We start from the raw sequence: 143,710 nt of genomic DNA, 5'->3' as shown, positions 1-143,710 counted from the left end.
GCAGATGGAGGCTCCCCCTCCCCTTCCCTCTCTTGTTCTCTGTGTTCCTTTGGAATGGGGGAGAGGGAGGGACTTCTTGTCTTTCTCGCTCAAGCAAGATTGTTGTTCATGCAGCTAAAGTTGGGGGGGCTCAGGAGCCAATCTGATTAAAAGCAGTACTTGGCTAAACTCTGGAAAAATCCTGCAAGCAAAGGAGAAAGCCTGATCCTCCTGTGCACAATACACACAGCCCAGCGTGGTGTTTTTAATGCCCAATCTGCAGTAGTCTTTGGAGTTTTGTCTCTTGTCTCCCAGTTTGCTGGATGGCATAATGATGCCAGCCTGAGATCTGGCAGTGGGAGCCTGTTTGGGAACCAGTAAGGAGGCTATGTTCTAAGCTGGCGCCTGGCACCTAATAGTCATCTCTTTCCCTTACAGCACCAGCAGAACCGAGACCGAGCATGGTGGCAGGTCTTCCTCTTCCTTCAAAACCTGGCCCTGAACAGACAAGAAAACAGGGAAGGGGTGGGTCCCTGGTGAGGCTGGCCTGCCCTTGTCGGATGGATCACCAGGAATGCAGTCTGCAACAGACATTCTGGGAGGACAGATACTGTCTTGTCAAGTTTTGTTATTCTTAATTTTCCATATGTACATACTGCATACCCCAGTGGGATCTTCTTTCCCCATTCAGAACCTTCACTGGGGATGGGGGCCTTTGTCAAACACTGTTGAAGGAGAGAGAGGCAGCTGTGTCTGGTGGTAGAGTTCCTAAGACTCTGAAGATGACCAGTTGGTGATGTTCTCCAGGAAGTGGACTAAGGCTTGCTACCGGAGCTGGTTAAGTCAGGTTAGACTTGCAGTACCATCAAACATGTCAGCCTTCCCTCGTGCCCGATGGAATGAATCATGGCTTTAACCCACCAGGACCTTGCCTGGGAGCTTCCTGGCTAAGAACGACTGTGCCTTGGCTAGCTAGCTTTACATCTGGGTTTCCACTTGGCACAACCAGTGCCCACTGCATGGGCTCAGGGATTCTTACTCAGATGCTGTCAACCTCCAGAAGACCTCAGGGAGGGTTGGACTTCTCCAAGAACCCCTCAAAGGTGCCACAAAATGAATCAAACTTGAGAGGCTTCAAGTCTGACTTGGTCCTACATGGAAGCCCCTTGATTGGTCCCAAGGGTGCAAATTACTGCCACTTTTGCTGCCTCGGTTTCAACCATGTGGGAGCCAAGTAGCCAGTCACCATGCTGTTGTACCCAGCGGCCTGTGCCTTTGTCAGCTCTGTTTTCAAAAGACCCTGCCAATGACTGGACTGGATTGGACTGCACCCAGCTCAGCAGCAGCACTTCGAGATGGGGTGGGCTTGCTGGGGATGTGGGAACCAGGCAGCCACCCCACTGATAAGTCTGTCCCAGGGGAATCGTAGACCTCTTGGTTTCCTTGGAAACATGTACCTCCTTCCCCTTACCCCCATTCCTCTTCTGTACCTAGTGGGATACAGGAAGAAGCTAGGACAGTGGCTTTGTCAGCTGAAATGTGACTTTAGAAGTAACAGACAGTGTTTAGAATATGGAACCTGCAGAGCTGACACATCTCAAATCTTCCTTTAGCTTTCGGCTAGGCCAGAAGGGAGAATTCTAGAACCCAGCAGGATCTCAGCTTCCTCTGAACTTCTTCCCTCTCTCCCTGCTGCAGAGCTCAGGGAGGGAACGTAAAGCAGCTGATCTTAGAAATTAAGTCCTAATTTTTATGCATGTAAGGAAAGACATTGGTGCTATAATGAAGATGAGCCAAGGCTCAAAGAAAAGATGGCTTCCCTGAACAAAGAAGATCCAAGAGCCCAAACAGGGTTATTCAAGGAACATGGAGGAGAAACGCAGAGTAGACTCAAATTGAACAAGCCCAATGACTCCCCATTTCTGCAAAGAGGGGGCAGGTTTCAGTACCATAGAAGGGCACCTGATCTCCTGGGTGTACAGTTGGGCAGGTTTCTCACTGCACAAGGCTCCCTACAGAGGGGGCTCATAGAGGCTGAGGTTCAGCCCGTGCTCTGCTCTCTAGGCTGCACGTTCTGATATGAGCTACATCTGCCTAGGGTTAGGGATGTCTTTCCTAATTTGCACAAAGGTACTGTGTGTGCTCTCAGTGATCCTGAGGAGCGCCTTAAAGCATGTGTATAAGCCTTTGTGTTTTTCTGCTCAGATGACCTGGAGATATTACCTCTTCTTGGCCACAATCATTTTCTCAGGGTGTATACCATGGTTCGTCTGCTAAGAAAATGGGTTCCTGTTTGCAAGGAGAGGGGACCCAAGTAATGAATATGAAGACTGGTTCTGAGGCACACTAGTTATTGTGAAGCCCAGCCTTCCTACATCCCACCACACCCCCCTCCACACACACACTGCAGTTTACATGTGTGTAGGACATATGTGCTGTTCCCCTTTCCTGAATCAAGGCTATGACAGGCAGGCTTCTAGTATGTGCTTGGTATATGTGCTTGGTACATGCGTGCCCCTCCCCATACAGAACCTTGTACATCAGTCACCTTTAACATGACTTAGTAGACTTTCTATCTGTGCTAAGGCATGGCTGTCAGCTTCAGCAACCTTGCCAGATGCAGGCTGGGTACCTTGTGGCCTGAGAATGGAGCCCAGAGTTTGACCTGAACATTGAGCCTGGGACCAGGCAGAAGCTGGTCAGAATGCACTGTCTCCACTTTGGGCCAAACCAGGACCAAACTCAGTAACTTGGGCAAGCCGGGGTAAAACTTAAACCCTCTTTTATCTTCCTCCAACCCGAATCCAGGCTGGAGTTGGAGCTCAATGATAAAGGGCTTGTCTGTCGGTCAAGAGACCTCTGGATGGATCCCAGGACTGTAAAATAGAAATAAATAAAAATACCTCCCCCTCCCGCAACCTCTAGGAGGCAGCTGGCAGCCCAGCTCAAGGAGGCAAGAGGTTCCCCCTGGCTGGTTGCTTTAATTGGCCGGTGATCTCTGCCTGGTGAATTGGCTTTATAGCCTCCCAGTCCAGCCCCAGGACAACCCCTCCCCTTTGCCTCTCCCCAACTCCAGGAGCCTGGCTGTCTCTAGTGAAGAGTGGAGATGCAGATTCAGAGGGAGGGAAGGTCTGACCTGTGTGGTGACCTGTAACCAGCTGAAGGCAGCAGGCTTTTGTGGTGTGCTGAGGATGGGGGTGGGAGAGGGTCTGGAAAACTCAGTGTAGAAATGCCCTAGAGGAACAGAAGCCCCATATTCAGGGGCAAAACTGCTCTCCTAATTCACAATCCCCAGGAGGCATCTCTAAACAACGCCAGTGAACAGATCTGGAGGGGAACATACCCCAGTCCAGTCACTGACTCCCCCAGGGAGGCTGGGGTGGTACGAAGGAGGGTGGGGGGTGGGCATTCTGCCTGGCCCTGTCTCTCTGTTTCAAAGTTTGGCTGTGCTGTTCAGTTGTCCCCAGTGGCCTTGTCTTGCTCAATCAGAGGTGGAAAAAGATCACCTCCCAGTGACCTCCTTCAGGCCCCAGGGGATGGGCTGTGTCCAGAGCTATGTGGCAGAGCTTGTTTCCAGGGCCCAGAGAGGCCCAGCTGGCCTGCCTTGCTGCCCTAGCCATGAAACCCTAGCCCAGCCCTAAGCATGGCAGGGAGTGGGTGTTGGGGACAGTCTAGCCAAGGCCCCTGTCTGTCCTAAGCTTTCCAGGAACTAAGCAGTGAAGTCACTGTGACTGTCCTGGTCAGTGAGGAGAATATTCCGAGGAGAGCTTTCCTTTCTGGGGACTTGGTAGGGAGTGGGGCACTGGGGCATGGAGTGACATAAGACATCAGCCTTCATGGCTCTGCAGGGTTTGGGGGAATCATTACTGTGGCCACTATTTCCCCAGAGGAGCAAACTGTGGCTCTATGAAGATAAGGACTTTTGGAGGCAAGCTATCCTGGCCTGGTACCCTGGTTGGACCCAGAGGGGTCCAGGGTGGAGCCACAGGCATTTAAAGTTTCCTGGGATCCCTGTGGGCTGCAGGCCTAGGACACAGAGCCTCAAGGAGACAGCAGAACAAAGCCGGGCTTTTCCATATATGCCAGCTTTGGTCAAGGTGCTATGAGGTATGTGGCCCCAGGCTTGCACTGCCCCTCTCTCTACAGTTGTCTGATGTCCACCCCATCTCTGGGTCCACAGGAACTGACAAGGGGAGACCCAGTGAGATGTAGCGTTTCCTTCATCCCCAGTTTGGTTGGCCTGGGGTCTGGGCATTCTGCCTTAAGGAAAGGGATGAGGACCATTATTTTTTAACTTGTATATAATATTTGACTTTTTTTGGGTTCTTTATATGTAAACATGTGTAAATATCCTCTCACCCATCAAGTGGTACAATTTTTAATAAAACCATTTAAAGCAAATCTGTTCTTTATTTTTCTAAAGTGTGTTAAAAATACAAGAGGAAGCGTCAAACACTCTTAACATGTTTCTCCCCTGCTGTCCTGAGTTACCAACAGAGGTGTTGGACTCTTGTCAAGGTCTTTTACTTCTTGGAGTTGGCCACAGATGCCCAGTGCCTCAGGACAGAGGGGCTTTGGAGAGGTAAGCCTGGGTTTAGGTTCAGGTTCTGGTCTTCACCTGCTGGATGACCTTGACAGTAATAGAACCTTAGCCTTCCCTTACTCCCTGGCTCTGCCTGCCTCAAAGCATTGAAGGGAATGTGCCACAGTCCCTGCCACCTCTGGCACCCAACAATGGCAGCCTCTGTGGTGGAGATGAGCCTCCTGCCTTTCTACACACAACAACCCATCCCCCTGGGTTCCTTTTACCAGGGTAACGTGGTACCATAGGCCTATGTGCCTAGCTGCTTGGGAGACTGAGGCAGGAAGATCACAAATGAATTCAAGGCTAGCCTGGGCTATAGAGAGAGTTCAAGACCCTGTTGGAAAAAGGAAAGGACTGTAGAATGTTATTTGATGATAGAGCATGTTCCAAACAGGCCTGAGGTCCCAGGTTCAATCCCCAGTTCACAAAGATAGGGGTGGAGGGAAAGGGGATGGCTCAGTGAGTACTGTACCAAGTATAAAGATCTAAGTGTGAATTTGTTTGTTTGTTTGTTTGTTTGTTTGTTTGTTTGAGACAGGGTTTTTCTGTGTAGCTCTGGCTGTCCTGGACTTACTCTGTAGACCAGGCTGGCCTCAAACTCACAGAGATCTGCCTCCCAAGTGGTGGGATTAAAGGCATGTGCCACACTGCATAAACCCTATGTAGGCTTTTTAAATAGCTGAGTCAGGCTGGATATGAGTGAGTGTCTTACTCTATCTGTTTCCATTTGAAAATCACATTGCTAATGCCCGGCTATTTGAGGAAGCCAAAACTTGTCTATTTTTAATGCCAAATAACTGCCTCTTCTGTAAAACATGGCACTTCTAACTGCTCTATATTTGAACAATGAGGTTTATTTTTACTGGAGTGCAGTGGAAGCAGGACTCGGTGCCATCCAGATGCTATTCTACATGTCATCTGCTTGGTTGTAGTTGTGTCCATTAAGCGTCCTATGAGGTACACAGAGGATCAGTAGGTGCTTAGCGACAGTACTGTTTTCATTTCTAAACACTTAAACACTGTGTTTTGTTTATTTTTTTGTTCATTTGAGGCAAAAATTTTCAGTATAGCCCTGGCTGGTCTCAAACTCATGGTAATCCTCTGCCTCAGCCTCCCAAATTCTGGGATTCTATGCCTTATTTATTTATTTAATTTGAGACAGGCTGTCACTATGGAGCCCTGGCTGGCCTCGAATTCACCCTGTAAATCAGGTTGCTTTTGAACTCTCAGAGATCTGCCTGCATCTGCCTCCCAGGTGATAGGAATATTGTGAGTGCCATGGTGCCTGGTCCTTTACTTTCTATCCGGCAAGTTAACTTGACCCTACTTTTTTATTGATTCTTTATGAGTTTTATATCACACACCCCTATCCCAGCCATCTTCCTGCTCTTTCATATCCTCCCTCTGCCCTTGCAAACTCCCAACTAAAAGAAAAAACAAACAATAAAAAACATCTCATAATAGAAACTGTAGTGTGTCACAGTATATATACCCCTTTGTCCATACATCTTTGCTTGCAAATGTTTATTTAAATGAGTCATTGGTCTGGTTTGAGACCTCTGGCTTCTCTACACTATCAATACTGGGACTCCTCTCGGACATCCTGTTGCCCTGTGTCGTGGAGATCCTGTAGCGTTGGATCTGAAGGACCAGCCCCTTCACATGCTCAAGGAGTTCATAGATGGCTTCGATGTTGGGGTGGGCCAACTCAAAGCCCTGGATGGTGTCTGAGTTGGTTCGCTGGCCAGCTCTCCTGCGCCCACACCACCAGGGTAAGCTCTCCGGCACAACCCAGGCTAGCTCACCCAATACTACAGCCAGCAGGGGTAAGGCCAACTCTCCTGCTCTCATACCCTAGGGGCCAGCTCTCTTGCTGTGAGGGGCAGGGGTTGGGGAGGCCATCTCTCCCTTGCCCAAGCTACCACTCAGTGGTCTGGCCATGATCCTGCTTTTGGTACCAACCTGAGGACTCGCTCTTGTCCCATTCCATCCCCCTTTTGAATATGACCTGCCGGTCTAGAGGGAGCACAGTGCAAACAAAGAGAGTTCTAGGGCAGGCAGAGCTACACAGGGAAACCCTGTGTCAGGGGGATTATTTAAAAACTATTCTTTCAGAGGATCAAAATTTAGTTCCTAGCTCCATGTCAGGTGGCTCCCAACTGCCTGCACCTCCAGTTCCAGGGGATCTAGTTCTCTCTTCTAGCTCCACATACAAGGCATGCACTTACACAGACAGACAGACAGACAGACACCACACACACACACACACACACACACACACACACACACACACGTAAAATAATGGGATGTGGTGGTGCATGCTTTCAATCCCAGCACCAGGGAGGCAGAGACAGGCAGATCAATGTGAGTTCAAAGTCAGCCTGATCTACATAGTGAGACCCTGTCTCTAAACAAATAAACACATCTTAAAAAAAAATAATAAATAAAAGCAACTGCAGTCTCAGCACCTCTACCACAAAACTTCTTCTACCAGAGCGTTCCTCAAACTGCAGGTTACTCTGGTGTTAGCATTCTGCATGTGTGTTCTGCATAACCAATCACCCTCACATGTAGTGGCTTAAAATGATAGGCACTTATGAGCGCATGGTTTCTATGGGTCAGGAATTCAAGATCAGCAACCCAAGGTGGATGAGACTGAGGTGCTGGTGTAAAGGTGAGGTTAGTTGAAGGGCCTGTTTAGTTTGCATCAAGTCATTGGTGTGGTTTAGCTGAAAACGGTTGGAGTGGGGAGGGGCTTATAGAGTGGTGGGAAGTTTGTACAGTGATGTATTGGTGCATAGCGACACAGTACAGCTCTATTGTTCCTTTTGCAGATGGTGATGTGTGTGTGTTGCTGTTAACATTTAAATCGGCAGGGCCCAATCTGGCTTGTTGTTATGGGGCCGCCATGTTCCCGACTAGGCACGGCCTGAGGCCAAAAGCGGCGGCATGTTCTCGCTGCTGTGGCTCAGGAGGGCAGAAGCACGAGCCCTGCCACCCACGAGACGACAGCATGGGAGATTGGGAGAGCCATCTCTACAAAGCTTGGCTGAACCCCAAACAATACCAGCAGTCCACGCGGTACCCGGTAGAAATGAGACTCTAATGCTTAATATTATCCAAAGGCTTTATATATTTGGAAATGCTCAATTAACAAGATGCCCACACAATTAGAGTTGTCACCCAATATCTAACCTTATGATATAATTCGTTACCCAGGACTGCACTGGATCCGTGCAAGGTTCTCCGTCACTCCTACATCTCTCCCCTAGCTCCTCCTCTTCCTTCTTCTCTTCCTCTCCTTCTGATTCCTCACTCCACCTACCTGTCATACAGCCCAATTGCAGAGCTTTATACAAATGTAGTGGGAAGATATCCCACTACATGTGTGTGTGTGTACATGTGTGTGTGTTCATGTATGTGTATAGTGTGTAGGTGTGTGTGTACACACATGTGTTTGCACGTATATGTGTGTACGTGTGTGTGCATGCATGTGTGTATACATGTGTGTGCATTTACATGAGTGTGTGTGTGTGTGTGTGTGTGTGTGTGTGTATGACATAGAGCATTAACAGGCCCTTTCTGGTCAGATAGATCACTGCAGCGTCTGATCATACAGAGATAAGCCTTTCTGCTTCAGCGTTCTAAATGTTAGCCACTGGTTTCCTCTGCTGCTCAACTGAGGCAGAGAAAGAACTGGCTGGCTCTTCTGAGCCATGATCATGTCTGCTTGCTGAACTTCATGGGCATCTTAAAGGATTTTCAAGGACAATTTTTACTTTGTGTGATTTCTCCCCCCCTCAGTGGAGGTCTTGGCACCGAATCCTTTGTAAAATGAGACTCCTTTGGACCACTAAACCCAGCTACTCTCCCTTAATCCCCCGCTTCCTGGGAGAACTTTTTGCCTAACTGGAAAACTGTTTGGAACCAAATTCTAACTAGAATTAGAAATGCCACTCAGGGAGGTGAGAAGAGACCGTGTTAACCATGTCCTATCAGACACTGACGTGTAAAACTTGCCTGGCTCCATGCCACCCTGCTTTGAGTGACATTAACAGTACCTAAGAAGATGAGGTCCACTGATGAGCTGGTGACCACAGAGACAAGGAACTACCCTAAGCTCAGGGCACTGATCCAAAACAAGCCTTGTGGTGTGGTTCCTGTCCTGAAGATCATACCTTGCAAGAAGTCCAGGTGGTGTGGAACATTGCCACCCAGCCAGGACTGAGGAGGTTCGATTTGTAAGACGACTCCATCACTAACTGGTGACTTGGGGGAAGGACCTCTCTGGCCCTGGGCATCCTAATCTGTCAGTGGGTAGGACTAGGCTTATCTGTCCACTGTTTTGTCCATTGGTTTCTTTGGGGGTAGAGGAGTCTTGAATTTTTTTGTTTGTACTGAAACAAAATATTGATCATCTCCCCAGGAAAAAGACACAGAGTGTGTCTAAACTCAAGGATTTGTATATAAGATTTCAGGGAATTGGCTGGGGCTGGTAGGAACCTGTAATCCCAGCACTGGGGAGGCTGAGGCAAAAGAATTGAGACATCATATAGTGAGATCTCTGTCTCTCTCTGTCTCTCTCTGTCTCTCTCTGTCTCTCTCTCTTTCTCTCTCTCTGTCTGTCTCTGTCTCTCTGTCACACACACACACACACACACACACACACACACACACAAACACACACGGTTCTGTTGTTGTTGTTGTTTTGAAACAGGTCTTGCTGTGTAGCCCTGGCTGGCCTGGAAAACTGCCTCCTGAGTACTGGGATTAAAGTCCTTCACCACCATACCCAGAGATTTGTTTACACATAATAAAATCTGTCTTATTGCAAAGCAATAAGCCTAAAAAGCACCGCAGAGGCTTAGAAGCACAAGGGACCCTTCTTCATTTCATCCTTCCCTTTATCCACACTGAGAGACATTGCTTCTGCATCCTATGTGCCTTACCCTCTGTGTACCGTGAAAAAGAATTGTGCAATCACTGGAGACTTGTGTTTATCAGACTGCATTCCTGATGTCAGGGGCCCACACTTCCTGTCCACACACTCAGAGACCAAAGCCATGACAATGGGCTGGTTCTTCTGGAAGCCACGACTCCAGTCCAGACAGGGCATTTGTGGCCAGTCTTTATAGCACTTTTATCCAACTTAAAGAGGGGTGCCTTCCCATAAACACAGCAAGGAAGTTCTGATCATGTTGTTTCAAGGTTCATCCTAAATTAGTGTCTGGGAACTAATCAGACTTTGAAAGTATTGGAAAACATGGCCTGAGGCTGTGGGAGACCATAGCAGGTACAGGCAGAGGCCAGGAGGTCTGCGTGTCCCTGATACATGTTTCTTGTTTGTCACCCGAGTGAGCCCAGGGTTATGCCCCATGATTCTGACTTTGAAGTGGAGAGGGTTCAATGCCTGGTGGTCACCTCATTTCTAACACACATTTACCAAGTGCCCCTGAGCCCCAGGCACCAATTTCAGAGGCTCTGAAAATGTCAATGAAATACTCAAGGGAAATGGACATTATTCTAAACAGAAAAATCCTCCAGCCCCCGAGTCTGGTAAGATCAAAGCTGTTGAAGCTGGGAGTCTCTTTGCTGACACTAGGGCCAGGACCCAGTCAATGTCCCACAACTGACCATTCCAAACATGAAATTTCAATGATTCTTTCCCAAAGTGCAGAAAAGAGTGATGTCTCTGTCTCTCTTTCCCTCCCTCCCTCCTCTCTCTCTCTTTCCCTCCCTCCCCTTTCTCTGTCTCTCCCACTCCTTCTCTCCTTTCCAGATTTATTTCTTTTATTCTGCATACGTGTATGTGCCTGGTATTACAGGAGCCAGAAGAGGGCATCAGCTCCCCTAGAACTTGAGTTTTTGTGAGGTGCTAGGAACAGAACCTGGGTCACCTGCAAGAGAAGCACATACCTCTAACTAGTAAGCCATCTCTTTAACATCAGACACCATTCTCTTTGGGGGCAGTGCTTAAGACAAGGTCTCATTTAGCTCTGGGTGTCCTAGAACTCACTATATAGACCCAGCTGGTTTTGAACTCACAGATATCTACCTCCCTCTGCCTCCTGGATGTTGGAATTAAAGTGTGCATCACTGTGCCCAGCTAGGTACCATTTTCTTGATCACCAATAGCTATGATTGGGTGAGTGGCTCTGGACATACCTAGATAGACAGAAGGGCCCTGGCGGAGCCTGATGGGACTTGTGATAACTGGTCTCATTTCCTACCATGGCTCCAACCCCTAGAGAAGAACTTGACTCTGACCAGGAGCTCAGAAATCTCTAGAAGAAGGGAATGAAAACTGAAGATGAGAGTAACCACATGAGTGCGGATGGTGTGGTTACACCTGAACTACAGGGTGTATGTCACCATCTTCTCTTCTGAATTCTTGTAAGCCAGGAACCCTGGCTTTGCATAGCAAAATGGAGCCGTTTTCTTTCTTCCTAGTGCCAAAGTATAGACGTCACATCTGTAGATGGTCAGGAAATTAGTCTCATTTTAGTAAGGCCCCATGCAGCAGGTCCTGGGCTGAGGTGCAGCTGGGGGAAGGGCACACTAGCCATGGGAGCAGTAAGCAGCTAAAAGCAGCACAGGATGGTGGGCCACCTGCCTTGTGTGGGGGCCATAGGTAGAACCTATGCTTGCCAAGTTCTCATGGGTCCTTACTACCTTGGTGAAGCCCAGTGCACATGGCTGCCAGTGCCTGAGGGTACAGCCAGGGTAGGCTGAGTCAGTGGACTGACAGTATTCTCTGGAAGTGGCGTGTCCAGGTCTGTCCTGAGGTCTTCTCCAGGTCCCCTAGCTATGCAGAAACAGAGGGTGAACTGAGGATGGCTGGGAATGGGACAGCCTGCAGTGTTTAGATGTGAAGACAAGGACATACTGTGGTTAATCCTTCTAAACACCCCAGACATTGCTCTATGGCTTTGGGCTGCCTCTTAGCTGGGTATAGGGATACTGTGTCCCTTTGCAAATTCACTCCCTCCTACCCTGTTTCTCTGTCATTGTCTTGCCACTACTCCCCACCCCCACCCCCACCACCACCAAATGCCTGATTGGCTCCTCAAGAAAGCCTAGGATCTTCCAACAAAGAGTTAACCTGCCCCTAGTGGTATCCCAGCAGACCCTTTGAACCAGCCTTCTGTGTGCTGCCCCTGTGTGTAGCCCCAGGACTGCTACTCACTCGCACTTGCAGGCTCTGCCCTGTACACAAAGGCTGCCTTGTTTCTGGCCAAGCTGGAGTCACATGTTTTCACTCTTAACCAGAGCTTTAAAACGAAACAGCCACCCTCTCTGGCCCCAGATGACCCTGTTTACGTCTGTGGAGCCAATTCCAAACAGCTACAGTAGCGAAAACTGCTTTCTAGGGGGACTTCTTGACTGTCTGTGTAGAGAGAACAAATCTTCACTTTGTATAAAGGGAGGGCTGAAAGGAGTTTAGGGAAATGCCTTAGAGGGGAAAATACTAGGAAGCCAGCAGCTGGCCACAACTTCTCTATTTTCTAAAGTATCTCTTACAGGAGACCCCAGGGGCCAAAGATAAAGCTTGTAAGAAATAAAAGGATGAGCAGAGTTTTAAGGGCTAAGAGGTAGAACCTTCTGGATATTCCTAGTGAGATCCCATTTTGTTTAACCCTTGAAGAAAGTGATATTTTCTTTTTCTCTTTCTTTCTTTCTTTCTTTCTTTCTTTCTTCCTTCCTTCCTTTTTTAAAGAAAAACAAGTTTTTGTTTTGTGTGTATATGTGAATGTGTATGTATGTATGTATGTATGTATGTATATATATATGTATGTGTGTGTCAATATTTATGAGTGTGTATGAATGTGACTGTGTATGTGTGTGAATGTATATGAATGTGTGTGTGTGCATGTGTGCATGTGTACATAATGAGGTAATGAGTGATGTCTTTTGTTTGGTGTGTTTGTTACTAAGAGAGGGAAAGAAAGTTCTCTTTCCTGGTGTAGAGGAATGACCTGCTGAACCGTGTAGGCATCTAGAAATGTCTAGTGTCAGGTCTGGGTGAGAAGGACCTGTTTTGTTTTGTTGTTTTTCTGTTTGTACCCTAAAGATTCCTTTATTTCTCTTTGTGAGTAGTGACCCATGTTCACTGTGAAGGAAGTCAAGTTTCCTATGATTGTTCTGATTCTGACTAAAGTGGTAGAAGTTGGAGGGAAAACACCAGAGCCCAGGAATGCTGGCAACACTATAGTCCCAGGTGAGTTCCACTCATGAGCCACGCAGACACCAGAAAGAACCAGACACCTGCTGGCTTCTGTGCATCCCCACACAGAAAACAGTGGGGCCACAGACATGGATGGAGCCAGAAGGCCTCAGGTCTGGAGAAGTTCCTCAGGCAAGGAATGGCAAGCGAGTTTCCTTCCAGTGATGATGCAGAGAAATCAGGCAGTTCCCTTTGGAAGGACTCTGATGCTGTATCTGGTCTTAGCAGGCAAAGTCTCAGCCGATGAGCAGTGTGTGTGCACACAGGAGGAAAACATAGCAGCCAGGATTGCTCTCTTTGGCCTAGGGTGTCTCAGAGAGTTACATTAGTGCACTTATGCAAAGACAAGGAGAGAGGAAAATGTAGCCACAGAGAGGACAGAGTAAACAGGATGGCAGAAGTCATGGTGATTCTGGCAGAGACAATGGTGCTCACTCAACACTGTAGTCCTGAACTAGGTGAACCATGAAATCTAAGCAGAAGTGAGGTTGTCACCTTTGAACTAAGGCAGAGAGTAATTATAGGCCATGCTGTACTGTCTTCCTGTTCGTGTGATTCAAAAGGCCTCATCTTCTAGTAGTGTGCTCACTAAATGGGGTAACCTCTGACACCATGGTTATTTATGCAAAATAGAGCCTCTAGCCAAACAATGTGTAGTCAAGAAAAGTATAACCATTTATTTGTATGTGTGTCCTTTGGGATGCAGTGTGCTCTAGCCCAGTACTGACACAGTAACGAAAGGACAGTGGCTTGTCCACTGCTTTCCAATTTCTCCCCATGTGCTTTTAGGGTCTTTGTAGCTGGCCTGGAACTTGGTTTATAGACTAGGCTGGCCTTAATCAAACCCACAGAGATCCATTGGCTCTACCTCCTGAGTTCTGGGATTAAAGGGATGCACCACCATCATGCCTGGTTTGTTCACACAGTCTTATTATATAGCCCAAACTGGGCTGGAATTATCAATCTTTCTGCCTTAGACACCTAAATGCTGGATCACGGACATGAACCACTATGCTTGTCTCCTGTCCATACTTGAAACTGTGGTTTTAAGCAATGATGTCTGGGTATGGTGGTAAACTGCCATAATCCCAGTCACTTGGAAGGTTTAGGTGAGAAGAATAGGGGTTCAAGGCTAGGGTGAAAGACCTATTTCTCACATGTAAGTAAGCAAGCAAAAGCATAAGGGAACCTTGCTAGTTTAGTCAGGCATCAAAGGTTTCTTAAGGAAGAAGAATCACATTACCCTCTGATTAAAATTAATAAAATATATACATGTTTTATTACAAAATGTTTGTACAAACAGTCAGTGTCTGTACTCCTTAAACTCAAGTCTTACTGGTCAATTTCTCTTCTTTGTCTCCTCTCCCCTCCCCTCCCCGTCTCCAGCCCAGGCTGACCTTGAAATCACCTTCTAGTCAAGGATGATCTTGAACTTGATCCTCCTGCCTCCATTTCCCAAAGTTCTGAGATTAGAGGTGTAGGTCTCCATATTCAGTTTGTCAATTCAGTTTGTCAACTCCTGGCTTTGTGCCTTCTAAGCAAACACTTTACCAACCATCTCTCTCTCTCTCTCTCTCTCTCTCTCTCTCTCTCTCTCTCTCTCTCTCTGCCTCCCTCCCTCTTTCCCTCCCTCCCTGTCCCTCTCCCTATCCCTCTCCCTGTCCCTCTCCCTCTCTCCCTCCCTGTCCCTGTCCCTGTCCCTCTCTCCCTCCCTCCCTGTCCCTCTCCCTCTCTCCCTCTCTCCCTCTCTCCCTCTCTCCCTCCCTCCTTCTCTCCCTCTCTCTCTCCCTCTCCCTCTTCCCCTCCCTCCCTCCTTCCCTCCCTGTCCCTGTCCCTCTCTCCCTCCTCCCTCCCTCCCTGTCCCTCTCCCTGTCCCTCTCCCTGTCCCTGTCCCTCTTCCTCTCTCTCTCTCTCTCCCTCTCCCTCTCCCTCTCTCTCCCACTCTCTCCCTCTCTTCAGTTGCCATTCTTCCTAATTTTTGTACTACTGTGCAATCTGATACATTTACTTTCTGTCTTCAGCTGACGGCTTCCCAGCTGGGGAACCCTATGCAGACTTCACTGGAATTATAGCGGCTTAGCTTTTTCAATCAATTAAAGTATTTATGTTTTATGTGTGTGGATATTTATCATGTATGACTATCACAATGTGCATGCCTGTTGCCCGAGGAGGCAAGAAGATTTCATATTCCCTAGAACTGGAGTTACAGATGGCTGTGAGCTGCCATGTGGGTGCTGGGAAGAGAACTTCTTCCTCAGGAAGAGTAGCCAGTGCCTTCAATGGCTGAGCCATTTCTCCAGCCCAGATATTTAGGTTTTATTCATTGATCTTATGATTTATCAATATTTGTGCTTCTGATTACATCTCCTTTCTTTCTTCCTTTCTTTCTTCCCTCCTTCCCTCCTTCCCTTCTTTTGTAGGCTCTATAGCCCAGACTGGCTTCAAACTCACTAAGAATCCAACATTTACCTTGAACTTTAGATTCTTCTGAATGCTGGGATTATAGAATTTATGTCCATACAACATGGTTTAGGAAATACTGAAGATTTGTGCATGCTTTGTGCATGCTAGGCAAGCATCCTACCATCTGGGCTCCAATTCCTAGATTGCAATTCATTCATTTGTTCATTCATTCATTCTCTCTTTCTTTTGAGACAGAGTTTTACTGTTTAATTCTGATTGGCCTGGGAATTTATTTATTTATTTATTAGAACAGAGGTAGGGGAAGAGAGAGAGAGAGATTTGTCTTATCTCCTGAATGCTGGGATTAAAAGCATACTTCACCACGCCCAGCCTCTGATTAATTCTTTAGAAAATACTCCTAAGCTCAACGTCTGGGTAATAATTCTAAGGGCTACTAAATGTTAGAATTAATAAAGCTTCTATCTTCACACAAGAGTTCATTCCTCCCTCATGTCTGTTTAATGACTGTGGCCTATGGCCTTCCTGTGGTTGTTCAAGGACTCAAGCCACACCTAGCTTACTATGCGGTCACCATCAACATGTTCTTTTAAAAGCCACTAAGTCTGGAAAACACAGGGTGGAGGCCGCACACCAGGCTTCTCAGCTTAGAAGGGATGTGAGCCACTCACACTCACCTTACATCAGGGAGCGGGGCTGGTTCCATAGGAGAGCATTTCCTCCAGGAAAACCGAGGAGTACAGCTGCTAGCCAGGCAGCCATTTCCCAGCACACTTTTTGTGTTGGGCTTTTCTGGGAAGAATGAACAAATGTCTACTCACCTCAGATAGGGAATCAAGGACAGACCAACCTGACAGCTCTACCCAAGTCCTGCCCGATGGACCAATGAGTTTATTGGGTTCACTCACAGGAACATGAATTACTTACAGGAAGGATGGGTGCTCACAAACAGCTGTGTCATCAAAAAGTCTCATCCCAGCATGGGTGATGACTTCCCCATAGCCACAGAGATGGCTCGGCCCCCTAGCCTTCCACTTTCTATATTCTCCAGCAGCCTCCAAGATCACAGGAAGCTGGGGAAGAACAATGTGAAACTTGGAGGAGGGGGTAGCTGGAATCTCAGGTGAGCATCTAATCTCTCTTTCCCACACCCCCCAAATTAACAAGCCCGAAATTGAGGATGGCTTATGGGTAACCACAGTTGCCCTTGATTAAGATGATAATAGCCGTCATGGTCCGAGGGGAGTGTCCCTCAACACCTGTGCACTGTGAAAAGCCGCTTGATTATAGACAGCTTTTATCTCCGGTCACAGTAGTATGGGTTTCTCAAGAGCCACTGATGCCTGTCCCCAGGTTGTCTTTTGTTACCTCCATGGCACCTTTCTCTGTTATGTCCAGTATGTGACAGTCCTACCTCGCATGTGAAGTGGAATGCAATACTATGACCTGAAACATTTTTATTTTGCCCATGCTGAAGGAAAGGATGACATTTTGTTGTTTACTATATACTTCCTTATTTTATAAATGAATGAGACATATGTGCACACTTAATTGGGACCATTTCTTTTGTTAATTATCTCTTCGTATTTGGCTCTTCTTTTGTTGGGGACAGGGAGGGACAGGGTCTTTATATATAGCCCAGGATAGCCCTGAATTTGCAGTCCTTCCACCTCAGCCTCCCGAGTGCTGAGATTCCACATATTTTGTTTCCACCATGCCCACAAGTATCTAACTCCTTAGCTCAGGGTGTTAGTATTGTATTGTCCACTTATAAGTTATTTATAAATTGTTGTTTGTTTTATAATCTCGTCTATGTGAGTTCTAACATTTTTAATATACTCAAATCACTCATACTTTTTTATGACTTCTGTTTTATGCTTCTAAAGTGTTTTGTATAAAAACATTGAAATGGGGGGTTAGAGAGATGGCTTGATGGTTAAGAGCATTTGCTGCTTTTCCAGGGGACCTGGGAATGATTCTCAGCATCCACATAGTGGTTCACAACTGCCTCTGTATCTCCAGTTCGAGGAGATCCAACACCCTCTTCTGACCTCTGGGTACACTAGACAGACATACATGTGGTATACAGATATACATGCAGATAAAACAACATATACATAAAAGAAGAATAAATAAATCTTTAGAAAAAAAAGAAATTCAAATGTTGGTTGGGGAGGGGACATCGTTCTGTGGTAGAGCATGGTACAGGATGCATGAGACCCTGGGTTCAATTCCTAGCACTGATCAACAACAACAACAACAACAAAAACCAAAATGTTTACCTATAAAAGCTTCTAGGTTCCCCACCCCCATCCCATTCTAGGACAAGGCTTCTCTGTATAGCCTTGACTGTCCTGGAACTTACTCTGTAGACCAGGCTGGCTTCTGCCTCCAGAGTGGTGGAATTGTGCCTGGCTAAGCTTCTATTTCTTTGAGGTGCTTTGCTTCTGCTGGGTTTGGAGATACCTGCCTGTAATCCCAGCACACTTGCAGGAGGCTAAGGCTAAAGGAATTTATAACTTCGGCTAGCCTGGGCTACAGAATGACAGAAGAAGACCTTGTTTCAAAAAGCAAGCAAGCAAATGAAGAGACATGGCTGCCTTTCAAAGAATAAAGTCATTTATTCAAACTGGCACTCTTTTCTGCATATGAGCGTGAGCTACAGAATGATTTTCTCTCCACAGGTATGGGGTTCCTTATAACACTTCTCAGCCTTTGCTACTTGTCAGTCAGGATTTAGCTTGCTCCAGTAGCCTTTCGGTTATATGAGCACAGGCTTATCTCCTTCTCAGCACTCCCTGCCATTACAACAAGCACTTCCAAGTCCTCGGGAACTAATTCTGTGAGGAAAGTCTGAGACACTGGTGGGTCACACAACTGACTAAAATGACTACAATCCATCTAATTCCCTTTCTTCTCTCATCATTAGACTTGAGGTAACTCACTCTGATGCAGCAATGTTAAGTATCTGGCTCCCCTTCAACTTTTACCCAGCATCCTCCTCATCTTTAATGATGGAAATCCCCCATCCTCCCTCCTCTTCCCTTTTGGGGCACGGGAAGGCTTTTTGCTGACTTATTTGTCCTCTGCCCCACAGTCTAGAACCCCTTTCTCTGAAGTTCACATGGACACTCTCCTGTTTTCTGAGTCTTGCCCACAAGGTTCACCCTGTGACTTCTCTAAGAACCAGCTCCTTTGCTTCTTGGAATCTAAATCAGGGTGTGTTCTAGGCCGAGTGGACTCACTGTTCACTTAGTCTCCAGCCTGCCTATCTATTTAGATCCATCTCGGAGAGGGTGGGCTTCTCTGGAAAGGGTGAACTTGGAGCTCTGTTTCTCCGCAGGCATGGAAGGCAGTTGCTCCAGAAGGATGCAGGGAGGGAGAACAGAACAGCAGGACCTTCTGTCCCCAGGTCCTCTTTAGTGGAGGAGGAGAGGGAGGAGGGAGGGCTGGGGTGGCAGTTAGCATTCACTAAGCCAGCATGTATCCTTGGGCACTGTGTAGGTTTTCTAGGGCTGGTTAGAATGAACTCAGTCCAGTTAATGCCTTGGAGAACCAGACTCTCCCCATCAGAGAGTTATAGCCTTGACTGACAGCCAGAAACGACAACATTCTCAGTTCTATGCCCATTCTGAGAGGCCTAGGATCAAAACGTTCTTCCCTGTGAATGGGCTCAGTAGTTAAACTTCCTCAGAAAGGCAGCGCGTGGGACAAATTCTCATGGCGTGGGTGGCCAAGAAGTGCAACCTGGGGAAGCAAGCTCTCGAACAATCCACGAACTTTCCCCAGGGTCGGTGGCTATGGGTGCTGTGAAGTTAGTGACCAGAAGCCCTCTCTCCCTCCCAAAGACCTGCTTCAGATGACCCCTCTGCGCTCAGGATACTTCCAGGACTTGCTGGAGGGAGGGGGAGGGGAAAGGAAAGGGTAGTTTCCTCGAGAGACCAGGGCAGGGGACCAGCAGGGAAAGCTGCTTGTCTGGAGAGGAAACTGGAGGGGAAGACTGACACTCTTTGAACTTCTCCCAGGAGCTGACGGGAAAGTTGCACAAACACCAGCAAGCTCAGCCAGGATGTGAAGGGAGCAGCCAGGATGAAGTAGCTCCTTTGAAGGCTTCCCGCCGGGCCTAAGGGGCTGAGGAGTGAGAAATAACCCTCCCCATCACCTGACAGCCACTGGAAGCAGGCTGCTCTGTGGTTGAGTCCCCAGCATCAGCAGAGGCAGAAGAAGGAATGTGGGAAGCAGAAGCTGTGGGTTGGCACTGACAGACGAGGCAGGCAGGAGCTATCCTAGGGTAACGGCAGCCATAGCCCAGAGGACTGGAGATCAGGCCTTAAGCAGGCCTACGAGCTGAGCCAACTACCTGTCCTGTGGGACCCAGAGCCAAGGGAGAATGTTTGCTCCTTTTTTTTTTTTGTTTTGTTTTTTTAAAGACTGTTCTTAAGCTGGTGTTAATTAAACCAAGCTCAGAACCCTTCTGAGCACAGGGCCTGAGGAACTGACTGTATTGGGATGGAGTGAGAGGCTAAGCAGAGAGAGAAGAGGCCTGTGTAAGGGAAGGGTGAATCTGGACTGGATGGGAAGGGGGTGGAGGGATTCCCTGAGGAGTCCTTTTTAACTTTCAGACAGGACTTCACATCTCTGAAACCATATAACGAAGGTGACAATTTTATGAGCCAAGTTATGCGTAGCACATTTTATGTTCCTAAACGACCTTAGTGCCTTTTGTAGGTCCTTCAAGGACACTAAAAAATAAGTGTTGGGATTGGAGTGATAGATAGCTCTGTACTTGCTGCTCTTCCACAGGACCCAAGTTCGGTTCCTAACACCCCCCACACACCCCCACTCCCACCCCCATGTCAGGGGTCTCACAACCAACTGTGACTCTAGCTCCAGGGGCATCCAATGATTCTTGTGGCCTCTGAGGGCACCTACACACACACACACACACACACACACACACACACACACACACAAATACAAGAAAATGAAAATAAATCACTAAAAAATTCATCCCTCAGTTTGGCATGTGGCTCATGGTTGTAATCTCATCGAGAAGCTGAGGCGGGATTATTGCCTGGAACTGGCCTACAGTGTCTCAAAACCACAACAAAGAAAGAAGGAAAGAAAAAAAAGGAGTAAGAGGCTCACTAGTAAAATGGTTTTTGTGCATGCACAGGACCTGAGTTCAGAATTCCCAGAGTCTACATTGAAAGGTGGGTACAAGTCTCTGTGTGCCAGCCACCCCAGCAGAGCGTGTGGGAGGGGCCCAGGTGGGTAGTCCTCTGAAGCTCATTAGACAGACAGCCTCGTCAAATCAATGAGCTTCAGGTTCAATGAGAGCACTCTGGAGGCAGAAGCAATCGGATCTCTGTGAGTTCAAGGCCAGCCTGGTCTACAGAGTGAGTTCCAGGACAGCCAGGGCTACACAGAGAAACCGTGTCTCAAAAAGCAAAAACAAAACACAACAAAAACTCACCACCACGATGACACCCTCACCCCCAAAAAACCCCAAAGATGGAAGTGACTCAGAGGTTAAGAACACTTGCTGATTTTGCAGAGAACCAGAGTTCAGTCCCAAGCTCCTATATCAGGAGGCTCATAACCACCTGTAGCTCCAGTTCTTCCAGCTCTGAAGGTATATATGTAAAAGCAAATAAATATATAAATAATGTAAAAAATAATGTAGAGAATGGGAAAGGAAAGACACTCAATGCTCACCTTTGGCCTCTGCAAACACACATACCTACCCTACACTAACAAGTACACATATAACACAAACACTCTAGAAGTAAATACAATAAAATCCTCCCATCTGGCCTGTCCAAGGGTGTGGACATTTCCCACCCCCACTTTTACCCGTCCCTGCGTTCTTGTCTGCTTCAAGACCATCACTCCAGGCTTCATTTGGTGGGTCATATGTTCTCCTACCCATCCCCCTCAAGCCCAGCGTTGTTGTCAACCATGTTTCAAACTCCCCCTGGAAACCAGAGCTCACAAAAGGAGGGGAAGGTGAGGGAAATATAGGGTGGAGAGTACTGAAGCCTGCGGGAGTAACATCTATGCTCCGACTGGGAGACTGTAGGTCTCCTCAGAATAAGAAGCCAACTTCCCATGGAGGCATGGATACACTGTAGCTCATTGGCCCTAAAGAGGCTGAGGGCTGACGTCATCTAAATCAAGAAGATCTGTCCCCCAGCATGCCCCACTGTCCACTGGACAGCTTCACAGAGCCCAGCTCCCTGCTCCTCGCACTCCCTCCTCCGGGTGAAGCTGTTGAGGTGGAGAACTAGTGTCCTGCAAGCACTTTGTGGGGACAGGAAAAGATTCCAGCTAAGCTCTGTCCTCACTGCAGGAGAACATGGCCTGTTCCGTACACCCAACCTTACACCCTAGTCTGTGAGGCCCAGATCAGCCTGTGACAGAAGAGGCCTGATCAAGAACAGACTTGGGAAGGATCAAAAATCAGGGCCCACGGTGTATGTGTATGTAGGGACAACTGGTAATTCCACCCCACCTGCAGTGCTGGTGGAGGCGGGAGCCCAGCCAGCGGGTGACAGCGAGCGCCCAGGGGAGGCCTCGTGCCCTCTCTGTGAGGGTGGCTGAATCTGCCAGCTGTGGGGCCTGTCCGTGCCAAGTCTGCCCTGGCTCCGTCTAGTCGTAATCGATGCTGGCGCCAGGCCAGGCCCCCTGCCAGCTCCGGTCACACTCGGCTAGCGCGAGAGGCCCAGCCCATTAACTCCTCGCCAAGGCCCATTGTCTGGGTCCCTGCCCGGTGGTTTATTTACTCCAGGCTGGACGGGAGGTGGCGGCCAGTGCGGGCGGGAGAGGATGGGGTGGCTGGGGAGGCCGGAGTGGGGCAGCCTCCAGAGCCCCGGGGCAGGGCCTGCTGTTGGGGCTTTTGTTGTGATTTTAGTGGCTTGAAAGATTGCTGGTAGAAGCAGATGCGCTTCCAAGCCCACCTCAGGGGTCTTCTGCAGACTAGAGACTCTTACACCCCACCCACCACCCGTACACCCCACTCACCCTCAAAGCCCTTTGAAGTACTGTTTTTTTTAAACCTCGAATACCCTCTTTAGCTTTTTAAGTTGGCGTTTAAATCTTTTTAGCCCAAGTTTAGTTACCAAGGTCATCTTTTCCAGCATTTTTTAAGGAACACGTGTCTTTATTATGCAGAATAGTCAAGAAGTTTTAAAAGAAAATTATTAGTGACATTTTACAATTAAAATGTAGCATCTTTCTTTTTTGTTTTGTTTCAGTTTCCTTACATCTATTTACTTATTTGTGCAATGTGAGTGGCTGTGTCCTGGCAGGTTAGGGGACAGCTTGCTGGCTTTAATTCTCTCCTTTCATCTTGTGGGTCCTGGGGATCAAAGTCAGGTTGTTAGCTTTGGCAGCAGACAACTTTCCCCCTTCTGAGCTGTCCACCTGGTTTGGTTTCTCATTCATTTGTTTGTTTTGTTCCAGACAGTGTCTCACTCCTTAGCTGAGGCTACCCTGAAACTCACTATATAGCCCAGGCTAGCCTCTAATTCACTTGTGGCCATCCTCCTGCCACAAGTGCTGGCATTATAGGTGTGAACTAGTGGGTTTCTTTTAAATAGTCAGTGCTGGCTAAATATGGCAGCATTCTTTTTCCCCTAGTAGTTTCACACTGAATAAAAATGAGGAGATGACCACTCTCCAATATATAATTGAGAAGAAAGTTATTATTGTAGACACAATGGACAGCCAGCCAAAAGCATCTGCAAGAGTCCAGACTGAACATAGCCTGCAGAATAGACCTAGCCGTGTGGGGAGGGGGGTATAGCGAGGGCAGGGACCAAGAGAGGAACCATAAGGTCAAGAGAGAGCATAGTCAAAATGGCTGGGTTTTATAGTTAAAGAAAAACTGGCAGAAGGGGAGGGAAGCTCAGGGGCTGTGGAGGTTTAAGGTAGGGGTGGGGTGAGAAGTGTGGAGAGGAGCCAGGACTCTGTAACAGATGCTTGAATGCTGAGAGAACCTGGCAGCCAGTGTCTGCTTTGTCATGTAACACCCACCGTTCAATGTCCATTTGAAAATCATAGTGGAACAAATTAACATTTTTATTTATTGATCTGTTGGAGACAAGAGCTTACTGTGTAGTACAGGCTGGCCTCAAACTGAAGATCTTCCTGCTTCAACCTCCCAACCTATCCCTATTCATTCATTCATTCAAGACAAGATTTCTCTGTGTAGCCCTGGATGTCCTGGAATTTGCTCTGTTAAGAGACAGTTTCCCGAGTCCAGCCATCTCAGGAGCAAGTTCCATCTTGCTGGCAGGATCAAAATTGAGTTTATGTTCCCAGGCACCGGAATCCAACTCCTCTCCTGCTTCTTCAGATATTCCATGTTTGTCTGTTAACCAGTACAGGATGTAAAGAGGGAAGATGCCTTTATCCTGTTGTCTAAACCAAGGCACATAAGTCGTAACCGTCTTGCTTGTCTTGACTTAATTGACCACATGCAGCTTGCCCACTCCTGTGTTCCCTTATCATTGTAAATTCTAGTAGAGTCCAGGAGGGGACCTGACTGCAAAAGCTGAATCAAGGACCCTGAAAGCAGGTGACCCAGATGAGCCCAGAGAGCAATGTTAGCTTCCATGCTTAATCCCAGATGTCAGATACGATTGGTCAATGCAACAGCCCACCCTGCTCCCCCTCATTTTGTGTTCTCATCCTATAAAAATGTTGTACAGTCTGTCTTCGGGCACGAGGTTCAGATCCCCAACTGGCTGCCTCCCTGAGCACTCAGAAAATAAAGCTTTCACTTGAAGCTTCCGAATCTGAAGCGAGTTTTCTTGGCCTCAAACCCAACAGCTCTGTAGACAACGCCAGCCTTGAAAACAGAGATCTGCCTGCCTCCTGAGTGCTAGGATTAAAGGTGTACATGATCATTTGTGGATATTTTATTTCTTTGGTTTAATAAAAAAAGTTTAATTTTATTATTATTATTATTTTATTTATTTATTTATTTTTGTTTTTTTGAGACAAGGTTTCTCTGTGTAGCCCTGGCTGTCCTGGAACTCACTCTGTAGACCAGGCTGGCCTCGAACTCAGAGATCCACCTGCCTCTGCCTCCCAAGTGCTGGGATCACCACCACCAGGCTTAATTTTATTTTTAACTGTGTGGATATGTGGAGGGTGCCTGTGTGCATGCGTGTGTGTGTGTGTGTGTGTGTGTGTGTGTGTGTGCAGGAATGTACATGTGTGAGTGCAGGTGTCCTTAGAATCCAAAAGAGGGCATCTGATCCTCTGCAGTTGGAATTACAGGAAGTAATTGCAGGTGTGTGTGACAGGAACCAAACAAGTCTTTTGCAACAGCAGTGATATTGAACTCATTATGTTCCCACCCCCACCCCGAGGATGGATTTGAACTCCTATTCTCTTGCCTGCACCTTCCATGTGTCAATTCAAAACTTTAACACTTTTCTTTTTTCTTCTTTAGTTTTTGGAGACAGGATTTCTCTGTGTAGCCCTGGCTGTCCTGGAACTCTCTCTATAGACCAGGCTGGCCTCGAACTCACAGAAATCTGCCTGACTCTGCCCCCCGAGTGCTAGAATTAAAGGTGTGCTCCACCACCTCCTGGCCACTTTAACACTTTTTATAAAGCTCTGGGTGCTAGAAAGTTTTATTCTTATGACTTCGGTTATTGTAATAGTTAATAGTTAGTTGATCAGAACATAATTGATTATAAAATTTGATAAATATTAAATGTAAAAAGTAACTTTTTATTAGCAATGTATCTCTTTTTAAGAAATTATTTCTTGTGGATCGCGTGCTTTGTGTGTGCACTTGGACTCATGTGGGCCAGAGAACAATTTATTGACATCACTCACTTCTCTCCTTCTACCACACGGCTGCTGGGGACAGAGCTCAGGTTGTCAGGCTTGGCAGGAAGCAACTTCCCCTGCCGAGTCAGTCTCGCTTGCCCAGAAGTGGGTCCCTTAATGAGATGATTGGGCATTTTTTGTTCCTAATTGGTGCATGTTGTATGACGACGATAATGGCTTATCGCTTGACTGACTGATACGTTTCAACATCGGTTTTCATTATCTTTGTGGATTACTGACGGCCCCTTTATAAGGTCTCATTATGTTGCTTAGACTGACCATAAACTCTGGGTCCTCCTGCCACACTGAATGCTGAGGTCACAGGTGTGCACTGCCAGGCCTGGCTCCTGCTTTGGCTTGAGGAACAGTATTCAAATAAATAAGTTCAGAGTTGGAGACCAGTGTGTTTGTCATCTATAGGGATGTCAATCAATTCTTTGAACTTCTTCCAGGCTATATAGTATTATCAAAGAATCACTGACAGTTTGATTAGTAGCTCCTATTTTGATGAGAGCAGAGAACTGGAAAGTGCTTAGCTTGCTTCTCCTTAGCTACCCCACTACTCCAGTCTGGGGTGCCACAGGTTTCAATCCTTTCATTCTTCGTGTGTTTGTGTGTGTGTGTGTGTGTGTGTGTGTGTGTGTGTGTGTGTAGGCCAGGAGACAACCTTAAGTGTTGTTCTTCAGGCACCTTCCATTTTTATTTATTTGAGCATGTGCATCACATCCAGGGTTGGTTTGTTTGTGTATGGGGGTGATGTTTAATGTAGGTTCTGGGGACCAGACTCAGCTCCCCTGTGCTTGCAAAGCACCCACTTTACCTAACCAACTGAGCCATCTCCCCAGCCCCACCCAGAGGTTTCTCCTTTACAGAAGTTTCCCAGTGAAGCCATCCTCAAGGTGAGAAAGGGTAAATAGTTGTATATTGATCCTTTGTACCTATCTCCTATGAATTATTTCTGATTTTTTCTTCTTTCGCTCACTTTAAAAAATGTGATATATATGTGTGTGTGTGTGTGTGTGTGTGTGTGTGTGTGTGTGTGTGTGTGTGACATGCATTCCTGGTACCTTAAGAAGCCAGAAGAGGGTGTGTCAGGGACCCTGGAATTGGAATTACAGATGGTTGTGTGTCACCATGTGGTCCAGGAAATGGAATTTAGATCCTCTGGAAGAGCTATCAGTGCTTTACTTTATGAGCCATCTCTCCAGACCCTTACCCTTTACCCTTTTCTTCTCTTTTCTCTCTCTCTCTCTCTCTCTCTCTCTCTCTCTCTCTTTATTTTTTTTTCATAAAGGTCTCAACCTTGAACTTGTAACAGTGCTGGGATTAAAGGGGTGTGCCACCACACCCAACATCACCCCACTTTTAAGTCTGTCTTTTGTTTTTTCTCTCTATTTACCTATTTAGTGGTGGTGGTTGTGGTGCTGTGGGTAGAGCCTAGGCCTTTTGTATGCTAGGCAAGCTGTCTACCACTGAGCTCCATCCCAGTCCTGCATTTCCTTGGAGATTGTCCTAAGCCAGCCACCGTCCCTTCTAGTGTTAGTGTACTCTACCAAACTTCTGCTCATTCAGATTTTAGTTCCTGGCTTATGGTCTTTCTCTCTACAACCACTTGTTCATCACTCTCAAGACCTTACTGTTCATTCATTCATTCATAACACATATTTTTGAGCCCTTCCTGTACATCACACACACTTCTTCATGTTGAGGCTTAAGGAATAAATCAGAGAAACACAAAATGTCCGAGCCTAGAGGAGCTTAATGACAAGAGCAAGGCTCATTAACAAAGAAGTGGATCCTGCATAATCTGTCAGGCAGAGATTCTGTGAAAGAGAACATGACAGAGGAGATGGTCGCAGCAGGTAAGATACTGTGGGCATAGACCTTCCTCAAACCCCAACTCTGTTCTTCAGCATCTGTCACACCCCATTCTGTGAAGCCCCACCCCCTGTGTTTTCAGCTCATTTACTCTGTCAGCTCCTCTCTGTCCTTTGTCCCCTTTTTGTCAGCCTCTTTGACCTCTTTCTCTAGCTAGAATCGGGCTTCCATGACAGTCTCCAGCTATTTGTCCGAGCTCTCTGCTGCCATGCCTGAGACAGCCTCTACCTGTCACCCTGCCTACACCACACCTGCACTGAGCTATGTCACTGTGGAGCGTCTGTAGCCTGACCATGCTCACATCTCTAATCATAGCCCTCCAGGAGGCATTCGCTTGCCCATAACCCTACTGAGCTTCTCTGCTAACTTTCCTGCCTCACTTTCCCATTGGATTAGCTGGCTAAGCCTGCTCCACTCTGGTGTACCTTCCCTTGGTTCTCACTCTTACAATGAACTCCTTTCTTCTCCTTTGGGAAAACAGATGTAGGGCACTTGCCTTCCCACCACCAGGCCTCACAGGGTACCTACATCTGTGCCCTGGCTACTGCCTTCCTTTATCTTGTTGGGTGAATGAATGGATGTGTGGATGGGTGTGCCCATGTGTGGCCTCCTCTCTCATCCTCGAGCAACCCTGTCACCTGGGTATCACAGTTTAATTCCTTTTCTCCCTCAAGGATTGTCTCAGTTACTGTTCTATTGCTGTGATAAGACACCGATGCAAAGGCAATTTATAAAAGAAAATATTTAAGTTGGGCTTAAGCTTTCCGAGGGCTAAAGTCTATAATGGCAGAGCAAAGGCATGGTGGTAGAAATAGCTGAGAGCTCACATCTGATCTGCAAGTGGGAGGCGGAGAGGGAGATGCTAGGAATGGCATGCATGTTTTGAACCCCCAATGCCTACTCCCAGTGACATGCCTGTAGTGGGTTATCTTCTCACTGTATTTGTATAAAGCTCAGAGATTGGGCTTTATAAGAGGTAGGTGGAGTGAGGAGTCTGAAGGAGAAAGAAGAGGAGAGGAAGAGGAGGAGCTAAGAGGCAGAGATGTAGGAGCCATAAAAAACCACACATGCATCGAGAGAAGTCCTGGGTAACAACTTATAGCATGAGGTTAGATATTGGGACACACCTCTGATTGTGTGGGCATCTTGTTAATTGAGCATTACCAAACAGATAAAGCCTTTGGATAATCTAAGCATTAGAGTCTCATTTCTACCTGGTACCGCATGGATGGCAGGATGGTCTGGGCTCAGCCCAGTCTTGGAGTGGAGACAGCATGGGAAATTGGCAGAGCCATCTCCCACACTGGCGTCTTGTGGGTGCCAGGGCTGGAGTTTCTGGCTGGCTGTTTCTAGCTGTGTTGTGCACGTGGCCTCTGGCCGAGGAACATGGTGGCAGAGCTAAGCAGAGCCGCCACCACTTAGATAGCCCCAAAAAACACTGTTTTAAATCCTAACCATAACAAAAAATTTAAAGGGTTGTATGGCAATCACTGTCACTTATGGGCCCTTATTCTTGTAACTCTAGATGGTTCACATGGCAATGCCAATACATTTAATAACTGCCCCTGCACTGGGTCAGGAGGTAAGAGGCATCATAGAGGCCAGGGAGCAGTGCATTTACCCAACACTTGCTAAGACCTGTGTAAAAAACTGGTTATTGAGTAATAGCTAGAACAAGAGGTGAGGCCAGGGACATTTGTTAGTTTGTAAGTTAGATTTTGTGACTTAGTTTTTATTTGTGTCTCTCTGTGCCTGCTTGAATATATACACACCATGTAATAATGCAGGTGCTTCATAGGCCACAAGAGGGCGTCAGATCCTCTGAAGCTGGATATGTAGGCGGTTGTACGTCACCTGATGTGGGTGCTGAACCATCTCTCCAGGCCAGCTTAAGGACATTTGAACTAGCACATTGTGTCTAGCACAGATGGGGATAACTGTGACATTTGCCTCATAGCATTATTAAGGTGATTAAATAAATAGCTGAGCGTTCGGCTTTCAGCAGCTCCCAAGTGCATGGTGGAGACCCTTCCCCTGACGTCTCCTTTGCAGGGTAGACATCTTGGAGGCCTATCATGTCTGGAGCAGAGCTGAGATTGCCTGCTCCCCATCCAATTCTTCTTCTGTGTCTCTTCCATGCAGTTAAATGGCCTACACTCAGCTCTTCCCCCCCACCCCCCACCCCTTACACTAGTTCCTTATCAAACCCTAACTTCAAGACGCACCCCAGTCTGACTCCTCATTCATTTCCATCACAAAGTGGCCAGTCCCAGCCAAGTCTCCATGAAGTGGCACTGGCCCCATTTCTTAGCTTCTTGACTGCTTTCCTGCCTCTTCCTCTCCTCTCCACTGCCTCTCTAGTTTAGTCTCCCACAGTGGCACGAAGCAACTCTCTGACAGTCCATGACCCTTCTTAAAATAACAGCTTTATTGAGATATAATTCACACAGCATGTAATTCACTCCTTTAAAGTGTACAAGTCAATTTTTTTTTTTTTTGGTACATTCATAGGGTTGTACAAACATCACCACAAACAGTTTTAGAAAATTTCCATTATCCCTCCCATGAAAGAAACCCAATAGCCATTAACATTCTCTCCCGGCTTCCTCCAGCCTCCAGCTCCAGGCAACCACTAATCTACTGCTTTCTTTTTCTATGGATTGATCTATTTTGGATACGGCATATAAACAGAATAATGTAATATGTTGGTTTTGTGACCATTTCTTTCCCCCTTTATTCCTAAAGTAAAATCCAAATCCCTCAGGTCAGTCATGATGGCATATGCCTAGTGGCAAGCATTCTGGGTGCTATTCCAGTATTCAAGTAGTTTAAGGCAGGAGGATGATGGTTTCAAAGTCAGGCTGGGCTACATAGGGATATACCAGCCTGGGCTATCTAGTAAGATGTTGTCTCAAAATCAAACAGTGGCAACAACAACAAAACCCTACCAGGGTGGGTGTGGTGGCACACACCTTTAATCTCAACACTCTGAGAGAGAAAGGCAGGCAGATCTCTGTGAGGATGAGCCCACCTTGGTTTCAGGCAAGCCAGAGCTATACAGTGAGACTCTGTTTCAAAAATTCAAGACAAAGGCAATAAGATACAATATAGTGGGATTCTTGGCAACACTTTTCCCCTAGGCCTGAAAACCCACCTTGTTATGTATCCCTTGTCCATCTTGGCAAAGGGCCTATGATGATATAATACTGTAAAATTGGTGTCTCAGATTTGTGAAGGCCAGAAAGTATACTGTAGGTCTGGCCAGTAGCTCTCCCAACAGCAGGCTTTCTCTGTTTTTCTTGACAATAAGTTCTCAAGATCATAATGAATAAATACTAGACACAAAGTAAAAGTAACCATGAAGCTCACATGGGCAAGGTCACCTCATCATGGGCATCTGCTTCTCCAGAACTTTTTTTTTTTTTTTAATATGCACCTGTTTTGTGTGTGTGTGTGTGTGTGTGTGTGTGTGTGTGTGTGTGCCTGTGTCTACCATGTATGCAATACCCGTGAAGGCCAGAAGAGGGCACCAGGTTCCCCCTGGAATGGAAGTTATAGATAGATAACTTGTAACCGTCCAAGTGGATACTGAAAATTAAATCCAGATCTTCTGGAAGAACAGCCAGCGCATAGTGGGGCGATCTTTCCAGTCCCACTCTCTTACACCGCCTTGGCTCTGTACACCAGGAAAGAAATCAGAACTCTGTGATCACCTTCCAGTCAGAACTCTATAGTCTTGGTGTGCCAGGTTGCACTGCTGTGAATGGGCCAAGCATGGTCTGTAGCACACAGTGGTCTCCTGAAACTGGCCCTTGCCGGTGCCGGACATTGTTATATCCTGACAGGAAGGTAATAATAGGTAGAAGTCAAGAGCAACGCTTGCCCTATGCTTACCCAGCATGCACCCTTGCCTCTCCCAGACTCTGGCTGTCACCCTGCAGAGGACCTATTCCTGAGTTGTAGCTTTTGCCAGCATCTCTTTCCCTGCTTCCTACATCTGACCTAGGGGTTACTGAGATGGGCAGATCTATTTCCTCTCAAGCCTCCTTTGCCAAATGGTCTCTGTAGTTGGGGACCAATGAAGTCTGGGCCTGAGGTCAGCGGGTCTGGTAGGAGAAGTTCTGGAGGGTAAAGGGCAGCAGTCTGCCTGGAAATGGCTGCAAAAGAATCCAGAGCCTTGGACCCTGTCACAGTCCATGTTCTCTGGCTTTGGCGTCAGGTTCAAGTGAGTATTCCTTGGTTGTGCTCTGAAGTGGCACCCCAGATGTCATCAGCCAGCGACAACCCTAGAATCTGAGCTTGTGTTCTGTAGGCCAGAGATGGAGGCATGGCAATTAGGGTAGGCTGAACTTCAGGTCCAGCTAGTGCTTGGTCCAAGGAGCTGTCCCAGCGGGAAAGCCCCAGTATATTGACTCCTTATCTCAGCCTGTTTCTCAAGACATCCCTGGAGCCTTGTATCTGACCTAGAGGCCAGCTGTATACTTAGCTTGGACCCTGTGGCAGGTTGGTCTTTTGCTGGGCTAGAGAACAGGCCTTGCTAGAGGCCCACCTCTGTGGGTTCAAGACTGTTGTAACCTGCTGAGGTCTGCGCCTGCGCAGTCTCACTCGTCCTGCTTTCCTTTCCTCTCCGGTCACTCATTTACTTATCCTCTCTTCTGGAGCTCTTCTGGAGGTGTCCCACCTCAGGGAACCGGATGCCAAGCCAACACTAAGGAGGCCAATCAGCCTCTTCCAGAAGTCAGCAGAGTAGAGCAGGGCTAAGAGGCCCCATGGAGAAAGAAACCCCTTCCATTTTCCAAACCAGAATCTATGCCTTTGGCACCCAAGCACGGACCCTAAATTGGCCATACTATCAGAACACTCCTCTTGGCAGCTCTATGAGGGCTCTAAGAGCATCCTATGCTGCCTTTAGAAGCTGAATGGAGGACCAGGAGCCCCTTGTAGGCGCCTCAGACTCCGGGCCTCTCGGGTTCCCTTGGAGGGAGGGGGCTGCTGCGAGCCAGCTGCAGCTGTGGGAAACCACACACCGCAGCCTGCAGGTGCAGAGGCCTGGGGGAAGGGGAGACAATTAACTATTTCTTTGGATGCCTTTTCCATTTCTTCCACTCCCAAACTATGGCTGCCTCCCTCCCTCACCCCAGACGCTATGGATCCTGAGCAGCAGGAGTGTGACTAGAGTAGCCAGTAGCAGTGTCAAGCCCCAGTGGTATGAGAGTCAAACACCCTCCCCCGCCTCCCGTCTCAGATTCAGGGCATCTTCTGAGCCACCGAGAAAGCTCAGCATCACGCCCCTTTATGTGTCTGATTACTCCTCTCCGAGGCAATCTCTTGTCAGGCCAGGGGGGAAAAGGAAGCCTCGGGTTTTTTTTTTTTTTTTTTTTTTTTTAATAGATTGCGTCACTCACCTCATCCTGGAGCTACTCACTGAGGACCTACAGAGAGTCCCTCAAGAGCCTGTGGGCCAAGTCTCCTAAGGCAGCAGGTGGCTGAGCAGACTGCTTCCACTCTGCCTGGGTTTCCACGATACTATTAATGTACACCAGCAACGCTACGCTCTCCAGGACTTGGATTCTGTTCTGGGGTTGTCATGGGCTGGAAGGCACACGAGGGAGAGCTTTCCACACAGCTTCCAGACAGCTCTTTTCAGCTGGGCCTGTCCCCAGAGGCCCCCACGCTGCTTAGTGTTGCCAGCTGCCTGCTCGGATCACGTTGGTTAGATTTCTCATCTTGTCAATCCAACTGCCTGTTGTCGGAGCATCTGTTAAGAGCAGTCTTAACAGAGTGGTCGGGAAGCTTAGGGTCTTGCTGAAGAAGCTACTCTTGACCTTGGTGTAGAGTCCTACCTCAACTCCCAAGTTCTTTGCATTGTTCCCAGTAGAGACATAAGCCCCTACCACTACTATTCATTTTGCCTAACCGTGAGAAAGGCGATGCTCTCCAGAAAGCACTGCTTGTGGCACTCATGAGCCTGCCTGTACTCCTGGTCGGGCTGCTGCAAGGACTGGGACAGTCGCTTGCTTTTTGTCTGAAGGAACCCAGGTGGGCTAGTCACATTCTATTCAGAAGAACCCAGACTGTGAGGGACAGCTGAGAAGGGACGTGTATGCAGAGACCACTTCACAAAAGTCAGGGCTGTCTGTTTGGAGTGAGGCGCCAAGGGTTACAGAGCTGAGCAACAGCAAACTGGGAGATAAAAATGTGGGGGTGGGGGATGGAAGGGGAGCTGGGGAGATGGCTTAGTAACCACTAAGAGCACTCGCTGTTCTTACAGAGGATAGGGTTTTGCTTCCCAGTACCCACGTTAAGTGGCTCACAACCATCTGCAACTCCAGTTCTAAGGGATCCAGTGCTTTCTCTGGCCTCTGTGGACACTGCCAGGCATGCTCGTGGTGTGCAAACACACATGAAGACAAAGCATTCATACACATAAAATAATAATCTTAAAAAAACTTTTTAAAAGTGTGTGTGGTGATGTGATTGACTCATATCCCTGTGATACAGTAAGGGATGGAGTCAAAGAGCTTTCAGAATTTAGAACAGGGACTCTTCCCACTGGGGTGACCAGGTAAGACTCCCTTTTCTTCTTGCCACTCTGGGGATTGAAGACAGGGCTTCACTCATGCTAGAAAACCTCTCTACTGCTGGGCTGCATCTCCCTCCCCCAACCCACCCTCTACCCACAAGGCTGAAGATGCCATGCAATACATTAAAAAATGATGTTTAATTAGTTATGAGTATCTATGTGCAGACATGTGCACATGCACATGCCATGGTACTTGTGTGGAGATGGGAAAACACCTTGCAGGAGTCTCTCCTTCTACTATGTAGGTTCCAGGGATTGAATCCAGGCTGTCAGACTTGGCAGCGAGTGCCTTTCCCAATGGAAGCATCTTGCTGGCCCTGCCCCTCTAGTTCTCTCTCTGCGGTTTCATTTCATTTTATTTAAACTTTTGAGATAGGATGTCATTACATTTCTCAGACTGGCTTTAAACTTGTGATCTTTCTGCCTCAGTTTCTGGAGCAGTTTGGATTACTGGCCTGTGCCATTGGACTCAGCCAGTGAAGGCTACTAGAAAGGGAGAAGGCAATTGGACTGGGGTGATATCATTAGAGAGAGATGGAGGAAGGCAGACTGGAGTCATGGGGGACCCTAGCACAGGTGCAGAGATTGGGACACCTCTCCTCCAGGGGTGGAGACCTGGAATAAACATGTGAAGAGAAAGACCAGCTGCCAGAACCCTGAAGGAGGTCACCTGCCTCACCTATAGGGTAACTTCTCCCCTTGCCCATTGCCAAAAGAGGTTTGACCTCTCTCTGGAGGCTGCATAATCAAGTCTGTTGGATAAAGGCATACAGATTCTCTTTCTTGGTTTATGTGTATGAGTATATGTATGTATGTATGTATGTATGTATGTATGTATGTATGTATGAAACATACAAATATAAAAATTGTATCCAAACAATATGAATAGGCTTAACCACCCAATCCATCGGGGAGACTGTGAAGCACTTAAAGTAGGTGAATCTTAGAGATGACAGTTGTAGAACAGACAATGATTTGGGACCAGGTCCCTCTGCTCCCTAAACATGATGGTCGCTTTCCAATCTCTTCCTCTGAAGAATAGTTAAATCTTTCCTGATTAGTGCTGTCTCAGTCAAATGATTGAAGAATACTGAATTCTTCCTTGGTTGGTCTGGTCTTAAGGGAAGGTCAGGGGAAGTCTTGCTAGGTGTTTAGGAGGGGGGGACTGAGGGAAGACACAGGGCTGTGCCGGGGACAGCAAAGACCTCGGGGCTTCAGTTTTAGTCCGTTTAGTTCTGCTGCTGGGCTTTGGAGTGACATTTGCTAAGCCTCAATACCGTCAGTTCTGATAAATCTTCCCCATTCTGCATTTCTGTCCACAGGCACCTTTTCCCTACAAGACCTATCCAACCCAGTCTGTGGTTTAATAAAGAAAACCCCTGTTCTTGGTCTTTGTCCCCCTTTTTCAGGCATAGAGTTTCAAAAATATCTGGGATTTCCCAAGTGATAGAAATATTCTTTATTGTTCATAGGAATCCACCTCCACCCAAATTTATGCTAACAAGGAGACTCATGGTGGTCCTTAAACTGTTTAAGAGTGTCTAGCCTTGTCCAAAAGACCAAGAATATCACCAGTAGGTTAGACCACTCATCTCCAGTCTGCAGCCTACCACACTCTTAACCTCTGGGGAAGAAAGGAGGGCGTTCCAGATGAGGTCATCTAGTAGCCAATGGTTGTCAGTGATGCCCAGCCGGAAGCTCTGGGCATGGATGCTGACAGGAGTTTCCTGTCAGGGAGCACAGGGATGCTGGTAGGGTAAGCCAGTGTGTTCCACACGGAGGGCGTCAGCTCTGTGCCCCCTCTATTTGACATGCTGCCCAGCATGTCTCTTCCCTTTGGCAGTTTCAGAATCTCACATATAATTTTTTTTTTAAATTATAAAACTGATGGCTACATAGCCTGGGCTGACTTCCAACTCAAGAGACTCCCGCTATTGCCTCCAAGGGCTGGTTTTATAGGTATAAGCTATTGTGTCTGTCCTGAGTAATATTTTATAATAAAAACTATTGTCCAGAATGAGCTAAAGAGTAAGTCCCTATCTCAAAACAGAAGCATAAAGAAAAAAATTAAGGGAGGGTACCTGGAGAGATAGCTTAGTAGTTAGAGTGTTTGCTGCTGTTCTGTTTGTCTCCTAGCACCCATTTCAAATGACTAATGACAGCCTGTGACTCCAACTCTAGGGGATCCAAATCTGTTTCTGACCCTCACTCATGAATACATTTTTTTCATAATTTATTTTTTTATTCATATTACATCGCAATCAAAGTCCCCTTCCTCCTCTGCCCCCAGTCCTGCCCTTTTTTGTTTTTCAGAGTCTTTTGTATTCTTGCAGGCTGGTCTCTGACTGACTATGTAGCTGAGATTGGCTTTGAACTTTTGATCCTTCTGTCTCAGCCTTCTAATACTGGGATGGCAGGCATGTGCTAGGATGCTGAGCTCTGAACAAATTTAGGAAGGTGATGTGGTCCTCCAGATTTGTATCCACATCAGAGAGAGGCACAGGTAGCCTAGTGAACCCCAATTGCATCCAACATCCAAAGTAAAGACAGACTTTGCCTTTTACCTAGTAGGACTCCTGATGTGAACCCATAGGCTGCTGTCACAGAGTTGTCATCTGTGTACACGGGTGGGCTGGGGATGTAGCTCAGCTGGAAGAGCACTTGCCTCACATTCCCAAAGCCCTGAGTTCTCTCCCAGCATGGCATAAGCCTGACATTATGATGCATGCCTATAACTCCAGCACCGGGGAGAGAGAGACAGAAAGACTGAAAGTTCAAGGTCCAGGTTACACTCATTCCTAGTCTTTCTTCTCTTCAGTTGGCTTTCTTCACTGAGTGGGAGCAGCTGTGCCCACAGACCCTGCCTTATACCTTTCTCTACCCCACCTACCCCCAACCCCATCTCTTTTGAGACAGGGTTTCTCTGTCCTAGAAGTCATTCTGTAGACCAGGCTGTCCTAGAACTCAGAGATCCACCTGCCTCCCCGCACCTCCCACTGAGTGCTACACATTCCTTTTGACTCTCCTTTTAGGCAGTAAGTTTTTTGAGGAAAGAGGCCCCAGGACTTGTTGAGTGCCTGGAACAAAGGAGTTGCTCACAAAGCCCTTGCTCTGCTTGGTAGACAGAGAGGAAGGTTCTATTGGAATGAGGAAGGCTGTTGGCCTGAGGAGGGTTGAGTACTCGTAGAAGGTGAAACCCCTCCACCTCTCTATTTCCTGTTAGCTGAGAAAGGCTGTGCCTGTGATGGGCAAGGCTGGGAGCAGGGCCTCTGCCTCTGAGGCTTCCAGTCTCATGGCCTTGACACCTCTACTGAGGTTGCAGGTGCTCACCCAGGCCGACTAACACACACCCTCTTGTGCACATACAAGCAAGCCCCAGACCTGCCTGCCTTTGGGCTACAACTGAGAATCAGCACACGAGGCTTGTCCTCATTCTTCTTCTCGACTTTTGCTTTTTTGCCAAAACTCGATTTGGCAGAGTGCAGATCTTCAGACCAAACGCCATGGAGAACATCTTGTTCCCTTTTCCACACCCTCATCATCGGCCCTTCCATCTCCAACACTCTTCCCTGCCCTGAAATTGTCTCCAAGGGCCTAGGATTGTGATTCCTTTTGAAATGGCTCTTGGGTTCATTTGGCCTAAGACACCTGGCTAAGCTGGTAGGAGATTACAGAGCAGTGTGACCCAGTCTCTGCTTGCACACTGGAAAGCACACAGGCAATACATATTAACTTGACTCTTCTTCCCTGGAGCTGCTGAGGCCTAAGGGAAGGGATGAGTGCTTCAGAGGGTGCAGAAGCTGTTTAGGATACCGGCCCCTCATCACTGCCCATAGAATGGCTCTGAGGAGCTAGCATGAGATCTGCTCCCTTCTCCCTTCTTCTTTCAGAAGACTTATGGTTCCTGTGGTCTTTGCCTCCTGCCCCCCCTTCAGTTCCTACCCTGTCTTAAGCATACCCCAAGGCTTAGAAGACAAGATATTAGCTCTTTAAATCACCATGGGGACTTGATAGCAGTGCCAAGATTGTTTGTTTAGCTTTGTGGGGTTTTTGTTTGTTTGGTTTTTGTTTTGTTTTTTGTTTTTTTGCTATAACTGCTGAAGGAATTCAGGGGATACCATCCCTAAAGATTCCCTTTTCCAGGCTCAGTGGTTCAGAGCACTGACTGCTCTTCCAGAGGTCCTGAGTTCAATTCTCAGCACTTACATGGCAGCTCACAAGCATCTATAACTATCGTCCCATGGGACCCAATGCCTTCTTCTGGTGTGCAGACATACTCACAGACAAAACACTGCCATGCATTACACATAAATAACTATTTTAAAAGATTGCACTTCAAACTGAAGGATTGGGAAATAGCTTATGTATGGGTGTGTGTGTGTTGGGGGGGGGGGGGGACTCTCTCTGGACTATGCTTACCTGCCTTAAGGGAGACACTCTAGAGGACGCTGGGGTGGCGTGACTCCTCTCTGTGAGTCATCACTTGCGAGGAGTCTGGAGGTCCTCACTGTGCTCAGACAGGTGTTGTCACCTGGTCTTCTGAGAGCCCACTCGTCTTCTCTCTAAGTCTTTAGTCTTCCCCTCTCTAGAAGAAGCCACATACACTTCTAGATCTTACTTTGCTATTGGTCCCTGCCCTCCAGTGAGGAACACATCTGCACACACAGACACAGACAGACACAGACACAGACAGACACAGAGAGACACACACAGACACAGAGAGAGAGAAAGAGACACACACACAGAGAGACACACACAGACACACACACACACAGACACACACACACACACACACACACACACACACACACACACATACTCATCCAATGCCAGCTTAAACTTAATTATCAAATCCCAGGAAGGTAGAAGGCAAATTCTTTCCCTCCTACACTAAATGAAAAACTTGAAATGGACATTTTAAGGAGACACTTAAGGTAGACACAGAGTTGGGAAGGCTGGGGTCTGTTCTTCCCAGCTATGACTGCACCCCGTTCTTCTCTGGCCAGTGTGTCCCTCCCCTAGTTCTTCCCCCATTTCCCAGTCCTATGTGTGTGACCAAATTTTCAGTAAAACTACAGCTTGCTCTTTCTTTCTTTCTTTCTTTCTTTCTTTCTTTCTTTCTTTTTCTCTTTCTCCTATCTTTCTTTTTAAAAGACAAACAACAAGCAAGAAAACAAAGTCTTGCTATGTAGCCCAGGCTGGCCTTAACTCACAATTTAGCCTAGAGCAGCTTCAAACAATGACCCTCCTACTTTAGCGTCCCAGGTATTTGGATCACAGGTGTGTGCTACTATGTGCCCGGGTATTTATTTTTTATTTTTGAATTATTTTATTACTGTGTGTGCATGTGTAGTGTGTGTGTGAGTATGCATGTCATGGCAACCGTGTGGATATCAGAGGGTAACTCTGTGGGGGAAGTTCTCCCCTTCTACCTTTACATGGATTCTGAGAATGGAATCCAGGTTGCCAGGCTCACATGGCAAGAGCCTTTAGCCGTTGAGCTGACTTTCTGGTCCCTTCTTGAATAGCTCTTCTTGAGAGAAATTCTCAGATCAAGAGGTCCATGCCAGTTTTAGTCTCTGTCTCTCTTTTTCGTTTAATTTTATTTTTGAAGACAGGGTTTTGTTTAGCCCAGTCTGGATTTGAACTCATGACATAGCTAAGGCTGGCCTTGAATTCCTGATCTTCCTGCTTCTGGCCTCCCAAGTGCTGGCATTATATATGTACTGTCTACCAGAGTAGTAAGTGCTCACAGTTATAGGAGTGCATCATCGTGCTTGGCTCCTTTATATTTTTGTTTATTTTTGAGACAGAATCTCACACTATAACACAGGCTGTCCTGGTATTCACTGTGCAGCCCAGACCAGCCTCAGACTCATGGCAATCTTCCTGCTTTAGTGTTCTGAGAGCTCAGATTACAAGTATTGCCAACTCTCCCGACATTCTTTAAGTGAAGATATGAAGTTCTGAATTGAGTTTCTTACTTAATTTTTTAATGCGCTAAATCATGTGTACATGTTTGTGTTCGTGTGTGTGGTTATGTGCATGTAGTCACATGCAGGTGTCCATGGGGTTCAGGATAAGGTGTCAGATTCCCTGGAGCCGGAGCTATTGATGGTTGTGATCCACCTACTGCGGGTGCTGGGAACTGAACTCGGGTCCTCTGCCAGCTGGTAAAGGATCCCAAGCCCTGAGTAGTGAGGGCTCTTAGCCCCCGTGAACCCATTTCTCCTCTCTGTGGACCTTACTGGAGTCTTATCCTGATTTTCATCTCAGTTGTCCTAGCTCCAGTCCCTATGAACACCCTAAAGGAGCCTTAGAACATTGAAGTTGCACAATTTAAAACGGAAAGGGACCCTAGAATCTATCAATTCCGATCTCTTGTGTTGCAGAGGAAGAAACAGGAGCCAGACAGGAAGTGACTGGTCCAATATCACAGGGCTGATTAATGAGAGTAGAGCTTGGAACTCAGTGTTTTGATTCCTTCTCACGGCTGAGCACCTTCACTTTAGAGTCTGAGGCCTGAAGTTTAGGGCCTACTTTGTAGACCGTATTGAAAGTCCCAGGATGAGGTGTTACTGAAGAGACACTTCCTGTTTTTCCAGAGCTAATGGTCTGGGCTTCATTGCCCCGTGTACAGTAGCTGCATCTGGGGTGGGAGGAGATGGGGGAGAGTGAGGTGCTGAGCTGAGTCGGGCTCTACTGGGCTCTCAGCCTGGGCTCATGAGGACCTGCCCAAACAGACCTTGTAGCAGGTGTGAACCCTGTGTCCCCAGAGTTTCTTGAAGAACAGTTTGTTCTGTGGGGGTGAGGGGTAGAGGTGGGGGACAACAGTCAGTGTAGGCGAGTGAGCGACATTAGTAGGACCCTGGAGCCTGTTGCAGCTGCTTCCTGTTGTCAGAGTACTTCCTGCAATGGAGAGACTGGTTTCCCTGGCCTTGACACACACACACACACACACACACACACACACACACACACACACACACTCTAAACTGTAACCTGCCTCAGGGACTTCCTATGGATACCTAGGAGCCAGCTTTAAGAAAGAGGGTCTCGGTGAGAAAGTTGTTTATGGCCACATTTGGTTCTGATCTCAAGGCTTGCTCACCAGCTCTCTTGGGGAAGTAGGTCCCTGTCCCCAAATGTGCTCACTCAGACCTGTCTCCACCTCCTTGCATTGTGTGAAAGATTTCTCTTGTCTTCTCTGCACAGCCTGATTCTCTCTATTCTCTGTCCATCTCCCCAGGTTCATTCTTCTCAAGGTCTGCACACAGCCTGTCTCAGCTCACTGGCTCTCCTTGACCACGTAGTATGTCAGTGTGGGCTTTGCCGCCCCCTGCTTGTCTTGTGGTTTGACATTTCACCTAGGTTTGTTCTGTCTCTTCCTCAAGACTGACAGACAGGAGACTCTGGGTCCCTTACACTGCCTCCTACTTCAGACCCGATCCCACATAGAACCAGCTCAGAACTGACTGTCTAAATGAGGGCGCAATAAATCCTGAGCACATATTCTATGTCTCTCTCTTGGTTCCTGCCTGACTTTAGTCAGCTGAGCCAGTTTGCCTCAGACACTGGCATGTTGAAATGAAGAACCATGTTTTTCTGTGGAACATGCTGTATGCCAGGCACTTTGTCTCCTGATGGGAAGCTGACCATGACCTTGTGGAACTTGTGGCCCCTGGCCTTTCAGGCACTCCTCTGACTCAGCAGGAGCGTTGCTATGGGAATGACCTGAGCTGACCACTCCACCCTTAAAAGGATCCCTGGTGTGTAAGTGTTTGCAGGTGGTCAGTGAGGGAGGAGAGAGAGAGGTGGCCGTGCATGGTGGCCCCTCCATCGCACTCTGAGGATCAGCAAATGTTTCCAGCCTTTATCTCGTTTCTTGCAATTCTCTTCACTCTGAACCTACAGCAGGCCCTGATTCATGCTCTGGGGGGGGGGGGGGGGGGGGGGTGGGGGGGGGGCGCAGAGCCGGCTGGAGTGGGGGTGGAGAGAGCAGTAACCTGGTACTCTCAGCCCTGCACTCTTCCCCCAATTGTGAAATGGCCTTGGACAAAAGCCAAGCAGGAAGCTGCCTCTAATCTGCGGCCTGGCGCCTGGGGTGTGAGGCCTGCGACTGACTCTTTGCTTTCCCAGTGATGGCTGAGGCTCACAGACAAACCCACCTGCTAGGAGACAACCTGCGTTGCCCTTGAATAATGCAAAGGAGCCTAAATCTCCTTCCTGCCTACCCTAAGAAGGCAGGGAGTCAGAGAGTGTGAATTACTCTTGACTGGGCCTGGGGCTCAGGACTCCCAGTGTCTACTTTCCCTTCCTTACCCCATTCTGTTTTCTTAAGAATAACTAGGATGAAGCTAGGTGTGGTGGTTCACATCCAGCACTTGGGAGGCAGAGGCAGGCGGATCTCTTGAGTTTGAAGCCAGCCTGGTCTACAGAGTGAGTTCCAGGACAGCCAGGGCTACCTAGTGAGACCCTGTCTCAAACAAAACAAAACAAACACAAACCAAGCCAACCAACCTCTGCCCCCGACCCCCAAAAGAATAACTAGAAAGATCTTCAGGTGCCTTTGCCTTTCTGGTTCCATCTTGTGACTCAACTGGTTTGTGATCCATTGGCACAAGAACCAGGCTACATCAGATGGACAGTTGGCTTCTGTGTTTGATTTCCCTGCATAAATCTACATCTGTTCACCTACCAGAGCGGTGGTGGAGTGGCTCCTTTGGTCAATTGAGGTTGAGTATTTCTTGCTTTGGGATTTAGCTGGGGAAGTAATCTGTGCTGGAATCCTCACTGCATTATCCTGGCCATTTACTTCCAAGCTAGGAAGTTTAAACTTGGGATACTTAGACATGGCAGCACACACCCTTAATCTCAGCACTCGGGAGGCAGAGACAGGTGGGTCTCTTGTGAGTTCCAGGACAGCCAGAGCTATGCAGTAAGACCCTGTCTTGAAAACAAACAAACTTGGGACCCCCTAATCATCATAAATAGAGGATCTTGACTCCACCCACTAACAGAGGAGGGAATAAAAAGCCAGGAGGGGAACATGAGCCTTCACATAGCAGGACATTCTGGATGGGGCTGCTTGTATAACAACCAGGCATCCCTGGCTTGGCCTCAGCTTTCTTTTGTACAGTGCATGGTACACCCTGCATGAATCCTGCCCCGTCTGCCTCTGCACAAGGCACACAGGACCAGGGGCTGTTTATGGGGTACAGCCTGTAGGGTACAGGGAATCCTATGTATCTCCCCCAAACCCTGGCATCTGAAGTGCCACATTAAAATCTCCCCTTCACCCAACGTTGCCTCCCTTTCCTACAGAGATGGAGACCTAGGTGCAGTAGAACACTCCTGTAATCCCAGTACTCGGAACGCTGAGGCTGGGGAATGATGTTCAAAGCAACCATGTGTTGAGTCCTTGGAACTTGACCTGAGGTGGACAGCAAGGGAATGAAGAAAGGACAGACACACAGACATACCATACAGGAAGCTAGGGCTAGGTGGCCTGGGTTCTCAGATGGAGAAACCACAGCACTCTGGCAGCTCAGGGTTTATTATATGGAGTTGAACAGGAAGGTGGAGTTACCGCATACATTTGAACAAGGAGATAGTGTTAATACAGACAGATAAACAAAGAGGCAAGATTAATGTATACTGGATCAAGCTTTAGCTAATTTGGAAAGTATAGTCTCTGTAGGGAAACACTCTTTAGGCCCTGAGCATGGGGGTGTTGGTGGGACATTTCTGTACACACTGGCAACATCCACACATGGACCAGAAGTGATGACTTTTTCCCAGTTCCCTCTGAGCCCCACTCTGGCAGGAGATGGAGACTTTGCTATTTTTCCCTGGACTATAGTCTGAGGCTATAATTCTTGAGTGGCTATCTCCATGTCAGCAATACTCATTCAGTCAGGATTTCACTTGGGTTTTCCTCTGTTCCCTACAAGCATGAGAGAGAGAGAGAGAGAGAGAGAGAGAGAGAGAGAGAGAGAGAGAGAGAGAGAGGCAGGGAGGTGGGGCGTGTGATGATTCCCTACAAGCGAGAGAGAGAGAGAGAGAGAGAGAGAGAGAGAGAGAGAGAGAGAGAGAGAGAAGAAAAAAGCAGGGAGGCGGGGCGTGTGATGAATGTGTTAGGGTGAGGTAGTTAACAGGCACAGAAGTGAGGAGTGAGGTAACAGTTTCTGTAGGATGAGGGTGGGGCTTCGGAGGGTTATTTGTGCTCTGGGTACTGTTTGAGTAGGAGGGGGTGAGAACACTGACACCCAGCTTCTCTGGGACTCATTTGTGGGGCGTCTCTGTACAGGTCTCATCTAACTCACCCCAGTGAGAAAGACCTTCCCATTTTCCAGTTGAGATGGGAATTCTTAGAAATAAAAGTGACGCTCATGGGCTGGAGAGATGACTCTGCGCTTAAGATCACCTGGGTTCTTCCAGAGGATCCAGATTTTATTCCCAGCATCTACCCGGCAGCCCACAACCATCTGACTCCAGTTCCAGGGATCTGATGCCCTCTTCTGGCCTCTGTGGGCGCTGCATGTGTGTTACACAGACCAAACACTCATACATACAAAGTCAGTAAGTCTTCTTTAAAAAGGAACTTTCCTTCAGAAACATAACTAGAAAGTGCTGTGCGGAGCCTAGAATTTAAGGATTTGATGATTCAGGAGACAAGATTTTTTTTCTTGGAGTGTAAGGGAGAACAGGGCCTTGGAATGTGGGTATAGACCCAGAGAGAGCCAAGATAAGTGAGGTACCAGAACTGGCCAGCCTTCTCTCCCTTCTGCCATCCTTATGGCCACCTCTGTGGATGTCTGAAAGGTCCAGTCCCCGGTATACGTTCCATCCCCGGCCTATCCATATACTCTTCCTGACACAGGGACATTGTACACTGGTCCAGTCCCTACTTCCTCTTGGTGTCAGTGTCATTTAACCTTTTTCTTGGTGCTTTAGTGACAGTGGGCATGAAATATTCAAATCTCTGGACTGTTAGGAGAGACTTGAGAGGACACAGGTAAGGGCTTAGATATGAGCCTGACAGTAATTTCTCAGTAAGTATGTGCTAAGTTGTTCAATGAGATTAGTCCCTCTAATACAGTCTGTTTTGGATACCCACACAATGAGTCCTTCTGCTTAGTCCCTGTTCAGTGAATGAATGATTGATAATCTCCTTGTTCTACAGAAAGCCCGGCCCTCTCCTGAAGCATATTTTAAAGACGAAACCCACAATCTAGGATATTTTTGTCTGTCTAAGGTAAATGATCATCCAAGTTCTGGGAGACCCTGGGCGCCTACCGCTGCACTTGTCCATTGATGCTATGCCGTCCCCTGCTGGCCGCGAGGAGTACTGCAGGTGGGTCCCTGAGAGACTGAGTTGGGGGGAGGCAAGGCACTGGGGCCTCCTTAGCTTTGTCTAAGGGAGCAAGAAAGGCAGTGCTAAATGTGCATCTGAAGGCTCTAGAGAGTTCCTAAACCCCGGAGGGGCTTCGGGGACAGATACGGTACTTCCGAAAGCATCTGGCTATATAGCTCTGGTTGGCCTGGAACTCACTAGCTGGATCAAATTGGCTCCATTTTGCGTGTCTCTTTCTCTGCTTCTGCAGTGCTAGGATTACAGGCATGTGATACCATGCCCTCTCAGTCCTCGAAAGTAGAAGTGACTTTAGGAATTAGTGTAAGTCCTTACAGGATGGTGGAATTATCTCCTTGCATCTGGAAATCAACCCTTTGGGGTAGGAAAAGATCCACATAGATAACTTACCTCACACAAAAATGAGGGGCCAGGACAACCCCAGATGCTCTGACCCTAAGTGGAAGCTGTTCACATGTTTCTGTAGGGTACTAGGGGGCAGGATTAAAATGCATCACTTCATTCTGAGGGAGAAGGCAATGTGGACAATGTCCCCCGAGTTAGGGAGTCTCCCACATGTACACAACCAACACTTACTGGAGGAAAGAGTAGGAATCAGCAGCTTTGCGTAGCAATGTGGCCAGAGCGTGTGCCAGCGTGGTTACTTTTGTAGGAACACACAGGCTTCCAGAATGCATTCTCTTCTCCCTCTGGCCTTCCATGGGGTGCCTTCCTCACTGACTCAGGAGGTCTCGAGGTCTTGGGACTTTCTCTGTCACCCTTAGCCCAGCCCAGCCTGGTGTCATCCCGTACTTCCTTCTTCATCTTCAGCTCACTCCAAATTCAGTTTGCTGAGCCTGGGTGAGGCAGCCCAGAATCCTAGGTCTACTCAGACTGAATTGAAAACAGTCCTCTTGGCTCAGAGGACAGGCCCTGTAAGGTGCAGTGGCTGCGAGACTCTGTGCTTCTGTTTTACAGATGGGAAACCAGAGCAGCCACCTCCAGTCTGGGTGACTGGAGCCGTCACAGTGCCTGGTCTGATAGACCATTCACTCCTCTCCAGGGAGGCAGGCGCCTCCATGGTTCATGACATCCCCATTTTGTAGCTGAGGAAATTAAGGTGCACATAGATTCAAGTAAATGAATAAATAAATAAACAAAATGATGGACAAGAACAAAAGTGAAAGAAATTCGAAGAAGAAAAACAATCCTCACCTTACACACACACACACACACACACACACACACACACACACACACACACACACACACGAGTTGGTGGGTAAGTAGGGGGGAGGATGGAGAGAGAACCTAAGGAAAGGAAGCTAGAGACAAAGCTCAGACAGTAAAGTGCTAGGTCTGATTCCCAGCATTGCATAAGACTGGGCATGCATTCAGGAGGTGGAAGCAGGAGAGTCAGGAGTTCAAGGCCATCTTCCACACTTCTCGAGTTCCAGACTGGCTTGAGCTACTCAAGATCCTGTCTCCATTCCTGCTTCCCTCAGAAAACCATGCAAGCAATCAAACAAACAAGATCCATGCAAAGGAATACAAAATTAGTCCCTGAGCTCCTGCCAACCTGCAGATCTTGGTGATTTGTGAACTCTTTGGTGTCGTCCTTTGGCTGTTATTGGCTAGTGGTGTCCCCTTGTATGACAGCTTCATGCCCTGCTTCATCTTGAGATGGTCACACCACACTTTGCTGGGTGGGACAGAAGTCCTGAAAGAGAAAACTGCTGGCGATGGGCTGTACGTCTGCTGACCAGTAGGCCTTCAGACAGCCACAAGGACCTTCAATACTGTTCCACTTTTCAGAGAAGAAACTTGAATTATAAGAAAAAAGTAACTTATTTCCCAAGGGGTATGTGTGTGTGTGTGTGTGTGTGTGTGTGTGTGTATGTGTGTGTACCTATATGTACATGGATACATATATGCATATATATAGTTTTGGAAATGTTTTTAAATTCAAAGCAAAACAAAGACTGGTGTACTTGGTCAAAGGGAAAGCACAGCATCCCCCAGGGCTAGCTGGTTCTGGCCTGTTGTTTCATTTGGTTGAAGAGGACACATGGCAGTTCAGAAGATTTTTGTGCCCAGACAGACAAACTCTGTTGAGAGGAGGGGCAACTCTGGCTCCTTCCTGTGCAAGATTCAACTTCGTTTGCTCTTACACACTCATTTCTGAATTCCTGGTTTATAAATGTGTCTGGTGGATGGCTCAGCAGTGAAGAGCACTGGCTGCTTCTGCAGAGGTCCTGAGTTCAGTTCCCAGCAACCACATGGTGGCTCACAACCATCTGTAATGGGATGCGATGCCCTCTTCTGGTGTGTCTGAAGACAGCAACAGTGTACTCACATACATGATATAAATAAATCTTTAAAAAATATAAATAAATGTGTCTAGTATTTTCTTCTGAATGAGTTGTTACATCTACCCAGTTCCCTTAGTAATGAGAATTTTAACAAAAAATATGACAATGATTTTAACAAAAAAGATGATCATCATTTCACTTTCTTAAATAATTCACCATATCTGGGTTCCTATCATTTGTCACGAGACACAAATTTGCCAAGTTGGGAGTGGTCACTCTCTTGTTGTTGTTTTGTTTGGGTTTTGCTATTTAGCCCAGGCTGGCTCTAAAACCACAACCTCCCACCTCCAACTCCAAAGTGCTGGGCTTATAGGCGGCATGTGCCCCCGTACCTGGCTCATGACTAGGCTCCTAAATATTTTTGTTTGTTTGTTTTTGAGACAGGGTTTCTCTGTGTAGCCCTGGCTGTCCTGGAACTCACTCTGTAGACCAGGCTGGCCTCGAACTCAGAAATCCGCCTGCTTCTGCCTCCCAAGTGCTGGGATTAAAAGCGTGCACCACCACTGCCCAGCCTAAATTATTTTTTAAAAAAGAGATTTATTTTTGTTTATGTGTATAGATATTTTGCCTGCATGTGTGTCTATGTATTATATGCATGTCTGGGGTCCTCAGAAGCCAGAAGAGGATATTGGGTCCCTGGAACTGGAGTCATGGCAGTTGTGAACTGCCATCTGGGTGCAGGGAACTGAACCCAGGTCCTTTGCAAGAGCAACAGATGTTCTTACCTGCTGAGCCATCTCTCCAGCCCAGGCCTAGGTTTCTGACCACACTTTCCATGTGCTCCTCTTAAGAAGGCAGGGCCACAGTTGTTGGCTATGGTGTCTAACATGCAGGAGTCAATGGCCAGCCATCTGGCCCACTCTGGATCTGGGTACAAGGACATCCCTGGCCAAGTGACCTAAGCTGTGGAGGTTGCTATTGACATTGGGTTTCACCACACTGACTGTGCTCAGGTGTACCAGAATGAGAAGGCAGTGGGAGTGGCCCTCTGGGAGTTCTCTACTCAAGGAGCAGGTAGAGAACACCAGTTCTTCATCATCAGCAAGCTGTGGTGCACCGTCTGTGACAAGAACATGGTGAAAGGAGCCTGCCAGAAGACACTCAGTGACCTACAGCTCTACTGCCTGGACCTCTGCCTTATTCACTGACCAGCAGGCTTCAAGTCTGGGCCTTTTAAAGTCCCCCTGGCTGCATCAGGTAACGTGATTTTCAGTAACACTGATTTTGGGGTCACTTGGACAGCCATGGATGGATCAACTAGAGCATGAAGGTTTAGTGGAAGCAATTGGTGTCTCTGACTTGAACCCTCTTCAGATTGAGAGGATCTCGAACAAACCTGGCTTAACATAGAAACCTGTGCTTCATCAGATTGAGCGCCACTCACACTTAACTCCGGAGAAGCTGACTCAGCACCGCCATTCCAAAAGGCATTGTGGTGACCATGTGTAGTCCCCTTGGATCTCCTGACAGGCCTTCAAGCCTGAAGATCCTTCTCTCCTGGAGGACCCCAAGATCGAGGCAATTGCAGCCAAGTAGATTGAAACTACATACAGCCAGGATGCTACCCGGTTCCCTCCAAAACACAATTTGGAGTCAATCCCCAAGTCTGTGACACCTGCACACATTGTTGAGAGACTTCCATCTGAGCATCAGTGATGAGAGCACTCTACTCAGCCACAACAGGACCTGGACGGAGAATGTGTGCCTTGATGAGCCATGCCAGATCCAAGGATGGCCCCTTCCATGCAGAAGTCTGAAGCTGTGGATGCCTGCTCCTCCCCAAGGGATGTGCACCTGTTTTTTTTTTTTTTTTTTTTTTTTTTTTTTTTTTGCCTCGTTCTTCCTTTTAAGTGTCACGTGGCCCATCTCTGAACTGAGTGGCACCTTGCAGATCAGACAGCGAGGATTTGTTAGTTGGACATAAGATCTGGAGAGCAGTGTCAGTAGCTGAGGTGTTGCTTCCAGCCTTTCTTGGTCTTCCTTCTTACCCACCTGGAGGACATTTAACACAAGTACCTTTTCCAACCAAAGAGAAGCAAGATTTATAGTAATCTACTCACAGCTAATGCCACTGACAGTTAAAAGCTTCCATGTGGAATTCAGTCCTCTAAACACATGGGTTTTTGACTTCTGATCCAGAGGTATAAAAGAATATATATATGAATATATATTCATATATATATTTTAATTTCATGTTTTAAAGATTTTTTCCACCCTTCTGCACCCCTCTTCTTCCACCCTTTCAACCCCCTAACACCAGGTAGGAGAGAAGAAAGAATAGAGGGGAAGGGGGAGGCAATATTGTTAGACCACTTCCTACTGATTATGGGTGTTGAGTTCCTTGGGGCAACTCCTCAGGTTATCTAATTTCCTTTGTCTCTTCACACATAACTACTTGACAAACCACAGCCAACAGCATCCAATCATCAAGCAGCCACCCAGCCCCTTCTAGCATTTATCTAGCCTCTGAAAAGTGCCCAGAATTCCAAACTTCACACACTCACAGAAACTATATGCTGCTGGCAGAATCACTCCACTGCTGCAGCACAGGGCAAATCATAGTCAACTGCTGTGGGCAATCTGGGATCAAAACAAAAACACGTTTTTATATTTCCATGTTTTTTAAAAAACCAATATTTACACACACACACGCACACGCACACGCGCACGCGCACACGCACACACACACACACACACACACACACACACACACACACACGATACCACCTGACCTTCCTAACAGAGCGACTGGTTTCCTCTTTGGGAGCTTTGCTCTAGACACTGCTTTGGTCTGAAACACTCTATCTCTGGAATTTTGGATATCTAGTTCCTCTGTCTCTCAGCTCACAGTCATCTTCTTCAGGGGAAGCGCCCCTAACAAGTGAGGTTCCCTCACTGGCCCTGCAACCCTTCTTAGTTGTCTTCACAGTGTTGGTTCTCTGAGGCTCTGCTTGTGTTGGTTGTTGTTTCCTCCCTATCTTTATACCAAGTTCAGGGAACCCAGGACCTTGATGTGTCTTATGCACTGCTGTATCTCTGGACCCTAAAAGTTCCTGGCACAGGCTAACTAGCACTCACCAAAATCCTGTTGCTAGGTTGAATATTTGTCCTTATAAAGGTCCAGGGTTAAAGTTGGCTCTCAACAGAGCAGTTCCTAAAACTCTGGCCCCCTAACTCAATCTGGAGGCAGAACTGGACTGGACTTTTGTCATTCTTGCTAGAGCTGGGGGTTGGCCTTTAGGGCCACCCAGCCTGCTTAGAGGAGCTCACCTCTATTATTTGACATGGGATGAGGCTCAGTGATAAAGTACTTATTTGCTTAGCATTCGCAAGGCCTGGGGATCTGGGACCGCACAAAAAACCTTTTTTTATTGTTTGGAAATGTGATGGAAATAACAATGGTGTTGTTGAAATAGAAACAACCCCCATAGGCTCATATATTGAATGTCTGGTCATCGGGGAGTGGCAATATTTGAGAAGGATTAGAAAGATTAGGAGGTGTACCTGGCACATTGGAGGAGGTGTAGCACTGGAGATGGGCTTTGAGGTTTCAAAAGCTAATGCCTCTCTCTGCCTAAGCATCAGGATATAGAACTCTCAGCTAGTTCTCCATTACTATGTCCGCCTGCACGCAGCCAAAATATCAGCCCAGGACCCCCAAGACCAAGTTCTCAGAACAAAAGAGATTTATTTGCCTCAGAGGGACAAAGTACAGGGAATAAGAGATAAAGACTGTGGGAGATAGTGGCGCACGCCTTTAATCCCAGCATTTAGGAGGCAGAGGCAGGAGGATCTCTGTGAGTTTGAAGTCAGCCTGGGTTACAGAGTGAGTTCCAAGACAGCCAAGGCTATACAGAGAAACCCTGTCTCAAACAAACAAACAAACAAACAAACAAACAAACAGAAAACCCCAAACAAAACCTCCAACCAACAGAGAGAGAGAGAGAGAGAGAGAGAGAGAGAGAGAGAGAGAGAGAGAGAGAGAATAGAGAAGGGGAAGGGAACAAGGGGAGGGAGGGATCTGGACTAGAACAGAGGACAGCTTCTGTATACAGAGGAGACAGACATGGCCCATAGGCAAATGGCACTTTACAAAGGTAAAATGGGAAACTTAGTGTTAGGATAAGATGTTTAATTTTATTTAGGTGAGCGTAAGGGGGCTTTTGGTTGCTGGACTTCAATACTTTGATATCTGGGCTTTGGTAGTCAGCCTCAGAAGAAGGAAATGACCAAATAAGGGAACAGCCCTTGGTGGCTAGCTTTAGGAATGTTTTTAGCAAGGCAGAGGCAATAGAAGGCCAAGGAGGCCTGCCAGAGCAATGCTTGCCACAACTGAGCTGGCCAGGGTCCCTTCAATGATAACTCACTATGAGTGAAAGTATGAGCAAGCTCCCGGATATATGCTTTTATTGATGAGTTGTCTTGGTCATGGTGTCTCTTCACAGCAAAAGAACAGTGATTAAGACACATGCCTAAAGCTTTGTTAGCGCGTCTATTTACCAGACAGTATTTTGTATTTCAATATAAATTCATCTGCTCTTTCCAGCCATATTGTGAAAGGGGTACTATCATCCTCACCTTAAAAATGAGGAAAGTGGGGCAGTGGACTCTTGGGTGACTTGCATATTTTTATCCAGTCTTTCTTTTGCACTTATTCCCTCCTACTGCCTAGGGTGAAACTTGACAAGGCAGTCCAACCACCTAGAGTGTCATTCCTCATTCCCGAGAGAGGGGGTCGGGGGTAGCAAGCGCGCAGGCGCAATGCAACCGGAGCGAGGCAGGGGTTGACGGAAGTCCCGCCCAGCGCAAGCGGGACTTCCGGTTGTAACCGCTGGAGGCTTCTGCTGACGGAGTCGGAACTTGCGGAGACCAGGATGGTGTTGCTCGAGAGCGAGCAGGTACCGGCGGCTCCGGAGGGACATGGACTCGAGCAAGTGGGGTCAGCTCGGGTCGCGTTTCTCCCTTTGCGGGCGGGCCAGGGCCGTGACGTGGCGGGGCGAGGACTGGAGGCTGCCTAACGGGGCGTGTTGTGTTGCAGTTCCTGACGGAGCTGACCAGGCTCTTCCAGAAGTGCCGGTCGTCGGGCAGCGTGTTCATCACCCTGAAGAAGTGTAAGCAGCCTCCGGGGCCGCGCCGGGAACGGCTGGGAGGGGCCAGCCCGGCCTCCGGCCTCTCCGCACCGGCCACCTCCAGGGCTCACAGCCGCGGCAGTGCTAGGAAGTGTGGCTGGTGCGGCGCCGGCCACCCACTCCCCGTGACAGTGGGGTCCTAAGTGTAACAGACGCCCACATTCTGTCAGGCAACGCAGCCCCTGCGCCAGTAGTGAAGCAGAATATGCCTTGGGGTCCCAGGGTTTATCTAGCAAGTCGTTGCTCCTAGTTTTGGCCATATAGTCAGTGACAGCGGGTGTGGTCAGTTTATGGGGGTGATAGTGGACCCTTCCTTACGATTTTCAGATTTTTCACTTTGGACCCAGAGGCAACCATGGTGGTGTTTACCTGGGTGTGCCTTTTTTTTTTTTTTTTTTTTTTTTTTTAAATACAGATGATGGTCGCACTAAACCCATCCCAAGGAAGAGTTCTGTGGAGGGCCTCGAGCCCGCAGAAAACAAGTGTCTGTTGAGAGCCACAGATGGGAAGAGGAAGATCAGCACCGTGGTGAGCTGGGTCTCTTCTTTCTGCTTCGTTCTCTTTTGAGGTGGCCTAGCCGACTCAAAAAAGTCCATTTTCTCTCAAATAGCCTAGGTACAGGAGTAACCTGACTCAGTGTTAGCTAATAGAATGGCTTAAAAAAACTAAAATAGTGAAAATGAAAATAAATAAGCAGTGTACTCAGGCTGACTTTGAACCTGTGGTTTAGGAAGATCACAGCAGGAGCTCCAGCCTGTGCTGGGGTCGCAGGGGTGATTTTCATGAAGTTGGAGATGGAATTCAGGCCAGAGTCTTCATCCTGCTAGGTTGTCACTGTTTTGAGCCTCACCCCCTGGCCCCTGGACTGTAAAATGCTGACTGAGGAGGGGCGTGACTGGATTAGGTCCCCCTTCCCTTTCATCGTGGCCTGTCACTCCCAGGGTGTTTTGGGATCAGGATCTATTTTTGCTTCTTTCTAGTGGTGGTGGTGGGGCTGTTTGTTTGAGATGAGGTCTCAGGCGACTTAGTTCATTATGTAGTCCACATGGGCTTGGACTTCTGACACACACTGTTGCCTCCATCTCCTAGGTGGTAGCATCCTAGGTGTGCGCCACCTTCCCAGTTATTATTTTTGTAGGACAAATATCAACAATAAACTGTTAAAACAGAAAGTAGAGGCCAAATGATTGTTCTGCTGGAATTTCTGTGGAAATGAATATAAGGGTCCATTCTCCTAGTAGTTGTCCTGAAGAATGATTGACTCTGTTTTCTTTTTGTGCTGGTCCTTCAGTATACAATTTCTGGGAATTAGATGATTATTTTTAACCTGATTTTTCCCCCCATGTTTTTGTGGTTCACTTAACAAACATGTAGCTACTGATGAGGCTTGGTACTACAGAGGATGCATACTCAAGAACCATGGTCTTTTTATGAAAGGGTGAATGTGCAAAACAGAAGATTCCCTGGATTCAAAGTGAATGCTTCTTAATTCTATAGAGAGCTTGTAATCACAGTAGTACCAGATACTCAGGACATTGCAGACAGTTGATATGTTGAGAAAACTTTTAAAGTAAAGCAAGGTTACATTGCTGTTATGGTTGGCACTCACACATGTGAGGCTGAGCCATTTTCCCTAGGTATTATGTCTTTTTTGGCAGTTTGAATTGTGCTTATATCAGTCTGAATCAATGGAAGACAAAGTTGTTTTTTTGAGCCAGGCCCTTGCTTATTCAGCCCAGACTGGCCTGGAGCTTGTTATTGTCCAAGCCAAGCCTTCTGAGTGCTGGGACTCCAGGTCAGTGAGGAAGTAGTTTTAATGTATTTTGCATAAGAAAATGAACACTTTTGATAGGTCCTCTAATATCTCTCAGAATCCAAAGAGAAAAACTCAGGGGCATCTGTATAAGGATTTTTTTTTTAACCTTAAAATTTAAGACTGTGTTACCATAAAATCTTCCCTCCTCTGGCTTACTATTGCCGGGATTGGGATTATCAGAGTGGGCTTGTCTGAGGGATTTTAGAGAGGTGAATAGTTTGGTGGGAGCCCACTTCTGCTTTCCCATTCTGCAGCAGATGTCATGTGGAAGGTGCCACAGAGCTGCTTCACTTGTTCTTGAAAGCAGGGTAGGGTGGAAGGACACCTGTGAGTACATTGGGACCCCTGAAGTTGGGAATCAGTATTTAAAGATTAGGTAGTTGTCTTTTTTCTTTTTCAAACAGGGTCTTTGTGTGGTCCTGCAACTCACTATGTAGACCAGGTTGGCTTAGAACTTACAGAGACCTGTCTGCTTCTGTCTCCAGAGTGCTGAGGTCCAAAGGTGTATGTGTGCCACTATGCCTGGCCTAGGAGTTGTCTTGATGAACATTTTGAGACTTTTCTTGGGTGAATAGGTGGTGTCTATATCTATAAAAAGAGGTGATCTTTTTCCCTTTCCAGGTGAGTTCCAAAGAAGTGAATAAGTTTCAGATGGTAAGTTCTACTTCCTCGTGCTCTCCATTCCTCCTTGAGGCGAGCGCGCTGTTCAGCGTGGGGACCTGACTTCACCACTTGCCCGTGTTTTTTTCCTTCCTGCCTGCCTTCCTATTTCTCTCTCTCTTTCTCTCTCTCTCTCTTTTTTTTTTTTTTTTTTTTTTTTTTTTTTTTTTTTTTTTTTGTATTTTTGAGACAGGGTTTCTCTGTGTAGCCCTGGCTGTCTTGGACCTCACTCTGTAGACCAGGCTGGTCTTGATTCCTTTCAGTTTTTAAAACTAGTTCTTTCTTAAACTTTAGATATGTTTTATGATATTGTTGAGTAGAAGTTGCCTGCAGTTTTCTCTTTTTGCTTGAAGAGAGTGCAAAGCCTGCAGCTCCCTGTGGAGTATGTCTCAGGAGCTGCTGAAGGAGTGGAGACTTTTGCACACCAGTCTCATGCCAGCTACTCTTAAGTCCATGTGGAAAGTCACCTGCTTCCCCAGTTTGTACCTTTTCTTGCTAAGGCCATGTTCTGGCTTTCAGGCCTATTCAAATCTACTGAGAGCCAACATGGATGGGCTGAAGAAGAGAGACAAGAAGAGCAAGAGTAAGAAGAGCAAACCAGCACAGTGACAGGCGTGACTGCTACCAATCAGCTGCACAAGTGCAGTTTTCCTGTTTGCTGCTTTTAGCACCTCTGTCTGTAACTGTTTTCATGGAAGGGTTTTTTAAGAGAGAAGGGTTGGGATGTTCATATGCTAGTTGTGGCAAGAAGCCAGTTTTAGATTTGCACTGTATGGCTGGATATTCTTAGATTCTAGCTGTAAGGTGTCTAGTCATCTCTGAGGAGCTATTCATCATTGGTCTCCATGCTAGCTGCTTCTTCTACCCTATTTCCAACAATACTAACTCGAGATGATACAGTTACTCAGTGATTTTTGCCTTGTCTTTGAGATTACTGTAATAGTTTTATTGAAAGTTGTGTTATCCTTCAGGTGGGTTGTTTTTCTTGGTTGTATAATTTAAAATAAAAAAATTCCATTTAGTTATTTTGTGCATCTGTTGCACATCTGCTCTGTGCCACAGCAACAACTTGTATGATTGGTTCTCTCGTACCACACGTGTCTGGGATTGAACTCAAGTTACTGGACTTGATAGCAAGCATCTTTACTGCTGAGCTGTACTGCTGAGCCGTCTCCCTGGACCTTAATTCCTTCAGCCAGTCTTTCTCATAGCCAAACAGGACAATATTTATCATTAATTATCATTGCTTAATGACATTAGGATAAATATTAGAGAATCATCAAGAATAAAGAGTCTGCCTGGCGTGGTGGCATAACCCTGTAATCTCAGTGGTTTGGAGGAGGCTGATTGTGAGTTTGAGGCCAGCTTGGGATGCATAGGGAGACCCTGTTCTGTCCTCCCATCTAGCTACAGAGGCAGAACAGATCACAGGGATGATTTTTGATACCTGCCTCTTTGTCTACTAGGAGGATGTAAATGTTAGGACATTTGTACATGCTTAGTGTTTAGGATCAAAGGAAAAACAAGTTTGTTTTCTTCTCCAGCTCCATATAACCTCAAGTATTGGCAGAACTGCAACTGGACAACAGCAGATATATATGAAAACATTTATTATATCAAAAAGGTACATTTATAACACATGAAAACCCGACAAAGCTCAGCTTTGTAGGACAGCATATTAGAATTTAAAGTTAAAATGAATTGAATGCACAACATTCCACTATTCCAGTATAAGTCCATGTCCATTTGAACAATACAGCAACAGTTCTTTAGGGTCAAAATAGGATTCTGTAGTAGTCATCTCTGTAGCTGTACAGGAACAACACTGACACCCTGCGAAAGAAAAGGACATGCACACGGATGACAGACTTAGTGGGATAAAATAGTTTAATAACTTTGTTTTAATTAAAAGTATGATAGGAGATTGATCACTAGAAAGAGTGCATAAACTTTCCTGAAGCTGTGATCGACAGTTTGCAGTTAAGTTCTGTTGAAGAAACTGCCATTCACCACCAACTTCCTTGATAATCCTTTAAGTTAAACAGTGACATAAATGATTGACATTTTGGCATCTATAGCAAAGGCAGTCATGTTTTTTTTGTTTTGTTTTTTAATGTCATTTGCTTTTTTGTGACTGGGTTTCATGTAACCCAGACTGCCTTCAAACTTGCTTATAAGGTAGAGGATGACCTTGGATTTCTGATCTGTCTCAAGTGCTAGGATTATAGTTTCGTGCCATCATCCGTGGCTTAGTTGTGTAAATGTTTTCTGAGGCTTGGGAGATGGCTCAGTTGGTAAAGTGCATGCCAAGCAAGCACTGAGTTTGGATCCCTAGACCAGTGTTAAAAAGCTGGACAGAGTGGTGCTTGAAAGTCTTGAAAAGCCTTGGGACAGGGTGGAGATGTGTGTGTCCCTGAAGCTCAGTGATGCCAGTCAGCTTAGCTCATTGATGAGCTTCAGGTTCAGAGAGAGACCCTGTCTCAAAAAGAAATGGTGAAGAGGAAAGAGGCACGAACCCCATGTCTCCACATGACACACATAATGCCCCCGTGGCTACTCTCAGGCTCACAGTGTTTGTTACTGACAAGATCCTCACTGTGATTCACAGTCTAGGACGTGTTGACTGTTAATCCTTGACACCCATTCAGACCCTTCCCTAAATTTTAACCACATGAAACCTGCTTACTTACTTCTTTTCAACTTTGATGTTATAAATTTCATCACAGACAAGTTTGAGGTATCTTTGCTTTGGCAGGCGTGACAGCAGCTGCTTCACAGTTGTGTTAAATGCCTGTTCATCTGCATCCCACTAGGAAAGATCAGATCAGACCAGATGTGACCGAGCGGAGCAGCAGGGTTACTACTGCCTGGCCTTTTGTGGGTCAGAAGAGTTGGTGATGGGGAGTCTGTGGTGGTTCTTCCTTTGAAGCATCGATTTTTTTTTAAGACTACAGGTATCTAGTTAGAGCCTGCATGGCGTTGCCACAGCCCAGGTGTGCAAATGTGACTTTAGATTGCTTTCCTTGGATAGTTCCTGTGTACAGTGGACATTGTTGACCTTCATGTCACTGGACTCGATCAAAAGTCAGCAAACTGCCATAGAGTGCTGTGTGCTTATTTGTTTGATCAGCAGGTAATGAGGAGACAGGGTCTTAGTCTATACCAGTGTCTGGCCCTGAACTGAGGACCCTTCTGCTTCCAATTCCAATCTTAATAAAAAAAATGTTTATTTTTAATCTATGACTAAACAGTATGGATAGACAAAAAAGTTATTTGATATGAAATGCTTTGAAAATTACCTGTAGTCTGTCATCTGTCATCTTCCGTTCCTAGAAGCCTAGGCAGGAGGTTTACTGCAATTCAAGGCCAGCTAGGGCTATATTCTGGTTAGTTTTTGTTAACAACACAAACTAGACTGGAAAGAGGGACCATTAAAAGAAGAACTGGTTCCAGTAGTTGGTCCCTGGGCATTTTTCTTTATTAGGGATTCATGTGGGAGGGCCTAGCTCACTGTGGGTGGTGCTATCCTGGGCAGGCAGGCCTGGTCTATAAAGCAAGCCTGCCAGTCAGCAAGTCAGTCAGTAGCAACAGTCCTCAGAGGTTCCTTCCTGCCTTGGCTTCCCTCAGTAAGGGACTCTAGCCTGTAAGAGGTGATAATATCCCCTCCCTAGTTGTTTTTGGTCACAGCTACAGAAAGCAAACTAGGACAGAAAGCAAACTGGTAACATCCTGCCTCACAAAGATATAAAAATCACCTGTAGCTATGTATGGTTATCTTACTACCATGGAAAACTTGAAATTTTTAAAAACTGAAAAAAAGTGTATGAAAGTATAAACAGTGTAAACCAGTCGTTTGGTTCTTTACAGTAGAATGGTCTGTGTGGTTGTGCTTCCCTAACTGGGATGAAGATGTGCTTTGGAAACACATGGTACTATGGGTAAGAAACTAGATGATGCTGTCTGCTAGGCTCAAGTCCTGGCTCTGAACCTTTGCTGGGTGTGTGATTCTGATTTAGGAATGCCCATAACACATGGTAACAGAAGGACCAGTTACTAGCTAAATCCCTGATGCTTCCAGACAAATAAAAGGAAGTTTAGGATCTTTGACCAGTTTTCTTTTGACAAGACTGTTAAAGTCACAGTGCAGAACAGTTGCCATTGCTTACCTCTAATGATAGAAACTGTAAGATTGTTTCCTTGGGTAGATCCACCTGTTAACACACAGGAAGCATATCATTTACTAAGAAGTCTAGGCAGCACACCCTGGCTGGGCTATGGTGTCACAGTGTGGGTAAGAATAGAGCTGCTTTGAAACTTTTTTTCTTGGACACACGTGCATGCATGTGTGTGAAGAATATTGGAAATATTCTTAGCTGCTCTTCCATCTTATTCTTTAAGGCAGAGTTTCAGTGAAACCCAGAGCTAGCTAGTTGTGAGCCAACTTGCTGTTGTCTTTCTTCTCTAGCTGTGGTTGGAATCATAGTCATTATGCGGGTTCTGGGGACCTGAACTTTAGTCCTCATGCATGGCAAGTGGTTTACTCATGTATAGTTATCTTCCCACCCCTAAAGCAGACTTTAATCAGATTGTGTGAGCTAACAAGCACTGGAGGCTGGATTTCAGATCACATCCACACCCCAAAGGTGCAGTGCACCCCATGTGCGCATAGTAAGGCCTCGACATGAGTGTGGCCATAGGGGAAAAAAGAAGAGAAAGAAGAGAAGCACATAAATGGCCATCTTTCCCCCCCAGCCTTTGCTAGTTTTAGATTGCCTGTAATTCATATGAACAGCCAGGTCTGATACCAGCTACAGCTGACAGCCAACAGAGCCCTGAATTCTGAGGCCACACTAAACAATGCAGACAGATACTATCTTCAAACTGTTAAAGAACATGTGACTTACAGCCAAAATTTCAATTTCACTGCTTTTTTGATGTAAATTGGCGAGGGTGGTCTGAAGTCGGGTTTGTACCTAATAAGAAAATGGAGTTCAGAGCATGTTAAACTGAGCCGTGTGATTTCTCATTTCAGAAAACAACAGCGTGATAAAGCCAGGGCTCAGAAAGGGCTCTGAGCAGAACTAAAGCTTTGCTCTTGATAGAGCTTGGAGGAGGGAGAGACTGACTTTGGGTCTTGTTATGTTGCCCAGGTTGGTCTTAAACTTTAGATGTTTCCAAGCAACTGAGATTACAGATGTGTACCACCACACCTGGTTTACAAATGCTCTTCACTGTGGTGGAGCACATCTTTAATCCTAACAGTTGGGAGGCAGAGTCAGGTGAATCTCTTTGAGTTCAAGGCCAACCTGGTCTATGGAGCGACTACAGAGCCCAGGACAGTCAAGGCTACATAGAGAAACCCTATCTTGAAAAAGCAAAGGAAACAAAAAACACAACAGCAACAAATCAAAATGCTCGTAACATTGTCTCCCATTAGTATCACGGCACATTCAACACATTCTGTTACTTCTTTTGTTCTTTTAACTGCAAAATGCACATGCTTCTAAGGTTACACTCATGGCCTTAGCATAGGCATACAGACGCTGAAACCATGAGAACCACTCTTGTGACTGGTCTAAAATGCTCTTATGTAGAAGAGGAACAAACCACTTCCAACCAGATTCAATGGATCATCTGGTGACAGCTGCTGCTTACTAACATCACTGGAGGACAGATGGGCTGAATTATGGCACCAGAGAAGTTCTGTTGACAAGATCTTCAGAAACCACCAGGTTAGCAAAAGGGAAAGAATCTTTATATTTAAAGCCAAGGACAAGTGGCTGGAGAAATGGCTTAGTGGACCCAGGTTCAGTTCCCAGGCCCTGCATAGTCAAAATCATCTGCAACTCTAGTTCCGGGGATCCAATGTCCTCTTCAGGCCTCTAAGATAAATGGTGCACAGACATACATTCAGGCAAAACACGTAAAGTAAAAGTAAAAGCAAGCAAGCCAAAAAAAAAAAAAAGCCAAGGAAAGGTGGATGTGATATACCTGAATCTCATGTCGCCTCCTGGTGCTGGCTGACAGCTTTTCTGGTGATAGAACACTCACGGTGGGGACTACTGTTGTTCCATGGATTTCAAACAAACCTGAGACAGAGAGTTTCATGTTAAAGTCTTTACCCGGGCCCAGTTTCTAGAACACACCATAAAGAGCTGTTTATTAGTGCACGTCTGGTTGTGACTCTACGGGATAGAGCATGTCTGGGCCTTCTTTTGTCTCTTTGAGATGGAGTCTAGTTATATACATTTATAGACCAGGCTGGCTTCAAACTGCATCCTTCTGCCTTAGTCTCCCGAGTGTTAGGATCACAGGTATGTGCCACTATATTTGGCCTGAGCTACTTTTCTCTAGTCCGTTGTATTTAGAGAAATATCCACATTGCATGTATATAGTGACCTGAGTCAAACGAAGGTTAACCACGTGTGAATACAGCGTTGTGAATTCAGTGCTGCGAAACAGTGCTGTGAACACAGCCCTGTGAATACACAGCACTGTGAATACAGTGCTGGGGCAGATGAAGGTTAGAGTGACCTGAGCCCAAGCTACCTCAGTGCTTGCTCCTAGGACGTTGGTACTCGCCTCAGGTGATACAGCTTTGCTGACACCTACCTTTAAAAGGTATTTTCAGTATGAGAAGGCATCAGCCTTAGCCCTAAGACTCAGTGCAGACAACACAGCATTCTTAAGGCTAGGATTTCAATTAGTAATTATACCTGAAGCATTAGAAAACGACCCCTTCAGAGTTTGTACGGCAAGATTATCAGAAGCGTCTCTAAAAACAAGCAAACAGACAATTAGGAAACTCAGTAAGGCAAAAGCAACTCAGATAAGGAAGGGTCCCCTTAGAGCATGCTGTCTTTCCTGCGGAATATTACAAACACGGTTCTCTTAGTTATTAATTGGAGGAAAAAACAAAACAGAAAATGCTTAGTGATGCTTTTTGTCATGAGCAAGTAAAAAAAAAAAAAAAAAAAAAAGGACATGATTCAGGTTAAAAGACTAAGACAACATCCTGATTCATTCAACTGGGTCTGAAATCCAGGCTCCACAGAGGCGGCTAATTTAATGAAATGCAACGGGTGTTCTTTTTGCTCCCTTATAATACAATCAAACAGCAGTAGCAGGCTCCACCTGCACTCAGCCAGGAGCCTTGGTGACCACCACAGGAGATGTTTGGTAAATATAGATATTTCAAAAACTGTACACAGACATTCTTTGAAACACTGCACATTAATTTATAACCTTTAAGAGACACAGGAGTGCCCTCCCTTTCATTTTTTAAATGTTTATCTGTGACTTGACTCTGTGTTTCTAATAAGCTGGTGACTGCAAAAATAGCACATTCCTTGAAAAAAAGCCTGTCTGTGAATTCATCGAGACTCAGTAGTCATGGAAAGTGTGTGTTGGGGGCTGGGGCATGGTGACTGGAGGCACAGGTGGCAAAGCAAGGCTTGTTTTTTATAAGCTGAGATGCCTCAGTCCTGGCACTCATGGTACTTGGTGTCAGATATTCTTTGTTGGAGCTACAGCCATCAGTCCTGTGCCCTGTCACTATGCCCAGCAGCACTCAGGTCTCTACTACACCTGTAGTGCCCCACTGTGACAACAACCTGTCTCCAAACACTATCACATGTCCCTATGGTAACAAGATTGCTACTAGTTGAGAATTATTGACATCCTCTTAAATTTAAGTGTTTTCTTTCTGTCTTTTTGTTGTTTATGAGACAGTGCCTCATGGATCCCAGGCTGGACTTAAATTTACTATGTAGCAGAGGCTGACCTTGAACTCCCGACCTTCCAAGTGCTGGGACTATAGGTATTTTTCAGGATTATAATACATAGATGTGTTTGTTTTGAAAGGAGCATGTATATAAGAGTTGCAAAGATGTAAGATCTTTTCTAACTCCACTGCTTTTTATATAATCTCCCAGGAGTAACTATAGCCAAACATCTTGTACAGTCCTCTAGATGTTTTCGATATGTAAATTGCATATTTTACCTTAAGAAAGTAGGATTATACTATCCATCCCATGGAAGCTCTGCAGAGATTATAAACAAAATGTAACATCTCGGAGACTTTTGAAAACAACACCACTTTTGAAACGAAAATTCTTATTTTTGAAAGAACTATTTATTTTATGTATATGAGTATGCTGTCAGTGTCTTCAGACACACCAGAAGAGGGCATGAGATCCATTGCAGATGGTTGTGAGCCACCATGTGGTTGCTGGGAATTGCACTCAGGACTTCTGGAAGAGCAGTCAGTGCTCTTAACCACTGACCCATCTCTCCAGCCCCCTTATTTTATAAATAAATTTTTTTCTACTAAGATATATTATCTAGGTTAACATGACATGGTTATTACTTTCACTTAAAATAGGTAAGTAATTTTTAAATGTTTTAAGTGTTAATTTCTAATAGATTTTGAAAACTTTGAGATGAGTATTAGGGTGTGGCTGTGTAGTGTAGGCTGGCTTGCCCTTGAACTTGTGATCTTCTAATCTCAATCCCCTAAGTGGTGAGATCACAGACATGTGCCACCATTCCTACTCAAGTGCAGTACACTGGAAGAGATTAATCATGCCCTTACGGAGTTAGTTCTCACAGATCCAGGCCACTCCATGTATTTGTTTCTTCTGCCTATGGCTGTTTGTTTACTTCCCTTCTTCTCTGTCATGGCACACAAAGGGGCCTTACCATAAGTAGATGGGGCTGCCCAGTTTTTGGCTTCACAAATTGTCAGCTAAATTACTTTGTTTTCTTTATAAATTCACCTGAAATTCCTTTCGTCACCAACTTTGGTCCTTAGTTTCTGCATGACATGATCCACAAGTTCTGATTCCAACACTCGTTTTTCTGTTTGCCTCTCCTTCTCAAAGGACTTGACCTTGGAAAGAATGAAATGATCATCATGTGGAAGTTTCTGAAGCCCAGATGGTAGCTCAGTGAGCCTCAGTGAAGCAACTGTGTCAACAGTTTGGAGTTAATGGGTCTTAACTGGGGGTGATTCTGCTTTCTGGAAGACTTCTAGCAGTTTTTTGTTTTTTAAAGTTGCACTTCAAAAATGTTATTTTATTTATTTTGTATATGCATTTTGTATTTTGTGTGTATGTATGTGTATGGATGCATGCATGCCATGGTGTGTGAGGTCAGAGGATCACTTGCAGGAGTGGAGTCTCTCCTTTTACTATGTTACTCTGGGAGTCCTGGGCGTGGACGTAGGTCATTAGGCTTGGTGGTAAGCGCCTTGACTCATGGGCTCTGAGATGGTTTTAGATGTCATCGCTGTGGAGTGTGCTCCCACATCTTGACTTACACTATTACAAGATCAAGGTCAAAGTCAAGCTATGATGAACCAAAGCTCCAAACACTGAAAGTACTGTTGAGATACACGGTCCGTTCAGGAACAGAGATGACAGAATTAAACAACAAGAAAAGGCTCTCACCTCACTACATTATTCTCTCTTAAGCATCCAGTCAATCATCGAGGTTTTTCAGACATCAGCACTATCTACCTGACAAACCCACTTTCATGGGGTCCTCCCTGTCACACTCACTCTTGTGGCCAGCACCCAGCTGTGCTCTGGGCTAGCCTGATGCTGTCATGTTGTTTGTAGATTCTCCACTCCACAACAACAACCTTGCAGGTAAACTTTTTTCAAACTAAATTCTGATGTACTCTTTGTCCAGACTTTAACTGGCACCCCACTGGCTGCTAAATGATACTCAAACTCCTTGATGTAGCTATGGCTATTCCTGCCTGCTAAAGTAGCCTTCATTCAAGATACACTATCCAGGCACATTGCCACTCCATCCTGGGCACGTCAGAGCAGCTGCTATCTACCTAAGTTGCTCACAGTTTGGGGGCTTACAGGATTGAACCTATTCATGTTTCCTCAGAATGGGGCAGAGAGGGTCATCATTTCCATCCTTCAGCTCACCCACATGTGGTCGTCCCACCTGGCCATGATCTTGGTTGCCAGAGTATATAGAAGATAGACTGGGACTGGAACTCCAGAGATGCAGCCGTCATGAGTTACTACCCATGCTGGGGTGGGCTTCTCCTTCAATGGAGCTGCTTTTGAGTTACCCATGCTCCCGTAAGAAATCCCAATAAACTCATTGCTTCACCAAGTGGGCCTTGGATAAAACAGTTTGTTTGGTCTACTTTGTCCTCTCTGGGGTGTATGGGTGCTTCTGGACAACTCTCTGGGAAAAGTCACACCATCAGAATAGAATCAGAATATTTTCCAAGGACCTGTCCCTGTCTTTGAGAGAGCCTACCACTAAACCCCCTCCATGACCTTTGTCATGCCCTCTTCTTACAAGGCTCTTCAGCACACATCTTTAGCATGCCTGTCGGAATCTAGAAACCCCACTAGCACCTGAAGATGTCCTCTCACTACCTGCTACCACCTTCCAGGCTTAGAATGTTCTCTGCAGGACACTGATCAGCATTTTCTAGCTTATAATGCACAGAAGCTTTATGTCCCCATCAAATCATATTTGGACATCCATGTTTATTACTGCCCTAAGCACAACAGCTAAGATACAGAACCAGCTGAGGTTCCATTTCAGCAGCAGCAGATGAATGGATACAGAAAATATGGTACATACACACAATGCCATGTTTTCAGCTGTAATGAAAATGAAATCATGACATTTGCAAGAAATTGGATCAACTGGAGATTATGATGTTAAGCAAAATGAGCCAGACACGGAAAGACAAATGCTGCCTATCTGTTCTTATGTGTGGAATCCAGATGTGCATTTGTGTACTCATGCTCATAACTAGAAACGGGATCACAAGGGAAGAGAGATCTGGGGCTGTGGAAAGACATAATGGAATCCAAGTTCTATGAAAGCAAAAGCAAGGAGTATTTGGAGGTGGGAAGGAGACCAGAAAGAAGAGGGCAGAGAGGTAAGGAGAGCCAGGTGGGAGGGCCAGGAATAAAACCAAATGCAATGGCATGTATGTATGTATGTATGTATGTATGTATGTATGGAGATGCCACTCTGAGGGGTTGGAGAGATGGCTCAGCATTAAGAGGACCTGGGTTCCATTCTCAGCACCCACATGGCAGCTCATAGCTGTCTGGAACTCCAGTTCCAGGGGATCCCACAGCCTCATACAGACACATATGCAAAACAAAACACTAATGTACAGAAAATAAAAATGAATATAACCATTAGATCAACCAATCAACAAAACAATCAAAACCAGGAAATCCCATCATTTGTATATTAATAATAAAATAATCTTGAAATTAAATACGCTATGTTAAAAAGAATAAAGAGGGAAGACATAAATTACTAATATCAGGAATGAAAGAGGGGACATCCTTCCAAAGCTTAGAGACAGTGGGACAAATAACCAAGGAATACCTGAGCCAGCCACAGAGGAAACTGTGATAGGAAAGACAAAGTTCCCTGTCCATCCTGAAAGAGGCTGTTGAACAGCGGGGTATGTGGGCCTGTGTGGGCCTTGTTTGCTTGTTTTGTTTTTTTAATTATGTGTCTTGGTGTCTACAGATATGAGCACGTGAGTGCAGATGCCTGAAGAGGCTGGAGGGGTTAGGTTCTTCTGGAGCTGGCATTACGGGGAGTTGAGTTCTGATGTGGGTGCTGGGAAGAATCAAACTATCTGTGGAAGGGCAGTACGTGCTCTTACCCACTAAGCCATCTCTCTAGCCTGGCCTGTGTGATTTTATGATGATCATATGCACACATTTGAAGTGCAATTCTTACTGCATACAAACTCTTAAAACACAGGGCCAAGACATCCTGACAGCATTATAGGAGAAAATAAGAAGAATGAGGGATAAAGGCCAATTTTTTTCCTTTCAAAACAATATTTTAAAAGGTCATGAGAAAAAAAAAATAAAAGGTCATGAGGTAGTAGGTTTATGTACAATTTTAGTTAGGTACAACAGAGTGAAACTGTTTAGGAAGACTCCAGAAGACAAGCAGTTGGCAGGTACAGCTCTCCTCAGAGCAGAGCTTGGGGCCAGGAGAGGCTCAGTGGCTAAGAGCACTGGCTGATCTTACAGGACCTGGATTTCATTCCCATGTGACAGCTTACTGCCATCTGTAACTCCATTTCTAGAAGAGGGCATCAGATTTCCTGTTCTGGCCTCTGTAGGTCTGCACACACATGGTGCACAGACAGATGGAGGCAAAACACCTACACGTACAAATAGTAAAAAAAATGCAGATTTAAAAAATTGTATTTATTATCTCTAGGAAGGCGATCAGTCATGGTAGAGTTTAGAGAGAGAGAGAGAGAGAGAGAGAGAGAGAGAGAGAGAGAGAGAGAGAGAGAAAGGAAGAGAGCGCATGCTGAAGCACAATAAAGGCTCTACAGGTAACATTTTGTAGAAAATGCTAGTTGATTTCCCAGTGGTCTTGCGTGTGTGTGTGTGTGTGTGTGTGTGTGTGTGTGTGTGTGTAGTTTTTAACGGGTTGAATTGAGGGTCTCACCCATGCTAGGTAAGCTCCACACTGAGCTATATTTCCAGCCCTCCCCTCCCTCTTTACCTTGACATGGTTTCCTTCTTTATCGGAGACCAGGGCCACATAGGTGATTTCATGATGTCTGCAGTACTCTTGCAATTCTTCCTGGGACTAAAACAAACAGTGAGACAAATGAACACAGTGTGCCTGGGCCCCTTCAAGTCATTAAGGACAATGAAAAAACTGCTGCTAATTGTATTTCCAAGGTGAATTACTAAATATACTGACTTCAGGGGATATGAATGCTATTGAGAGGAGAACAGAATTCCAGGAAGGAATTCTCTTGTGCTTTCTCTACTTTCATGATTGTTTTGAAAGACAGTGAACAAGTAATGCAGTCGTGACAGGAAGAGATTTTTCAATGGCTTCAAGCCTTAACAAAATGTGCCAAGTCCTGTAAAACACAGAGAGAGAGAGAAAGAGAGAGAGAGAGAGAGAGAGAGAGAGAGAGAGAGAGAGAGAGAGAGAGAGAGAGAGAGAGCATTTTAGGAAAGCAAAGGAATCAGAAAACAGCAGATGGTAGAAAGCAGAAGTAAGCTGGGTTCTTTGGTTCTTGCCTATAATCCCAGTACCCAGGAGGAGGCTGAAGCAGGAGGATGGGCTACACAGCCAGATCCTGTCTCACAAAACAGAAACTGAACAACAGAACACTTCTTTAACAACAGAAGAAGCAAGCAAATTGATGCTTTTTCAGTTACATGATTAAAAACTTGACAACAGTTTTTATATGAACACACACACAGCAGCTGCAGAAAGCTCATGGCAGCAGAGTTGGCCTGTGTGTTCCTGGCCATTGCAGAGCCCTGGGTGTGTAGATAATCTATAAGCACCCTCCACTACCTGTTAATGCAGACATTGGGTATCTAAAGCTCCCAACTCCAATTCTGAAGGGCAGGCAGGTGTCCAGGGTGCCAATCTCCTCACCTCCACAGCTAGAGCAGAGATCAGGTCTGCATGCAGGAGGAGGGTTGATGGTTTACAGAAAGCCACAGACACACCAAGCTCAGAGTGCCCTCAGTGTGGTAAGCTGGCCACAGCATGTCCTCACCTTAGTCCCTGGAACCTGTCAGTGAGGGCCCTGGGCCATCACAGGGGTGAGGTAGCTAGAGATAGAGAAGGTAAGGACAGAAGTCTCACTGAAGCCAAAGAGGAGGAAGCCTCAGGGAAGAAGATTCCACACTGCTGAGTGTGAAGGGAGGAAGGGCCGAGCCAATGCAGGAAGCCTCTAGGAAAAGCAAGGAACAGGCCCACCCCTTGGGCCTCTGGAGGGACAAGCCCTGCCAATCATCTTAACCCAGACTTCTGACTTCCAGGAACTTAAAACAAAACTGTTAAGACACTGGGCTTGTGGTCATCTGTTGTAGTAGCCATCAGATACTAATGCAAGAGGTAACCCCCAGAGATAAACCCCATTTGACAGACTTTGGTGTAGACTAGCAGGCACATCCAATTAAAAAAAAATGTTTTTACTTTTTTATATGTATGTGTGTATGTCACTTTCTGTGCATACCTACATGTATATATGTGCCTTTAGGGGATAGAAGGGTTTGGATCCCTGGAGCTGGAGTTACTTGCTGATGTAAGCCACCTGACATAGGGACTAGGAACAGAATCTGGGTCCCCTGGAAGAGCAGGAAGGGCACTTAAGCACTGAGGCACCTCTCTAGCCCCTCTGCCCAGCCTTCTGACATTGCTACATGGTAGTGGAGTTACACAGACCTCTGAGAGGCAGTTAGATATAGCAGTGGGAAAACAGATAGTAAAGATGGCAAACTTCCAGTTTCTTTCTCACACTCCTCACCTGAGACAAAGACCTAAAGGCGTGGCAGGCTTCTTCTACCAGTCGGGCACCACTGCCAATAAACTGGTCTAATGAGTTCAAGGCCAGACCAGTACACAATTACCCAATGTTTTGAACCAATCAGCTTCCCTGTCTTTGATTAAACTGGCCAACCCTAAATTAGGGGACAAAGTGCACTCAAAGGCCATTAAAACTCCCATCCTCAAGAAGTCCAGACTTGAGGCTCTGGCCTGCCTCCACTCTGGTAAGGGGCTCTCTCTATGTGCCTTATGTGCCTTGCTGTGTCTGACATTTTCCCTGCTGCTATCTACTGTGAGATTTTTCCTGCCAGAGAAAATGAACCTAATCAAGAGCCCTACACAGCAGCATCATCATCTATAGAGCTCACCCTTGAGAAACTCACCACTGAGTTACACAAAGTAAGCAAAAACAACAGAAATCTCAGTGTTTTAAATAAGCTTAGGATTTTGCTTAGGCACTACGGCGTCAGGTGGCCTCAGGTGGCCATACCTGTGGAAGCCTGGTCTATCCTGATCCCGTAACAATCTGCACTTCATTCATAGCTTCCTGTCCCTTACCTGTGACCAGTCATACATGATTTCTGCAGTGATGCCCGCCGTCCAGAGTTTCTGGGTTAGGTTGATGGCCCTGGACATGGACATCTGGCCAACACTGACAACCAGGAGGTCACAGGAGCTCACTGTAACCTGATAAGAAACAGTTACATGGGGGAGGGGGTCAGGGGGTGTGAGGGCGGGGAACACCACAGCTGTGGGGGTGGGAGCAGCACCCCAGGGCTGATGAGTGCCCCTGAAATTGTGAACAGTCATAGATGGCTTTGGTTGAAAATGACATTGTGAAAACAAGACACAGTTTAAAAGATCTTCACAGACATAATTCCAGTTGTCCTGCACCATTGAGAAGATATATTTCTGCTCCCACCCCCTCACCCAGGGAAAACAAATCTTGCCTGAAATGGGAAAAGCCTTTTTTTTTTTTTTTTTAAACTTTGCAGACTAGCTGGGTTTTTGAGCAAGAGGACTGACAAGTGTGTTACCAAGCAGAATATTTTATCTTTATCTAGTGTATTATGGATATGGAGAGTAAGTGGAAGAGGTGCCAGAGTCAGCAGCGGCCAAAGAGCAGAGGGCAGGGCTGAGGATCCGAGGAAGAGAGGATCAAAGTAGCTATGGGCTCTTAGTTCCTGATTACTAAAATCCTAGAATCTTCAAAGTGATGGTTTTCTATGTTAATGGGATAACTGAGCCCAGGTGGGGGGAGGGGGACCTGGCCCTTGGGCAGGCTAAGGCAGGATAAAGGGTTAGGGCTTTCAGACCCAGCCCCAGTTCTGGGGGGTGGGGATGGGGGTGGGGTGGGCCGAGGCTAAGCAGAACACTGATGACTTTGTCAATCCTGCTATATAATGAAGCATCCACCAAACAGCAAAGGGCAAGCTTCAAAGTGCTTTGGGAGGAGGCTCCTGGCGATGGTGCACCACACGAGGCTCGGTCCATTCCTGAAGCTCCTAAGCGATGCATGTCCTCACCTCTTCGCTTTAATGTCTATTATAGTAAGACAGGTTGATGGGCTTTCTCTGAGTTCTGTGGTCTGCTCTAAGAAATGGGGCTTCCAACTGGCATTGGAAGTGGAGGAGCAGACTTGGGGACAGAGCTCTCAACCTGTGGTTCTGCCACTGTCTCCAGGTGGGTGGGAGTGTTATAAAGAGAACTGTGTCAGCTGGTGGCTGCTGCTGTGTTGTTCCTCACTTGGCGTGTGAGCGCATATAACTGGGCAGGCTGTGCTCCAAAGGTAAGTATACCACTGAGGACTGGGGATAGCTCAAAGCGTGCTGGCAAGCATCAGGACTTACAGGCTCTTCCATGTTGAGGACAGCAGCGAATATCTTGTCTATGGCTATGCTGACACCAACAGCAGTAGGGACTGGCCCCATAGCCTGTGGGTCTCTGAACTTGGGAATCTGTAGATAGACCAGAGGCCAGGTTATGAAACAGGAAAGAAATATATTCTGGGGAAAGCAACAGTTAAAAAAGCCTGTCGTGGTACATGCCTGTAATCTCAGCACTTGGGATCAGAGGCAAGAAGATACATTCCTAGATGAATGCTGCATAGGATTTACTAGGTTACAGAGTGGGGGTGGGGAGGGGTGGAAGGAGCTGAGGAACTAGAGGACCTAGCAGTAAGCCAAAGCAAGTCAGCACACACAGGGCTTGCCCTCACCAGCAGGTCGTATCTGCCACCAGCGGCAAGTATCTCAGGCACAACCCTCTGCCTGCGTTTGCTGAATGCCAGGAACTGGAAGATGACACCAGTGTGCTGCTGCACCTTGTAAACCAAGCCCAGGTTGACGGAGACCTGTGGAGAGAACAGCCACACACCGGTCAGCAGCCTCAGCAGTGGAATGTGGACTACAACTCTGTTTTGATTGTTCTGCATAGACAAAACCCTTCAGTAAGATCAGGCAGGAGCTGTTTACTGGAGCCCGCCAAGCTGACAGTAACCCCCTCTCTGAGGCACGCACCACAGTGTGTGTGTGTGTGTGTGTGTGTGTGTGTGTGTGACAGAAACAGTGATGCTTGCAAAGAAATCCTGGGCTTTGGGAAAATACAACACTAGCATTAGGGAAATAAAACCCATCCTGTGGGGCCCCGTTACCACCGCAGGCCCATACTGCCAGCACAGAACAGCCGTCAAACCTGTAACTTCACGCCGAGTTTCTTCAGCAGCCCGACAACTTCCTCTAGATCTTTTAAGCTATACTTCACTAACTGAGCAACACCTGTTTTCTGTTTTATTAGTGAGTTTATTGTTGGCATTAGGTCTTGCAAATCCCCTTTCTGCTCGATGAACTTGTAGAGTCGACACAGCTGGAAAGCAAAGAAGCACAGTTAGCTGCTGCTCTGGACAGGGGCAGCACGCACAACGCTTCCACACGTTTCGGGGAGCGGGGCAGCCCCAAGAGTGGGCACTTGGCGGTCACAGGTAGTCCTAGCCTTTGCTACAGTCCTACAGAGTATCCCTTTCCCCCAAATTCCACTCTGAAGCAGCTACAGAAGGTTTGAGACAGACAGCCATGTACTTAGTGGTGAATCCTGGCAGAGCCTCTGCCGTGCATTGTCCTTACTGTAAACCTCATTCCCCTCCGCTGCCCACACCCTCATTTTCATTATCACAGGTGCACAAATGAGAGGGGCAGGCCACGCCAGACTTGTTTAGATATTCACAGAATTAGCCAGAAACCCTTCTTTCGCCTTGCCCGAGTGATCCCTGTGAGGAGCCTTGGGGCTGCCTCCTCCTGCACCTCTGGAGCTCCTATTCCCTCAGCTCATACTGGGTGCTAGATGCATACTCTGTCTGCCATGTCTGCTCCTGAGAAGAGCAGTGCTGGGGATGGTGAACTCTGGCTGACCCCAGTCCCCAGCATGCAGCAGGAGGAAGGGGGAGTAACTATGGACATAGTGCCCGAGAGAAAACTACCAGGAGCTGAGCTGGAGATCAGACCAAAATTCTAGCTATGCCACACTGTACACAAAGCTGTACACAAAATCTATAGGTTGGAACACAAAACCCAGGAGCTGACGGATGTCTCTCTCAGCTTAACATATCAGTTAATCATAAGTCATTTGCACTTGAAATCCCAAAGAGTTAGTTTCTCTCCCTTTTAATCGTATTCTTTATTTTTGAGAGAGTCTCCCTGTATGTAGCCCTAGAACTCTCTATGTAGACCTGGCCTCACACAGAGATCTGTTTGACTCTTGACTCTGTCACACGAGGGCTGGGATTAAAGGTGTGCGCCATTGTGTACAGCAAAGTGGTTTTCTTGTGATCTTCTAAGTTAAAGATAAAAAGCTTTAAATGCAAAAATCATGTTTTTGATTTTTGACTTAATTTTTCCTTCCTAGGGCTGGCAGTGTAGCTCTGTGGCAGGACTTGGAACTCTGGGTTTGATTCCTAGTACAAAGTAAGTAAGGAGGATAGTCAGTTTTTGTTTTCCCCAATAGCATTTCCATGAAGCTTGGCAGGAGCAATGGGGGAACTTTTGCACCCAGGTGACTGGATGAGTCTCAGTGTCTCTTGGGTTTCAAGATGTCACTGTGAACTAAGATGGGGCTGGATGCCAGAACCTTCTTCCTGCAGCTTAATCCCCGCTTCCTTAATATATTTGGAGCACCATTTTAAAATAACCAAGTATCAAATATTGTTATTAGATCCCATTTTCCCTCCTAAAACTAGTCAGATACACTACTCGCTCAGCATCACAAAGAAAAGCGACATCTCAGCAGCAGTGTGCGGTGTCGTAGCAGAGTGTGGTATCCGTGAGATTTTCAAACATGTCATCTCAGCAGCAGTGTGTGGTATCCGTGAGGTTTTCAAACATGGTGTCAGTTCAAAGAACCTTCTGGGTATAGAGTCACTGATCTGGACAGTTTCAACCAGATTCTTGGCATTCTTTATTTCTGGGACTATTTTTGCACATGAGAGTTTGCTTTGGGCAGGCATATTTAGGGTATATAAACATTGTTCTTTATGCCTGAATCTTAAGCCATTAGGTCACTAACATCTCCTCCAATAATAAATATTTAGGGCTCAATGTGGCTCAATTTCTACACTCTTTGAGTCTTGTGCATCTATCTCATTTACCTTGTATGTTGCTTAGTTTTTGTCAACTTGTCACAAACTAGAGTCACCATGGCAAGGAAATCTCAATCAAGGAATTACATCTCTCAGGCTAAGAATAAGAAGCCATGGGGACCAAGCTAGTAAGCAGGGGTCCGCCATGGTCTCTGCTTTATTTCTTGCTTCAAGTTCTTGCCCTGACTTCATGGAAGTATAAGCCAAGTCAACCCTTTTCTCTTCAAGCTGCTTTTGGTTATGGTGTTCCTCTCACAACAGAATGACAAGTAGAACATCTTCCCTAAATGAATATGGGCGTTTCTTTCAACCATGGTCTATGCAAGCCCTGAGAAAGTTGTTTCAAAGAGTTAAGAGTAGATGTATGTGAAGATCCTCTTTTATTCTTCTATGTCCAGGCACTGTGTCAGCCATACAGTAGCTGTCCAGAGAGCATGCAACTCTACTTGCTCTATCCACAATCATATTTTAGTCTATTGAACCTGTGAATTTTGTTATCACCATAGGATCATGTATTGAAGTTTCAGATCAAGGGCTGTAAAGCTTCTGGGAAAGTTATTTATTTGTTTTTTTCAACATAGGATTTCTGTGTAGCTCTGGCTGTCCTAGGACTCACTCTGTAGGCCAGGCTAGCCTTGAACTCAGAGACCCACCTGCTTCTGCCTACTGTAGACCAGGCTGGTCTCAGACTGAGGTCTCTGCCTCCTAAGTGCTGGGATTAAAAGCATGCATCACCATGCCCAGTTGCTTCTGGAAAAGTTTTAAACATAAAACATTTTTCCCCCTTGGGTTTAGTGGAAGAATGTAATTGCCTAGCATGCAAGAGACTCTAGGTTGAATTTTTAACACTGCAAAAGAAAACTAAAACCAAACCCTTCCTTATACAAATATGGAGGGAATACACAAAATTCTGTTTTCTTCTGCTGTTCAGTCATTCTGTTAAATGTGGGCCATTGTGCCAAAAATATGGATTAAATGACATCAGTAGAGAAATACAGCTGACCTGTTTACCATTCTTAAATGCTGACTGGGTCAAAAAGAAGATTTTAGAGGTAGGAAATTTCCCAGGAAGGTAAGAACCACAATTCCGTTCTGAAGAATAGAAGACCTTGGGTGAGCTTAGGCTGTTTAGAAGGACTTGCAGGAATCTGTGCCCTGGTTCCACATGACTTGTTTTGAGGGCAGCTTTGTGTTGGGCCTGCTCAGCAGGAGGCTATATCAAGCACAGGCTTCACAAGGGATGTGAAAGAAAGAACGCAGTAATCAAGGAAGAGCAGGGCACAATCCGCATGTGGAGGACACACGGAAGGACACTCTCTGATCACAGCATTAGTTTCTTTCTTCTAATCCTAGCGGTTGCCATGGCACCAACACTCAAGGGGAAAGCTGCGTCTGTGAGCAGCAGATGTGTGTTGCTTGCTACCTCACCGCTACAGAAATCTGGTGACATTTTCTGACATCATAAAATGGTAGAGATAGTGGCAAGCACACCATTAGAAGGTACTTACGTTATTAGAAGACAAGGACAGGTTACAAAATTTAGCTTCTACTTCTCTTCTAGTCAGTTTCTCTGTCTGATGGAGAAGAGAAAGGGAACATGAGTGATGCCTAGTTCTTGGGAGGCTGAGGCAGGCCTCCGTGAATTCAAGGCCAGCTCGATCAACACAGTAAGACCCTGTCTCGAAACCCACAAGACTTCTTGGAAACAAAAGCAATGAGAATGAACTTCAACCTTTCTTCCAGTCCCTGCATTCTGCCAGAGCCCATCTGCCTTCTGCTGTACCCAGCACGGCCCAACAGCAGTAGCACTTTGTGAGGAAGAAACAAATCCCTACGATTCCCAGTAAAGTCAGAACCCTTGAAGCCAATTTGCCAGATGAATGAAAAACTAGCCAAAGCTTCTATGTATTAAAAAATAACAATAATGTATGTCACAATTCATTCTGCATCAACCAGAGATTGTCCACACAGTTACCTCCCCGACAATCACATAATTAGAAACAATAAAAATAAATCTTAACCACAATTGCTTCTGTCACATTAGAGCAAAGACAAAAGGAGATGAAATTCTCCATGAAGCTTTATGGTTGCCTGAGTCAGAGAATAATGATGGGCTAGTATTATCATCCCTCAACATCGAGTCAAAGTAATTAAATGCTCACCACAGCATCGTACAGAATAACGTAGACTTGACTGAGTTTATCCTCTGGGATCCCACAGTGTAGGAGTATTGCCTTCAGGAGCATTGTATGGTTCAAGTAAACGCTATAATTTCTTTCCTAGAATATAGAGAAAAATACTATTATTTTCATTATAAAAGCAATACAGGTATGTGGCCAAATGAAATCTGGTAATTAATTTATTTTTCTGTCACCACAGAAGAGCTAAAGTATAGCATTCTCTCTTCTGGTTTATTTTTCTTTCTTTTCTATCCATCAACCCATCCATCCATCCATCCATCCATCCACCCATCCATCTATCCATCCATCCATCAAGATAGGGTTTCTCTGTGTAACCCTGGCTGTCCTGGCACTTGCTTTGTAGACCAAGGTGGCCTCAAATTCACAGAAATCCACCTGCCTCTGCCTTCTGAGTACTGAGATTAAAGGCAATTGCCACTACTGTCTGGCTTATCTTTCATATGTTATCTTCAGTGTTACAGTTGATGAATGTAATACTTTTATAATGTGCATAAAAATACACAGTTTGATCTTCAGCTAAGTTAAAGAGCCTAAAGGAGTGCACACAGAAGAAGAAACCAGGACTCAGATTAGTGGTAGCTGACTTGCAAGCAGAGGGTAGTTAAGGGTCATCATTCCTTTTGGCCACAGCAGTGAGTTAGAGCGCTCACAGGTGTGCTGGGACAGCCGGATACGGGGACAAGTAGTCCAGAGGCTCTACTTTGAATGAGCACACTGTGCTTGGAGAAAAAAATGTAAGTGATCACACAGATGCCTCATGTCAGGAGCTGTGAGGGTTGAGACTGAAATGTGACCAGCCAGCCACCTCGGAGAGGCTTCCTGGGAGAAGGTCTGACCCATGGCTGGATGAGAGAAGACTTTCTAGACAAGTGAACATCCATGACCAACAGTGGAGGATGGCAGGCCTGTGAAGAGACTGTGAAGCAGTCCCCTTCGGAGACGGAGAGTGAGAACTGGTGGAAAGGGACACTGGGGAGTTGACAGATGAGATGAAGGAGAGCTCTGGGGGCTCTCACCAGGGCAGGAGTGCACCAAGAGCATTGTAGGAAACTGCCTCATTCGTGAATGTTGTAAGCACGGGTAGAGAAATAACACACCCCATCCTCAACAAACCAATTCTGTCAGGGTAGAAGCTCAAGCCCAAGATGAAGCTCAAAGTGTCACTCTCAAACTCTCTGCAGTTGCTTCAGAAAAGCCATGATCTGCTCCAGCCCTCAGCAAGAGGCCGAAGTGGGTGTGGGTTCCACTGCACAGGCTAGCAGGACGGTAACACACGACAGAGCTGCACGGAACCTGAAGTGCAGGAAACTCCTGGATGATTTCGTAGATGGTGTAGATGGTTTCGGCAGTGGGCAGAGAGCTGTTGGTTGTAGAAGTGACGATATCGAATGCGCATTCCAGGAGTTCTTTGGGATGAAACCGGTCTAACTTCCGAGGTCTGAACACTCGCTCTATGCAGTATCTGGAGGAAGAAACCAGCTTTCTTAGATCGCTGCTTATTGGAAACAAATACATATGAGAAATTGCTGGGCAAAGAAAAGAAATGAAGATAAAAAAAAAATCTGTGTTGTGCTCAATAGTTCAAAGTCAGATTTGAACCTGACCAGTTTTGCCTCATAATCTATACCCCAGGTCCCAGCCTTGTACTGTTGTTGTTATTATTATTATTATTATTATTATTATTATTATTATTATTATTATTATTGCATATGTCCAAAAGAGAAAAGAAGTTACATTAAGTAATGGCTTTCTACACAGAATTGTCCACACTTTGGGAATGACTGGGAATTGTGGCCTTATAACAACACATGGAGAGAGAGTTGTGACATGGCACTGACAGCATATCGGTTGTAACTGATGAAGATCTCAGAGTCTGACCCCTGCAGTATCTGAATGTGCACAGAACCCATCCTTGCTGCCAAGCACTGGCTGTCCTTGCTGGGTCACCTCATTCTTTACCAGCAGCTTCCATTCAGTTACTGGCAGAAGGGGTTTTCACAGAGACCACTGGCCATTTGTCCCTCCAATTAAACCTTAAAAGCAGCCATTTGAGATTAAGAACAGCCAGATACTTCCTCCCCAAGTAACCATTTGAAAACATTAGTTATGTTGCCTGGGGTCATGCAGAAAGCTCAGAATCGATGACAGGCCTGTCAGGTGACCGATGCTTCATTTCTTCTAAAGATGTCTTAGGACATTCTAGTCATCTGAGGACAGAGGAGCCCTGGGGCTGGGTTCCCTGACACATGCTGCTCAAGACTTCAACCCCAGAATTCTTCCCTGAGTGAAAGTTTCAGAAGAAAAGTCAAACTCCCCAATCCGTCCTTCTCTGATTTTGTTCCTACATCTACTGAATGCAGGGGAACATGATGCACCTTACCGTTTTAGATTCAGTATGTTATTTCTTGCCACATATCTTGCAAAAGGGACCTGAAAGAAGAAAGTTTTAAAGACCTGTGTCACAAGGTGCCAACTACTACATTCTTTTCGTTTTTAAAACAGCTTTGCTGGGCTAGAACCCACACGTCACTTTAAGGTCAGGCACCCACTTAATAGTGTGATCAGAGCCAACTGCATCCACCACAGCAGCTCCGTAAGACTGCTGCCCAGTGATTGTCCAGCTAGCACACTCTATGACGTCAGCACAATAATGAGATAGCCCGTCCATGCATTCTTTAAAAATATACCCTGGCCATAAGTGACATGTGACCGTACGCTAAGAGCATTCACACTCGGATGCTCTTGTACTTCAGCTGCTGAAGGCTCTACCGGAGATTCTGGTTACTGCATTTCTGAGGTCTGAGAACAATCTTCCTTTTTTGTTGAAAACATGGTCATATTTATCATGCTCATTTGAAATCTACATAGGTTTTGGTTAGTTATGATTTTTAAGATGTAGTTTATGGGTTAGGGAGATGGCTTAGTGGGTAGAAAGACTTGTGTATGCTGGCTGGCTTTCAACCTACAGAGGTTGGCCACTTTCTTGATTGATGTTTGATTCAGGAGGGGCCTAGCTCATTGTGGGTACTGTTCTCCTGGGCTGGTCCTGGGTGTGCCAGCCTCCCAAAGCTGTTTCCTGGCTTCCACATGCACATTTCTATATAATTTATTTCTGTTCTCTCACACTCTAATACATTTTTTAAAAATTCGCATTTATAATAATATTTAAAATGAGTGAGTGCTACCTCTTATGGTGAAGTTCCTGAGTTCCATATCAGTCTCTTAGAAGAAATTATTTATTTTATGGATGGGTATTATGCAAATTACCTGGAACTAGAGTTACAGACAGCTGTGAGCTGCCATGTAGGTTCTGGGAATTGAACTTGGGTCCTCTAGAGGAGCAGCCAACTGCTGAGCTATCTGTCTAGTCCCAAGGAAATTCTTACTTAGTATCAGTGTGTGAAAAGGGAGCTCACATTTAACGACCTGCCCTTAGTAATCCTCTAGTAATCAGAGTGCAGCTATGTTATCCTCCGGATTTCTACTCTTCCTAACAGGCCCAATGGGGATGGGCTGTTTATTTACCTCTGTCAAGCAATAATTCCAAGCTACTTTACTTATTTAAAAGAAATAGAGAAGCAAAAAATATAGAAGGAAGGCTGGGAGTGGGGCTCATTGGTAGAACCCTTGCTTTCGTATAAATGAGGCCTTGAGCTCCACTCTGAGCATCCCTCATCTGTGAGCATGTGCGCATGGTCTCGGTCAGCTTCCCTCTCTTCCTCCCTCGCTCCCTCTCTCCCTCCACATCTCTCTCACACATACACATAATTATTTGAAAAAAAATTCTCTTACATCTTAAAAACAAAAGTTGTTTTACAACAAGCCATAAAAAAAATTAAAAAGGGAAAAGCAAAAAGATAAATGCCTTGATTGTATTCCTCCTCCTCCTAGGACTCTGAGGCACTCCCTGACACCTTACTTTTTGGAGATGCCAAGACAGGCTGGTGTGCATGGTGCCTCACCCATGTGTAAAACTGAGTTCATCGCACACATATACCAAGTACATGCAACACATGCAGCAACTAATGCACACGCAAGTGTCTTTCACGTTAGAAGCCTTTCTTTACAACAAAAGCAGGATTTTAGAGTTCCTTCGGAACTTCTTTTTCTTTTGAAAATTTATTTATATATGTGAGTACACTGTAGCTCTCTTCAGACACATCAGTAGAGGGCATCAGATCCCATTACAGATGGTTGTGAGCCACCATGTGGGCGCTGGGAACTGAACTCAGGACCTCTGGAAGAGTAGTCAGTGCTCTTAACTGCTGAGCCATCTCTCCAGCCCCTGGAACTTATTTTTTTTTTAAAGCTATCAATATATTGTGGACATGTTTACAGGTAAGATATACTAATATGTAAATATTTGATAAACAGACAAGTTAGCTGTAGTCATTTAATAAATTTATTTTACATATATGTGTGTGTCCCTGAGGGTAAGTCCACAGAAGTCAGAAGAGGGCATCAGATACACCAGGACTGAAGTTATAGGCAGTTGTGAACCTCTCCATGTGGATTCTGGGAACTGAATCTGGGTTCTTTCCAAGAGCTGTAAGTGCCCTTAACCTCTGAGTCATCTCGCCAGCTCCCTTATTTGTCTAAAACGGGTCTCAGTACATAACCTGAACTAGCCTCAAATTTGTGATTCTCCTGCTTTGACCTCCAACTGTTGTGATTACAGGTACAGGCCACCATGCCCAGCTACATTTTTTAAATAGCTTCTTAATATTCCATAATATCAAGGACATAGATTTAATCCTTCTATAGAAAAACATGATGGGTTTCATTTTTTGATACAATTACATGCATATCCTTGTAAGATTCATATATTGTGTTACTTAAAATAAAACCAAAACAAAAACCCTGAAAGTAGAATTGCCGTTTCATAGAATATGGAATGAAAATCAAATTTTGAAAACTTTCAAGGCTTAGTGTTAAGAGACTTCTTGCTTTTCCGAGGGCCTGAGTTCTGTTCTTAGCATGCATGTCAGATGATCCACAATGCTGACAGCTCCAGCTCCAAGGGACCTAATGCCCTCTTTTGCCTCTATAGGCATGTGCATACATGTGGCACACAGGTACTCAGACACACACATAGACAGTTTAAATAAATAAAAAGGTTGACAGTGCTGCTCACTTCCTGTCTACCTACGGCCTGGCCGTGTGCTTTCTTCAGGTCTCTATTTGTATTTTTAAAGATGTCTTTGTGTGGATGATCGAACCCAGGGCATTGCACATGCTAAGTACACACTCTCTCCTCCAGTTTATTTGTAAGCACCTTCTGTGCATTAGGGGCAGAAGAACCCTGACTCTCATACTCACTGCACGCTTTCCTTAGGTCTTGAGTGCAGCTATGGATGGGTTTGCTAGCAGTCAAGGCCTTGGGAGTGAAAGACTAAAGTTGTTGCTGGCTTAGAGAGCTTTGGGGATCATGGGAAAGAGAACATGGACAAAACTCAGCACACCCAATTATCTGTTGCAAGCATTAATTGCTCTAGATAGTAACATTGGGATTTTACTGAAGAGCTAGCTGGCAAGTAAACTACATTCATCTGTCTGAGGTTAACTTGCTGTAAGGTTGCTCTGTGAACCTTAGCACCTGCAATACGGGATCAGACATTTACTAAACTCTAATACTGCTTTTACTCTGATTAGTCTTTTCCTAACTGTGTCTCCCCAGTGTAAGCCTGTAGTGATGGCATCTGGGAGGGGTGATTCTTTAACAGAGCAGCACCCCAGCTCACCCGCAGGTCGAAAGGAAGCATCACCAGCATGCCGCTGTGATCCATGAACAAAGCGGCTTCGTTGTGCTCATATATTTGTCTGTTTCGGGGAAGCAGCAGCGGGGTGCACAGCTGGACAGCTCCTACACCAAAATACAGAGAGAGCTGCTGAGCCTCCAGTTCTTATGCTTCCCAGGAGGCAACCCAAATCACACCAAGCACACAGGTGAGTGAGCTGCCCCTAGAACGCTGAGAGCCAGCACCAGTGTTCCCAATATTGGTTAATAATGTTCCAGATGGATACATGGAGAGCTGAGCTGAGCTAAGTCTGTTGATTTAGTCAGATTTTGGACTCTATGAGCCAACTGTATTTTAGTAGCAAGGTTGGACTAATCAAACAGTTTCTCCTCAACAAGCTGGGCTTTAAACTTTAGCAAATTTCATATGCCAACTGCTTATAAATGGATTTTAATATATAGTCATAGCAAAATTCACCAATGGTAATTATTTTCTTTCATTGAGACTGGGTCTCACTATATTACCTCAGTTAGCTTCAAACCTCTTGCTTAGCCTCCTGAGTGCTGAGATTACAGGCCTGTACAGCCATACCTGAATTCCCTTTCTCTCCTTTGTGTCTATATCCATGTGGTATATGTTTGTGTTGGAATGTGCACATGTGCATGGGTTTGTACATGTATGCATGCACTTCTGCTACAGGTTGATGTCAGGTGTCCTTCTCAAGTGCTTTCCCTGAGCCTGAGCTTACTGAGTAGGCTGTCTGCCCACTGAGCTTGGGCGACCTTCCTGTCTCTCTGCTCCTGGCCCCAGTGCTGGGGCCAAGAGGTGTGCTGGCATGCCTGGGTTTGTAGCGGGTGCTGAGGACTGAGCTCAGGTTCTTATGTGCAGGTACTTCACTTTCTAATGATTTTTAGAAAACTGTCCGAGGAGTAGTTTCCAGAGAAGGACATACCATGCCTTTTAAAGACGCGGATGATGGTTTCACATACAAGCTGCTGGATCTTGGCTGTGCGAATCAAGAAGTTGCCCTGAAATGAGACCAATTAAATGTCACCAGCAAAGCCTAACCCAAGAGATCCTCTAAAACGTTCATTTGCGGTTTGTGTTTGGTGCTGCAACAGCTCAGTCCCAGGATCACAGCAGAGGTCTCAAGCAACTGTCTCTTTGAACATATTTAGAGGAAAGACATGTATATTTGCTTAAGGTATTTCCTTTTCATTCCATTTTATTACAGTAATTTTACAAATAAAAAACTAAGCAAAAAGATAAAATAAAGTTACCTGTAGTCTTGCAAAGATATCTGATTATTACTAGACAGTCAAACTTCTTATTTGTGAGACAGGATTTCACTGTGTTGCCCAGGCTAGCCCAGTCACAATCCTCTTCAGTTTCCACAGGGCCACAGGTGTGCATGATCATATACACTTAAAATCTATAGTTTCCTCTAAATTCCATCTTCTAAAATTATACCACAGCTTAACTATGTAAGAAACAGATGGCAAGGATAGCCTACTCATTCAACTTTTTAAACATTTCTCTATATTATTTTAGGTGCTTCTGTGTTTTTGTTTGTTTTTACTTTTAGAAATGAAATAATAAAGGCTCCTAAGACTGGCATCTTGACTACTCTTCAGAAACCATCTGGAAGCTTTTGGAGACTCTTGAGATACTTCCCAGCTGAGGAGCCAGGGCGCCTTGCATCTGAGCTGCCTAGGCCAGCTGCCAGTGCTGGGAGCGACTCTGTTTCCCCATACAGATCTGACCGCTTGGGTGTCCCAGGCTGGACATCTGAGATGGGCTGTCTCTCAGTCTCTTGGGTGGCCACAGAGTGGGAAGGATCAAGAATCAAGTAAGTGATCACTAGCATGGCTCTTCCCTGAACTATGCACAGTCATATTTATTGCATGTACTTTTGGGAACTTAAGCCGAGAACTCACAGTGCAGGAATAGCTGGTTAAACCCAGTATATCACAAAGTAAAACCCAAACAGAACAAAGAGATACAAACATGGGATGGCTCAGCAGGTAAAGGCACTCGCTGCCTAGCCTGGCAGTTTGGGTTCAATCCCTGTGACACACATGGTGGGAGGAAAGAACTAAATCTTACAAGTTGTCCTCTGACTGCAATATGTGTACCATGACATGTGCATATGTGCATGCCCCACCCCTTACAGAAATGCTATTTAAAAAAAAAAACTATAAAAACCTAAGGCATGAAGTGTAGATAAGCATTTAGTAGGAGAAAGGGTATTAGAGTGGGAGGAAGATAGGAAAAGCAGAGGGCTGAGTTTGATCAGAATGTATCATAGACATACATAAAAACTATCAAAGAGTAAATTCAAAAAAACTGTTTAGAGAAATGCATGGCATGTCTGATTAGCCCACCTTCAGGATGTCACTGTCGTAGGTATAGTCTATGGCGGGGGAGATGTGCTGGCAGAAGATCTGGTTCATCATGGTGCGGTAGGCCTTCCCGTCTATGTTGGCCAGCGTATGGTGCAGCACTTCATGTAGCTCGGACTCCTCCATCTGTGGCGGGGGGAGCAGCTCACTCTTGAGCAGTTCCATGGCTGTGGGCCGTTTAGCTGGGTCATGGTTCAACAGCCAGGAGATGACAGACTTCTGCAATGTGACAGGCACAAGGCTGGTAAGGAGGCAGCAGGTGAGACTCAAGGATCTCCTGATTGGTGGTCACCGGTCAGTTGGGGTACTTTTAATGCTTAGTAGGCACTTCTGAGATTTCTGATTTTGCCACTAGTGCCTCATGACCATAGACTTGTGCATAAATGTAACTGAGTATTCTTGAAAGGGAGAGGCTCCTTTTATACCTCTTGTCACCAACAATCAAAAGCATCCTTTACTTAGCAAAGCACACAGAAGCTGAGCTTAGTCTTGTAACTACAAATGACTGTATAAAAACAGTTATCTAGAGCCCATGCCTAATGTTAGTACTGACATGCACACACAGCAGCACCTCTACCACACAGCATTTGGCCCTTGCTCTCCCTCCCTCTGTGCTCTTTCCTGACTATTCTATTCCCTGGAACTCTCTTGCTTTACACTGTCATGCCTCCATAGTAGAGAGCCCTCGGAAGCAGCACAAACCTTTAAAAGTTTCCCTGATGACTCCCTTTCTTCTTAGTCTACTCACTATACAACTGTACAGCCCTCTTGGCCTGGAACTTGCTATACATAGACCATGCTTTGAACTCAAAGAGATCCATCTGCCTCTATCTCCTGAATGCTGGGATTAAAGACATGTGTCATCACACCTGTCCCTTCATGATTCTTAATTCTGTAGTTTAGAACAAGAATTTATTTTTAAAAAGTTGGCAGAATATTTGAGAACAGAAATTTTCAATTTTTAGATGGATTTTATTAAACATCTCTAATGTATCTTTAAAATACCCTTCTGGTGGGTGTGGTGGAAGCAGAGGCAGGTGGGTCTTTGAGTTTAAGGCCAGCCTGGTCTACACAGTGTAGAGAGACCCTATCTATGAAGTGAGCATTTATAGTTACTCAGAAACACAGTGAATGACTAATTCACATGGAAAATAGCAGCTAACAAGATAAATACAACAGGCAACAGCCTGTTTTCTAATAGTTCTTCACTAATTAGAGGTGGCCAAATGAGCTCTGTTAGCCTTAAGTAGAGTCATGCTAAATACAATTATCAAAGTATAGAAGCTTACGAGAACAGAAATAAAAGAATACTACTATTCCCTAACTCTTACAGATGCACAGTGGCATGGCCATGCGGACACAAAGCCAATAAGAAGTTGCAAATGTTGACATGCACTGTTTATGTGCCTGTTCTCAACACTCATAGTTTAAATAAGAGACTTTTGCCCTATCACTGTCAATAACAGTCAGTGTAAGGAGGAAATTTCCCTATGACGTGAGTATTAACAAGTGAAGGTTTCACCACAGCAAACAACTATAAGAAAAAAGAAAGGAATACCAGAGATGGCACACAACTCATTTAAGAACTCTCATATTATCTGGATGCCAGTGTTAGCTTAAGATCACAAACACACATACACACACACACACACACACACACACAGAGTTATGGTGTATGTGAGAAATTATCTTGCTTTGAAATCCTGTAACAGCTACTGCGGAGATAGCTCAGTGGTGGAGCACTTGCTTAGCATGTGGAGGACCTAGGTTTGATTCCCCAGTACTATAAAACCAAGTAATTCCAAAAACTTGTAACAGCAGACCACCCGGAGAGTGTAGTCCTTTCTGTACAACCTGAATTGCTTCAACCACAAAGCAGAGATTGTAATTTTTTGCCTGTAAGTCCTAAGTTTCATCTAAAGCAACTTGCTGTAAAAGCATTTCCTCCCAGCTAAGCCAGTGATCCAAGTAACACTTGAAGGCACAGCTGAGCACACAAAAGAGCTCTGAAGTGGGTTCATGTGCTGCCAGGCCTTGGCCTTTTATAGTGCATTTCAAGCCTAGTAACATCTTAAGTTTACTCTCTTTTGATATTTTCCCCATGGTGTTCCTTGAACACAAGAGACTGAGTGGCAGAAGATTTCTAATTGAAAACCAAGAGAAACAGTAATTAAAACCCAAGACTGAAGTCAGCAATGAAAGCCTCAGCAAATTACCTGCTTTGTATGTTCTCCGTCATCGAAGTCGTCTGGAAACTTGGGTGATGTGGGCTAAAAGAGTATTATACTCAAATCAGCAAGAGTTTGGCAGGCTGCCAGAGGCAAAGCTTTTACCCAGCACAGTAAGATAACCAAAGAGCAAATTAAAATTTGCTAACATGACACCCTCTCCATGCCCTGTGCTCACTCTTCAGTACACAGTTGATTAATGTGGATGTTACCCAAATGTGGATGTTACCCAAATGGCGGCCTAGGCTATGCAAATCACCTCCTTTAAGTTTAAATAAAAGATAATTTAAATAAGAGACTTTTGCCATGACTGTAATTGTCAATAAAAGTCAGCATAAGGATTAAATTAAATGTAAGGGTTTCATAGAAACACAAAGCAGTTTAGTGAAACACACGGTGAACAAGGGCAAGATGCCATGAAATCATCAACTTAGGAGGAGATGGGAGATGGAGGTGGGAGGGTCAGCCAAGTCAGAGGCTGGCTGAGGCTGCGTGAGGCCTGACTTAGAAACAAACAAGCCAAAAAGAACAGGCAAATTCAGTTAGCACCAATCCAAATCCCACTCATCTCTCCAAGTCCCTGCTTTTCTGATAAGCAGGACCTCAGCTACAGGGTTAACTGATAGTTTCCATATTCCTGATAGGAAACCACCATTTCAGATCACAGAACGGAACTTCCTCAAGGACTTCCTCCTCTAGGCCCATCCCAGCGAAGATGAGTGGCAGAATCACCCTCGGTTAATCTATGCCTCACCAACTGCTACCCACACACTGCTGTCAAAAGGACTTCAACTGTTCCCCAAAGTATCCCAGGAACATCCCCAGTGTGTGCACTGACTCACCTGTCTGCCTGTGGTCACAGGAACATCCCCAGTGTGTGCACTGACTCACCTGTCTGCCTGTGGTCACAGGAACATCCCCAGTGTGTGCACTGACTCACCTGTCTGCCTGTGGTCACAGGAACATCCCCAGTGTGTGCACTGACTCACCTGTCTGCCTGTGGTCACAGGAACATCCCCAGTGTGTGCACTGCTGACTCACTTGTCTGCTTGTGTATCCCAGGAACATCCTCAGTGTGACATCCCCAGTGTGCACTGGCTCACCTGTCTGCTTACTGTCTATTAGTGTGCCGTGTGGACAGGGTCTTGCTAATGCACAGTCCAGCTGGCCGTGAGCTCATGCTCCTTCTTGCTTACACGCTGGGACTGGAGATGTGCCCCATCATGCCTGGCTTACTCTGTGTGATTTAACTTAACAAATACTGATGGGAAAGGCTCTTCAGACCACTGGCTCATGAATAACAGTCCAAGTTGCCTAGACTTTACTTTCCACTTTCTTAATGCCCCATTGTAATGGGCACCCTTGCTGGGCACCCTGTAACAGCTCTATGAGCACAAACAGCAACTGAGGCAAGGGTTTATCTCAAGAACATGAGTGAGAATTTCACTGGGGAAAACAACTCAAGTGACTGCTGAGCCACATGCATGCCACAGAGGCCTGTCTCCAGACTTCAGATCCATGTTAACTGCTGCTCATTCAGATTTGCTTTAGGCATTACAAAACCAGATCCACTCAATATAAACCTTTATGTTTTAGAGGAGGTAAGAAGACAAGGTCTAGAATGTCATGTAGCCTACGCTGGCTTGCCTCAAACAAAACTGTTCCTCATCACTGGGCACGTTGACAGGGATGTGTTTTCTCTTACTATAACACAGAACAACATTGGCTGACAATCTTTAGTTATCAAAACTACTATGCTTGCAACTTAAATGAGGCGACCCTCCTTGTCCCAAAGACATTTCACTTAAAGTGACAGAACTGATTTTCTTACCATGAATCAGCTAATGAGGGTCATTAAAATTGGAGGAGGCAGCCAGGCTTGGTGCCATACATCTGCAACCCCAGCATTCAGAAGGATAAGACGGGGAATCTCATGTTTCAGGCTAGCCTGGGCTACTGGCTAAGACCATTTTTTTTTAAAATCAACAATTGATAACCTCTTCTATTTCATAAATACCAGGAAAAAGTCCCGCTTTGAGTTCTGATCTCCACAGGAGACTGAGGATACTGGAAATTTATTCATCAAACATATCTGACACCCACATCTCGAAGTTGGTTGAGAACGAAAATTCTTTCTGAGGCAGTCACCATCGGGTGATAGGACATCTCAAAGAAGATGATTCCCAGGCTGAAAAGATCCACTTTCTGTGAGGAAAACAGTAATGGCTTTTAGAGAGTTCTGATATCAAAGTGGCATTTCCAGGAGTTTGGGGGTTTAGCTGAGAAATGTGATGATCTGTTCTGAAACAAGTTTTTAGACCTATAATTTTAAAAGCAAGTCATCCAAAATTTTCACCCAGAAATGACTGTTACAGTCAAGCTAACACGTCTATTTACATAGTTACCATCCCTACTCCCTCCTTCCCTTCTTCTCTCCCTCTCTCTGGTACGGACATTTGAGATCTAGTCTCTTGCAATGTTTAAAATTATTGTACAGTATTATAAACCGTAGCTACCCTGCTGTACAGAATGTATTCACCTTACCAAGACCCTTTCTTGATGCTTGCTATTCCACTGCTTCAGGCCTTTCCCCTCCTTGGCATGCTCTGCCCATGGCTTGTCAGTGCTACTGACAGGACCAAGCCTGACACAGGCCAGGCGAGTGCTCTACCGACTGAGCCACATCCCCAGTCCTCACTTATCCTTGTCCATCCGTTATTCTAAATGGCATCCTTGCAAGAGTTTCAGGATGTGGTTTGACGGTGGAGCACCTGCCTAGAATGTGCAAGGCCCTTGGAGATGGATGCCAAAAGATAAAGAAAACAATTCTGAATGCCTGCCAGGCCCCACTACTGCCTTGCTACTCGATTCCGTTCTCCACAGGCCTCATCCTTACTTAGAACATTTCTCTTATTGCTTCCTTATTTATCATCACTGGGTCAGCTCCCTGAGGGCTGCCAACACAGCTGTTACTCCAGTGGCTGCCTTGCTCTCTATGTATCTGACCTGGGGAGGGGAACAGCACAGAGGTCAGCTCACATATCCTAATGGATAGAGGAACTGCCAACTTGTGCAGCAACAGTGCCAGCTTCAGTCGCTGCCCTTGGGCAGGGCTGCATGCTCCGCCTAGAATGACTGTTCCTACTGCAGCTGGTCACTCAACCCTACATGTTACAGTCTTGATGGTCATACTTGTAACTTACTCTGAGACAGCAATACACCCTGAACACACACACACACACACACACACACACACACACACACACACACACACACACAAACTGTACCTGGTTGTATGCAGACTTGGTGCTTCCTTGGACCTCAGGGCTTACATACAGAGCAGTGCCAACCATGCCAGTCAAATGGCCTATGGAAGAAAGGAGGAGAGCATTCCAGACACAGGCTAATTTGTTCCTGTTGCTACCATTTCATAGTGCTCAGTACTGAACCCAGGGCCTTGTGCATGCCTGGTGAGTGGCAGTGAGCTAGACCCTTAGCTCCAGATAAAGTAAACTGAAAACCAAAGTGCTTCTTCCTAACCCCTAGTTATATTTATTTATGTGTGTGTGTGTGTATGCTGTGGCATGTATGTGAGGATCAGAGGACAAGTTCCACCCTGTGGGCTCAAGAGGCTGAACTCAGATCAGGCTTGGTGACAAGCAACTTTACCTGCTGAGCCATCTGGTTGGCCCAGAATAAAAGAGCTTCTTTAAAAGCAATGTTGGGTTGGATCTGTTATCTGCAGTACCCCCCACCCCCAGGAGGAAAGTGAACACTGCACAGATGATTGATCTATGTCCTAGACTGTCCACACTGCCTCACAGAAATGTCTCTGCTTACATAGGAAGGCTAGGACTAGATAAGACCCCAGAAAGGCCAGGTCTTGACGTAACCTTACAGGACCAATTGGAGTTGGTCAAAGCACAGCTTTGGGCCCTCAGGAGACCACCATTACCATTGTTCTACTAATGATAGAGCTTCTGTTTCTTAAGAATAATTAACATACTGAAAGGAAAAAAAAACCTTAAACTTCTATAAAAACTATTTAAAGAATAATTTCAATTTGTTTCAGAATAAAGTCTTCATAAGTAAGAGGCAGATTTCAGGTTGAGAAGTTTCACTGGTCTCCTTTTAACCGCATGGATGAAATAAAGGCTTTACCTGAAGGGTCTGACTTAAGCATCCGATCACCTGCCTGGTCATCCTGTTTACCTTCAGCCTAGAACACAAGCAAGTGTAGATTAAAACCGTGGAGCAATCCATGGCAATGGCGCATCTGTTTCTAAATGAAGACTGAAAAGCTAACAGGGACCTCAGAATAATTATCACCATGTGTTTTTGGCTTAACACATTTACTTATTTTTTATATTTCCTTAACCCATTCATGCAAGGCTCAAAAAAAAAAAAAAAAAAAAAAAAAAAAAAAACAGTGAAAGCAAGAGGAAGATGAATTTACTGGACAGCTCTCTTCAGGACAGAAATACCCAGACTCTTAGAGAAACCAACTTATGTTCATTCTACAGACTCCAGGAACAGAATCTGTTGGTTTATCAGAAAGCACAAGAGAATTAAAAACAGTGACAAACCATTGCTCTACCTTTTTTAGTGCTATAGCTGCCTCCACATCAGTTTTGCTAACCTCTTCTCTAAAGGCTGGTCACTAACTTGGCCCACTGTCCCTTGCTGAAGCACACACTGAACAGTTTCGCCCTCTTCCCCACACCTCTAATGGTCACACCCTAAACTACTCTGGTGGTTTGATAATATATCCCTCATAAATCCTGGGCATTTGAATACCAGTCTCTAGTTGGTGGCTATTTGGGGGAGGCCTAGGAGATGTGGCCTTGTCAGAGGAAGTATGCAACTGAGGCAGGCTTAGAGGGTGTGCCCTGTTTCCTGCTTGTTCCAGCTGTCATCTATCCCAGCTCTTCCAGCATGGACTCTTGCCCTCTGAAACTGTAAACCAAGAAAGCTCTCTGTAAGTTGCCTGGGTCACAGTGTGTTATTACAGGAGCAGAAAAGTAACTGAGATATCCAGAGCACGAGGACATGCTCCAGGCATTGTCACTCGCCTTTGGTTTTCTTTTGCTGCTAAGTCTCTGAAGCAGGTCCTAGAATCCACACATTTTATAGATGAGGCATGAGTTCTGACAAGGCAAGGGCACAGGGCAGTGATAAGGCTCTGTGTGCAGACTGGTGAGACTGTAGAACTTCTCTTCTACTCCCAACATCTCTCTGGGTTCTTTAGTTGGGGCAACATCTCACTATGTCACCTGTGCTTGGCTTCAGCACTTTTCAATGCACTATCGGCTCTGCTCAGGACCCAGTCCTTATTGCTCCTCTTCCATCTCTTTGCTGTGGTGGGTGTTAGGGTCTCACTCCGTAGCCCTGGCTGGCCTAGAACTTGCTATGCATGCTAAGCTTGTCTTGAACTTGTGGTGGTCCTCCTGCCTCTGCCTTCTGAGTGCTGGGATGACAGGCACCGACCTTCACTTCCAACTCTTTCTGCCTCCTCACTCTCCACTCCTAACTTCATCTGCTAAATTAGCCCTGACGGTTTTTCTGGTCATCATCTAAAGTCCATGTTCTTTCTCTGACCAGTCTCACAATGTACTGCACTTACTACAGATCATGGGACCTAAAAGCTAACTTATGATAATTAAATAGAGCCCTGGCACTGTCTGCCCAACTTTCCAAAGACTTCTCCTCTACACGTCAGCCTCTACACTTCACACTTGCAGCCTGTCCCTTCAGACTCACCTCACGGTGGAGGGAGACATGGCAGGGCACAGGAGATCACTATCCTATCTCTGTATTTCCAGATTATTAAGGCACCTAGGTCATTTACAGGCATAGGCTGATTTAAAAAAATACTCACAGTGAAGGCCAGATGGTCTGTTGCTAAACCAAAATCACCTATTTTCACATGGTCATCAGAGTCCAAAAAAATGTTGACAGGCTTCAGATCCCGGTGAATCATTCCCTGTTGGAAGACAACGAAGAATCCAACAACTGCTTCCCACACAGAATCCAGTACTTTGTTTCCCAATTTTAAAGGCCAAGTGTGATGACAACTGGATGAGTCTTCACCCATGGACTTCCTGGTCCTAGGTGTCTGGTCTCTGGGATGTCCTGTGACTTCTGACCTCTCCACTGGTGGTCCTGAGCAGGGGCAACTCCCAGGCTCTGCTCTCCAGCTCCCCAGAGACTCATGTTACCTTTCCCCACGCTCTGCTCAGCCCCCACTTTCGTCTCTCTCTCGTTCTTTCTTTGCACCACTTCTGCCTGCCACACTCTTGGACTAGTCCACTCACTCCAACCTCACCAACATCTACCTGTTTTGCCTCCTTCATGAGCCTCACACACTATTCTAACAATTCAAGTCTGTGCCACCAGCTCTCAGGAGGAGCTTGATGATAACGTCACAGGAATCCTGCTTTCTCCTTCTCGTAAGGGCTCAGCATCCTTATTGTTCCACTTAGAAGATGCTAAGTATAATAACAACTCTTCTTTGGTTTTTTATATGATAGAAAGACATATACCATATGGCATATACTCCTCTGGCTCTGAGAACAAGAGTCCTTCTCAAGCATGGGCTTGCTGTCGGTTTGTGCCTCTGTGTATGTAGCTGATGCACACAGAGAGATCTAATGGTATCCATTAGAATTCCCTTTTATTTCCTACTGTGCAAATTATGCCATGTAGATTTCCTGGCTTCTCAGTATTAACAGGGCATAGAATAAATGTTTTGAAAAATATTGAGGCAGAGGGAAAAAAGCCCTAACATTAGATAATTCCATGTTTAAGATGTGAGCACTGTCTCACCCTGAAGCCAGGCCTGAGAGCATTCACCTTGAACTACCAACTTGGAGCTTTAAAGTGACATTTCTACACACTGCTAAGCTAAGTTACCGAGCCTCACTCTCTGCTAGACAGCTCCCTTGTTCTCCCAGGTTCCTGGGAAGCACAGCATTAGGTCACTTGGAACCAGATCTGTATGTACAAACCACACTCTCACTCTACACTGAACGTCACCAAAGGACATCTGTTGGGAATTGGTTCTAATGCCCCCAAATCCGGAATTTGAGGGTCCAAATGCTGAAGGTCCCTGTCCCCAATTGTTTTCTGATAGATCAATAAAGAGCCAATGGCTGAGAAGAGAGAGAGAGAGAGAGAGAGAGAGAGAGAGAAAGAGAGAATATGAGAGAGGCAGGACTTCTAGGTTCCCAGGAGAAGAAACATAGGGAGAGAGGAAAGAAAGGCTCTTGGCCAGAAAATGGCAATAGGACCGACCACGCCGGGAAGGAAGAGGAGGGAGTAACCATTGAAATGTAGGTACAAGAGAGAAAGCTGCTCCTAGAAGGGCTGCCCAGAAGCATCGTGGGCAGCAAAGATAAGGAGGGCACCCAGAAGGAGCCAGTGCAACAAGATAAAATATAGATTTAAGAGGTGTTAAGTCAGGAATGTCTCAGGGGAGAACATGCTGGCTGAGGGGAGGTTTAGTAATGCCCTAAGCTAGCCAAGGCATAACAAAATTTGCTTGTGTGTGTTTGTGTGTGTGAGAGTGTGTGTGTGTGTGTGTGTGTGTGTCTTTCATTCAGGAATCCAGACCGCTCTTGGGCAGGTGGAGCATGTGTACCATCCACCAGGAGCCGAAGCGGTTAACTAATTCATCAATATAAGCATCCTCAACACTTTGTACGTGTCCAAATGTTTTCCTCATAGAGGTGTGGACAAACATCTTATAAAGGGTCAGTGAGCAAATATTTTGGTGCTCTTAGGCTTTGTGATGATAAGACACCATGACCACCAAGGTGGCTCAGCAGGCCAAGGTCCTCACCACAAAGCCTACTAATCCAAGTTTAATTCATGGCATTTACATGGTAGAAGGAAAGAAAATTGTCCTCTGACCTCCACATGTGCACAGTGGCATTCAATGGCCCACACACATATACACAAACAAACAGGTAATTGTAAAAGACTATTTCATCATACCCATAGTTTTCTCCCTTGTTTTGTATGCTTGTTCTCTATTTTCTGTTTGATTTTTAATATGTTTGTATGTTTATTATATGTTTGTATAATTTACATAAGCCAGGAAGATGGTTCAGTAGGTAGAGTATTTGCTATCAAAGCTTGAACATTCAGATGTTCAACATCCACATAAAATCTGGTACAGAGAAACTGGCAGACAAACAGATCCTGAGAGTTGGCAGGGTAGCCAGTTTAGCTGAAATGGCAAGCTCCATGTTCAGCAAGAGACCTTTTCTCAAAAAAAGAGCAACAAAAGGAGGCACCTGTTTTAGTTATTTTTCTTTTGATCAAGGCAACTTACAGAAGAAAGAGTTAAATTGGGCTTAAAGTTTTAGAGGGTGAGTCTATTCCCATTCAAGGCAGAGAGTATAGCAGCAGGCAGGCAGGCATGGTGCTACAACAATAGCTGAGAGCTTACATCCTGATGTATAAACTACAAGGAAGAGAAAGCAGCCCAGAAATGACATAGGCTTTTGAAACCTCAAAGCATTCCTCCAGTGACACACCTCCTCCAACAAGGCCCATCTCCTAATCCTTCCCAAACAGTTCCACCAACTAAGGACCAAGGATTTAAACATATGAGCCTATGGGGACTGTTCTCATCCCCAAGAACAAATACAAGGGGGAGAATACCCCTAATTCCCACAACACATGCACAAACATTCATGCAACATAAATGCACAATTTATGTAAACAGAGGTATATAGACATGGAATGTTATCAAATTTACTTTCTCATGGATATAAGCTAATCCATCCAGAATCTCTCGGAAGAGCCTCCAGAGGCGGCTGGTGTCTCGGAACAGCCCCTGGTCAATGGTGTCCCGCAGCGTGCTCTTCTCACAGTACTCCATCTGCAGAGAAGAACAAACCAGGCAGAGTCGATCACACGATCACACCAAAGGCTCACAATAAGGATGGAAGCTGCAGTCAACGCAATCACTCACACAATCATTCACGCTAAGACTTACGACAGGGATTTTAAACAGTCTTAGAAAAAAATGCCTTTTCTTTATGCTGAAATATGATACAAATAAGAGTATGAAAAAGAAAAGAAACCATCTTGCACAGGGAGTTGGCTGAGTGACAGAGCACATTCCAAGCATGCATGAAGCCAAGGATTCTGTCCCCCGCACCCAAATACCCCCTAAAACCTACAGAAGCAAATATGTATTTAATAATAATATTAATAACCAATAAAACTGAAGAATACATTAGGGCAAGTATACATACTATTATACATATATTAGTATACATACAATACATATTATATTAGCAGGTAATATAACCTTTACCCCCTGCAGTGGGACTGAATCCAGGACCACTTGCATGCTATGCTGGCTGCTTGTTTTTAAAATCCTTTTTTGTTTAAAACCTTTGTCATCAACATGAAAACTGAGATTGCAATAAGATGTTATTATGTTACAAGGTTGTTTCCAATCTCACATTTCTAAGAATAGCTAATTAGCCTAATGATGTCCCTGGCTTTATTTGTACTCCAATAACAAATGCTCTTTGAATCTAGAGAAAAACATTACAAGCACTGTAAAAAAGGACAGGTTCAAGACTGGGGAAGGCTTCCATGCTACAGCTTCCCTGGCCAATTACTCTTTAGCAATGCCAATCAGCCCTCTTTTGTTTATAACCTTGCGGTCCATCATAAAACATACTGCCAACAAGCAGTGAGAGGAACGGCATCACAGAGCTGTCCACCAGCATCTCACCTGGATGTAAAGGTAGTGCACAGCCTCGGTCGTCACTGACGGCTCAATCTCATGGCAACTGTCCTTTTGGTCGCAGTCTTCATCCTAAACCAAGAGGACCACAGAACTCAAACTAAGGGCTGAAATTAAACAAGAGCATCTTCACCTTCAAGAACTTGTGTCTCAGGCCCCAGCCTCCTGTGCATGGCCTCCATCGCTTTAGGGGACATCAGCAGAGCAGAGTACAGCTACTATCCGTTAGAAGCTTGTGGCACTTAAAGGGAAAGTCCGCTGTGACCAGGAATTCTGCATAGCTTACATACAACACTGAGAGACGTGGGGGAGCGGGAAGATGTGCACTAGCAGATAGACTCCTGCTCAGGCCTTACCTCTGAGGAGCTACTGACAAGAAGGATGGAATGAAACAGGGCGAGCCTGTGTTAACAGAGTTCATACTGTCAGAAGGTTCAGTGTCCTCTGGGCTACACCCCTGAACACACCTTAGCTGCCACCCACAAGAAGCACGTGACATGCAGATCACTTCCTCACGAGGCCTCACTTCCTCATACTTCCTCACTTGTCTCCCATAGGGAATTTTCTTTCTAATACCTTTAAAAAACATCTTTTCTAGGGCTGGAGAGTTCAGAAAATAGTTAACGGCTTTAGAGTGCTTACTGCTCTTGCAGAGGACCTGGGTTCCATTTCCAACACTAACATCAGGCAGCTCACAACCACCTAACTCCAGATTTCAGGGGGTCCAGTGCCCTATAGTCTCCATGGGGCAGCTCATAAGGTGTGTGCATAACCTCAAACAGGAGCACACACAGATGCATTACAATACGCTTGAAAGTCTTCTCTTCTGCTTTTATTTGTCGAGTTCTGCCTCTATGTGCATGTGTGTGGGTGTGTACACGTGAGTGTATACACGTGGGTGTGTACACGTGAGTGCAAGCGCCTGTGGAAGCTAGACAAGGGCAGGGGACTTTCTGAAGCTGGAGAACCAGGCAGCTGTGAGCCAGCAGACAGTGCTTGGAATCAGTTCTCTGTAGAACATCACGTGTTCTTAACTGCTCTCTGGTCCCCTGGCTACAGTTTTTATGAAGAAGAACATTTTTCAATATTTTTCCCTTTCAAAGAAAATTAAAAAGTTCTGCTCTGGAAATAACTGGATTCAAGTACTAAATTACTTATACTCTCTGTGGAGCATCTGTGGAGATTATTAAGCCCTTGAGGTTTCTACCCATCAATTAAAATGCTCATGGGATGCTGTCTTTAACTGAGCCAAACTGGAAGCATAAATTTGATGCCCTTGATAATTAAATGCACAACCAACACTAAAGCAAATGTAACTTTTGCTGTAGCAGTTTAGATTATTTATGCTATTATTATAGCTAACTTTATAATTAAAAAATGAAAGCAAAGGAGCTTAAGTGATTTTTAATTAACAATACTTATTAAAAACATACTGGCTAAATCCATTCAAATCTTCAAATCAATTGAAATGTGTATTAACAGGATCTACATGTTTATATTCTGTGAGTGAACTCATAAATGCCAGTGATTATCCTGTTACTCTAAGAAATGCAGTTATCCCAGACCCCAGTGGTCAGCTTACTGCTTCTGCTCTGAGCTTGAGGCACCAGCCTGCAGCTCTGCATCCTGACCAGAGAAGGAAACAGGGCTACGTGGAATCTGAGGGTCCAGAATGTTTGTCAAGCTTTTAAAACCATGAGCCATATGGAGAAATGTGTTTTATATCACACCTAGTATACATCTAGTAAGCATCTGGAACTGGAGTTACAGGCAGCTGTGATCTGCCCGACCTGGGTCCTGGGAACTGTGTTCAGTTCCCCTTCAAGGGCAGTACTTGCTCTTAACTCCCCCCATCCCCACCTGGCATCTCTCTAGCCCCAGGAAAGGACAGATTCTAGCAACAAAATTTACTTTTATTAAAAGTAAGGTGCATTCTGGTGTTCTCTCCTCTTGTTTACAATATCAGAAATAAAATAAGGCTGGCTGTGATCCTTTAAATTTATTCACCAAACATTGCAGGATCATGCTACATAGTTAAAACATTGTTCTAGAAGATGGTTTATCAAACTGAGCATCAAGACTAACTGAAGGGAAGATGAAGCTAACTCCATTGCTTTCAACCCTAATCCCTAACCATAGAAAATATTTCCCAATCCTCTATGAAACTTAAAACAAAAAGATTTTTTTAAGTTAAATTTATTTGTATATATGAGTGCCTGCCTGAGTTTATGTACACCACCTGTACAGATGCCTGTGGAGGGCAGAGGACACTGGATCCCCTATGACTGGGTTTACAGGTGTTGTGAGTTATCATGTGCCTGATGGGAACCGATCTCAGGCTTGCAAGAGCGTTAAATGCTCTAACTGCAAAGCCATCCCTCTAGCTCCTCCGTGAACTTTCCACCCAGCGAAAAAGTATGGTATGCCAACTTATTTCTCTATATGTCAGTATAAAACTTATAATAAATTTATATATATATTTATATACATATAAATATATATATATAATCTTGGTATAGATTTATGGTGTGAATAAAAGCCCAAAACACAAATAGGATTTATTTTAAATGAATGGCTGTATTTTAAAACTGATATTCACATATCAGATTAAGACCCCCGACATGCTGCCTGATGTTTATAACATTAGATGATGTCATTTCCTTACATATCATGCTCTGAGTGAAACTGGGTAACTTCTACTTACTTATTTACCTGATTCTGACTTTTACTGTTTTCATCTTCATTGTCAAAGATGATATCACTATCAGAATCTGAAGCAGGTCTTAAAAAAAAGAGTAATAAAGACATATTAAACAAACAAACAAACAGACTTTCTTTTTAGTTCACCAGAAAAGCAAAGACGCTAGACCATTTTAGCACGTGGTGGTCTGAGAGACAGTGGTCTCTACAGGCTCATATACTGAAGGCTTGGTCTCCCGTTGGTAGATTAGGAGGTATAGCTTGTTGGAAGAGTTGTATCTTTGAGGATAGGCTTTGAGGTCATGGTGTCTCTTCACAGCAATAGCACAGTAACTAAGACACACCACTATTCTACAACATCAATACAGCTTGGGCTGTTGTTTTTTCTTTTCTGTTACATAAACACAGGACTTTTGTTTATTTATTCATTTATTGATTGATTTAAAATCTTTATATGTTTGGGTGTTTGGCCAGCATTGTCTGTATACCATATATGCTGTGCCTGTGGAGGCCAGAAGGGCGTGTGATCCCGTGGGATTGAAGTTACAGATGGTTAGCAGTCATTAGGTGTTGGGTATCAAACTCAACTCCTCTGAAAGAGCAAAAAACTCTCTTAACCAGAGCCCTCTTTCCAGCCCCCAACAGAGAACTTTTAAAGAAGGAACTGGTTGTTTCACAAAGTAATTAACTGCTAAGAGTTGTAATAAATTGTATCTGAGTACAATGAAGTAAATTGCTAAGACAAATGCCCTTGGGTCATAACTTCCTGTCTCAGGGGCAGTTAGTTATCAAGACTGTTAACAGATCCACAGAGTTGGAAGCTGTGATTTAAAGCAGTGCCCTGTCACAAATTCTCTTAAATGTATCAAGATAAAGTACTGGAAATCACTTCTGCTTCTCCTTTTTTCTGGCCTTGGATGTGGGACATCTTTAAAATTCCTCTGGGTTGCACTTGGCTACTTCCTCAAAGAGAACTTTTCCATCAGCTTGCTTGCTTCTTAACAAGGTCAACACACTGGGATTTCCGAGTACCTCTGGTGTGGGCCTGTTGGGTTAGGGACCAGGATCTGTCCTCTATGGCAAGCACTTACAGAAAGGACTGTGAGAAGACGCCATCGCGCTCATCCTCATCCTCCTCATCGCTGCTGGAGTCCTGGCCTGTGACTGGGAAGCGGGCGCTGGTAGAGCGCTCTGCAGATGTGCTCCACTCCACCGAGCTGCTGAGGATGGGTGGTGGTGCTGCAGCCTCCACGCTGCCTACTTCCTCAGTGTCGCCTGATGCTTTCCCACAGGTGGCTGGGCTGTCCTGGGCCTGGGGTGTGCTGTCTGGGGGTGGTGTCCCTGGCACCGCTGGGCGCTCATGCCGCTCGATCCAGGCATTGTAGTAGCGCACAATGTTCTCATGGTGCAGGCGCGACAGCAGCGTCACCTCACCCTTGATCCTGCGGAAGTGCCTGCTTGCAGGGTTGATAGGGATGCGCTTCACAGCATAGCAGCAGCCATCAAGCTTGTTTTGCACCTGCCCGGCAGTAGGGGACAGGACCTGGTCAAATCTGTAGCCAAGGACCTTGCACACAGGCATTTATACTGAATGGCCCCATTTCCTCCCCAGCAGAACTTGGAGTCTGAGAACCCATGATAAAAGCTAAGAACTACAAAGCTTGAATTCAAGCAAAGGAAAGCCTTGGTTGTCCCTAAACCAGGGGAAAAGTTCAAGAAATTCAGATGGGCAGATGCCTCTTGGAGACACCCCGGAGGGCATGAGTTTCATCTCTCCGCCTTTGTTTCTTTCTCTTTTTTTTCCCACCCCTCCCTTTTCTTTTCTCTTTTTTTTTGGGGGAAATATCTCACTATGTAGCCATGCCTGGAACTTGACATCCTTCTACTTCTGAGCTGAGATTACCGGAATACACATTTTCTTTTGTTTTCTCATGTAGCCCAGGCTGGCCTCAAACTCCCTATGGAGATAAAGCTAACTTTAGACTGCATCCTCCCTCCTCCATCTTTTGAGTGCTGGGATTGCAGGCATGGCCCACTGTGCTTGTCTTAATCATTTATTTCTTTATCAATAAGTGTGACATTTTCTTTAAAATTAGGTTAACACATGGAGTCATAAGTTTCATTAATTTTTGTGCAATTATTTCCCATTCTGTTGTTATATTTGCTAAATAAATATCAAAATACATTTTAGTTTTAAAGTAAAATTAATTTTCTAAAGCCAGTGTAAGTTTTCATCTGATGATTTTATTTTCTTAATACTCCAAGTCACTAAAGATGGATGAAATTCTAGAAATTTTAACAAACAAAATAAAAATTTTTAAATGAAAATTTATTTTATGAAGAATTTCTAAGGCCATGTAAATTTGGGAGAGATATTCTACTTCCTTGAGATGCAGTTTTCTTACCTACATGGCATTTATGCATTTTCACTGCTAGCCTGAATGGGGACATTAAGAACACGTGAGAACATGCAGAGAAAGAAGACTCCTGCAGCTCCAGAGACGTGTGCTTGACCACAGCAGTGATCGCCATCAACGTGCATACTGCTCACTGATTTTTGTCACCCAGCTAAGATTCAAAACTGATGACATAAAATCAAGCAATAAAAATAGGAGCACAATGAGACAACAGAAACGTCTCCAGGCCAGTGTGCTCAGACACCATCCCTCCCTGACAGCTCCACTGGGTTGACTGAATTAAGTGTACCAGGTTTTCCTTTACATTTACATAAGAGTTAATGCACTAAAAACTCCTAGCAATTCACTGGTCCAAATGAGGAAGGACTCAAATGGTGCAGGGCAACTGCCAAGGAAGCTTGCAGGTGAAACAGGCTGCGTGACTCAGCTGGCAGTCTGGAGAGGGGAGGAGAGCCAGGGCTTCTCAAGAGGAGAGAGGAGGGCCTGGAAGATGAGGACGCCCTTAGTGCCCATCTTTAAGATCTCATAAATAAGTTAGGTTACAAGAGCCCCTGTCCAAAAAAGACAAGGAAAGGAAGAAAGAAAGGAAGGAAGGAAGAAAGGAAGGAAGGAAGGAAAAGGGAAGGAAAGAAGAAATGAAGTTTGTTAAATTCGAGAATCTATAAAAAGACATGGAGTTAATAAAAATGGCACTGTGACCTAAACTCCTCCTAGAATGATGAGTTTTCTTGTAGGATACCTGTCTTGCTAAAGGCTGGCCCTCTTTTACTGTGAGTAAATTGATTGTTTTGGTTGAGAGGCCTGTATAGTGTAAGAGACACTTCTAAGATGGATAGGCAATCCTAACATAGGAAGATGTGGGCAAGAGGACTAGGGGGTTAAGGTTATCCTTAGCCACACTGAGTTTGAGGATAGCCTGGGCTATATAATTCTCAAAAAACCTGCCAGGGATATAGCTCACGTAGTAGAGTACTTGCCAAGCACACACAGACTCTGGGTTCGATCCCCAGCACAGTATGAAACAGGCATGGGAATAATGGCCTCAGGTCCCAGGACTCAGCTGTCAGTAGAAAGATGAGGGTTCAAGGCTATCTTCTGCTACGTTGTGTTTTCCAGGCCAGCCCAGGCACCATGAAACCTTGTCTCCAAACAAACAAAAAACCAAAACCCAACAAAACAAAACCCTCCAAAACACACAAAAATCAACAACAAACAAGAGTGCCTGCCTATGCTCTCAGAATTCCAAATATACACATGTCCCATGGATAGAGGTCACATTCATATGAAAACTATGGCATGTACCTCAGCTGTTCTTCATACTTTTTAACCTGCATCTCCAATGGGTTACAAAACATTTAAGTTATATAAGAACAGCAGAAGCCTCTTCATATATTACATAATAAAATTTGCCCAGACCAAGTGAGCAGAGTTCTAACAGCGACAGACTGTAAAACATGCTATTAATCTTCCTAAACTAGAAAATGAGAGCCATCAAGACCATCTCCCAGCTTGACTGCTCTTTCTGTTCTAACTTTGGAATCCTTTTCTCTCTGACAGCTCCAACAAAACTGGGGTAGATGGAGAAGACAACGCCCCTCCTGATGGAAGCAAAGGAAAGTGTTCTTCATGCAGAGATTCTGGCCACTCACGATTCTTATAATAATTTTTTTTTTTTTTTTTTTTTTTTTTTTTTTCCTCTTCATGTCATTGTTCTGGGCCAACCAAGGACATGAGAACAATGTATTCTTAATGAGTAGGGTAGCATTAAAGAAAGCCTTTAACTTCAGGAGGTGAAGGTGCTCACAGCTTCAAAGAGTCTTCTACACTTACCTTTCCACTATCAAAATGGAAAGCAAGCCTGTGAGACCATGGGAGTGAAAGAGAGCTTCAAAGGGGTTAGGGACAACCCTGTCATACCTTGATGACAGCTCCAAAAGCTCCTTTCCCTAGAAGTTGTAGTTCTTCAAACTCAATGAAGTATCGGGAAAACTGTTTCTGTGTCTCACTGAAGAACGCAGCGCTGGGCAGCTGGTTGCTGGGAATGACGGTCTCAATGTAATCTTGTCCCCCGGAATCTAAGATAAAGCAGAAGCATTAGGAGTACCAGAGGACTGGGCCTGAGAGATGGCTCAGTGGTGAAGGGTTCACACTGCCTTTGCAGAGATCTAGAGTTCGGTTCCCAGCACCCACATTGGGCAGCCTACAACTACCTGTAACTCCAGCTCTAGGGAATCTAATGGCCTCCTCTGGACTCTCAGGACACTGCATCCACATGTGCACATACCCACATGGACACACACATACATGCATAAATAAGAATTAAAAAAAAAGGAGACTGCTCACAGGAGCCAACAACATAAGCATGAGAGGAAGGGGCCCAACTGGTGGTCTGAGAAAGCACTTTGTATCCTTTGACATCTCTCATTTGGTCGTCTTTAAAACAGGCAGGAATGTACAGTTGGCCCATTTTACAGGCAAGGGTAATAGGTATGGAGAGAAAGTGACTGAACTAGGCAGCCGGAACCCAGACTCAGGTTTCCTGGTCCACACCAAGCTCTTCTAACGTAACATGGCAATATGGGTAACACAACAGAAAAGGGAAGCCCCAACCTCTCCATCAATAGAGGCTGGAAGAACTAGGGTGGCAAAGCAGTCCTGTACACACAAGGCCTGCACATAACTGATTCAGTGAGGCCTGGCATAGGTAAAGAAATAATTCAGGCAGACGTTCTCAGCTTCAGGCTTTGTGTTTTCACAATAATAACAATAACAACAATAATAATAACAATTATTATTATAAATATAATAATAATAATAATAGTAATAATAATAATGGTAGTCAAGTGGTATGCCTGTTATCTTAGCACTCAGGAGGCAGAGGCAGGAAGACCAAGAGGTCTAGCCTGGGCTACACAGTGAGACCCTATTGAGCAGGCAGGTAATAACTCACCTTCTGGACTCTGCTCCACCAAAGGCATTTTTGGCTGAGGGTTTATAAAGCTGTGTTTCAGCAGCTGCTGAGGGCTCCATCTTTCCTTGTCATCCAGGCAAACACACCTCGGAGGGGAGGGAGAGTCTCAGTGTGTGCAATGTAAATGCCTCTCTACTTCATCTACCCCGTTTATCTATGAGTCCGCTCTTCTTTTTAAACACATTAGCAAAGCCATGTTACTTTTGGAAGAAAATATACTCAAAAGTGAATTTAAATGAATAAACACCATTTCATGGTTTGTATGTCCCATAGTAGACTGGATTGAAGCTGAAAAGAGAAAAATAAAAGCCAACTACATTTTGTTAACTATAGAGGCATAAAATGATTTGAATGCTCTTGGGCCACATAAAGCAGCTTTGAACCGTCCCTTCCGTTAGCACCATAGTATGTGCCCTGTTGAACTGAGCCTGCTGAGGACCAGACAGAAATCAAGCTTTCCAAAGACAGCAATCAGATGCTGAGGAACCTGAAATACAGTGGCAGCACAGAGCAACACTGCTAAAATGTCAAAGTGTCAAGGCCAGCCTGGTCTACATACTAGGTTACAGGCCAGCTAGAACTACAAAGTAAGACCCTGCCTCAAAAAAGAAAGAATGAATAAACAGAAGTTCTCCCACCCTCCCTTTTTGTTTTTGTATTGGTTTTTTGTTGTTGTTGTTGTTGTTGTTGTTGTTGTTTTGGTTTGGTTTTGGAAACAGGGCTTCTCTGTGTATCTCTGGCTGTCCTAGAACTTGCTCTGTAGACCAGGCTGGCTTTGAACTCACAGAAATCCACTTGCCTCTGTCTCCCATCATCTGGCCATCTCTTTCTTCCTTTCCTTTCTGCTTCCATCTACAAGTGCACAACAACCCAGCCATAATGTCACCGAGGACTGTTTATGTTCACCTTTAGCAAGTGGCCTTTCAGCCTCCTCTTTAAATTTTATGTCAATAAAAACAATTATGTCAGTAAAGCTCCATTTAAACTCCTACATCAGCTTGGACTCACTGGAATTTCCTAGTATACTCTCTGGTTCTATTGGGGTTACCAACTCTAAGTCTTCCACTGAGCATTAATGTGACTGACACAGCAGATCTGGATCAGAAAGGTTTAAAGTCAACTGCAGCTTTGAGGAGTTCCTGTTCATAAGATTACACTTTCAGAATCCGTCATTTTGGCATCCGAGTGGCTACCAGCAGCAGAGGCCATGCTAGCCTAAGCTTTGAGACCAGAAGGGATGACAGACCTGGAACTTTCCACAGCTCTTACTGCTGAGGACACTGACAGCTGCAGTCTGGGTGCAACAGGGGTCAAAGGGCAGTCAGCACCAGAGAGGTGTTAACTCACTCAACCCTTGAAAGAACCAAAAAACTACCAGAATTTATTTACGATGCATTCTCATACTGTTGGGATTATTCCTCAGTTACATACACACACACACACACACACACACACACACACACACACCCCATTACACATGCGGTGCTAGATTCTGAAGAGCACTATCAACTCTGGCTTGGCTCTGGCTCAACTGTGACATTAATGTGACTGTCGTGACAATAGAGTGGGTCAGAGAATGCAACATCTACTGAGAATGACTTGTATTTTCAGATATTTATAGCTACCAGGACCTTGTTAGTCCAGGATCTGCCACCTGAACTCTTACCCAACTATAGATAACTTCCCAAAGGTGTTAACTAAGTATGGTGGGGATCACAGATGGAATCCACGCTGCTTTTGTGGATTATTTGCTTCTTTTGCTAACTGGGGTGGATGGACAGCAAGGCTAACAACCCAACACCCCAAATGTTATCCACCCCAACTAAGCAGTCCAGAGGTCCCCACCCCAGAAGGGAGGCACACACATAGTATCTCAGATGAAAGCTATGTTAACTGAGTCAGAACAAACCTCAGATCTCACCTTCAGAAGGGACAGAGGGGAGCTGCTCCTGTAAGGGGACATCCAAGAAAGTCTCAGCCCTCTGACCCACTGCCCGACTGCTGAGGTGAGTAGAGGGGTAGAGTTCAAGGGGACATGGAAGGATGGAAGTAAGACTTTCACTAGGAATTCATCATCCCATCTGTCACTTCAGCCGCTCTCATTGTAGGGTGCATTTAAATCCATTTGTTTAGGGTTGGTGAGATGGCTCAGCAGTTAAGAGCACTGATTGCTTTTCTAGAGGACTTGAGTTCAATTCCCAGCAGCCACATGGTGGCTCACAACCATCTGTAATGGGATCTGATGCCCTCTTCTGGTGTGTCTGAAGAGAGCAATGGTGTACTCGTATACATATAATAAATAAATAAATCTTTTAAAAAGTTCTATTTCATTTAAAAGAAACCATAGTGATTTAAAAAAAATCTTGAAAGTTTATATACTTTAAGGAGAGAATGTTGCACACAGACTCAAAGTTGGCCCTCTTTCTCCAATGAATAATTTATCATGGCTACCTTTTGCAACACAGCAACAGCCTCATTTAAATGCTATATGTCACTCACAGACAGGGACACAGCCTGAGAACACGTCATCATTACAGTGAAATGCTATATGTCACTCACAGACAGGGACACAGCCTGAGAACACATCATCATTACAGTGAAATGCTATATGTCACTCACAGACAGGGACACAGCCTGAGAACATGTCGTCATTACAGTGAGTGTTGCATAAATTAACCCAGCTCCAATGTCACAGCCAGTCTCACGTGGCTGCCAACACCTGTGCATCACCAATGAAGCTCTGGTGTGTGCCAGAGGGACTGCTCGAATTCAGAGGCTGGCATATGAGTGACCAGAGAAGTACTGGGTGACAGGGATCGCTATGGTCAGGTCACAGGTAAAGAGAAATGAGAAGGCAAGAGAGAAGATGAAGAGACTGAGTGAGTGACTAGGGAAATGAAGGTGAGGAGAGCAGATAGGGTGTGAGGAAGAAGCAGCAGCACAGGCCAGGTCTGCAAGAGGCTGCTCCAGAGGATGCTGGAAACAACTGAATGCTCTTATCTTCTCTTATTAGATATTGAGGGATAGTACTGGCTTAGACTGAGAACATTCAGGGTTAAGGTAGAAAATACTGAGGGGAAAGACCTGGACAAACAGTTTAGGTCCAAGGAATATCTCTGTTAAGGACTCCCTCAGCTGGACATAGCCTGGCTGTGGGACAGAGAGATGCAGTGAGAGAAGGTGGCTGCCCCATAAGCCTGAGACCTGACAACCTGAGTGGGGATCCCTACAGCCCACTGTGGAAGGAAAGAAGACTCTAGAAAGCTGTTCCCTCACCTCCACAGACATGTCAATGGGTTCTTTCTCTCACAGACATGGACAAACACATACATACACACACTTTTAAAAAAGCTGGCTTTGTAATAATTTTGTACTTGTGATTCACAAATGTGGAAAATTCTCTGTCCCCAGGTGGTAGTTTGGTCCTCTGACCTGGCTGAGGGAGACAGTCACTGGAGGGGCAGTCAGAGGGCAGAACCACACTTCTCAACTGGCTTCCTGAGGCCTTCTCTTTGGTCTCCTAGGACTCAGCAGCAAAGTAATGGAGAAAGTCTACCACACCCAGGGAACTTCTTATCAATGCCAACCCTTCTGGGATAGACAGGAATGGGGGAAAAAATTCTAGAGTATTCCAGACAGCTTCACAAAAGTAGTCTGAGAATCAATTAAACTCAAGTGGATTCAGGAGAAGGTGGAAGGCTGTGATGAGGAGAGAACACATGAGCCTGGGCAGGGACTCGCCCTGCCCCTTCCTCACGGCTCAGCCTTCCTGTTCCACCCCCTTCCTCACGGCTCAGCCTCCCCATTCCTTAGCCACACAGGATGAAAGCAGGATGGAACAATTCATGATACTCACTTCTTCAGGAAGTCTTGGAAGTCAGCTGGCAGGTCACTGGGGATGGTCACTGGGTACTCCCCACACTCCTGTCCTTGGCTAAGAGACAACAGCAGAAGGCCAAGGCGCCACACATCCCCTTTCTTTCCAGTTTTATAAGGCAAGGCATTGTCACTAAAACGAACTCGAGTTTGCTCAAATACATCCTCCTTGCAAATGTCTGCCAGGCGCTTAGAGATGCTGTAGTCTGTTATCTTTACAGTGCCCTCGGCATCTACCCAGATACTGGACGCGCTCAGCACCTTGTGCACCACAGAGTTGCTGTGCAGGTAATCCAGGCCTGCCAGGAGCTGGGCTGTGTACTTGCGCAGCTGGTGTACGGGGACTGGGCCAGAGTGGCTCAGGTGTGCAGCGAGAGATATCCCACTGATGTGCTCTGCCAAAATGTCGATCACAATGGAGTCCTCCTCCTCTCTGGAGTTCATCGCAAAGTATCGGACAATATTTGGATGGCTCAGTTTCACTAGGGAGCTGAATTCTGTTTCTGCTCCTTGAATCTGAGAAGGGTATTAGGCAAATGACATTAACTGGTGTTTCACTCCAAAAGTAAGGTGTGAGATGGAAAATATACTTTCAAAGATGGGAAAATAAGATGCTGTGACCTGAATCTTCCCCTAAACTGATAAATCAACCTGACAATACAAAAAAATGCAAGACATTTTGGCTAATTATCAACTTCAATGTCAAAACGGGGTATCCAAATACCATAAAATTGCGGAGTGGCATTTAAAAATCAAATTTTGGGGGTATGTGTGTGATATGGTTAGCAGAAAAAAAAGAAACATTTAAAATAGAATTTTCTACTAAGGATTATTGTAAAAAAAAATGTAAAATCTGGGGGATGGATGTGTAGTTCAATGGTAGAGCATCTATCCAGTAGGCAAGAGACCTTAGGTTTAATTCCCAGCACGAAAAAATGTAAATTTAAATAAAATACAAAGGAAAAAATCCTCAAACTTATTTATATGATCATCATCCAAAAATAACTATTGATTATGGTGTGCTTTAAAGTTCTCCTGCTTTGATTGTTTTCTAACCTCTTTACTAAGCAAAGATTAAATACAATGTTAAGTGCTCCCCTGAGCTCAGCATTATTAATTTATATAAAATTCTTTTCTCATTAACAGCACTGCACAAAAACAAAAGAGAAAAAAATCTCTCTGATCCCTTAAAAGTCAGTTTTAGGCCGGGCGGTGGTGGCGCACGCCTTTAATCCCAGCACTTGGGAGGCAGAGGCAGGCGGATTTCTGAGTTAGACGCCAAGCCTGGTCTACAGAGTGAGTTCCAGGACAGCCAGGGCTACACAGAGAAACCCTGTCTCGAAAAACCAAAAAAAAAAAAAAAAAAAAAAGTCAGTTTTAAAGCAACATTTTAAAAGAGTAGAAGAAACATAAACAATTGCAAAGAACACAGCTCTGACATGGTAACTAATCTCAGGAAGGCAGAAGTCACAGGAGATAGGAGGGTGAGAGTCGAGGGCGGGTTACGCGGGTTACAGAAGTGGGAGCAGAGCTGAGGCCTGGTAAAGGTAGTGTCCCATGGACCCCACACTCTGTGGACCATCTGTGGGAGCCAACGGGTGCAGGCTTTTTGCTTCATCATCTACAGCTTGAGGCTGGGCCTTTGGCTAGCCATGGCGAACACTTACTGACATTTTTCTTTCATGTTTGAATCTAAGACAAGGGCTTATGTAGCACAGGCTGGCCTCACACTTGGCTGTGCAGCTTAGGAGGACCTTGATCTGGTCTTCCTGCTCTAGTTCCTCAGTACTGTGCACCATCATGCCTGCTTTACCTACCTGCTTTTTACACTTGTCGACCTTCTCTTTCTCTTGACTGGTAAGGCAAGGGCCCATCTTCTTCTGCCACTGAAGGACCCACTCATACAACAAGACAAAGCTGCCCGTGGCTGCTTCCAAAGCATTGTATACCACCTTCCCCAGTTGCTCATCACTGCCTGCAGAGAGACAAAAGGTCCTCACATCTTGTAAACTCTGTATGTGTGTGTGTACTACATGCTAACTATGAAAAGACTCATTTACTGCAGTACCTGTCCATTTGTAAGCAATTTTTAATAATTACCAATATAATCCAAGCCTTCAGATCTTAACTGTAGAAAGTTCAGAACCAATGAGATTTAGCACTGGATGAGATAAAGAGAACAGCATCTTCCTGGACCTACAGTGCGCTTTCCTCAGCAGCCCACCTTTGGGGACCACACCTGCCCTCTCATTCCACTAAAATAGATTAGTGTGCACAGTGCAACAGCTTTTATCTAATTTGAAAAGTGGCTTCATCAGAGGTGCAAACTCTGTATGTGCTCAGCAAAGCCAAACTGCACAATGTTTTAGAGGGAAAGAACCAGAATGGGTTAAGGCTACCAAGCAGTGTAGTTAGCTAACAGTCACATTTTTTCCTTGGGGACCAGAACTGCTCTAACATCAAACCCTGTTGTACAAAAAATCTCCTTTGCCATTAAAGATTATAATAGAAAAAGAAGAAAATTTCATTTTCATTTTACTTTTGTTTTCCTTTCTTCTATGCTTTTTTTTTCTTTTTCTTTTTCTTTCTTTTCTTTTTTTTTTTTTGTTTTTTTTTTGTTTTTTTTTTTGTTTTTTTTTTTTTTTGTTTTTTTTTTTTTTTTGTTTTTCGAGACAGGGTTTCTCTGTGTAGTCCTGGCTGTCCTGGAACTCACTCTGTAGACCAGGCTGGCTTCGAACTCAGAAATCCGCCTGCCTCTGCCTCCCAAGTGCTGGGATTAAAGGCATGCGCCACCACCGTCCTGCTGCTTTTTTCTTTTTAATTCACCTCATTGTACATTGTAGCGCCCAGGCCACATAGGCCTTGATGGTAGGGGATACTTTGTGTCCAGCTGTCAACAAGTTAGGTATCAGTAGCACCCCTACCACAGCATCAACTGTCAAACATGCCTGTAGACTGGGTTAGCTCAGTAGTAGAGTGCTGGTGAAGTATGTGTGGGGTTCAGTCCCCAGCATGGAAAACAAGTAGTCTTTGGGTATCACCAAATGACGACAGCTACCAACTCATCTCCAGTTTGGAATGGCTAATAATACAGTAATCCAGCCCTGTGTGTGTGTGTGTGTGTGTGGGTGTGTGTGTGTGTGTGTGCGTGCACGCACACAGGATGGCTTGGGTGCTGGTTCTCAGGTGCTGTTCATCTTTCTGCTTTTGACAGGGTCTCTCACTGTCTCACAGCTAGTGGCTGGCTGACTAGCCAGTACCTCCCCAGAACTTATATTATGAGTGTATGCCACCACGCCGTCATGCTTAGCTTTCTGTTATTTTAGATGTGGCTCCGGGGCGGGAGCCATGTCTTCTTACGAGCACTTTACTAGCTGAGCCAGCTCAGCAGACTTACCCTTTCCTTTTAGTACAAAAAGTCTAGTTTTTCATGATACTACTTCACTTTCCTAATGAGAAAAATAATTTAAGAGCTGTTGATAATTACATTTTCCATTTGAAAAATCAGAAGCAAAAATAACCTGCATATTATTATATGCAATGTAACAGTTTTAGCAAAAGTACTTTGGAGAATTATGGCTGAATTTGCTCACCTAGAATTTGCATTTGTCAGGCAGTTTTTACTTCAGGGAAATGCTGGCAACTTAGAGATTTTAATGAAAATAACCTATTTTATTTGCTAGCCATAATGACTTGTAAAAGTCTTAGCTTAAGAGAGAAAGACTCTATGTTCTAAGGAAAGCAACTTTAGGGTCCTGTGTTGAACAGCTCATTGCAGACAGTGACACAGAGTTTATGGGATGGATGGAAGATGGCACGGCTCATGTGGAGTCACACTGCAATATGTGTGATCCCAGTGCACTGGCATTCATTCATGTATGTATAACATTTATACATACACATAATATATGTAAAACATTCGTGTACTATGTGTATGCACATACATGTGTATACCACAGCATCTGTGTGTGGACCACAAGACACTTTTGGGAGTCAATCCTTTCCTTCTACCATGTGGCTTCTGAGTACCACTCACGTTGCTAAGTAAGTGTCCCTATCCACTGAGCCACCTCATTGGTACTGTGTGCAAATAGCTAGACATTTTATAGTTGCTGGGGCTTTTAAATTATAAATTCAATTTGCTGCCCTCATATCACCCCTTTCCTGTTGATGCAACGCAGAGAGCAAGTGTGCTGAGGCTGAAGGAGAAGTGTTAGCAGGACACTGACTGAAGCTGCCCCACGCCAGCATCCGTCACTTAGCCAGACAGCTGTTAGCACCTCACCCACAGCAGAAACATTTTCTAGTCTCTCTAACTCCAACAACTTTAAACTGAAAAACAAACATTATCTGTTACTTCTCAAAATGACAATGTTTTATTGAACTTTAAAAAATTAATTAGTTGCTGGGTAGTGGTGGTGCATGCCTTTAATCCCAGCATTTGGGAGGCAGAGGCAGGCGGATTTCTGAGTTTGAGGCCAGCCTGGTCTACAGAGCGAGTTCCAGGACAGCCAAGGCTATACAGAGAAACCCTGTCTCGAAAAACCAAAAACCAAAACCAAAACCAACAACAACAACAAAAATTACTTGATTTTTTTTTTTTTTAAAAAAGCAAAACAAAACCGCAAATACTTCATAGAAATTAAGGTCTATTTACAATCCAGACCCACTGTGAGAAAATAATTTACTCTTGGTAGTTAAAAAGGTGAATCTAACTGATAAGCACACAATGAGACTAAGCCTGAGATACTCTGCCTTCTTGATTTCCCAGGTTCTTGAAGCAGAGAGTTTCATGTTGCTAGCTGACGAATTTGGAATGTCTGAGTCAAGGACAATCTCAAATCCAAGGCCAACCACCTCTGCTGTGGCCTCAACCCTGCCTATAGGCTGTTTGCATATGTCAGCCCTGTGTCTGTGAATTCTAGTCTGTCTAGGCTGCTATCACAGTCCAGACCAAAGACTCTTCAGAAGTTTGGCTTCTGCCCCTTCCATCCTCTGCCCACTCCTTAGCTGCTCTCTCGCTTATTAGGACCACCTTAAAATGCGGAGGAAAGATGCTGAAAGCAAGTGAACTTGACTTCTGATATACTATCCATTAATTCTGGCAATTACAGGATTGAAAGCAAAAGTTAACTGTTGAGTTCACTACATAAAAGCAAGCCCTAGCAGCTTATCTATATGGCTAAGAAGTCAATATAGAAAACTAGATTTTTAAATGAATAATTAAAATCCCAAATTGCAGAGAAAGGCTCATTCCAAAGTAGCCACCAGAGACAACTGCTAAATCAAATGCAAAGAAAAGAAGGTGGTTTTCCCAGCCAAGCACAGTGTGCCACGTAGGATAATGCTAAGCAGATGGACAGCAACTTAAGGAGACTTGGGGACCAAGGGTATGACTCAGCGGTCCAGTACTTGCTTGGCATGCACAAAGATTTTGGTTCAATCCCTAGTACCATGAAGGAAAGAGATTTAGTTTTCAAAGATCACAAGTATCAGGGCTTATGTTGTTTATTCCAGATGCACATGATGCAATTCTGAGAACGATCTGCTCACTAATATAATTTCTAAGAGCATGGCTGTATTTCCACATTACATTAGAGGAGCTTCTCATCCCAGGCATGGAAAACGGGGGCCAGAATTGCAGCTTCCTGCTATGATAAGGGTCTTCTTCAGACTATGCTGGTTGAGATGTCACCCTCTAGTCCATTCTGGTACATCAGGATTATCATTTATCACGAAACCAACTCAATGGACGTGGCTACTCTACTCACCAACACATTTCCCTTTGTGCACCATGAGCTGATCAGGGCTCCCCACAGAGAAATAGAGGATGTCACACGAGCCAGGAGAGGCTTCACCACTACAGACAGAATACTGACGTTCTCGCCTTAAAAATAAATTTAGACAATGTTTTTCCTTTAACTTACAGTTCGGCACAGGAAATTCTCGCCCCTCCCCCCCCCCAATTATTAGCCCACTGAGTCCAGTCTCTGTGTCTATGGGTGATGGAGTTGAAGGTGCAAATGGGAAAACTATTCACTGTCCACTCCCTTTCACATATGAATGCCATAAACTCCATTCAAAGTGGTATGCACCAGCCACCTGTTTACACTGAAATTAAAATTCAGATCTTGACCAGGCAAGATGGCTCAGCAGGTAAAAATACTGTCTTAAAAGCATGATGACCTGAGTTTGATCCCTGGAACATGGAAGGAAAAAACTGATTTTACAGAGCTGACCTCCACACAAGCACATGGAGCACACGCCCATATCCGCCATCACACACACACTACACACACAAATAATAAGTTCTTGCATCCTTAATCACCACCCAGGGCTGGTGGCTACTGCCCTGACAGCAGAGACACACAACATTTATCTGTAGAGGAAGCACGACTGGCCGTCCATCACAGCAGGAAGCTTGACTGGCTGTAGCAGATTACATTCATCTTTTACCGATCCCGTATCTTTCCACTTCCCAGGCACAGATGCATTTGCAGAACACTCAGAGTTTTCACTGTTCCAGTATGGGTCTCAGCCAGGGAATGGTCACTCATTCTCTTACCATCTTTGATAGACAATGTTTTTTCCTTTAACCTACAGTTCAACACAGGAAATTCCCTCCTCTCCCCCTCTCCTAATTATTAACTCTGTCATCCCCCCATGATTGTTCCTATAAACTTAACCTCTCTATTTTTTTTTTCTTTTTTCTGCTATCCCTCCCCTGCTTTCCTCTCTCTTCTCTTTCCTCTGCCATGGATGGGGAGCACAAGCTGGGAAACTAGAATGCAAAGTAATTAACAAGCTGGGGACAGGGTACAGTGAGCAGTGAAGGGAAGGCTTATTAGTGTTTGAACGCTCATTGGAAACGCTCTGATGAAGCCTGCAGCAGATCTTTAAAGGTCTCTAGGCTAAGAGACCTGTTTTGCTCAAAATAAGGAGCACAGAGGGAAGGAATTTCACATCCCTATGGTCTTACTGGCAGCAGTCTTTAAGTCAACACTGAGGACAGACTATAGGCAATGCCTTAGTTCCATTCCCTACAGACCTGCTGGCTGAGATCCTGGCCCATCCGCTAGGCTTCCATCCTTAATGTTCAGTCTGTTCCTCTCGTCCCACACTGTCCTCACAGGCTGCACTCTCCACACCCTTCTCTGGCTCTTCATATTCAAACTACTGCCCAGTATCTTCACGCCAGCCTCCATACCATTCACTCCTATACCACGGCAGCCAAACAAACCACCATCTTCCACCTCCGCTGTCAATTCAGTTTTATTTTCCTGTGGTTCTTTGACTTTGGTTGGTGGCATGATCACCTACTGGGTTTTACTAGCCCTACATACCCAACATCATCCCACATCTCCTCACTAGCTCCCCATCCTGTTTGGACATCTCCAACTTTCTCCTACATATAAACATTTCTCAGTCATAACCCAGTGTCTCTGCTTCCAATTCTGTGACTTGTGGCCTTCCCCAACCTTTTCCACATGGGGTCTCTTATGCCACCCACATGTCCCACATATTCTAAATACTGGGGCATAATCCGTACATTGTAGTTTTGTTTAAGCTTCTTCTTGTATAGTCAGGAGCCCAATGAGATTTGTGGAGAAAAGGACACAAGCAAAGGTTCAAAGCCATGTGCTAGGTTCACATGAAAAATCTCGCAGCTCTTGGTATGAGCTCTGCCACAGCCAGCAAATGGTACTACACAGTCCTCTTAGTCCAACCCATCCCAATGTCCTACAGTTGACAGGTTTGAAGGTATTTTAGAATATTCATTGCCACATACTTGAGTCACAGAACACAAAGATATTAAGTTGGCACTAACTTGGCTAGCTTTCAGAGTGCCAGAAGGAGCTGTGCATGCTACCAGAGGAGAAAGGTCATCACTGATCTTGCCCAGATGTGAACCCTATGAGCCACACTAAGGTCAGCCCTGGAAGACACACCTGTTGGTGTAATAGTGGCATGGACATCAGGGACTAACCAACTACTTTGACTATATTTAAGTCCCACTCCACAAGATGACACCATACCATTGTTGAGCCAAGACTTGGCTAAATGAATGTTGTAGTAACCAATTCCTGTCAACATGGCTATACCCAGATTAGTACAGCTCTCAACTCTCATCAGAGAAACTTCTCTTTGCAATAGATGGTGATTAACAGAGAGATCCACAACTGACCAAGGTGCAGGGCATCAGAGACCGGAATGCTCAGCCCTAAATGAACATCTATATCACATTCTTAAGAATCAGAGGTGGCAAATGAATACAAGGAAACAGTATTTTTTAGTATTGTCCAGATACAGCAGGACAGCTGCACAAATGAAGTCACATGACTGTGACAGCAACAGCATGCACAGACCCTATGCAACCTCAAGCCAGACCAAATACTAGTATGGAAAGGGGGTGTGACATCAAGTCCCACACTAGCTGAGAGGGAGGTTAGCTTTAAGAGGGCAAGGTTAGCTTGCCCTTGGTAAGCAGCCACGCTCCAGTGGAGTGCCACAAAGCTAAGGATACATACACAGCACAAACTGGACTTGATGGATTAAAAAAAAAAGAAGGACACAAAGGTGGGGGAGGAAATGGGGGTGAACTTAGGAGGGGGGCTGGTAAAACACACTGTGTGAAATTCTCAAGGAACTAAAAACCTGAGCACCTGATTACAAGTGTTAATAGTGTTGGAGCTGGGGACATCGCTAACGGCCGAGCACTCTCCTTGGGGGCAAGGCCCTGAGTCCATCCCTAGCACTGCAGCCAATAAACCAACACACGAATAAACAGAAAACACATACACACATAAACTGAAAGTGTTGTAAGAAGAAGGTAACTAGGACTAAAAAGTGGAGATGATTTTAAAAGTGAAAGGGTCTATAAAATGGTAAGTGTGGCACACGCCGGCCAGCACAGACTGGCATTGAGAACAATTATGGAAGCTCAACAGTACATCACCAATAAACAGGGGTTAAAAAAAAAGGAATAGGGAGGAAGAAGCCAGTCGGCAATGCCCATTGTTTACTTGAGATGCATCAAGAAGTGAGCTAAAACTACCTTTTAGGACCTGCTCTGCTCACAAGAGCAGCAGCTTCTGAACTCTTGAAGACACCATAAGGCCAGTGGCGGCAGTGTAGGGTCTATTCTGGTTATGGATGGCTCATGAGTTTGGGGAAACATCACTTTTGTTAGCAAGCTGGCAGCGTAGCTGAGGCAGTATTGAGCCTAATAAGATGAAGGTGATGACAAACAAAATAGCAAATGCTAACAATGAGGTCTCACAAAGACAGAGAACTTGATACAACTTGATTTTAGAGAGTAAATTAGGAATGTAAATTCTTAATAAATGGAAAGAAAAAAATAATATCCAGATCCACTAAGATGGCTCAGTGGATAAAGGCATTTGTTACCATGCCTCACAACTTCAATTCAATTTGCATATCTACATGGTGGAGAGAACTGACTGTTACAGGTTATTCTCTTAACTCTACATTTCTCTCTCTCTCTCTCTCTCTCTCTCTCTCTCTCTCTCTCTCTCTCTCTTTCTCACACACACACACACACACACACACACACTCACCTATACACATTCTCAATAACAATAAATAAAACTTTAATTAAAAATGAGCTGAAGAATCTATAATATTCAATAACCTCTAGATTCATAGCTTCTGCATTCAAATTCCTTTCTGGCTTGCAGGAAGCCAAAGCATATGAATAGAGAAGATCTCTAATTAGGAAGAGATATGGAGAAAGTAGTGTTCTTCCTGTGACCTCTGGTGACAGAGGACTTAAGAGCCTACCTCAGAGGATGTGGCTCTCTCCTTTTGGAGTGGGTATTTTATACTGTATCCTCTTTGGAAAATCCCACACCTTGGTCTATGTTTGTACCTAAGTATAGCAGGCTGTGCAGCTCATGTGATAGAGTGCTTGCCTAGAATACAAAAGCCCTGAATTCAACTCCCAGGACCCAATGAACCAGGCCACGTGTAATTCCACCACTTAGACGGTAGAGGTAGGAGCTTCAGAGCAAGCTTGGCTGCAAAGCAAGTTTGAGGTCAGTCTATATTATATGAAACCCTGTTTCTCCCACTCACCACCACCATAAAAAAAAATTACACAGTATGAAAAGTGAAATTTGAGTGGATGGTGATGATTCAGATGGATAAAAATTTAAATCACTGAATCAAATCAAATTGTACTGAAGGTGAGATTGTGCAGTGTTGTAGGCAGTTCTACAGGTTGTGACTGGCTTCATTAGGTACTTGGAGACAAGCGTGATGATGCATGCCTGTTAATCCATCCTGTGTGTGGGAGGCTGAAGCCAAGAGGATCACAAATTCAAGGTCAGTCTGGGCTGTAAGTAAGATTTTTGCCTCAAAATAGAATGAAACAGAGAGCCCTGGGATGTAGCTCTGAGGCAGAGCTTAGCCAGCATGTATGAGGCCTGGGGTTCAAACTCCAGCACCACAAAGCAAGTACCTGACGTTACTCAGAAAGTGTTAAATAAAAACTTGGGTTTCATATCTAGCTAGCTAACAGATCAAGCGGTTGGTTAAGATTCTATCTGACATCCCTGCTACTTATCTTTATCCTTCCCCATCTTCCACCCTGCACATGAGAGGGCTGAGGGACTCACCTGGACCTTCCTGAGGAGTGTGCCCGGGCTTTACCATTTCCTACAAAGTCGGGAGAACCTCCATGGAGAATGGCGGCTGCCCTGTGTCCTACTGGGTCTCTCTTAGAAGCATAGTCCTGGTTTGTCAAACTAGTAATTTCCAAACGCTCCTAGAAAAGGGAGAATAAAAGCCACATTAGCTGTTCATACAAGCAGATGACAAGCACTGTTGGAATCACCCACTCAGTACAGAATAAGCATTTTATTTGATCAGGATGTTTAGTATCATTTCTTCTGATGTGAAAAAAAATACTGGATCAAGAAGCAGCTTAGGGGAGAAGTTCACAGCCCACCACTGTGGGTAAACCACAGTGGAGGAGAGCATCCACCTACAGTCAGGAGCAGAGAAATGGATGTAAGCATGTCTGATACTCAGCTATGATTCCGATTCTTACACAGTCCAGGGTGCCAAACTAGGTAATGCTGGCACTCACAGTGGGCTGGACCTTGCCATGTCATCTGGCACTCAGGACAATAGATACACCACACACCAAACCTAATGTAAACAATCTCTCATAAGAGTTTTTCCCCAGTGATTCCAGGTTGTGTTGAGTTGACAATAACAGCTAACTATCACAGCTTACAGTGTAACAGTTAGACTCAACATAAAAGGTGTAATGTGCACCAGGGGGATGGCTGTATAAGCAAGCACAAGGAGATGAATTTTGATTTCCTACATTCAAAAACCAAAAGGATATGGTGGTGTGTGGTGTGTGTCACCAAGGAGGCAGAAACAGGATGATCCTGGAGGCTCATTGGTCAGCCAGTCTAGACCCTGCACAGTAAGAATCTCTCTCTCAAAAAATAAAGTGGAAGGGGCCAGAAAGATAGCTCAGGGGTTAAGAGCACTGGCTGCTCTTTCAGAGCACCTGGGCTAGATTCCCAGCACCCACATGGCAACTCACAACTAATCCCAGGGGATCTAATACCCTCTTCTGGCCTCCTCAGGCACTGCACAATTGTGGCACATGGACATGCAAGCATGAAAACCACACTACAAATTAAAAATAGAAGCGGTGGTAAACCATTGAGGCAGTCGACCTCAGCCTTCACATGCGCATACAAAAGCAGTGTATACATCCAACAGTGCCCAACCCAGGCCAACCACGGGTCAGCAAGTGCAGTCCACATCACAGCTCTAAGAGCATGAGACTTTTATACGTGAGAGCTTAGAATCTGCACGTAAAGTTAAAAAGACAGAGTTGGAGGAGCTTAGAGACTGGGTGGCTGAGAAGAAGAGCAGCTGACAGGAGGCAGTGCAGAGGTAAGATGGGAGGCTGGAGGCAGCAGAAATACCAGATTTGGATTCAGCTTTGTCCAGGGTGGACTAGCACTACAGTCCTTTTAAGATGAGGAAAGACAGCCACAGAAGAGTGTTATCTCTAAGGTTACAGCAGGACAGGAGAAAAATGAAAGCTTTGGCTGGGTATTGTCCCCTGCAGTAACACATGGGACCCTGACAGCAATGTCCGGAAAACAGTGAGGAATGTCCCATCACATCCAGTTGTTTGTTCTTCTTTAATTTGCTGGTGAATCATTCTTTCTATCACCAAATTGAGTTTCAGGAAAATATGTAAGGTTTCCACTTGCTTTTCAGTAAGAAAAAACTGTTTTGTTTGTTTGTTTAATAAAAGTTCTATTCTAGGCTAATTAAAAATTTAATCTCCCACCTTTGGACTCATTTGATAAATTACTATAATTATATAAACCCACATTATTTACAGACAATATACAATGCTGAATTTTGTCACTTGTTTTGGAAATCTAAAAATTCACAGTAAGTGGAGCACAGTGCTTGCGTTCATGCTCTCAGAGCTAGGGAGGCTAAGGCAGAGCTGCCAAGAGCAGACGGTTAGCCATCAGAGGATACATAGTAAGACCCTGTCTCAAGCACCACAAATGAGAAAACAAAACAAACAGACCCCCAAAACAAAATAAATGAAAGGTTAGTGCTTTTAGCTTTAGCACACGAGAGGGAAAAGTGTCTCCAGTGGAAATAAGGACTTTTACAAGAGGAAACGCAGATCCTTTGGTACAGAATGGACGGCACCTGCTTAGCCATTTCCTTCCTTTTCTTCTCTTCCTTGATCTCCTCTTTCCTTTTCTGAATCTCGTGGAGGATTTCACGTTGCTGAAAAAAAAATCAGACCAGGTCAGACATCAATCTCTGGAATGCACCCAGCAGGTCCATTATGGACTCACATAGCTTCCCTGAGATCTACACATGAAAGCTTGTAGGAGCCACACTCATCTGTCGCCAATGTCCCTGAGAAGCAGGCTTCCCTGTGCAGGTACTAGGTCTGTCTTCCTTGTCACTCCTCTAGCTTTGCCATCTGCCCGTGTGCAGGAACTGGGTGCAGGGGCTGTTCTCTGCCATGGACCTGGACAGGTGTGGTGGAAACTGGATGTTCTCAGAGCCTGGGCCTAGGGTGGCAAAGGCCCAGGTATCACATCAACCCACCATGACCTTAACCTGCCTTCTTCCATCACTCCTTTAAGTATTAAAACTTGTTTTTGATCTTCATCAATTGTTCTTAGTTCCCTATAATTCTAAATTATATCAACACCATTAAGTCGTCAGAAATGCAAATAGCAATAAAATGCAAAAACATAACCTACATTTACAGGTAGCTACAGAAGTGCACCAAAAAAGACTATTAGTTAAAGGCCCATTAGCTTCTGATAATAAGCAACTATGCACTCTAACTGGTGACTAGACAAAGTTTAATGGGAGCTAAGCAATATGGATAAGATCCATCTCAATGGACTATGAGGGATGGAGAATGTTTGCCCTGTTAAGCACGAGAACATTCTATAGAAAATAGAGATGTGTTAGTATAGCACAGGGTGGAGAAAATGAGGCAGAAACAAGAATCAGACATAAGCATCTAACAGCAGAAAGGGGCTATTTAGAAAGAGGAAAGGTGCCAGAAGATGGAGAAAGAGACAGATGAGGGAGGGTATCACGGTGGTAAATGTGATCAAAGTATGTCATGCACGCATAAAATGTCACAAGGAAACACAGGGGCAGTTAAAGAGGGAGAAAATCCAAGTCTTGAATTATGAGTAGTAATATCTATAGCAAGAAAGAAAACCAGACGTCCATACCAAGAGATAAACATAAGCCTAGTCCTAGATGGCAAGTCTAGTATGGATACCAATTCTTCCCAAAAGAATATGCAAATCTGCTCTAATCAGTCAAAATCTCAGGAGGCTCATCTATTTTGTTGAATCTGAAGGAACAACCCCATAGTTCACCTGTGACACTAGGTACGTGGCACATGTCTGTGACACCCATACTGGGATACACAGTAAGACCCTGCCTCGGGAAAAAGACAATAAATAAGAAAGGGAGAGGAGAGAAAGCTGGAGAAGAAAATGAAGGGCAACAGAATGGTTGAAAAAATAATGGAAGATGAAAGGGTGGGGAAGGGTAGGTTGGCCTGTGAAATATTAACATTCAAAGATAAAAAATTCAGAGTATGTGAATACTCAAGAAAATGAACTTAAATTTACTGATAGATTCTAGCATAGGTCAGCAATTAAGACACATTTCAAAACAGTGGTTCTTAACCTGTGGGTCGGGACTCCTTCGGGTGTTGCCTGTTATGACATCCACATTAAGGATTCATAACAGTTGCAAAATTCCAGTTATGCAGTAGCAACAAAATTCTATGATTGGGGGAGGTCACCGAAACATGAGGAACTGTATTAAAGGGTTGCAGCATTAGAAAATTTGAGAACTACTATTTTAAAGGAATCCTATAGATCACTGAATGATGAATGGCTTTTTAATGTGTTAGGGAAATACTTCTTTTTTTAATAATCTGTACCCACATAAGAGCTTACTAAGTTGATCAAGGGCCTAAAAAGAAAACAATTTAAATTAAAATCAAGAAGAAAACCCAGGGCATAAAACATCTTAAAGGACTGTTCGAGTCAGGCAGCAGCTCCTGCTCAGGATAAGTTAACAGAAGAATAGAGATATTTAGTTACCATGAAAGTAAGGTTAACCCCTGGCTCTTCTACTCACTGGGCATTAGCCACATCTTTCAGTCAAGAGGAAAACTGCCTCCAGATTCAGTAAACTCCTGCACAGGTTGACAGGCTTAGAGACACAGGAAGTCCAGTCATACGAGCCACTTGGAGAAGGGATCCAAGCCAGTGATGGCTGCAGGAGGGAGCTGGGTAGGGCTTCTCAGTGACCTATAGTGACCTCTCTCACATGGATGCACACTTCTTGAATCAAATGCTGAGCAAAACTCACAGACATATTCATAGTCAGAGATGGAATAGATACATAGAGGCCTCCAGGCATGGGCTAGCATCAACGGCTGGTTCTTACCTCCTGCTCCTCCTTCCGCTTGGCCTCCAGCAACCTCTGCTGCTTCTCCTGAGCCTGCCTCTCCAGCATTTCTTCATGGAAAGACTTTGGAGGGGGCTTGTTATGCTCGCTGAGAAACGACTGTACATGGTGTGCCAGTTCAAATATCATCACCTATACATGTAAACAAAACAACCACAAATGATCAGTTGATGGCAAGGGACGGGCCTGGAGAGGGGCTGCCACCTCGAAACACAATGAGCAGACAGCCAGACGAACCTGCCCTTTGCTCTGACATGTTTGGAATAAGGTATATGACACAGTCACAGCAGGGAAAGTTTTTAAAGGGCTCACTGTGTCTGTGATCAAGATGAACTGCTGCTGAGATAAGAAGCGTCTCTTCTTGTGTGTGTGTGTGTGGGGGGGGGTAAGACCTACTCAAATGTACTGTCATCTTCCTAACATATTAATCATCTGTATAAATAAAGCTGAAAACTAAGACTGCAGAAAGCGAACAGCTACCTTCACAAGTAGAGAGCCTGTTTACTTGACAGCTGGACAGAATGGTCCCATGAGCTTCAGCACTGCCACGTGTGCATGCAGCACACTGATCAGAGGCCCAGAAGCAAGTCTGTAGAGCTCTCCTTTCCTCCCCTCTGGCAATGAACAAGCAAGAGGCTGTTCAATACCTAAGGAATCAGCCAGACAGAGCCAGGAAAGAAAGGCCACCTCAAACATCCATAGGGGAACAGAGAAAGTCACCTTTCTGGCCTCTAGCCTAAGCCAGAAGCCACAGCTGGGCTGGAAATCAATAATTCAGGGGTTCTGAGATCACACTGACTGGCATCCAGCCCAGGGTACTGTGGCCAACCTGCTCCTGTCAGTGAATAATGTGGACCGAGGTTCCTTCCCCCCACAACTACCAGAGAGCATTTAAAACGTCTTACTTCTTCATGCTGCTTCTAAAGGGGGCTGAGTACCAATGGCACTTTCCTCGGGAAGCTGTGTGTCTGTTCACAGTCCACCTTTCTGGAGTGTGTGCTAAGAAAGCACAGTCGTCACTCGATAGAGGCGACACACATTATATTATAGCACAAGTGCTGATGTTTACCAAGTATATCTTGACCTAGAGTTGTGTGATGCCGGTCTAGAGTCTAAGCAAGGGCTAAGAAAAACACTAAGGAATGGTAGAAGAAGCAAAACATTTCCACCACCTCAAGAGACCATTTCTAAACCAGAAATGGGCAAGACCACAGCTGTCAAAAGTTTTATTCTCATTAGTTTAACTTACTAGCATTTTCTGAATGAGTGAAGTCTGATACAATTATGTAGGACTGGATGAAAGCAACCATATTTCAAAGTGGGTCTTACTGAATACCCCTCTCCTGCCCATTCAGGACTTGCTCCAGATACTGCTCAAAGGCTTCTCCTGCCCTCCTTTCAGTCTGGACCCCTCACCATAATTCTCCAGAGCATTAGTGTCTCCAGTTGGCCATGGTCTTAGACTGCTTTGTCTGTGCCCCTCACACTGAGGCCAAATAGTTTTAACACTGTAGTTTCCCCAGCATAAGATGTTCGGGTGGTAAATTCCCACTGACTGATGTAGGGAGGAATCCATGAGTTTGATTTTACTAATTAAAAAAAAAAAAGATAGAATCTTTGGTACATTTTAGATTACTTTCCACAACTAATAAAGATCTGCTAAGCCGGGCAGTGGTGGCGCGCCTTGGAGCACTTGGGAGGCAGAGGCAGAGCTTGAGGCCAGCCTGGTCTACAGAGTGAGTTCCAGAACAGCCAGGACTACACAGAGAAACCCTGTCTCAAAAAACCAAAAAAAAAAAAAAAAAAAAAAAAAAAAAAAAAATCTGCTAATACATAGCCAGGTATGGTAGTGCACGCCTTGACTAATCCCAGTACTTGGGAGGCGGTAGTGCACACCTTGATTTTTCCCAGTACTCAGGAGGCAGAGACAGGCAGATCTCTGTGAATTTGAGGCCAGCCTGGTCTCTATGTGAGCTCCAGGACAGTCAGGGCTACATAGTGAGACTGTGTCTCAAAACAAAACAAAACAAAACAACCCGACCAACCAACTAACCAAGATCTACAAATGCAGATCAAAAATCCTTCAGAGGAGTGTTGAGCACGTGGGCACATCCTTCTGACTAAGACCAACCAGAGACATATAGTGAGACTCTGTCCCCCAGCACCACTCCCAGAACATCACTCCAAGGCAAAAGTGAATGTTTCCATTGTTTTTGGTGCTGCCTCCTTGTAAAGAAAGAAGTTCATTACTTTAACAGGTGGCTGTCAGGGAAGACCCTACCACAGCGAGCCCCTCAGCCTGTGCTAACGTTTGATTACACTCCATTTTACTGGAAGACAAAAATGAATTCTTCAGAATTGTATTTTCAACTGCCAGGACTTGAGAGATGTGAAAGCAAACTTTTGACAAACAAGCTGCCCAGTACAGTCCCATACTTTATGCCCCTCAAATCTCATGCCATGAGGAGGGCTCAGGTAAGGATTTTGTGTTTTTAATTTGTGGGGAAGACTCCCATAGCACACTGTCCACTACTTACCCACGCAGTAATACTGCTGGGCAGCCATGGCTGTCATGCTCCACTGCCACCTGTTTCCAAGACTTTCCAATTTGAAACCTCTCCCACCAAATTTGCCAGTCCTTGCTCTCCTAGCCCTGGCAACCACAGTTCTCTCCTGTGAGTTTGACTTCAGAGTATCTGGAATAGTCATGGAGGACCTGTCTTACTAGAGCCAGCTCATTTACTTATTCCAACTTCTTTAAGGTTGCGCCATGTTGTGGTGAATGTCAGAATGTCCTTCCTATGTAAGGACGAACAACATTGCATTACACTTTGACCTCCTGGCCTAACTACCTGTGGATGACAGCTGAGATGCTGGGTGTAGCAGGCAGCTGTAGCTCCCTGGCTGGTGTGAGATCACAAAAGGAATCAGCTGTATGACTAGGCTGTGCTACTCTGTAGGGCGAGTATACCCCTTTTACTTACGACAGGTTTATCACTCTAGCTTGAAGAGCATGTGTGGGAGCATTTATAGCAACTTTATTTATAGTAACTAAAAACTGGAAAACTCAATGTATTTCATCTTCTAAATGGCTAAAGGAGCATTGAGGTGGAATATTACTCAGCAATAAAGTGGAACAATTATTGTTACATCTAACCACTTGAGAAACTCTTCAGAGAACAGTACACCTGAAAAAAAAAACCAATCTCAAAAAGTTGTATACTGTATGAAACATCTTCAAAATGAGATTATAGAAATGGAGGGTGGACTAGTGGTTGCCAGGCACGAAGGAGAGAGTGGGGGAAATGGAGAAGAGGCCAAGAAGGACATTGTACAGGATCTTTATGGGGATGGAATTAGCCTACACCTTCCCTGCATCACTGTCAGGACAGAGGCTGTAATCATGTACTCAGTGTTGTAAATGTTACTGCTGGGCAGGCTGGGTAGAGGGGGAGTAGGATCTTTCTGTATTGTTTCCAAAGCTCCAGCTTAGTAATCCTTACCTCTCCACACTGCTTTTTGGCCAGTTCTTCCAGGTGTGATTTTAACAAGTTAACAGTTTCATTTGACAGGCCTTTAGCATTTCTTAACTCTATTTCAGGAACTCTAAAAAACAAAACAAAACAAAACAAAACAAAAAACACAGACACAAACAGAAAGAAGTTACTTCCCAACAATTCCAGGCGATACAGTGCTGAGCATGGAGAAGTGGGCAGGCCCAAACAGACAAACCTCCAACCCCCTAACTAGGCTTGACTCCCAACTCATCTGCTCTGATATTCATTTAACTATGATCAAAATGTCCCAACACTATTCACTGCTGCTGATGCCTCTGATGTCCTCCACAGCAATCTTTCCTGCTCCTTCTGCTCCTTGTCTGACTGGTGACTTGACTGTGCTCCTCTGTATGGTAATTCTCTGCACATCCTTGGGCTCCAGCAGGAAGAAGCACAAGAATGTCAGATCAGTGCAGACATCATGATCCATCCGCGATTCTCACAATGGTCCACACCTGTCACTCATTCAGTTCATAAACAAGGAGGGCAGGTTGCTGTTGCTGCGTGCGTGCACGCGTGCACACACATGCACACGTGTCTCCTGAACACTAGTCAAGTGCATCATATAAACCTGCCTGTCCCATGTTTTGCATGCTGCTTCATCCCTCAGAGTTCATCTAAGAAAATACTTTAAACTCAAGGAAATTACACAGTCAGCCTCAGGGTTTCCTTTTTTTCCCTAACCAATAAACATTCATTAATAGCTCTCTGGAATTAAACAGAATTTATGTAATTTTCCTGATGGAGAAGGTGATTCATCACTTCCTGTTTAGCATTTTTAAGTGGTTCTTGGCATTTTACCTTGGTGAAGCCTTCCTGAGTATTCACCTACTGTGCACTCTCAAGGCTTCATTTCCACCCTACTGTAGAACAGGATGCTACAGTATCTTCCTAAACAGATGAAATCTGGGAGATATAATTTGTATTTTTTTTAAAAAAACTTAGTAATGCTAATATGTCTTGAGTCCACAGATGACCTACCATACCCCGGATTCTCTCATACAGAGGAATCAAGGACCATTGTGCATAAGTGTTCTCCTATATCACAGTATTTAAAATGACTGGAGCAGTCCCTAGATCAAGCCTTACACAATTGTTTCTTTGTGCATCTTTGTGCAGGTGTGCATGTGCAGGTGAATGTATGCATGTGTGCTGGTGCATGCAGTGCACATGTACAGGTGAATGTGTGCATGTGTGCTGGTGCATGCAGTGCGCATGTGCAGGTGAATGTATGCATGTGTGCTGGTGCATGCAGTGCACATGTGCAGGTGAATGTATGCATGTGTGCTGGTGCATGCAGTACACATGTGCAGGTGAATGTGTGCATGTGAGCTGGTGCATGCAGTGCACATGTGCAGGTGAATGTGTGCATGTGAGCTGGTGCATGCAGTGCGCATGTGCAGGTGAATGTGTGCATGTGTGCTGGTGCATGCAATGCGCATGTGCAGATGAATGTGTGCATGTGTGCTGGTGCATGCAGTGCACATGTACAGGTAAATGTGTGCATGTGAGCTGGTGCATGCAGTACACATGTGCAGGTGAATGTGTGCTGGTGCATGCAGAGGACAGAGGTCAGCATTAGGTATTGCTTCCTGGAAGCTGTCCATCTTGTTTTTCAGAGACAGTTGCTATCACTGGGACCTGGGACTCACTCATTAGGTGAGTCCCAGTGTGAGTCCCAGCATTGTCCAGCAAGCTCCAGGGATCACCAGCATTGGGAATACCATGCACACCAGCATGTTCAGCTTTTTATTTATGTACTGGAAACAAGCACTCAGGTTCTTGTGCTTATATGTCAAGCACTTTATTAACATACCCCTCTAGCACTTATATAATTAAAAAATATTATCTATTTTTATGCTATGTGTATGGATGGTTGTTTTGCTGACATTTATGTCTGTATACCACAGTATTCATGAAAGCCAGAAGAGGGTGTCAGATCTCTTAGGACTAGAGTTACTGATAGTTGTGAGCCACCATGTAGGTGCTGGGATTTGAACCTGGGTCCTCTGGAAGAACAGCCAGTGTGCTTAACTACTGAGACATTTCTCTAGCCTCTCCTTTTTGGCCAGGTGTGGTGATGTACACCTTTAGTTGCAGGCAGAGGTGAGTGGATCTCGATGAATTTGAGGCCAGTGTAGTCAACATATTGCATCCAGGCCAGCCAGGGCTACACAATGAGGCCCTGTCTCAAAAAAAAAAAAAAAATCTATATAGCAATATTAACAGAACAAAACTTGTCATGTATCATACTAATGTTTTATGTCCTTGACATGATAATTTTGTGTGGTTGATGAGATTACTTTTAAACTAAGTTTTAAGCATTTTTATGTTGTTTAAAACGTCATTCCATGTTTGTATCAAGTGGACATATAATCTATCCGACTAGTTCTTTAAAGTTGGTAGCTTTTCAACCAGGGGAGTTTTAGTTTCCCAGGCAACATTTATCACGATCTGGAGACTTTGGGTTATCACAACCCAGGAACGAGCTGTTTGGCAGGCAAGTCAGGATTGTGACTCAACTTTCCATTATGCACAGAACAGCTCAACTAACAAAGATCTCCTGTTAACCCATCAGGAGCTCTGAGGCAAGAAAGTCTGCTCCAGTGCTCTCTTTTGTGGTCTCAAATTCACAATCTTCCCGACTTCGCCTTTCAAATTCTGGGCTCATAGGCATGGGCCTGCTGCCTGCCTCTACTCTGTTTACATTCAGAAATTATGCTATGATTAGTATTTCAGTACTCACGTATCTGAGCTTTTCATGTTGACTTTTCAAGAACAAACATTTGAGTGTTTGAGTCCATGGTACAATAAAGAATATGTTACCTGTGATCTTTGGCCACAGTTTCTGGCTCAGAGGCCCCCTTGCCCTTGGAATTTCCTGAGTGACAGAGCTCAGGAGAGCATCTTATGTTCTTCATCGCAAACCCTTTCAACCAGACCAGAGTTTATGATAAAAGGTAACGCTTGCTTGGGCACCAGCACAGTGTGAGAATGAAGGTGAGAATGAAGCTCCAGCTTTGACTACGAGATGAGATGTTCCAACCATATGTCAGACCCCTAAGGAGGAGGTTGGTGCTGGAGACTTAGCTCAGTCACCAATGGCTTAATTACTGTTCAATCATGCCTAGAGAGCAAAACCTCCCCAAACCCCTGAACAGCGCAGGGTTCAAGGGTCCTGTGAGCTGCCGAACATGCGGAGGTGCTGAGGATAGTGGCCTGGAGAGGACATGCAGATCCATGCTCCTCCCTATGCTCTGGGCTATGTAGACTTCTTTGGCTATTTTAGATCAAATCCTTTACAACAAACCAGCAAATTACTTGTCCTGAGTTCTGTGAGTCATTCCAGCAAATTATCAAATCTAAGGAGGTTGTGGGAATGCCCAGGTTTACAACCACAACCTATAGGTCGAGAGCATGGGGGCTTGTCCCTGACAGTTAAGCAATAACATTGTTGAGAAAGTGAACCCTGACCTAGGCCATCTGCACTAACACAGTGTCAGCAAAGACACCATACATACCACACCACGAAGCACAAAACAAAGGCAGAGAACCACTGCCTTAATTTTATTTCATAAATTTAATTATGTTCCTCATGAGTAAACCTTCCACAAGCTACTATGCAGTTGAAAGCACGGGAGTTACTGACTTCAGGAAGCTCTGACTTAACCGATGAGACTCTTAGCCATTTCTTAAATTCACAGCCTCCATTCATGTCCCACCCACTGAGGAAAGCAGCACTTCCTTTTATTTGCCACTCTCCCCATGACCTGTCACCTGTTCCTGCACATTAAGTTAGAACTTCCTGACACCATCCCAGCCAATTGGAGGTCCTGGGATGCTTACAGAAGAGCCTGCTGAGTCCTGGTGGCTCATGCTTTTGTCCCAGTTTCATAACCAGTGGTGATGTCACCTTCTTGAGTACTTACAACTATGTGTAGTTTTGGTTGCGTCTCCCACTCCTGGCATTAGTGGGGAGCTCAGGTGTTCAAGGTCTGCAGTACTGGGGACAGCCCTGGAGCACAGGGGACAACCCTGGTCAGGATTATGCTGCTCCACTGAGAAAAACAGTGGCTCCATTCCTTTCTTTATTCCAGGCAGTAAAAGGCCTGGCAGGACAAAAGGTCATTTCATTTCCAATGGCTATAAGGGAAGCACTTGAAATGCTCGCCACATCTTTATCCTATACATACAGAGCTCCCTTCTCTCTAGATTACAAAGAATTACATAAGCATGAAAGTGGAAAAAGCAAAAAGGTGGTGAGTGAGTGAGTATTAGCATCGGTAGCGAGCACTCTACAACTATACACAGACTTAAAGGCAGCTTTATAAACAACCTAGGGCTGACGGAATGTTACTGAGATACAGGTGATGGAAAATGAAATCTTACATGGCAGAGGAAGGGAAGAGGAAATACTCCCAACTGTAATGTTTCTATGCTGTCAAAACAGAAGAGCAAAATGACACCGAAGCTTCTTAGGAAGGTACTCACACATCTGGGTATGTTGGTGGGCATTTAACCCTCAGCTCCACCTGCACGTACACTTCTTCACCAGCTAGGCCCTGGGGGTACAAAACTAAATTGATTTCAGGAGGCTCTCTCACCTAGAAGAGAAAAGAACAAGTCTCTATAGGGTTTTCCTCCCCACCTGTCCCTGCACACTAAATTGGAGCTGTTTGACACCATCCCAGCCAATTGAAGGATCAATTATTATGTTATGTGTATGGGTGCTCTGCCTGCATCTATCTGTGCACACCATGTGTGTGCCTGGCACCTGTGGAGTCAGAAGAAGACATCAGATGCCCTGGAACTGGAGTTACAGGCAGCTGTAAGCTGTGAATCAAACTCATAAGCACTGCACCACCTTCTCCATCCCCCTGGAGAAACAATCTTAATGATGGTGATAACGATCACCTTAGTTGAAATGTTCTATTCCCAAGTTTTGAAAATACTCATGGTTTACAGGGGTGTTGTGTTATGTTTCCAAAAGCATGGTTTAAAGCGGTAGTGTCAGAAAAAAATGCATCTCCCTGTCAAAGGTATCAAAGGATTGAAGAAAAACACCCACTGGGCTTCCACTCCTTAGACTGTTACTGGTTAACTATGTGCTAAGTGCTGGCCTGGGGGCTGGAGCTGAATCTAGACAGACCTGGCCCCATCCAGCACTTACTGACTAGAGGGCAGATGAGCAGAGGCAAAGGATGGGGAGAGCCAAAGAAAACAGGGCTGAGGGAGCCAGGGAGGGGACGGAGGGAGAAGCCGCCTGAACAGGTAAGGAAGGAGGCCTCATGAGCAGGGGACACAGGTCAACCAGACCCTGCCTAAAATGCCTGGGGTGTGTTTCATATTATAGACGTTTTAGATTTTGAAACAGTTGTATATTTTTAAAACTTTCTTTGGGAGTATTTTAGAATTCATATTTCAGATATTAGATGTTCTCATCCTGTATTTAGATTGAAATCTGAACAGAATTGACCTAGCCTGGTCTCACCAAAAATATTTATGAGCAGCTTACAGTTGTCACAATGAGCAAGTTTTTGTTACTACTTCAAAGAAGCTCGCTCCTGCCCCAACAGGACTCTTACATGAGTACTGTGATCATTTAATGTGTTTGAGGCATAAGGGACCATGCTCAGACGTGGTCACTGGGGAATGCTTAGGTGAATAAGCTGATCCTGTGCAGAGATGGGAGCCCCGAAAGGCCAAAAGGAGGCCAGTATGCCTGGGGCGTATGTGTGTGTGTGGGGTGACCAAGGAGGCCAGCATGCCTGGGGCGTATGTGCAAAAACAGGTGTAGTGAGAAATGTCAGCCACTAACAAACTTGGCAGGATTAAAGGTAGGCAATGGTAAGATACAACATACACTCTAAAAGACCACTCTGGCTGTTGAGTAAGGAATGAATGAAAAAGTTTGAAAGCAGAAATAAAAACTAATGGAGCTGAAAATGTAGCTCAGTGATAAGAGTGTTTACCTTGCAGGTATAAGGACCTGGGTTATATCCCCAGCACTGTGAATTTCAAACAAACAAGAAAATATTATAACGATTAAGCCAACGTTGGACACCCACAGAAGGAGGGAGTATGGGAGGGGAAGAGAAAATAGATTTGAGATCAAGTTAAGAGAGATCTGGCAATGAAGGAGACAAAAGAAAGGAAAGGTCTTGTGCCACTCGGTCCCTTAGGTGGTGAAGGATGAGAGCAGAATTTATGGCTAAGGCCATAGGGACCCACAGGTAGTGACCTTGACCATCATATGGCCATTACAGAGAGTATGTCGAGGAGTGTCAACTAGGTGACAAGTGGACACTGCAAACCCAGAGCTCCTTCAGGGTTGAATGTGAAGGGAGACAGGAAACACGGCAGAGGTGCGTGGGCTGGGAGTGGTTGAGAGAGATGGGGATGATGTGAAATCAAGGGAGGGAGTTTTTTGTTCAGATTTTAAAGAGAGAAGGATACGAAAGCCTATGAGGATGCTGGTGGGAACAGCTAGACGAGCAGGCTGGCACAGTGAGGGTCCTAGATACTGCAAGGCAGCTGGGGTGGGCAGCATTCAGGAAATAAATAAGGAGGGACAGTGAGGAGGAGAGGCTGGGCTTTCCTTAGAGGAGCCCAGAGCTGGAGTGAAGCCACTCTCCACCACAGCAGGCCAGCACTGTGGCTTTACTGCCAGGAGAATTCCTAACAGGAGTCATTTTGTTGATAGGAGGAACGTGGATATCTGATGCCGTGACCATTTCTCTTAAATAGCTCCATTTCAAAGAATTATCATTGTTATTTCAAAAATTAGTTTGTGTTGTATGTGTTTATGTGAACATATGCCACCTGTGGGCAGGTACCAAAGAAGCCAAAGGAAGGTCTGGACCCCCTGGGGCTGCAGTCACAGGTCTCCTGGAAGAGCAGGAAGAGCTCTTAACTGCCAAGCCCCAAGTAGCCTCACTTTCTTTTTAAAGTTTTTAATTAGGGAAAATGTCAACCAAAAATAGAGACAATGATATGATAGAACCTTGTACCCACCATACAGTTTCTACAATTACCAACTTACAGCCAATCTTTTAGCTGAGGCCACTCATCATACAACCACCTGCCTAGCTCATTCTAAGTCCTATCAATCGTTCTTTACCTATATTATTATTTATCTTCTGACAAGAGCCTGGCAAAGGTAGATTATTCAGCTTCATTTTCGAGATAGACACATGGAGAGAAAGGTAGTCAAAATGCTACCTGTGCTTCCTACATCAAGCCACATCTTTATCGACTCTTGTCTCACTGAACATAAATTTTGAAAAGACATTACAATCACCAATTAACATTCTGTTAAGAAATTACTTCTTCCAATATATAGAACTTTAGAACAATACAGAATACAGATTTTTTTGGCATGTGTGAGGTGTGCGGGTGTATGTGTAGGTATGGGTGCATGTGTGTGAATGAGTGCATGTGTGTGTATGGGTGCATGTGTGTGTATGGGTGCATGTGTGTGTATGGATGCATGTGTATGAGTGCATGTGTGTGTGTGGATGCATGTGTGTGTGTATGAGTGCATGTGTGTGTATGGATGCATATGTGTATGGATGCATGAGTGTGTATGAATGCATGTGTATGTATGAGTGCATGTGTGTATGAATGCATGTGTGTGTGTGTGTGAACATGCATTGTGTGCATTTTCATAGAGATGCCTGAGGTTGATGTCAGGTTATCTTCCTTGATCACCCTCAATTTATTGAGGCAGGGTTTCTTGAACCCAAAGCTTGCCAATTCCATTTAGACTAACTAGCCAACTTGCCCCAGGGGTCCTGTCTCTGTCTGTCAAGTATTGGGATCACAGCAACCACCATGCCTGTGGATTCCAAGCTTGGTCCTAAGCTTGAGGTCCAATGCTTTATCCACTGAGCTGTCTTCCTGAGGCAGATATAGTATTTTAATACCAAAAGGGGAGCCAAGAAATATGGCTCACAGCTCTAATCCTAGTTTCTGGAATGCTGAAGCAGGAAGATGGCACACAGGCTAAGTTATCTCTGAAAGTGAGTAACATTCCTTCTTGTCAGTTCTCATCCTAAGTGCTGAATGAATATTTATTAACTGATACAAACAGCATACCTGTAGTCATCTTACTGAGTAGGAAAGAGAAGGGTTTGGCATCCATACTGGATTACCCAGGAAAAAAGTTAGCTACAGTTAGCACTGTAGATCCCACACTATAAATAATTCTAAGAATGCACTTTTCTGCATCTTACAAAATGAACTTTCCAGTTATAAAAACAACTTCAAAGAGTTTTCACTTAAATTTGTCTAGGTTTTTTGGACTGGGCGGTGCTGAAGGTGCTTCATGCAACATCCCTCGAGTGCACATGCCTGCATGGCCAGAGCATCTCAGACAGGGTACTCTTGTTTATGATAGCCTAGCCAAGGATTGACTTGTCTTGTCTGCTTTGTGAAAAGTCGTACTGACCTTTCTGAGTTCCTCAGAATTACTATCCCAGAACCAGGCCAACAGTGAAGACAAAGCCAGTAGAGACAGACCACTGAGATGTGGAAGAGCACTGAACATTCAGAACTTCCCAAGAACACTGAGGCCATCAGGTCTCCTGGACTGAGCCTGGCTCTAGCTGCTCAGACCGTTCTTTATCGCACAGAAAATGAGTCTATCTGGATGTAACTAACCTCCTTGGGACAGTGTCTAGGGAGGCCATGGCTGAATGCTTTGAGTCACTGAAGCAGGAAGCAAAGCTTCAGGAGGCAGTAGCTCACTGGAGAACTACACAACACTAAGACACTCTTCTCTATAAAGAGCAATTAATGAAGTGCAAATGAATCCATATAAGGACTGCTTGAAAACTACAGAAGAGGCCTCTGATAGCCAGCTCCCAGGACCACTAGGGATCATGGAAGTGTAATAGTATGTAGAACCTTGGGCTGAATAAAACATATCCAGTAAATACTCCTTGGTTGGAGCAGCCACAGACCCCCAGGCAGGTTTCACAGTCTAAATAATTGCACAGTGTGGCAGCACCACAGAACCACTAGGGATGAAAGGGCCAGGGCAGCTAACACCAAAACCAGTATTTAGAAATGAGGATAGAACATGGCTTGAAGTGAGGAGACACCTGGCATAAATGTTTCCACTTCCAGAGCCCAAGAGCCCAGTGATGGTGACTCAGATGTAAGAACAGACCACAGCCACTCAGGAATGACCCAGGATAAGATGATGCCTAACAACTTGTCACAGTGTGAGTTCTAAGTGGGGGTGACCCAAAGAAAGAACAGGCCACAGAAGCAACAGGCTGACTAGCTATGTTTAAGGCCTTTATTTTGGCTGACAGAATTTAATGGCCCCTGTAGTATTTCCCCTACAGATTATAGACTTTGGGTTATTTCTCAGAAAAGCCTACTAGCTATCCCCAGTAGCTAGTCTCCCCTTTACTTTGTAGCAATAGAACCCCTGACAGTTTAGTTGGATACATCTCCCAGGCTACTTTGCAGCTAGGTTTAGCCAATGAATTAGTCAATGAATTAATTTCTGGGAAATTAAGGGAATCAAGATCCGTCATGTGCTGGGCTGGTGATGGAGTTGTGTGGCACCTGCCTAGCATTTGTGAGGCCCTGATTTCAGTCCCCCAAACCACAAGGCTTTTGAGTTTTGTTTGTTTGTTTTTAAAGAATGATCATATGAAATCTAGAGAAAATGATCTTAAGAGAAAAATTGTCTGGCCTTAGTGGGAGAGGATGGGCCCAGTCCTACGGTGACTTGATGTGTCAGGGAGGGTTGGTACCCAGTGGGGGACCTCTCCCTTCTCAGAGGAAAAGGGGGAATGGGGGAAGGCTGCATGAGGGGTACTTGGAAGTGAGGTGGGGCTTCGATCAGGATGTTAAGTGAATAAATAAGTTAATGAAACAAACAACAAAACAACAAACTCAAAAGAAAAGGATACAACAGTTTCTTCTGATTTGGGGGTTTGGTATATAGCCCAGGCTAGCCCTGAACTCACAATCCTTCTGTCTCACCCTTCTGAGGGTTGGCATAATGGGTTTGTATCACTGTGCCCAATTTAATATGCAGTCTCTTTACACATTTCTTTTTTAAATGGGTTGGAATAAAGCTACGAAGGCTGGAGTTCAGACAACGAGGTTAGAGCACAAGGGAACATTAACCGCAGAACATCCTTAGCATGAAGGAAGGGCTCCTGAGCCCTAGACTTTATGTGCAAAAATGTTGCTGTTAGGTTCTCTGTCATGTGCAGCTAAATTAATATTAATCACCACAAACTTACTGAAAGAAAGATGTCAAAACCAATAATGTACTCAAGGAAGAGTTCTTTCAGAGATCAGACCAGAATATTTGCTAGGTTTTACTCAAGGAGACATGAAAATGGCTTTTTTGTAAGGTATGTTCAGGACACAAAGAACCTTAAACCTCAGCAAATGAAACTTCACTTTTAGAAGAAGCTCTTCCCACTCTCCAGAGTTCATATATTTACAGCCCTTCTCTTCCTTTGTGTGACCAGGAAGTGGATGGTCCTCTGCTACATACCTATTCTCACAATGGTATATAGCCCAGGCCTTGACAAAGGCCCTCTGATGGCTATTCTTGGTTGTCAACTTGACAGCATCTGGGATTAACTGAAACCTAAATGACTGGGCACACCTATGAGGGATTTTTTTTCTCAATTAAATCACTGGAAGTGAGAAGTAATTCAGATCTTTGAGGTAGGAAGCTCTACCTCTAACTGGACCACACCTTTTGCTGGTGGCCTATATAAAGGACACAAAAGAAGAAAGCTTGCTCTTTTTCTCGGCCTGCTTGCTCTAGCCCTTGTTAGCACGTCCATTCCTTCACTGGCATAGAGCCTGCTTCTTTAGGATTCCAGCGTCTACTGAAGACCTGCTGAGACCACCTTGTGGATCCAGCCTTGTGGACTGAACACTACGGGCTTCTTGGACCTTATATTCATAGGCAGCCATTGTGGGACTAGCTGGACCACAGTTTGTGTAAGTCATTCTAATACCCCTCTTCTCTGTGTGTAGATAGACAGACAGATAGATCATTCTATAAGTTCTGTTATTCTAGAGAACCTGACTAACAATACAGACCCCAAAGCAAAAGCTGACTGATAATGAAACCTTTACAACTGTGCCAAGATAAATCTTTTTTTCTTTTCTTTTTTTTAACTAAGATTTATTTATTTATGTATGTGAGTACACTGTTGCTGTCTTCAGACCCACAAGAAGAGAGCATCGGATCCCATTACAAATGATTGTGAGCCACCATGTGGTTGCTGGGAACTGAACTCAGGACCTCTGGAAGTCAGTCAGTGCTCTTAACCACTGAGCCATCTCTTCAGCCCCAATTGTTTTACTTTTAAAAAAAGCTGCTTAATGAAGCTTCTCTCAAGCACCTCTGTCTCCTAAACACTCAGAAACAGGAATATGAATTGGTTTAGATACATGTCTATGCTTATTAAACATACTAGAGGGAAGGGTCAATATCCTTAAAAGCTGAATATTTTAACTTCATGAAGCTGAAAATCTTCAGGTTCCAAGACTCAAAGGTATGAGGTGACAGTTCCATCATTAGACTTCACTGGCTTATAAAACTGGCACCAAAGAGAGGATGAGGTTTGGGAAATGAATTTGTTATATAAATGTCCATCAAACACAGTATGAGTAATTGCTAAGTACACTTACAAGTTACTGTGTGTACATATGTATCTATTGTAATTGTTAAGGAAAACAGGCACATCACTCCAATCGGTTTCAGGCATCTGGTCTAGAATTGCTACCTAGTTTCCTGCTATCTATCCTCCTTGCATTTGAGGGTAAACTTTAATCGGCATAGCTTCTTGTTTTCCTCTTCCTGATTTATAGCACTGAGATGGAAGTAGCCTGTGGGAAAACAGGATAGAGTTATGGGGGACGGGAGATAATCTGGGTAATCTGCTTGTAAATCTGTACAGAACCAAAAAGATGGAGACAGTGGACTGGAAGGATGGCTGGGTGGGCCTCATGTATTATCAGGAGGACCTGAGTGAATTCCCAGGATCCACAGAAAACTCATACACATACAGCCATCGTTGTGTGCCTGTAATCCTAGCATTGGAGGGCAGAGGTTAATGGCGCCTAGGAGGCAGCCTAGCCAAAATGGTGAGCTTAACATGCAATGAGAGATCCTGTCTCAATTTAAAACAAACAAACAAAAAACCACAAGTGGAAAGCAATAGAGAAAGACACCTGATATCCTTTTCTGGGCTCGACACATATTGGGGTACACTACAAGTATGCCCACAAGCGTGTATGTATGCACATGAACACACACACTTACACACATCATATCAGGAAAAATGAAGACAGTAAGATCCAGAAAGATACTAATGGCAAGTGATCATAAAATGAAATTAGATAACATTCCTCTAGATTTATATGAAATGCCTTAAATATTTATTTCCTTCATCCCTTCATCTCTAAAAAAATGAAAATTTCCTTTTCAAACATTCTTTTCTCAAACATTCACTCATTGTCAAATTTAAAAATCAAACATTAGATTCTTTAAAATTTAATATGACCTTCAGCTCCATTTTGAACAAACATCACAACATTCAGAATTTTTTCTAATATATATTGGAACAGGATTGGACCAGTTGCTATAGTTTCAATGTGTCCCTCAAAAGTACATATATTAGAAAACTAATCTATCCTAACATAGTCTGATATTTAGAAGAGGGGACCTGATCATGAGATCAGTGGCGTTATAAGATGACAAAGAGAGACACGAACACACAGGAATACCCTCCTTTGCCATGCCATGCCTTCTACTACTTATGATGCAGCAAGGCCCTCACAAGGTATAGCCTCTTGATGTTAGACTTTCTAGGCTCTAGGACTGTAAGAAATAAACTATGCTTTGTTTTTGGTTTATAAAGTTTCCAATCTGTAGTAGCATGTTATAGCAGCAGAAAGTGAATGAAGAAGATATCAGGCAAGGACATTTAAACATTCATGTTGAACGTTGAAATGCTTTTCAGGAAAATTCAGTACAGTGAATGGCAACAATGTTAAACACCAAGGATTGTTAAGAATCTACAATAGCTTAAAACAATGTTATAACAATGTTGAAACTTAAAAGAGATAGTGGCAAGGAATAGATGCAAATACATTTGGAAATTGCTAATATCAACTTTGGAAAACTTTAAACCAAGCACTGGAATGGAAGGATTAGCAACCTGTAAGCAGGCTGGACCAGCAGCCAGCAGCCTGGGGAGGCAGGCGGGGGGGGGGGGGGGGGGGGGGGGGAGGTGAAGAGGAAGGGTAGAGAGGCAGCACTTCAGGTAGGCAGCAGGACTTCACCTGTTTCTCAGGCTGTGAGAATGGACAGCACAAGGAGAACGTGATCTAGACCCTCTTGAAAAAGCTATTTCTTTTACATTTATCTGATGGAAGCTTTTTTTAAAAAAATGAAGTCGCTGGGTGTGGTGGCACATGCCTTTAGTCCCAGGACTCAGGAGGCAGAGGCAGGTGTGTCTTGAAATAATTAAATAATTTAAATAACTAAACAAAAACATCTGACAAGTTATCCTTTTTCTTTTCTTTCTTCTTCTTTTTTATGGTAACACTGGAGTAGGGAGGAAGGTCTCCCCCACCCCACCCCCCAATTTTGTCTCTTGGTACTGAGTAATCAAACCTAGGATGTGTTAGGCAAACACTCTACCCCAGGCTGGGAAGTACTTTCTAGATCAGGGAAGCGGGGGATAAAATATCCATGTGGTTCATAAAACAAGTAGTTCATTTTGATTCTGTTAAAAATGTTAACTGCATAAATTACATAAATAGGTCTTTGATTGATTTAGGAGAAAATTTTTGTTTCATGTTACCACATATTAATTTCCTTAACATAATCTACCTTTTTACCATTGAGTAAGAAAATAAGACCTTAGGGTAGAAAATTAATCAACAAATGAGAACAGTTCAGAGGAAAAGAAAAATAGTGATTTGCAAACAAAGGTAGTTGACATGATTTCTAACAAAAGAAATACAAATTAGAATGAGGCAGCTTTCATTCATTTACTGTCAAACTGAAAAGAGTGTTGTTCAATGTTGACTAAGGCTAAAGAGACAACCAGTGGGCCCAGAGACAGAAGCAAGGAGGGTTTGCAATGCCTCCTAAGGGAAGGAAGCAGACCCTCTACTGATACAGAAAACTAGACAAGATAAATAAGTAATATTTTTTAAATGTCCTTGAATTATAAAATATATCTTAAATGACTGGTTCCCAAACTTTTAAATAATGTAAACTAATTTTTGATGTGCACTCTGAACTGTTTGACTATGCTTCAAAATTGAAATTTAATCCATGACATATGCCCCAAAAGTTAAAAAAATGATCTGAGTTTATTGGCAGTAAATTTGGCCTGAAATAACAAGAGGTAATTGTCTTCACTCTGTTCAGGCTGACATTTGCATATTCATACATTTATTTCATTGTGTTTACATTTTGGACACACCCCCACAGACATGGAAGGAGGTGAACATACATGTACATGTAGGATTATGCCTAAGAACACTTCTGAATTCTGAAAACCACTAGGCCTCAAGGGTTCTAGATTCAGGATAGTGGCACCGCATAACCTTTCCCTGAAGAAAGGCAAGTAGCGGGTGCTGATGAGAGCTTGTTCAATGAGTAACTTCTGACTCATCAGACTGAGCATCAATTATTTGCCTGAGAGTCCTATTAAAGTAAGTGTTGGCGATATTGCTTGTGATCCAGAGCCAGAGCCTACTACTAAATAACTCTACCTGCCTTTTACGGTATCTCTGAGTTTAGTCTTCTTGATTATAAAGGCCACCAAGCTGTAAATTCTTGGGTTCAGTGTGATCAACTGTAAATCCTTAGGATTATCAGTATCATTACCTAAAAGTGGCTGACGGTTTTCCTTCCATTGGAAAATAGAATGTACCTTGAGAACACAAAACTAAAGAAAAGCCAGCTGGTTCTACCTGAGTCCCCTGCACATTTTCTAACACTTCTGGTGGCTTAGGCCCTACTTCCTGGTTCCCTGAAAACAGAGAAGTTGACAGATGACCTGTAGGTTATCTTACTATTTACCAGGAGCATGCATAAACTGTATGTAAAGTTACAAATAACTCTTAAAGTAAGGTCTAGAAAAATAAGCTCCCTGCGGGCAGCAGGGCTTTTGGCCTGTTTTATCTATGACTGTGTTCCCAGTGTCTAAATCATTAGTTTAATTAAAAAGCATATTGGATTAGTGGGAGAAGCTTGGGCCTGACAGCCTAAGGAAAGCCTACTCCGAAAAGAAATGCTAGATACAGTGGTAAGGCAGATACTGTGAGTTACAGAAGTAAGGCAGACGGAGGAAAGCGGTACTTCCAAAATGGCAATATCCAGGAACATTTTAGTTCGGCAGGTAAACCATTCAAGGATAGGGAGAAACTGTCACTGCCCCCAGCTTAATTTACACACAAAAAAGGAAAGTGATGTTTTAAATAAAACAACTGGGTAAACGCTGCATTAAAGCGACAATAAACGTGTTCTATACCTATTCCTCAAATGCCTAGGAGGAAGGTACTAAAAGTTCTTCCACACCGGAAACAGGATTTACACAGTGTGACCTGGGAGTGAGTTTGCTGAGAGCACAAGGCCTGGACCCACGCCCCCTAAGCATCCCCAGCACAAAGTAGCAATGAGTGACTATGCATGTGCGATCATAACCCACCTCGAGGCCTGGGGCGAGTCGGGGTGGGGGAAGAATGGTTGGAAGGACGAAGAGTGGTTAGGGGACGTCAATGGGGACAAGAAGCAGGGCTGAGAGGGGAGCCGACTCGGTGGGGAAAAGAGAATTCAGCCCAGGTGCTGCCTTCTCAAGACCAGTGGCAGCGCAGAGGCAGAAAGTGAGGTTGGTGGAACTGCAAGATGAAAAGCCTGCAGGATCTAAGTGGTCGCCCCAATCTGGAGGCGTCTGGCTGGGTCCCTAGACTGGAGATCACCGGGCCAGACCAACCACGTTCCTACCGGTCCAGGCGCATCCGGCCGCAGATCCTGGAAGTCCGAGCCGTAAATGGCCTCCAGGGCCTGCAGCTCGTGGTCCTGTCGCTGCGAATAGCTCTCTTGCGGTTCAGCCCGGCCGCGTCCAAAGGCGCCGCGGCCCCCAGCCATGGCGGCCGGGACAGGCGCAGCGGCCTAGGCGAGGTAGCGGTGATTTTTGGGAGGGTTGTGGAGCTCGGGCCCTCACCGTGACGGAGCTGGGGGCGGGGCCTCGAGTCGGAGTCCGGCCTGGGGGCGGGGTCTCGAGCTGGTGACAAGCCTGGGGGTGTGGCTCTGCTCTGGGGAGGCGCTTTAAAGGCAGGACCTCCAGCGGGAGACGAACCTGGGGGCGGAGCCTCGAGCTGAAGACTGGGCTAGGGGCGTGGCTCTGAGCAGGTGAGCGGACCTTGGGTGGAGATTAGGCCAGGAGGCGGGTCTGGAGGCGGGGTTCTCCGCGGGCTGACTCTTTTGGCCCACTCGGAAGAAGGTCAGTGGGCGGGGTTTTGCCCCAACTTCCCAAGGCCCAAGACGTCTAGTAGAAGAGTAGGGGGAAGCTTTGTCTTCTTTCTGAGAGATGAAATTGAGTCAGGAACTGCCAACACACATTGGAGAGCCAGTCTCTCGGGTTGAAGCGACAAGACTGATTAGTTTTCACAAAACAAGAAATAGGCTCTGGAATTCCTTCATTCTGCCTGGATAGAGAGAGGAAATTTTTAAAGCGCAGTCTGATGAGTTAAATCATTTATCTTACCTGACCTTCCCAGAATGAGTCCACTAAGAGGAAAAATCATAAAACCTTTTTCTCATATTCGTTATCCTTAAACCATTAATTATATGTCTCATCCATGCTCTCTGGACCCTGAAATTCTCTCCTTGCATTTTCAACTCCCACAAAAAGAATTATCTGACCAGTTCATTTAATGTAAATTTGAGCGTTCCCATTCATGTAAATTGTTACGTATT

The 143,710-nt window shown here is 45.1% G+C and overlaps 3 protein-coding genes and 1 pseudogene across 10 annotated transcripts in view; 3 read left to right on the top strand and 1 right to left on the bottom strand.

Annotated features, from left to right (window-relative positions):
* The window catches only part of Bmf (Bcl2 modifying factor), a 20,538-nt gene extending 16,158 nt beyond the window's left edge, over positions 1-4,380 (top strand). For all 4 annotated transcript variants that reach the window (XM_034496406.2, XM_076929481.1, XM_034496407.2 and 1 more), the window contains one exon: positions 418-4,380. In XM_034496406.2, the coding sequence (XP_034352297.1) occupies positions 418-519 (102 nt within the window). In that variant the 3' untranslated portion in view covers positions 520-4,380. The remainder of the gene's footprint in view (positions 1-417) is intronic.
* A 43,679-nt stretch (positions 4,381-48,059) lies between these two features.
* LOC117704642 (aldo-keto reductase family 1 member B1 pseudogene) lies at positions 48,060-49,001 on the top strand (annotated as a pseudogene).
* Positions 49,002-52,010: 3,009 nt separating this feature from the next.
* Srp14 (signal recognition particle 14) lies at positions 52,011-63,931 on the top strand. 5 transcript variants are annotated; one of them, XM_076929477.1, is made up of 7 exons: positions 52,033-52,142; positions 52,283-52,355; positions 52,789-52,901; positions 54,811-54,843; positions 60,444-60,581; positions 62,581-62,668; positions 63,732-63,931. In XM_076929477.1, exons 1-6 carry the CDS (start codon positions 52,119-52,121, stop codon positions 62,629-62,631), a joined length of 432 nt encoding a protein of 143 aa, XP_076785592.1. In that variant the 5' UTR covers positions 52,033-52,118; the 3' UTR covers positions 62,632-62,668; positions 63,732-63,931. The 5 variants fall into 5 exon arrangements, with proteins under 5 accessions (XP_034350131.1, XP_076785592.1, XP_076785593.1 ...); XM_076929478.1 differs by lacking the exon at positions 62,581-62,668; XM_034494240.1 differs by lacking the exons at positions 60,444-60,581; positions 62,581-62,668; positions 63,732-63,931 and adding an exon at positions 55,369-55,870 and having other exon boundaries at positions 52,011-52,142.
* Positions 56,443-142,977, bottom strand: Eif2ak4 (eukaryotic translation initiation factor 2 alpha kinase 4). Its single transcript, XM_034494236.2, has 39 exons — positions 142,736-142,977; positions 131,209-131,321; positions 126,664-126,766; positions 123,140-123,292; positions 120,845-120,925; positions 118,756-118,904; positions 113,890-114,005; positions 109,936-110,093; positions 108,099-108,634; positions 104,222-104,328; positions 103,189-103,346; positions 99,946-100,373; positions 98,867-98,936; positions 96,143-96,226; positions 95,150-95,272; positions 92,264-92,368; positions 90,547-90,604; positions 89,673-89,752; positions 88,489-88,590; positions 86,374-86,427; positions 84,140-84,376; positions 82,708-82,783; positions 81,759-81,880; positions 78,398-78,447; positions 77,311-77,479; positions 75,979-76,095; positions 75,325-75,390; positions 71,881-72,051; positions 71,405-71,539; positions 71,037-71,144; positions 69,745-69,873; positions 67,390-67,476; positions 63,627-63,739; positions 61,566-61,624; positions 60,841-60,938; positions 59,754-59,822; positions 59,016-59,060; positions 57,540-57,658; positions 56,443-56,682 (listed from the first exon to the last, which is right to left on the bottom strand). The coding sequence occupies exons 1-39, from the start codon at positions 142,877-142,879 to the stop codon at positions 56,625-56,627; spliced, it is 4,950 nt and encodes a 1,649-aa protein (XP_034350127.1). The 5' UTR covers positions 142,880-142,977; the 3' UTR covers positions 56,443-56,624.
* Between the last annotated feature and the right edge of the window lie 733 nt (positions 142,978-143,710).

This window comes from Arvicanthis niloticus, chromosome 2 (genome assembly GCF_011762505.2).
Source record: "Arvicanthis niloticus isolate mArvNil1 chromosome 2, mArvNil1.pat.X, whole genome shotgun sequence".
In the NCBI taxonomy this organism is placed as follows: Eukaryota; Metazoa; Chordata; class Mammalia; order Rodentia; family Muridae; genus Arvicanthis; species Arvicanthis niloticus.
The sequence above is the reverse complement of the archived record's forward strand: the minus strand, read 5'-3'. Positions and strand labels throughout refer to the sequence as shown.

What these genes read in the sequence shown, in the direction of transcription:
- Srp14 (XM_076929477.1), top strand. Translation starts at nt 52,119, where the DNA reads ATGGTGTTGCTCGAGAGCGAGCAG. An exon ending in GTTCATCACCCTGAAGAAGT is followed by an intron (nt 52,356 to 52,788) that starts GTAAGCAGCCTC and finishes TTTTAAATACAG; the next exon opens with ATGATGGTCGCACTAAACCC. An exon ending in AGATCTTCAGAAACCACCAG is followed by an intron (nt 60,582 to 62,580) that starts GTTAGCAAAAGG and finishes TTTATGAGACAG; the next exon opens with TGCCTCATGGATCCCAGGCT.
- Eif2ak4 (XM_034494236.2), bottom strand. Translation starts at nt 142,879, where the DNA reads ATGGCTGGGGGCCGCGGCGCCTTTGGACGCGGCCGGGCTGAACCGCAA. An exon ending in CCAAGTCTGCATACAACCAG is followed by an intron (nt 88,591 to 89,672) that starts GTACAGTTTGTG and finishes TTTTCCTCACAG; the next exon opens with AAAGTGGATCTTTTCAGCCT. An exon ending in AACATACTGAATCTAAAACG is followed by an intron (nt 77,480 to 78,397) that starts GTAAGGTGCATC and finishes TTCTTCCTCCAG; the next exon opens with ATACTGCATAGAGCGAGTGT.